The sequence below is a fragment of the Doryrhamphus excisus genome, linkage group LG8 (assembly GCF_037039965.1).
Source record: "Doryrhamphus excisus strain RoL-2023G ecotype Guam linkage group LG8, RoL_Dexc_Guam_v1.1, whole genome shotgun sequence".
Taxonomy (NCBI): domain Eukaryota; kingdom Metazoa; phylum Chordata; class Actinopteri; order Syngnathiformes; family Syngnathidae; genus Doryrhamphus; species Doryrhamphus excisus.
The window spans coordinates 6594374-6736731 of NC_136364.1; the positions used below are offsets into that span (position 1 = coordinate 6594374).

The following is a 142358-nucleotide window of genomic DNA, read 5'->3' on the forward strand; positions in this document are numbered from 1 at the left end:
TGAGACCAAATGTTATATGGCATTTATTTATACAACTTGTAGAGCACATTGCAGTATTTGTCCTATTTTCAATGGTTTAATATGATTTTTTTTATAGTTAGAGCATGGAAACCTTGTTCATCATCTTCTAGATACATTTTTATTAACACTGTTGGAGCCTTCTGGAGATGAAACGCTCCTATTATCTCAGATGGTAAACATAATCATAAAAAAGAAGACATTTTAGACATAAGTAATTGTTCGGTCCAATTTGACTGATCCGACATTAGAAGGAAAACAAGTGTCATATGATTGTATGTATGTTTAAGATGTGCATGGCTATGCATATGATGTATATGTCTTTCAAATTCCTGTTATATACCTTAACTATATACCTTAACATGTGTTATACATATACATATGATGGCTTGTTTTATAACTGTATGACATAACCATAAGTCGTGAAGAAGACTGGAGAGACCACTGGTATGTAACAATGCCATCAATCATCACTATGATAGTATGCTTAGTAGTACATTGACAATATTTACTTGATTCAAAGGTTATCAATCAAATCTGTACTCCTGTAAGTAGCTGAGGTGTGAAAATAAAACTCGAGAAAACCTACTGGAGCGGAGTTGATACCCTGATCCTCTGCAATCTTCTCGGCCTTATCAAGTTCAGGCCGGTGCAAGTCTGAAAGAACTTAACAGTAATAACATATACTCACACATTAGCATTGACAGCGTACTTCCTGCGGTGGATATTATCTTATTAATGCAGTTCTTTTTTTCTGTCATGCCCCCACAAGGGACAGACATTTTTTGCTCTCCCCCAATTTGAAATACTAGAGATAATATTAATTTATCTGTACTGTACACGCTGAGCTTGAAACTGAAAGCAGAAAAATGCAATAAAACGTAGAGCACACAAGCTTATTCAAGAGTCAAATTGCATGTCATGTTCCATTAATTTTGTACATGTTGGTAGGTCCGCACAAAAATAAAGCCTCCTTTACAAGCCCCACTATTTGAGTAGAACTGCATTGATGGAACATTACTGACACCGAGTGACCAGTGTAGAATACTACTGTAGTGCCAGTGTTTGTGGTAATCATTCACACAGGAGCTACTGTTGGCCACAACTCACGACAGTCACTCACACTCTCAAGTAAGCACAGTCAACTCCAGGTGGATGATGTCACATGTCACGTTTCAGGCGTGGGCTCTTAAAGGCGTACACAACAAGTCAGAGATGTTACTCTACATATCACATGTGTGTATAGGTGTGTGTATATGTGTGTATAAGGCATATAAAATACAAATATAAGGCAAATATATATCCAAATATACAGTAAAGTCTCGTTATATCGATATTCTCGGGAGTCGGAAAAAATACCGATATAACCGGACTATCCATATATCCGATCCTGCGCCGAACTGCATTAAAAGTGGGCGGATCTTTGATATGGCATGTAATTTTCTCCTTGAGTTCATGGATTGCGTATCTAGCATGCTTTTGTACTACAATAAATTTTGTACTACAGTAAATAAAAATAAACTTACGCTGTAGTGATTACCGGTTACCGGGACATAATTCACCCCGGAACTATCGATAGGGAAGGTGTTGCCACCCGGAGGGGTAGGCGCGAGGGACGGGTGTTTTCCACTGTGTGTGCTGCACTCTGGTGGTGGAAGTGTGAAAAATAAAGTTGACTGGAAGCAGCCGTTCGCCGTGTTCTTTTTTGGTATTGAAATCCTTAAGCAAAGATTGATTTAAGCTGCTTTTGTATCGATATAAGCAGACCAAATTGGCTGGCGGGAGATGAAAAGGGCATCCTAGTAACCGGATTATCATAATAACCGTGTATCGTACTAACGGAGCTAATTATATCATAAAAGACTAGAAATTTGCCGGGAAATGAAAATAGTATCGTAATAAGTAGTAATTCGTTTTAACTGATATCAATATAACGAGACTTTACTGTATATACAAATATAAATACATAAATACAATCACAAAATAGTGATTATTTAAGGATTCACGAGTATTTGAAAAAAACTGAAATAGTTTGAGGGCGCAGTATTCGAAGCGCATTATAGTGAGGGACGACTACTTTATTTACAAAGCAGATTCCCTCTCAAACAGTATAGTCATTTTGTGCTATGTTGTGGTCTTTTGTCATTAAAAAAGAGGATATAAGTAGATATATAGTAGATATACGTAATGTCATATAATAACATATGCACATATTCTTTAAGTAGATGGGCACTGCTCGGTGCGATAAGATAATATAAGATATGCCTTTATTCGTCCCTCAGTGGGGAAATTTGCATAGCAACAGCAGCAAGAGTACAGAATCAGTTAAGCAGTACAAAGTACAAAATGCACAATATAAAATATAAAAAATAAACAATATAAACAACCCAAGTATTAACAAATCAACAATTTTAACCAGAGTTATTTACAAATACAGTTTGCAGATAATATGAAATGAGATGAAATATATGACCAGTCTATACACAATGAGATATTGCTAGTGAGTTAATATGAGGCATTATAGAAATACTTCACTTAGAACTTAGTATATTGCACTTAGAACCTTAATATTGCCCATGGAGCCTGATCAGATATTGCACAGTGAATGGAGTCTGGAGTAACTATACTGTATATAAAAAAACAAAGTATTACACAGATGTACATAGTGCATACCAGCTGTTCATGCTCTAAAATGGATTCTCAAATCAAAATTCTCACGAGTGGAATTCATCCCCCAAAAGCGCAAGCCCAAAAGTATTATTAACGGCCAGGCCACAAATTTTAGATATGGGATATCATCATGAGGGATGATCCTATAATCCAATGCCTATTACACAGCCAAGGGTTCAGTAATAGGAGGAGGAGGAGTTAGTGTGCGTCTGGGAAGCCACTGAGTGGTTTTTGTGGCTCTGGTGCACCTCCCCTCTCCATTCCGCAAAGAGCCCCACTCCACTCTCTCTCCCTCTCCGGAGCTCATTCATGCCAACGCCTGCAGCTGTCTCTTTCTGTTGCTTCCGTCCCTGCAACGTACCGCCTGCCTGCTTGCCTGCTTGGCCGCCTTCCACTTCCACGCAACAAGCACACGGAAACTGACTTTCACTCACACGGGCTTGGTGCGTCAGCGCAAGGTCGAAAGTGCGTAACTTTATGAAGGTAGACACCTGACTCTTTTTTTTTTTAACCTCCCAAGTGGGAAAAGGAATGTGGGCTTCAAGTGGATCAGAGCGGTGAGTACTTGTGTGTGTTTGCTGCAACACTGTAATCTTGTGTCAAAGGCAGAATATGCATTCTACGCTGTATAATAGTTATGGTGCAGGCGTTTAGGCAAGGAGCGCAACACGACAGCAATAAAAGACACAATGTGTAGTGTTTACCAATACAACCTGTGACCAGAAGCCTCAGAGTCTGATTCCTCCATGCAGCTGCCCTTGAGCAAGTCACCATATTCCTCCCTAAAATGCTCCCCATGGTGCTATAAAACCACCCACTGCTCCACCGTGCCACTCATGGTGTGTGTGTGCTGTGATGGGAGTAATTAAACCCAGAGGTCAAATGTATTTAAATGTAAATTTATGACCAAAAATTAAGCTAGGGGCCGTACGGTGTACTTTTGAATGTCAGCTCTTTGAATATAATATCATAAAAAAGATATAAAATTGCCTGTAAGTGCAAATGTGAACGGTTGTCTGTCTCTCTGTCACTCCTGTGATTGACAGGTGATTGGGCCACATATGGAAAAGTCTGGGGATGCGGGGACCATTTTGATAAAGAACAAGGATGTTTTATATGTATTTAAAGTCAGCTTTGTGTTATAGATGACAAAGCGTGTATTATTCATTGTTTGTACAGTGGAGCCTTGGTTAGCGTCATGAATTACGTACTTCCACATGGTCCGACTCTACCTGGAAAGGACATTAACCAAATCAATTGTTCCCATAAGAAATCATGTAAATCCAATGAATCTGTTCCAGAAAGCCAAAAATGTCAACGCAAAACACATTTTATAATTATAGTTTCACATTCATAAATAATTCCATTCATTTTCTGTGCCGCTTAATCCTCATTAATGTTGTGGGGGTATACAGGAGCCTATCCTAGTTGACTTTTTGGGAGAGAGGCTGGGTACACCCCTGTACTGGTCGCCAGCCATTTATTCATTCATTCATTCATTTTCTACCGCTTTTTCCTCACGAGGGTCTCGGGGGTCTTCGGGCGAGAGGCGGGGTACACCCTGGACTGGTGGCCAGCCAATCACAGGGCACATATAGACAAAAAACCATTCACACTCACATTCATACCTATGGACAATTTGGAGTCGCCGATTAACCTAGCATGTTTTTGGAATGTGGGAGGAAACCGGAGTACCCGGAGAAAACCCACGCATGCACGGGGAGAACATGCAAACTCCACACAGAGATGGCTGAGGGTGGAATTGAACCCTGGTCTCCTAGCTGTGAGGTCTGCGTGCTAACCACTAGACCGCCATGCCGCCCGGTCAGCAGCCAATTGCATGAAAATTCCAAATGCATACAAGTGATGAATAAATGAGCATTTAAAGTAACCTTTTAACTTTTTGTTGAAGACGTGATTCCTGACATGACTTCAAAAAGTAAGGTAGCAGTGGTCGATCTTGTCGTCGCTATCGTATCTTTGGGAACTGTCACATCTTCAGTGAAGGTACAAGTAACCTTAAATGTTGATTTATCTCTTTTATTCGTCACTTATATGCCAGGATAATTATTTATGCTTGCAAAAATATAAAAACGTGTTTTGTGTTAACATTTTTGAGAGTCAACTGCTGATGACATCATAGATAGTCGACGTAACTATTTGCCATTTAGCAAAATAGCTAATAAAACAAAACATTAAGAACACAGTTGGACTCACGCAATGTATTACATGACAAGACGCTAATCGGACAACTGAGGCAAAATTGTGGCTGTAAAATTTTGACTTTTAACCGAAAAACGTTTTCCCTATTGTTGCAAGGTTGTTTTGTTTTTAAATAAGCTACGGTCTGCAAATGGGTTTTGGATACGGGTACTCTACTGTTTGTAGTACTCTACTCTGTTCATTTACATAAACTTCAAAGAGAGAGTAGCTTTACTTGAGACCCAGACCCAGTAATTCGATAGAGTATGTCATATCAAAACTCATGATCAACGGTTTGTTTGTTTTTAATTTAATAATGGTTTGGAATGCATCGAAATGAAGTAATTCTTTTTCATATATTAACAATTTCCTGCTTCCCTATTGCACCAAACTAGTACTATGTAGTGGAAAAGTAACAGAATCCAACTGGAATAATCTGTAGCCTAGGTCATATCGGTTGTATGGGCCCCGACGGTCTGTCTACATACAAAAACATGCAAGAAACACACCCACGTGTGACATGCTGATTTTCAAGCCGTTGACTGGCTGCAGGGGTTCTTTGTCATGTCAAACAAACTCTACAGGCGCTTTGACGTTTTTTTTTCAGTTTGCAAAACAAACCTGCGCACTTTGTATATCTTGCTGCGTCATCCGTACGACCAACGTGTGTCTTTGGTATGTTTGGTTGGGTGGGTGGGGATGTGTTCAAGGCACGTGCGATCGGCCCAGGACACATTAGAGGGACTATGTCTCACAAACGACTCAGGAACCGCCGGAAGGAGCCTTCTTCGTGCGTCATCCATACATCAAACGTGTGTCTTTTGTATTTTTTTCTGTTGTCAGGTTTGGGCTAAATGTCCATTTTTCATGACGGTCAACGCACATTCAGATATTTCTACGTCCTCTATGCGTGTGGAGATCTCACTCCTTCATGGTCACCACAACTACATTCTCCATAAACAAAAAAGGGGAACACCAAAAACCGCACAGCCCAAAAATCTGTCTGCTTGTAACTTGGGTTTCAAGCTAAGATTAGACAGACAAAGGTGTCTTCATATCAATATTTTCTTTCCTCATCTGCAGTAAAAGGTCAAGCCTCTGCCCGTGACGGACACAATGACCTCTGACCTCAACTTGACCTCCCTGCTGAACGTGAGCGAACTGCACAACCACTCGAGAGGATGCTCCCTCACCAAGACGGGCTTCCAGTTCTACTACCTGCCCACCGTCTACATCATGGTGTTCATCACGGGCCTGGTGGGCAACAGTCTGGCCATCTGGATGTTTGTGTGCCACATGAGGCCGTGGAGCAGCATCTCCGTCTACATGTTCAACCTGGCGCTGGCCGACTTCTGCTACGTCCTCTCCCTGCCCTTTCTCATCTTCTACTACTTCAACAAAACCGATTGGATATTCGGAGACGTCCTGTGCCGACTGCAGCGCTTCATCTTCCACGTCAATCTCTACGGGAGCATTCTGTTCCTCACCTGCATCAGCATGCACCGCTACACCGGGGTGGTGCACCCGCTCAAGTCTCTGGGCCGACTCAAGAAGAAGAACGCGGTCATTACCAGCGCGCTGGTGTGGGCTGTGGTGATCCTCGCCATCTCGCCCATTCTTTATTACTCGCGCACCGGCTTGAAGCGTAACGCCACCACTTGCTACGACACCACCACAGAGGACGAGCTGCCTGGTTATTTCATCTACAGCATGACTCTCACGGTCTTTGGCTTCTGCATCCCTTTCATCATCATCTTCTGCTGCTACGGCATGATCGTCAAAGCCTTGATCTGCAACGACATGAACAACGCTCCGCTGCGGCAGAAGTCCATCCACTTGGTCATCATCGTGCTCGCCGTCTTCGCCGTCTCCTACCTTCCCTTCCACGTCATGAAGAATCTCAACATGCGGGCCAGGCTGTACTTCCAGAGCCCCGCCATGTGCGACTTCAACAACAGAGTCTACGCCACCTACCAGGTGACCCGCGGCCTGGCGAGCCTCAACAGCTGCGTGGATCCTATTCTCTACTTCCTGGCCGGGGATACCTTCAGGAGGAAGCTGTCACGGGCCACCAAAAAACCGTCCAAGAAGGGCGATCACGCGCTGCAGTCGAAAAGCGAGGAGACGGCGCTGAACAGCCTGGCGGAGTATGTGGAGAATGGAGAGCGGCGGATGTGAGCTGCTTTTATTATCTCAAAGCGACAGTGTTGGATAATAGAAGCACTGTGTGGACCTGACGGCCTTGAACAGTAGGATGAATGCTCCGTTTTAACCTTGCCATGAATGTCTGTACAGATAAGCTCTTGTACTGTGTTGCTGTGGACACGTGTTGGTCGCAATATTAGGTACACCTGCAAGCTACACACTGTTGTGTAATTTTTAATCCAATGTTACATCAATGCAGTCGCCCCATGCTGCATCACAGTTACAAAAAATATTAATTATTCAAAAAAATATGCAAACTTAAGCAATTTTAATTTTTTTGCCCAAATGAAGTGGCTAAATTAACTAAAATACAAATATAAGGCATCCAGACAATGTATTCAAAAATGTAGTATTCTATACTGGTCACTAGGTGTCAGTAATGTTACTGTAACATTTGGTGAGACACACAACAGACAATAATCTCACAACAGGTATCTTAATAATAACATAATAGAAATAATAATAATAATAACATAATAACATGAAATCATTGGCTAAAACTCAACTGTGAACCTTTGACATCACTTCCTTCCCTCCACACGGACGTATTTCATGAATGAATCATCCTGTTATGTGGTTGAATACGTCCTATGATTACTTACAAATACACACATTTTAGTATCTTTTACCTTTTTTTTCAAGCATAAAAATGTCTAAATGAACTAAAATACAAATATTTGGCTTTCAAGAGACAATTCAAATTGTGAATGTAGTATTGTAAATTGGTCTCCAGGTGTCAGTAATTGTCTGGTGACACAAGAACTAGACTTTAGCACCGGATCAACAGGCTTTTATTGCAGGTTTTGATGATGAAAATACACAATAATAATAATAATAATAGTAATAGTTGCGGCCATAACCCATGACAACTGTGAACGCTCGACATCACTTCCTGTCCGCCCACCACTCAGCTAGGAAACACATTAAAAGCAACACACACCAGTATTATTTATGTCTAAAATGGCTTATTGTCGATTATTATGTCTACTATATTGGGTAAGAGGAGCTTAAAGGTGACTATAGGGGTGTTATTTCACGTCTAAGCACTCTAATAATGTTAAAAACTGTATTTAGAGGATGGTTTTCTATTCTCCAACTACCAGAATATTGCATTTATGAATAAGGAATCTCACTTCGTGAAAATTCCCTGATCTCGTGGAACGACACCCATCCGTCTGGCTACCGCATCTTGGTGCATTCTGGCCATCGGCAAGCCAATCGCCTGGTCTCGGTGCCACGACTAAGGTCACAGAAGCTGAATAGTCAGTCCCTTTTGAGAATACCAACAAACTCCAGTGATTTTAAGGAGTCGTCCCAGCAGGGAGACGTGTGATATCAACAATTCTTTACTACGGGGCAATGAGGCGTTATATCTTCACACTCAAAACACACAAACTACAAATCAAACCTTATGGCCTTTATGCGTTGTTAATCTGAAAATAAGTATTTTCACTTTAAAGGTTCTGTTTATTTCCAGATATAGAATAGATATATAGACATTTTACATATTTTTTTCTCAATATGTAGTCTTTCTATCTTACACCATGTAACCTTTTGTTACATTTAAGATGGATTTCAGGATCTGTCAATTAGTTTTTTCACTGGTATTAGGTTGGGGTGGCGGTTGCTGGATGGATCTTTGTTCCTTCTGCCCCATCAAAACCAGCTCCAAATTGCAACGCTCTGCTTACCATTGGACCAAGCTGGGAAGGGTCATAGTCACACTTTTTAGCGGTTCTAATAAAGTAAAGTTAAAATTTGTTTTTTTAATTCTCCAAATAGGCGGCACGCCGATCGAGTGTTTAGTGTGCAGACCTCACAGCTAGGAGACCAGGGTTCAATTCCACCCTCGGCCATCTCTGTGTGGAGTTTGCATGCGTGGGTTTTCTCCGGTTACTCCGGTTTCCTCCCACATTCCAAAAACATGCTAAGTTAATTGGCGAATCCAAATTGTCCATAGGTATGAATGTGAGTGTGAATGGTTGTTTGTCTATATGTGCCCTGTGATTGGCTGGCCACCAGTCCAGGGTGTACCCCGCCTCTCGCCCGAAGACAGCTGGGATAGGCTCCAGCATCCCCCGCGACCCTCATGCGGAAAAGCGGTAGAAAAATGAATGAATGAATGAAATAAGTAAATCAGCTTAAAGGTTATTTTTATTTACAAATACAGAAATCTTATATTAGGATTTCTTACCAAGTAAAATTTACTTATAGCATGGACAAATAATTTCCCTAGTTTTAAATAGTTTTTCCAAAAATCTTGTCTTTTTATTTTATATTTGTCAAACCATTTTTAGCAGTGTAGCGAAGCCTGTCTAGACCTGCAAAAGCCACCGTTTGAGTGCCTCTTCTCTCAAAAGCGGAACAATGAAGACACAATAGATTTTAGCCCCTTCTGGTGGTCATAAAGAGATCGAGGGACACATTTTATTTTGCCAGAGGGGCTCTTTAACGATATGTTCACTAGTGCGGCTGTCAGATGCTGGGGCGTAATATAACAAAACAGTCGTACAATGCAAAGTCATGTTACACCACTACAAACTACAACCACAATAATTCAAAAGTGAATAATGTAATTTCTTCCCCATACAACTCATGCAGGTGTACCTAATATTGTGAGCGCTACAAAACTGAGCAAAGGTGCAAATGGTTTGTCCCTATCTCGTCAATGTACAGGAGGATCAAACGAGATTAAAAAGATTGCAAAGGCGCCCTCTGGAAGCCACGGAGCAGACGGTTCATCAATAGCTGTTTAGCAACTGAGAGTGAGTGGCTTAGAGAGTGCTGCTGACTGTAACGACTTTATCCACTCGCCGGCCACATCATTAGGTACACATCATTCAGCCTAATACAAGAACGATAAAAGCAGAGGTGTTTCTGCCCATAAAACAACATTTTACAATAAGACCTCAGTATGATTTTTTTTTATAGTTCTTGTATTGGATTAGTGTACCTAAACAAATGGCCGGTGAGTGAAACGTGAATGCACTGACATGGAGTTTGCCGCCATCCTAATGCACTATACAAGCAGGGAGACCCGCGCCTCCCTCCTTATTCTCTTCCTCCTCTTATTCCGTCTCCTCGCCTCCTACTGGCATGAGGTTGAGGTCATACGGCTATGTCGCCATAATGGTGTTAAAAAAAACAAACAAACAAGAAAACATGTTACATGTTACCAACAGTATTCTGTGTATACGGTGCCGCAGTGAATGTTCTTTTTCATATACTGTAAATGTTGTGATGTATGAGTTTAGTTTGTGTCGTGTCTAGTATCAAATACTGTCACTAAAAAATATTGACTGCAAGATGGAGAATAAAAAAAACATGTTTTAAAGGGATTTAGTCAAGAGTTGTAGTTGCCTCAAAGTAAACCGTATGAGTCTTAACATATAGTATACATATAGTGGGGCGGCCCTCCTTGGGGGGGACGCAGGGAACTGTTGACAATGCAAGAAAATTTCATTTTAATGCAGACCTACAAACGTACAAATTTATAGTACTCAACATGTCATTTCATTCATTCATTCATTCATTTTCACGAGAGTCGCGGGGGTGCTGGAGCCTATCCCAGCTGTCTTCGGGCGAGAGGCGGGGTACACCCTGGACTGGTGGCCAGCCAATCACAGGGCACATATAGACAAACAACCATTCACACTCACATTCATACCTATGGACAATTTGGAGTCACCAATTAACCTAGCATGTTTTTGGAATGTGGGAGGAAACCGGAGTACCCGGAGAAAACCCACGCATGCACGGGGAGAACATGTAAACTCCACACAGAGATGCCGGAGGTGGGGGAATCGAACTCGGGTGTCCTAGCTGTGTGGCCTGTGCGCTAACCACTCGACCACCATGTAGCCCAAAAGTGCAACATTATTTTCCTTATTTTTTGCCCTGGAAATTTTGTGTCCATTGCTATATTTTCTAAAAATAACTAATGAATAAATTATGGCTGTTTCATGGTTGACTATTTGGCCTATTTTTAGTCCAAAAATATTGAAAGACAAAATGTTAGATTTCATAAGCTTTACACTGCATGGAGACTAGCTAGCCCAGCCGACATGCCATGGCTGAAATTGAGTGAAAAAAGTTCTCCTCTCATTCTGTGTGGAAGTGGTAAGTTTTTGGCTTCTTCGTCCTTCTTCCCCAGTCCTTTTGAAACACTTTCGTATTCATTGATCCTCAAAGCCCTCTTTCTCGGTACCGGACATTTAGGATGATTTTTATAGATTTTTCAAGGCCCATAGAATATTGTGTTCTTGGTCTGTATTGACATGGTTTAAGCCAAAAGAAAGATTAGACTCTAATTTTTCATCAGAAAAAATGGTTTCTTTCAGTTTTCAACAAAAAAAAAGAGGAGGAAAAAAGGCTTTTTGTGAAAAGATACATGTCAAGCATCACTTTCACTTTGACACATACTATAAAAAATGTGTAAACAAGGATGCCACGACATAAACAACACAACCAATTGGGTCTTTAAAATAATCATTTTAAATATAACAGCATAAACTGTTTACAATTTCCATATTTGCAACTGAACAGTGTGTGTGCACACATTCAAATTTCCCTTCAATGGGTAACCACTGACGCCTTTTCACTTTCTGGTTGTTGCGGAGCGTGGATTTCAATGGGAAAGATGCAGAACGAGTTCTTATAAAAAGCACCCCTGCCCCCCGGTGGCAGTTTTTTCGGCTTAAAACTTCTTCTTCTATTGTACGTCACAGTCTCCACTTTGCTGCTGCCATCAGCTTCTCTTGTCTAAAATGCGTCAGTGATTACTTGTCAAGATTCGTACGAGAGCACGGGGTCAATCCCAACACTTGACAGATGTTTCTTGGAGTGTAGTGAACAAACTATACTGCACCGACACGCCCTGATGTTCTTTCCTGGTGTTCTCATTGAAGCGTGTTCTCTGTTGAGGCTGAGTGGACTTCCAAATCGAGCGCTCTCTTCCCTGCGGCCTCCTCCTCCTCCTCCTCCTCCTCGTCCTTCTTCTGCACGGTTGTTGGCTTTCTTTCTCACCATCGCCAAGAGGAAGGAAAGGAATGACAGCGGAATAAAAAGTAGTACGTCTTTCTCCCAGCTTATCCAAAGACAGCTTTTGTGTCAGTCACAATGGGCGGGGTAGGATCCGAAGCCGTCGCCAGGAACCCGGGTCCACGTGGTGCCGTGGGCACGGACCTTCCTGCTTGACGTGTGAATACAAACTGCTTTCAATGGACGCCTGAAGGTGATGGAGACCTTTTCCAAGCTGTTGTTGCTCTCTTTGTCCAAACAAGAGTTAAGGGTTGACACCCATCCTTACATCCCCGTGATTTATATCCTGTCCTCTTTGTGCAACCTTGATTCATGAACAGAAGGTTGTGTTGCATAAAAAAAATCTTATTTGGAGAAAAAAACAAAATTTGCCTTATAAGGTTGTGTCTACAGCGAAGACACTTAACTTTGTTGACATGTGTTTGTGTTGCTTCTGCATGCAGAACCATGCTGGGATGCGACACAAACACATCTATCTCAGGGGCGCCACCTGTCTACAGCAAAAAGACAATGCGGGCTGGTCCGTTAGCATATTTACAGTACACACTGACGATGAACAGTCGCTGGATCAAGACGGCTGCCATCATTCAACTTGTGTGTGAGCAGTCCTCCAGGCCTGGGGTGGCCAAACTTTATCCAGCGAGGGCCAATTCGTGAAAAACAAAAGGATGCCCGCTTTGATATTTTGTTAAGCAACAATTGTAGATATGCTAAGAAGTTATACTGTGTATATTTCAAGAAAGAACAGCATCTCAGCTTGTCATGTAGGTAAAATAGTATAAATTAGTATCGATGTTGGTCTTTTTCTTTCTTTTTCCAAATTCTCAACTTTCATTCCCATGATATTTTTATATTATTATATTATTCCCATAATAATATAACTTTTCTCATAATATTATGTCTTCAAAAAAAATACTCTGCTCTATAAAATTCCCTTAAAATTCTGACTTATTTGTTAGAGTATGGCATTTTTTCCACAATATTTCGACATTATTCTTGTAAAAAAAACAGCATTTTATTTTATTTTATATGATATATTATGATATTTATATATAATAATATAATAAATAAATACATTATATATAATAATAAAAGTATATATAAAATAATAATAATATATTTAATAATAATAACATTTATTTTTTGTTTCCAGCTATTTCATACATTTTTTCCTCATAATTATAATTAAATTTTTTGCCTTTATTGTCATAGCATTATTGTTTTCACAACCAAATTTTCAAAAAAATGCAACTGTATTTGTTTATTTTTTTCATAATTTTTTAAAACATTTTTAACATATAAACAGTTTATATTTCAACTTTATGCTACTAAATTGACAAGATTTTTCCTCATTATATGACGTTACTCTCGTAAAACGTTGTCTTCTATCTCATTAGATTACAACTAGGAATGTCCGTTAATTATCGATACAGATAATTATCGGCCCAATATCAGAGTTTTCCTGATCATGAAAATTAATATCGCAAAAATGCTGTATACAACACATATGTGTTCATTCCACCACAGGGGATATGTCATGTTACACATATCGGTATCGGCTGATATCTGTATTGAAAATTGTGAGTTGGACAATATCGATTTCTGGCAAAGAAGCCAAGATCGGACATCCCTAATTACAACATTTTTCTCTCAATATTTTGACTTTATTCCTGTAAAAATAGTGCTGATTTTTCAATTATTGTTATTTTGGAATTTTTTTTAGAATGTGCTATATAAAAATCCAATAAAAAACAGCCACGGGCCGCAAATACCCACAGAAAATTATGTTGGGGAAAAGTTGATGATAAAGTCGTATTATACAGTATATATTTATAGATTATCAGATATAAAAATATATATGAGAAAAAATGTATGAGATGAAGGTTGGAATATTTTTAAAAATAAAACAAACACAGCAAAAACTGATCCAATCTTACGCCTTGTCAATAAGACATCTTAGCATCCTGTATCTACGCACGTTTTTTTTTTTTAATATATAAAAGTGGCCCTTTGAGTTGTCAGCATGCAGCCCTTGCTGGAACAAGTTTGTATATACATTCAATAATGGCTAACATAGCAAAACTTTGTCAAACTGCTATCATTAGCTGACAACAAACATTAGGTGGTACATGGGTCATACAGTAGTTGTAGTGTTTGTAAGGTGGAGGCAGTCTCATGTGGGTGGAAGGGTTATTTTTCCACGTGTATCAGGTGGAGTTTCCACTGTGTCAATGATGACACACCCTTTTTCTGGGTTTGCTGCCATTGAGCACACTGGTCAATCCAGGTTGAAGCTTTGTGATAAAAGTGTCTGTGGATCGCTACATCAAGGGCCCCCCTTGTTATTACTGTAACCATGGCAACCAAAGCACAATGTTCCTCCTCATCAGATGCTTTTTTGTGAGCGAGCAAACGACTGTGGGAACATCACAAATATCCTCCAAAACTCCTGGTGACTTGCTACGTCTTTCTGCTGCGATAGTCTTTAAGCACTTTACCATCAATGTTGGACTTTAGTGGCACAGTTTTGCAACCTTTTTGGACTAGTTGCCGTATAAGACGGGATGAGCACAAACACCATGGGGGGCCAAGTTGGCGTAATTCACACCTGACTGACAGTCAATGACTCAGACTGCAAAGCTAACACGAACAGGCATGGAGTGGGCATAAGTGTACTCCAGTGTACTCCATCATGCATGCGGTCCATCTGCCACAAAAAAGACACACATCACAGACACCAAAAACATGGGGCAGGGGGGTCCAAACTTTTTACCAGGGAGGGTCACAGCGTCAAAAATGAAAGGATGTAACTTTGCCACTTTGCAACACATGTACACTACAGGGTATTTATGCTAAGAAGGTTGATATATACGTATATATATGTATATATATGTATATATAAAAAAGAGGGAAGTTGTTACAGAGTTTTTTTTCTTCTTTATTTTTTTCTTTTATTTTTTTCATCTTTTATTCTTCTTCAAATTGATAAAGCCTAACCCCTTGGATCTCTTATGGCTAGACATTATGGCTAAACAATAATTTAGCCAAGAAATCCCTAACTTTAACTTACCTTTCATAAACCAAATCCTTCGGAAAAATTATTGTTTTAAAAATATGAATATAAGCACCACTCTGACAGCTTGGTGGGAATTTTTAAAAATAACTAGGTCCTCGCTCACTCCTTGCCAGGACACTCCGATCTAGAATAACCCTGATATATTGCTTAAAAAAACACTTGGATTTTACAACATGGCATGAAAAGGGAACAAGTTGCATGAAATAATAATAAAAGGGAAAAAAAGTTATTTATATTTATATTTATATTTATATTTATATTTATATTTATATTTATATTTATATTTATATTTATATTTATATTTATATTTATATTTATATAAAAAAAACTCTGCATCAACTTCCTTCTTTTTCCCCCCATTATTTTATTTAAAATATTTTCCAAATATTTCTTTATCGCCATAATATTTTGTGATACTTTATGATATTGTAACTAGGGATATCCGATATTGGCTTTGTTGCTGAAAACTCAGATTCCAGATATTGTCCAACTCTCAACTTCCGATACTGATATCAGCCGATACTGATATGTGTAACATGACATACATGACATACCATCTCCTGTGGTGGAATGAACACGTGTGTCAAAAATGTCTTGATTTTTTTTTGTCCATACAAATACGTATTACCAAATAAAATTATTACAAAATAGAGATTTTTTTGGTACTTTTTTGCATTTATTTACATTTTTTTAAATTAATTTTATTATTTTTCTAGTGTTCTTTAATATTCCAACTTAATGTTACTAAAATAACTTTTTTTCTAATATTTTAATAATTTATTTTTGTCAAATAAATGGTTCCATTCTATTTTTAGAATGTGCGTACATAGACATAGAAGAGTTATTACTTGTCTTCCAGATGTTGGGTTTATAGTGTTTTTTTTCCACAATAGCACATTGTGTGCGTTTATGAGAGATGCATTCATTCGCTTCCTCTGATCCCGTTAGGGTTCAAGGCGGGAGCCTATCCCAGCTGACCAATAAGAGCTAGAAAAAGCTATCCATCCGTTGTATTGTCGTCTGAAGTGAACATCCACACTAAGGCTGTCAGGATGACAAATGGCGTGGCTGTGCCGCCTGACGGATGCGAGCGGGGCTGCTGATGCCTGCTGGGGTTGTTACTTTCCACCGTCGCTGCCAACTGAATAGAATGCCTTCAGGTCTTACGCTGCACGCTTGCCTTCGACTTAACACTTCCATCATGCTGATGGACACAGTCCAGGTAGAAAATAAAAGGGGGGAAACAACGCCGCTTGAACTCCTGTGTGGATTGTTATTCTTATGTCCAGTATCATAACACAGATAGTCGCTGATAGCACACTGAATCGTGCAGCAATCAAAACCACGCCCTGTTAGACTTCCTGATCTTCCGCTGCAAAGCGGTGCCGCTATCCATCAGCGATGAAGTCATCACCTTGGTGGACAGCCACTCCCACATTAGGATGTTTGAATAGAAAATGCAGAAATTGCCGCTGGTTGCCTGAGTGTTCAGTTCAGTCAGGGTTGTCGAAAGTGCGGCCTGGGTGCCGTTTGTGGCCCGGGGTTCTTTTTATATTGGCCGGTGGCACATTCTAAAAATATAACCAAAAAAACAACAAAAATGAAAAATTCTGCAGTAATTTGACAATAAAGTGAAAATATTATGAGAAAAAAGTGTAATTTAGTGATAATAATGTTGTAATATTAAGAGGAAAAATAATGTATCATAAAATTAAATATTAAATAATTTTTTGTCATAATATTATGAGAAACAAACTAAGCTAAATTAAGTTGTAATTTTTTAAAATTACAACTTAATTAAAATTTTTTGGTGAAAATTAAAATTATGAGAGTAAAAACATTTTTTCAATGAAAATTGAATTATTATTAAAATTGAAAAAGTAAGTCATAGTATTATTAAAACATACAAAACAACAACTAAAGTTATAGTTTTGAAAAAAAAATGGGTTGTGGAAAATATGACAAGAATAAGGTCAAAATATAAAAAAAAACCTAGGAATAATGTTTTGATTTTCCGAGAATAAACTTGTAATATAGTGAGGAAAGGTAATGTCATTTTAGCAATACTGAGGTGAAATATTCAAGAAAAAATCCTCATAAAATCATCATAATATTATTCATTCATTCATTTTCTCCCACTTATCCTGGAGCCTACCCCAGCTGTCTACAGGCGAGAGGCGGGGTACACCCTGGACTGGTGGCCAGCCAATCACAGGGCACATATAGACAAACAACCATTCACACTCACATTCATACCTATGGACAATTTGGAGTTGCCAATTAACCTAGCATGTTTTTGGAATGTGGGAGGAAACCGGAGTACCCGGAGAAAACCCACGCATGCACGGGGAGAACATGCAAACTCCACACAGAGATGCCCGAGGTGGGGGAATTGAACTCGTGTGTCCTCGCTGTGTGGCCTAAGAACTAACCACTTATGAGAAGAATAGGAAATATTGGAAAATTAGGTTAGATGAAAAGGTTTGATGTAAGGATGCCCGATAAATATCATAAAATATCATAAAAATGTGATATTGGTCGAAATCGGTACCAGATTTTTTGCCCAATCATGAAAACTGATGCAGTATACAACACATACATATGTGTTCATTCCTCCACATTTCGGTATATATTGATAGCGGAAATTGAGAGTTGGACAATATCGACATTTTGGTTTTTGGCGAAAAAGCCAAGATCAGACATCCCTAGTTGAATGTGAATGGAATAAAGTCAAAATATTATGGTCATAATATAAAAAAAAAGATAAAGATAAAGAAAAGACAGTTGAAATATTTGGAATAAACAACAGTAAAAATGGGGAAAAGAGCAAAGCGTAACACAGGGATGTGTGTGTGTGTGTGTGTGTGTATTCAGGTGTGACTATTGCAAGTAAAACAGTCCAGACTGACATCCCCTCCCATGAGACGGTTAAAGGAGTGTTTGTCTTGATATTTTCACACTGCATGTCACTTAAAGAGACGCGCCAACACGCCACGGGCAGGGCCGTCTCAGTCGGAAGGAAAGGTGCCAGACGGCCTGATAAGCCCTGCAAGGTAGGACAAGGGCCTTTGAGATGAACTACGGTTCATTAAAAAGAAAAAAAAAGTTGTCTGGCGCCCCAGAGACGGAGGAGGAAGAGGAGGGTGGCGAAGGAGATAAGGAACGGTGTGTGAGTGAAGATAACAAATATGCTGTTGGCTTAGAGTTAGGTGATAGCGGTGATAGAGGCTCGGCGAGCGAAGAATAAGGAACTCAGGGTAGAGTAGCCCACGTCATTCGTCATGGACACTTCATTAGCTCACACTCTCATCATAGGCGTTACATACTTGCTGACATTCATACAGTGTGAAGGAACAGGCTTTGCTACACATCTTAAAATAAAGCCTGGAGCTCTGCCAAATACCTGCTACTCTGCCACAAACATGGAGCTATGTTTGATCATTTGTTTTGGTAGAAATTGGTAATTTTACAAGAATTAAGTGAAAATCTTAACAAAAAAGTAAACGTGTTAAATAAAGTTGAAATATTAAAGAAAAAATTGACAAAAGTAAAATTATTCATGGAATAAAGTCAGAATTATGAAAAAATTACAAGTTCACAAAAACGTTGAAGGATAAAGAGAATAAAGTCAAAATACCATGGCAATAATGGCATAAAAATAGCATAGAGATGAAATTTTAAAGAATTTTTAAAATGTAAAAAATATATACTGTTTATATATCATGAATGACATTTTTGAAAAATAATCTTAGTCAAATTTAATTAAATAATAAGTCAGATTATTAAAGGGGACCTATTATGCTAATTTTTTTCTGCCCTTTGTATTGAGTTGTGGACTCCTATAGAGCAGCTACACACAATAACCTGCACAGAAAACTTTTTTTCTGAATCTGCGCCTATACCAGCTGTATTTCCTTGGATTTGTGCTTTCCGCCAAAACGATCTGTTTTAATTTATTCTACCCATGGCCACCTACAGGCACGCCCACTCCGCTGTGATTGGTCACACTCCCGAAGTGCTTCCTAACTACAAACAAACCACACATTCTAATGGTGGGTATAGGAGTTGATAATAAATGAATAATTTTTTTGGAGAGTTAATTTGTTTCGGAGCTCATGATCTACTGGTTGGAGATCCCTGACTTAGCCTGTATGAACTCAAAGAGTGGGAACATAGCATCGTTGGTGCTCCTCCAACCTCACCTGCCTGAGAAGGAGCACTCATTGTCGGACATACTTTGTCAGAGGCGCTGCTGGTGCTGAGGAGCTCAGAAGCCTGAGGTCAGGGCGCTGCGTTTATTAACTGCAGACAATGTTGGCACAACATCGGAAGTGGAAATGTGGTCATTACATTTTTTTTGGGGGGGGGCTACCAGACATCGGGGAGCACTGTGGTTCTCTCGACCTCTTTGGACGCACAGGTTTATGAAACAAGCTGTTTCATAAACAGAGAAGCAAACCTTGGGGGAAGGCAGAGAGCATATTGGCCTACAGCCACGGCCATATAAGTAAGCCCGCTCCTCTGTGACATCACAAAGGAACAGTTTTGCAACGCCATCTGAAAACGAGTGTTTTTGAGCCATCCCAAACTTCTTTCAGGGCTCACTTCTAAATGCGCAAACCTCATGATCTGAAACTTTGGCATGGTTTAACAAGAGAATACTACATTGTAACTACATTTATAGGTCAGAAAAGTGGAAAAAGCATAACAAACAACACGTGTTGCTTTACAAAATATCAAAATGGCAAAGTTGCATCCTTTCTTTTTCACTCTCTGGAAAAACGTTTGGATGCCCATGATTTAGTTTTTCGTCAGCCAGCCTAGAGTGTTGGTAAAATGTGAGTGTCATGTTCACACTGCACCACTCACGTTTGTGTCGTCCCGTGTGCAATAACGCTCACATCACATCACGTTACAGCAAACCCCACACGGCAATGCTGCAAACGGTGCAGAGGCCTGACATCAGTGGAAGTGCTATGATCTTAGCTGCTTTCTTCTTATCGGCAGCTTAGACTGCAACATGTGTCGCGACCACGTGATGAGCTTCACTCTACAGAGAGTTCTTCTTTGAGCAGCCAAGCAGTCAGTTTGCCGTGCTGCTGTGAGGGTGATAAATCTCTTAATGGCAGCCTTTACACAGCAGCAGATTGCATCCACCTGAGTGGCGTGTTATTGTGTGTGTGTGTTTGTTATGGTGCAGGTATAAATTTGTGTGCAGTACAAACTATGCAGGAAGCTGTGTAAACCTATGTACAGCATATACACAGAAAATTGAGCTAAAAGACACACTAGTGAATGCTCATCTATTGAAATGCGAGCTCTAACAATACGCATCATACTGAGATAGTTGCTTCTTTTGTATTGGATGACATGATGTTGCAAACTTCATGCTGTGGTCATTTCAGGCTCATGTTGTTACCCTCACAGGTTTCACACCACTTTTGATATCAGGATTCAAGGTCCTGATCTGTATGTGGTGAGAGAAACACAAGACTATGTTATTTATGTGCAGGATTACGTGAAGTCAAAATTGCTCCCATGATCTAAATCCAATGGAGAACATTTGGGGATGGATGGAAAGGGAAGTTTACAAAAATGTTCATCAGTTCCAGACAGTGGATGCTCTCCGTGAAGCATCTTCACCACCTGGAGCAAAATGTGAACATGGGCCAATACAACATGGGACTATCCGCCAAAGTGTTGCTGAAGGTCTTTCCAACGGTCGTGTCGAAAAGTCAGAAGAGCAAGCTGTAAGTGACAATTGATCAGTATCCTAACTGTGTTTATGTTGTGTAAGTAAGAGAAAAAAGGGGTTCGGCAGCTGTCTGAAAGTTCTCGGGAGCGCTTGGGAGTGTGACAAATCCTAGTGGAGTGAACTTGGTGGGAGGCGTGCCTGTAAGAGGGCCGGAAGTGGAGTAAATTAAACAGGAAAGGAAATCAATGGAAACACTACAGGAAGAGTCGCAGAGTCTGGAAGATCTAGAAAGCTTTCTGTGCGGGTTATGGTATGTTTGGATGACATGACGTTGCAAACTTCATGCTGTGGTCATTTCAGGCTCATGTTGTTACCCTCACAGGTTTCACACCACTTTTGGCATCAGAATACAAAGTCCAGACATGTATGCGGTGGGAGAAACACAAGACTACGTTATTTATGTGTCAAAATTGCTCCCATGATCTAAATCCAATGGAGAACATTTGGGGATGGATGGCAAAGGAACTTTACAAAAATGTTCATCAGTTCCAGACAGTGGATGCCCTCCGTGAAGCCATCTTCACCACCTGGAGCTACTTATTTTTCAATTCTTTTTTTATACATTTATTTCTATTTTAGTTTGGGTATTTCAAGCTATGCTTTCCAAGGGGACTTCTTATGCTTCTGCTCTTTTCCGAGCTGTAAATGCTGCTACAATGTTGTATTCTCTTGTTAAAAGATACCACAAGTCAGATAACAAAGTTTGTGCATTTGGAAGCGAGCCCTGAATGCAGTTTTGGTGTTTTTTTCTACTGATGTCATTGCCACCCGAACTTCCTTATATCAGAATGCCCAGTTGAGTAATTGATTATAGGAATTGTAATTTTTTTTGTGATGTGAGGCAAAGCTAATTCTGTTCTGTCGACAACACTCCACACGGGACTGTTTTGTGAACATGTGCCAATACGACGCGGGAATATCCGCCAAAGTGTTGCTGAAGGTCTTTCCAACGTTACTTGGTCGTGTCAAAAAGTCAGAAGAGCAAGCTGTAAGTAACAATTGATCAGTATCCTAACTGTGTTTATGTTGTGTAAATAATAGAAAAAAGGGGTTCGGCAGCTGTCTGAAAGTCCTCGGGACCGCTTGGGAGTAATTGATCGTAGGAATTGTAATTTTTTTTTGTGACGTGAGGCAAAGCTAATTCTGTTCTGTCGACAACACTCCACACGGGACTGTTTTGTGAACATGTGCCAATACGACGCGGGAATATCCGCCAAAGTGTTGCTGAAGGTCTTTCCAACGTTACTTGGTCGTGTCGAAGAGTCAGAAGAGCAAGCTGTAAGTAACAATTGATCAGTATCCTAATTGTGTTTATTTTGTATAAGTAATAGAAAAAAGTGGTTCGGCAGCTGTCTGAAAGTCCTCGGGAGCGCTTGGGAGTGTGACAAATCCCAGTGGAGTGAACTTGGCGGGAGGCATGCCTGGAGGAGGGCCGGAAGTGGATAAATTAAACAGACTGTTCGGGCGGGAGAAAGGAAATCAATGGATACACTACAGGAAGAGTCGCAGAGTCTGGAAGATCTAGAAAGCTTTCTGTGTGGGTTATGATGTGTGGCTTCTCTATAAGAGTCCACAACTCAATACAATATACCTGCCTTAACATTTTGACCAGGAGTGTATAAATGATCATATGAGTTTAACATGATGTCCTTAGATTTTTATTAACTTTAATGTAGCCTCCTGAACAATTTAGTTAACACCAAACGTGGCATAGAGGGTAAAGTTCACCTGTTTTCTGTCCTGTTCCTGCATGTGAGCATTAATGATCTACCCAAGAGTCTTCACGACATCTTGCAAGTTCACCAAGTGACTCTTCAGTGTTGTTTTTATCTGGGCTGCACTGTTTATTTTGGTGTGTTTTAAGCACACACCATAAAAATGGTTGCACGTATCAGTGTTGGAAAAAAAATTCTATTTGAGTTCAATTTCCTTTATCATTTTTCATTCAAATTCAAATTTTTCTTCTGCGTATCGGTGCACAAATGCATATTAAAGTTGCATTATGAGCACACTCCATTCCATATTCCATTAAAAGAACGAGCGGAGTTCCTCCCCTTCCCAGGAGATAGTCACACCCAGATAGTCTGAAGTGTGCTTGGTGTTGCCAATTCCACCTCTAACCTCGTCTGCTTGGCCGTAATATCTCCTCTCCTCGCTGACCCAGCTGCCTTTCCTATTTCACCTTTCTTGTTTACGTTCTATTATCCTCTGCTGCTTCAATGCCGCGGCCCATTAACTCCAGCGTGCATATGTGTGTGTGTGTTTATAGGTGTTTGCAAGCGGAGCTGGTGTCAGGGGTTACTTGAGGTAGATGGAAGATGGCAAGCGACACATTCATTAAACCGCAAATAAAATCACACACTTGTCTACAGGGGGGCTGTTTATTTGGGGAGCACCTTTGTGTCTTGGAGGCTCTTGCTTTAGCTACGATTGTCTTAAATACGCTGCATACGGCAGGAAAACAAACGTACAAACGGTTTTCCCGAGAGGGCGACATTGTAAAAAATGCAACTTTGACATGTATGACAGTTTTGTCATGTAGAGTAGGAACTTTCCTATCTGCTCTTTTTTATCCCCCTTTTTTTGTTTTTTTTTTTTTTTTTACAAATTTTATCAAATATATCAACTTTCTTCTTAAATAATCTTCCTAAATGTTCTTCTTGTGGTATTATGGATTTATTCCAATAATATTCCAACTTTGTCCACAACCTTATTTTTTTTTCTTTGATTTCTTTGATTTTTTTTCTTTCTCCTAATAGTACAACTAGCATATTTTTCTTTTAATATTTCAACTCTATGCTCGTAAAAATAATCTCATAATATCTCATAATATTGTGAGTTAATTGTAATAATGCAAAAAATATATTTTTATATTTTGACTTTATTCTTGTAAAATTACAACAGTTTTTTCCATGTCTGCTGATGCTGTTGTTTTTTTAATTTTCCAAATATTTCAACTTCCATCTGGTAAATATTAATTTCTTTATTCTCATAATATTTTGACATTGTTTCCAATATTAACATATAATATAATATAATATAATATAATATAATATAATATAATATAATATAATATAATATAATATAATATAATATAATATAATATAATATAATAACTTTATGCACAACCTGTTTGTTGTTTGTTTGTCATTTATTTTGAGTAAAACAATGCACTGTCGCAAAACATACAACCGAATATACGTATACAAAATAGCACAATCAAGTCCACAATAGTCTTTGAGCGAGAAAGAAATAATATAGAAACACATTTAAAGCTCGAAATGGAGTGGGAAGAAGTAAAACTTATTAAATCCCACCCTAATATCTCTAGAGTACGTCAATGGAAACCAAATGAAAACCAAAAGCTGCTTCTTTTTTTTTTCTTTCCTAATAATACCTCAAGCTTTTACTAATATTTACACATGTGAAGGGATTTCCAATACTAACTGTAGTAATACAAGTACCGCAATGGCAGGCAACATCGGATACACTGAATACCAGCAATGGTAAAATGAACACCACAAGGTAAGTAACAGTTAATCATCCACACAACATGAACACATTAGACCTGAATGTCTTGTATTGTAACCAGACATTCAGTTTGTAAAGACATTGGAAAAGGCGAATGTTTTGACGTTGCTTCTGTTCAAGTCCCAGACAGCTTAACCCCACAAACTGATAAGGAAAACATCTCCTGGTGGAATTTACCATCGGAATGATCAAATTCGCAAAACCCCGCAAATCATATGCCGTATCTCTGTGAGAAAATGTGTTCTGAATATTAGCCTAATTTCCCAAAATGTATAACTTTGTTTTATTTTGTTTGTTTCTCATAATATTACAAATTTATAAAGTAACATATTTTTTCTTTAATAATGCAACAGTATTTAAGGTTATTCTCATTTTTTATTGGATTCAAAAAAAATTTGTCTTAATGTTTTGAGTTTATTATTATAAAAATATTCAGTGTATAATTTTTTTTCTTAAGATTTTTTCTTAATATTTTGATTTTATTTTTGAAAATTATGGCTTTTTTCCCCCAAATTTTCCAACTATTTAGACTTTGTCATAAATGTGCTTCTTGTCATTATATTTTGACTTTATACTCATTTTATACTCACTCAATTGTTCAAAAATTACAACTTTATTTGCTGTTATGTTTGTTTTTTATAAGCTAATGACTAAAAAGTCTTTCTTTAAAATGTCAAAATTATGCCACTAAAATTATGTTATTTTTCCCTCATAATATTATGGCGTTATTCCCATAACATTACAACTTTTCTCTTAATATTTTGACTTTATTCTGTAAGATTACTGCCATTGTTGCTGTTGTTGGGTACTTTCTTTTGGTTTTCTTTGATGAAATGACTTTTTGAAATGTGCTGCAGGCCTTGATAATCAGCCACAGTCTAATCTGCATTAAAGGTCCCCTGTCCTGCAAAGGTGACCTTTTCATGTTATAATAGTGTGTCCAAGCAGCCTGTTACTGTGAGTAAAATCTTATCATCTTCCTCACTTGCTTGCTCCGCTTTTGAGAGAATTGGTCCTCTAATAGTTGCTTTTGAAGTTGTGGGGATTCATGATGTAGTAAAAGAATAAAAATGATTCCTTGAGGACATGATATACAGCATCTTCTCATCTGGATGAGCTCATCCTGTGGGGACACAGAGGACAGCAACGTATCAAAGCAGGCTTCTCTACACATCTAGAAATAATATCCATGCCAACATGGGAGCCCAGTCGTCTGTTGGCGCTGTGCATAATAAAATAAGTTGATTTCCGCAGAGTCATGCTGAAAAAAAGACAGAAGAAGAATACAGCATGCAGCAATGAGTGTGCACACGTTTCAGCATAAATGTTTACCGGTAGGAGTCAGTTCCTGCAACTGGAGACTTTATTAATCATTTTTCTGTCTTTCTCTGCGTCCTCTGTAGGTGTTGACTTGAGCGCTCGCGTGTGAAAGCCGATCCACCCGTCCTGGATTCCCTGCTAAACTTAGCCGAGCGTCTGCGATGGGCGAAGGAGGAGGTCATTAGCGTGTTTTGTCAGCCTCCACGACCTGTTGTGTCATCCTGCTGCGCTCACATGAACTCACTCACCAAGCTAGTATTGATCCAGCAGGGCTTGTTGAGGAGGGGGGGGGGGGCGGGGCATCCCAGAGGCCTGTCTGCCTTCCAGACAGTACTTTCAAGGTCAAGTCAACTACTCCAATATCATATCTCTCAGCAGAGCACGGACCTCCACCATGGAAGGCCAAACAATAATACGAACCAAAACCCTTTGGAAGACAAGCTAGCATGCATGAAATACCGATCTCCCCAAATTGTATTATTATTACACAATTGGCTGAGGATTTATGGATTATTAGTTGCTAAGTCCCGCCTGTGCCTTGCTCAAACTTTGCAAACACATGCATGTACCCTTAAGGCGCGCACTAAATTCTGTGGTGATTCCACTAAACACCATAAAGCAGGGGTGTTCAAAGTGTGGCCACTGGGCTGTTTATGACCCACAGGCTGCTTTTTTTTATTAACCTGTGAGACATTCAAGAAAACAAAACAAACTAAAATTAAAAAACAATTACAGCAATATAAAAGATAAAAATACATTGAAAAATCAGCTGTATTTTTACAAGAATTACATTGTTTTTAAAAGTTGTAATTTTCTGCAAAAACAAACAAATAAGGTTGTATTTTTTTGCAGAAAAAGTTACAATGTTACTAGAATAAAGTCAAAATATTATGGTAATAAAGTCATAATTATGAGAAGAAGATTTACAAGAAAGTTGAAATCGTGGGAAAATTCAAACAAAAAACGATGGCATAAATGAAAATAAAACAGCTGTAATTTCTTCATTTTTTGTCCGCTAGCTAAAAAAATCTAAAGCAATCTAAAAAGAAATTAAATTAAAAAATCAGCAGTAATTTTTACAAAAATTACATTTTTTTTAAGTTGTAATTTTCTGAAAAACAAACTAATAAAGTTGTAATTTTTTTCATTTGTTGGCAGAAAAAGTTACAACGTTACTAGAATAAAGTCAAAATATTATGGTAATAAAGTCATAATTATGAGAAGAAGATTTACAAGAAAGTTGAAATCGTGGGAAAATTCAAACAAAAAACGACGGCATAAATGAAAATAAAACAGCTGTAATTTCTTCATTTTTTTGTCCGCTAGCTAAAAAAATCTAAAGCAATCTAAAAAGAAATTAAATTGAAAAATCAGTAGTAATTTTTACAAGAATTTAAAAAGTTGTAATTTTCTGAAAAACAAACTAATAAAGTTGTAAATTTTTTTCATTTGTTGGCAAAAAATGTTACAATGTTACTAGAATAAAGTAAAAAATATTATGGTAATAAAGTCATAATTATGAGAAGAAGATTTACAGCTTTTACAGAAAGTTAAAATTGTTGGAAAATTCAAACAAAAACGATGGCATAAATGAAAATAAAACAGCTGTAATTTTTTCATTTTTTTGTCCTCTAGCTACTTCTCCATTTCTTAACCAATTCTAACAATTCTAACATCAAAACGTTCAGCTCACTCAGGATGAGTCGACTACCTATTCAGATTTTTCACAATATTCCCAAATTTAATGTAGTTTCATATTTTCTGGGTAACTTTAACTACCATTACAAAATTAATGGGCAACAGAAATGGCGCCCTCTGCTGGTAAAAAGTCACTTACAATTTTCTATTACTGAATCATTTTGCGGTTTGGACAGTGATGGCATGACTTGGTTGATAAAGTATGTGCTTCCTAATTCAAATGTACGTGGTTCAATTCCCGCTCATGCATTCATCGTGTTGTATACAGTTAGATTACATTAGACAGAAGCAGTTTACAGTTTGTTTACTTTCAGTCTTTGAGAGGGACATACCTCCCCAGTCCTGTAGGTGGCGGTGTGGGCATTACAACCTGGAGTTGAGACCCGCCAAACAGATGAAGGATAGATGAAGATGATTTGTGGTTTTCCACACTTACAAATGAAAAGCTTCCTCATATTCTTATTTTCTGAGGATACGCATTAAAGCTGAAAGACGGACACATCGACAGACAATGACTCTCCATTGGTAATGATGCTTTCAATGACCTTTCACCCCTATAAACTATAACCCCTCTGCTAGCAAGCTACCATACTGGACTGTATGCATTATTAATAAAGCCCACATTCCACTTATGAAGGCTGCCATTGTGGGCCCAATGAAAGATGCTGTGTCTCCGTCCTCTCTTCTTTCCCACTTTTTCAATCCATTCCAGCTTTGTGCTCTCCTACACTTTGAATTCTCATTTTTATGGCTCTTGTTCGGATTCCACTGATTTTACACATACAATACATAGTAACTCTGTGTGAAGAATCCAGTCATCAGTGCGCGATACATTACTGTTGAATGGCAGGCTGCTGCCCCCTGCTGGACAAAATCGTTATCTTTCATGTTTCATGAAACTACTGTAGGTTATCTATTAGGTAGGCCTTTCAAAATGATCGCAGTTACAAGCAGTCCCTTACAATGCTTACATTGGAACGACACTTCCTCATTGTCACGAGATGACCTCGCGGTGCATTCAAGGACACCCTGAACACTACAAGACAATAGCGTCTTTATGAGGGCTGTATGTGTAGTTAGTAGTACAAAGAAAAACAATGAGCGGATATTCTTATCACTCTTTTAAGCAACCTTTATCCCAGAAAATACATCCTCAGCACACTCAAACATACGAATTTGCTATCTTTTTTAAACGCACCCGTCATTGCTCATAATAAACATTTAGAGACAAATACATATTCAGACGTGTGGTATTATTTTAGATTGATTTGAATAATAAATAGCCAAATATTTAGGCAAAGAAACAACATTGTGACAAAGAAGACGGAAAACACAATTGAATTCAAATTAACTTGAGGAAATAACTCGTGGCAAAACAGGAAATGGTGTCCGTGTGGTGTGTGGCTGCCACAGCGTGTCTTTGGGAAGACACGTTTTCAATGAAGGTAAAGGTAACCGTAAATGTCCATTAATTCTTCCATTCGTTGTTTACAATTGTTTTGTGCATGTAAACTATAAAACATTAACATTTTGTTCAACATTTTTGAACGAAAACATCATAAACGGGCTACTTCCGGCTTACTTCCGGTCCAATGACCGTTTTTGTTAGTCAGCCTTTTTGTTAGAAGATACTGATGATTTGTGATATATTTTTTAAAAATACATTAATATCACAATTGGACTCATGCAGTGTTGTAATAAAAACCTTTGGAGTAAATTTGCGATGTTAACCAAAAAACACGTTAACTGAGGCTCCACTGTACACTGAAAGTAATGGTGATGAATTATGATTAATTACAAATTGTTAACGTTCGACAGCCCAAATTCTAGGAGTTCATGTCTAAATGGAGGTCATTAGGGGTCAATCTATCCCATGAATGTAAAATACATTCCCATAGTGCACGGTCCCAATTAATCTTAAGTCTTTTACTGAATTTGCCTATTTAGGAATGTAGTTCAACAAAAGCCAACAATCCTTGAAGGCTTTGCATTATTACGTGTGCTGTGTAACACTCTGAGCGCTTCTAGATTTATGACTGCAAAGCCACATCACAAGATGCTAATGGAAAAAAAGTCTTTTATTTACACTGTCTGTGCCTCTATTGAAATGATAAACTGCCATCTTTCCGCGGTGTGAATAATTCATAAATCAAAAACACACGCCGCCGCCTCAGAGACTCAGTGGAAATACAAACTAAAATTGAGTAATTAATTCAACATGGGGATCCTATAAACAGCACATCCAAAGCGGCTAATAACATTTTTCCCCCCTCTCTCCATGTTGAAATTGCAGCGTAAAACACATTGTTTGAGAGGCCTCTCTCCCAGTGGGATGAGTGAAACCACTAATCTCTTCAATTAATTAGCTGGGTGGTCTCAGACATTTTAATTAGTCGACTGTCACTCTCACAAGTCCGAGGGTGGGAATAAAGGAGTGTCTTGTTGTCTTGCTGGAGATGTTCACCTTCTGCTGGAGAGACCACGGAGGGCCAGTGTGCCGCTATTTCTGTTTCATGTTTGTTGAATAAGTTTGGAGCTTAATAACTGTCCAAATTATACGTTTCACCTTTTAGAGAGCGGCCTGTGTGAGAAATTTCAAGTCGCTCAAACTTGTCTGTTGTTTTTTTTACAGTACCCCGGGCTAATAAAATGTTATAGTCTAGAAATGTGTGAGAAATTTCAAGTCAGTTGGGCATAGGGCCATGCCCTTCACCCAAAGACTAGAAGGGATTTGCCACTTTTTATTATTTTTCCCACCCATTTTTGCTGTTGTTTTTTTGTACATTTGTGAATTGTTCCACTTCTTTCTTAAAGAATCTCTGTAAATGTTCTTTTTGTAATATTATGACTTTATTTTGACTTTATTACCACAATATTAAAACAAAATTACAACTTTATTTAGTGTTTGTTTCTTATGGCGGACTATTAGGGCCACATAAAAAAAATCTGAGACTTCAAAAATAAACTCGTGATTTTATGAGAATAAAGCCCTAAATCTATGAGAAAAAAAGTCATACATTTATAAGAATAAAGTCGTAAATTCACAGTTTTTGTAAATTTACGACTAAAAAATTGTGTGTTTATGAGGAAAAAAAATAATATTATGAGAATAAAATTGTAATATTACATGTCATATGCAGTATGTCAGAGGCAAAATATATCATAGGTCTTCAGGAAGAAAACGTTCCTTTTTCTTCAGGCGAGCTATTATTTATAACGTGGCAGCAAAACAGAGCAGCCGAGCACAAACAGACTAGCATGGCTAAGCTTTCTCACTTCCGCCCTCCTTACCCCGCCCTTTCCACACTTAAGTAAGTGCCCCCTTTTCATAGCCGTCTCAGGCAATGCCTGAATTGACGACTTAATGTCTCGTAAATGTACGACTTGAAATGTCCATTGAAATGGTCAGATATTAAGTTGGCTTGTTGTCAAAGTTCACTTCTAGTCGCATGATGGTGGGTGGGTCGGTGATGTCATTGTTTTGGTATTGCCTTGTTTACGCCATTTTTCCATTCTGGTAGCAGTTTCAGGTCATCCAGAATGCTCTTCCCATGTGGATGAAAGGCTGAAACGATAAAATACTTTGCCGTTTTTACCTGAAAAGGTTTCCGTGTGGATGGGCCCTTAACTCATTCGCTACCAAAGATGTATTTATACTTTTTTTTCAACCTGACAGCTCACTCCCAAAGTTGTATTTATATGCCCTTTACAATTTTTTTTGCACGAGAGGCGCAAAGAGGTAATGATGCAACTCCACAATAGAAGAGATGCATGTTTGGTGCAGTTTTAAGGGGGAAAAAAGAGCCACAAGGTGGCAGAAGAGCAATTTTAAGGCTTGCACGCATGCACACACACAGTTCAGTTGCAAATGTGAAAATTGTAAATAGAACATGGTGTTTATCTTTCTACAAAAAATGTCATGTAAAACAACCATTTTTGCTTGATTTTGGCTAAATATATATGACTAAGTTTGTGTCAAAGTGAAAGTTATGCTTCAAATGTATCTTTTCCGAAAAGGCCTTTTTTCTTTCTTTTTTTGTTAAGAAGTGATATTTTGCTGAAGCATACCTAAGTTCTACTGCTGATTACTAAAGACTGAAAAATGGTAGAAAAAAACCTTCTTTTTCTGATGAAAGATGTCAACGTCATCAAAAATGTACGGAGTACGGAGACAGCTTTATTGTTAATATTTTGACTTAATTCATGTAAAATGAATGCTTACTTTTCCATTTTCGCTGTAGTTGCTTTTCTTAGAGGATGTGAATGTGCTGTGAGCTGGGCAGCATGGCGGTCGAGTGGTTAGCGTGGAGACCAGGGTTCGATTCCACCCTCGGCCATCTCTGTGTGGAATTTGGATGTTCTCCCCGTGCATGTGTGGGATTTCTCCGGGTACTCCAAAAACATGCTAGGTTAATTGGCGACTCCAAATTGTCCATAGCTATGAATGTGAGTGTGAATGGTTGTTTGTTCCAACAACCATGTGTGCCCTGTGTACCCCGCCTCTCGCCCGAAGATAGCTGGGATAGGCTCCAGCACCCATGGTAGAAAATGAATGAATGAATGCTGCGAGTTACGAAAAAAAACGGTGTGCTGTAAATGTCTGAAACCGTGTGTGTTATTTCGAATCACGTATCCATGTGTGTCTATTTGCACTCTGAAGCAGCAGACGTCCTATACGCCGCCAACAAGCGTGTAAAATCACACCTCTCTTTCATCTTGCAGCATTCCACACGTCGGTGCCACCTCGCTGTGAACTGATTAGTTGGCCGTGTCTACCTAATTATCAGCGTGGCGCGAACATAAACTCTGCCTCCACCTGACAGGCCCGCGCGGTGGTCGTTACACGCGGCGTCGGAGATGTGACAACTATCCACATCACAAGGCCGTCCGTGGAGCTCTCATTAGCCTCAAGCCAATCCACATGTTTCACTCGGTTTGCTTCCTCTGTTTGTGTGTGGGACTTGTATGGAAATGTGTGGAACACCTTGGAGCCGAGTGATCAGTGCTGGCTGACTCACATACATGATTCAGACTGCCGTGTTTGTGTGTGCTCTGTGGCCTTGCTGTTGATTTGTGGACAAATTAAAACGCTATTGATCCGGCAGCGTTCTCTCGAGGTGATGAAGTCACGACAGCGGGTTTAAATCATCAGCGCTGACAGCCATTGATTGGGAAACATGCCTTTTGTAACTAACAAGGACGACGCGTGTGCACACATCAGGGAAGGGAACTTTGATGATGTCATTTTTTCAGTACAAATGAATGACGTGTGGAAACATCTGCATGCACGACACGGTTTACGAAACAACAACTTCCGTGCAGTGACTGGTTTGGATATTGATCTGACAGCACATAGCAAAAGTCAGCGAGCAGGAAACGAAGATGAATGTGCCTCCTGGTTGCATCACTCGGCTCTAAGCACGACACACGCTTCTTTATGGACAACAAGAACAAAGGCTGCCATGTGTCACATGCTGGGTCACAAGAGTGCTGATGCCGGTCACTTCCTGCTTGCTTAAGTCACTTCGTACGTACGTTTCCATTCCAAGTGTGAGCCACCACTTTGATATTTGTAATACAGTTGGGACCTTCCATAATGCCTGAAAAACAAATGTAATCACCACCCCCATACACTGTCTACAAAAGCATAAACCAGCCTTTAGGTTAGCACAGGGTGTCCAAATTGCGGCCCAGGGGCCATTTCAGATGTGTTTTTTTGTAGTCAAAATAAGTCAAAATATTACAAGAAAAATTTGGAAAAATTTGTAATACTCTGAGGGAAAATTATGACATTTTAGCAGCATAAGGTTGAAATATTAATGATTTTTTTCTGTAGTAATATGGTAAATAACAAACAAACAAAAAATCATGTTGCGGAAAAAGTTAAATGGTTTTGGGAATAAAGTCATAATTACAAAAATAAAATTGTAAAGAACAACGTTTAAATATATGAGAAAAACAACACCAGAAAAGAAATAATAATAGTAATTTTATCATTAAAGAATGATTAAAGAAAACATTTGTTTTAAAGTAGTAATATTATGTATAAATATTACTATATAATATTTAATAATATTATTATTCTTAATTAAAATTGGTTGGGGAAAAGTATGAATAAGTATTAAGAGAAAAAGTTGTATTCTATCAAGAAAATAGTCACAATTTTATGAAAATAAACTTGTGATATTATGAGGAGTTTAGTAGGAAAAAGCTATAATACTAAGGGAATAAAGTAGGACTGTCAAAAATAACACATTAACTGCCATAACTGATTTATTTAATTAATTATGTTAAATTTGTTTAGTGTGATTAACACGTGCGCACCAGAGCAAACCAGCTTCTGTGTTACGACGGCAGACGCAAGCACAGTGGAGCATCCCCACACAGTCACACCGAGTCTGACGCTCTTTTCTATAACTTCATTCTGACACATCACACAACACATTCACTTCAACAGCAGTGTGGTTCCAACATCATATACTGTATGTATCTCCAACTGATACATGTTTCCACTCACTTCATCCTAGGCACGACACTTCTAATTCTTATTACAAGAAGGCGAGATGCATTCAGGGACTCTCCAGACATCAAAGGAGTGAGTGTGTGTAAATAAGCAGGAACATAAAGAAAAACATGAAGCATGAGTCAAGCTGTAGTAAGCACTGGGATGTCAAAATTTGGGTGGGGCAGCAGGTCTTGTGAAGTTTTTGAGTACCATCGGTCCCTGCACTGAACCTTTATTTGTTTTTTTTTTATTTTTCACACATTAAAGTAGACATAAACACAAGTAACAGACAAACATAGATGATTTTACAGAGGTTAAATCACACAAAATTGTCCAAAAGTACATTTTAGAAGCTTTCCATGAAATATCAAGAATATAAAAATTATATTTTATTATTAGCATTTAAAACTTTTGGTACAGCCATTGTTGATGTCCAGTGCCAGGGTGAATGGCACTGGATAGTGTGGTCTTATATTCAAAATTTCTTAGACGGGCACTGCACCTTTAAACACGGGAAGTGTGACGTAAGACGCACGTTTGCTTTTGCTGAGCGTGGGCAGGAAACGGAGAGTGTCTGCTAAGGTCGGAAATGTTAGCAACCACCATACCGGAAATTACTCTGTAGTGAGATTTTACCGTGTAAAATCCACAATATAATCGAGAGTAAACAAAATATATTTCGTTTTTATGACTAAATAAACAATTTACGTTTAGTTTTAGTCGGGATTTATCCATGAACAGAACGAATTTTCATGATTCGTGAATCGGTTTTGTTTTATTTTGAAACGTCACGACGGGAAAGAGTACATGTGTTGCGTTTACCTGACATCCCCAGAAAGGAGAAACTAGGCTCGCTGCCTACTTGAACAACAACTGGAGGGGGAGCTCGCACAAGAACCGGCTCGGTTGTTACCGCCGACACAACATGTTACAACACAAGCGCTGAGTGTGGGTCGGACAGAACCGTATTTACCCCCCGGTAGTGGCGGTAGTCAGCAGCCACGCCCTGGAGCCTAAACAAAACTGCTGGCAGTGATCGAGCGAGGCTCTTGGGGGAACCATGAGGGAGTATAAAGTGGTGGTCCTCGGCTCCGGAGGGGTTGGGAAATCCGCCCTGACGGTCCAGTTCGTGACGGGATCCTTCATCGAGAAGTACGACCCCACAATAGAGGATTTCTACCGGAAGGAAATCGAGGTGGACTCCTCTCCGTCCGTGCTGGAAATCCTGGACACGGCGGGCACCGAGCAGTTCGCCTCCATGCGAGACTTGTACATTAAAAACGGGCAGGGTTTCATTCTAGTTTACAGCCTGGTCAACCAGCAGAGCTTTCAGGACATCAAGCCCATGCGGGACCAGATCATTCGGGTCAAACGGTACGAAAGGGTACCAATGATTCTGGTGGGGAATAAAGTGGACCTGGAGGGAGAACGGGAGGTGTCGTCCGGCGAGGGGAAGGCACTGGCGGACGAATGGAACTGTCCCTTCATGGAGACGTCGGCCAAGAACAAGACCTCAGTGGACGAGCTGTTTGCTGAGATAGTCCGCCAGATGAACTACGCGTCCACACCGAATGGCGACGACCAGTGTTGTTCCTCTTGTGTCATACTGTAAGGAAAGTTCTACACCTTCCTCGCTTTTTGCAATGGTAAGTTTGTATAAAGTTGACTTTTAGATTAACTTTGTTTACCAGCAAGACTACTTAATAAGTCATTCACGAAAACTTTATGGATGGGTGGGGCCTGGGTCAAGGAAGAAATTCTTCTTGGAGATTCGCTAGTTTTCACACAGTGAATATCTGAGTGAATATCTATATTTGTATAATGAAAATACTGTAAACCACATAACTAGCCTACACAAATCTCCCTTCTTAATGTTAGCGTGGATTTTATTGACAGCAAAATTAAGCTAGCTAACAGTCTTGATAAGCTAACTCTCGCTGTGATTATTCTTCCTGGTCACGTGGCCACTTGTTGCTAGGCAGAGTTCAAGGGGTTGAATCAGATCTGCCCCATAGCCCAATTAAAAATCTGTTGATAGAAACACGTTTTCAGCTGCATTGACACACTGCTGTGTATTAAATCTAAAATACAGAGAAAATAAAGCAGGTGGGCCTTTATTGTTATTGTTTATTGTCATTGTTAACAAGAATACCATACATTTTACCATTCGTGCCAGGAGTGTCCAAACTTCTTCCAGCGAGGTCCACCTAGTGAAAAATGAAAGGATGCAACTTTGCCATTTTTAATATTTTGTATAGGAATACATGTAGATTTGCCATCCATCAGTTTTCTATGCCGCTTATCATCATTATTGTCATGGGGGTGTACTGGAGCCTAACTTCCGGCGAAAGGCGGGGTACACTCTGGACTGGTCGCCAGGCAATCGCAGATCATATGGACATGTTATATAAAAAAGCCTATTATTACTACCAGTGTTTTTGCTGTTTTGTTCCCATTTTTGCATTTTATGAAACATTTCCTAAATATTTTTTCTTTTTTTCTTAAAAAAAAAAATCTTTATCGGTTATATTTTTATAATATTTTGATTTTACCCAATTTCCCCAAAATAACTAACTCTGGACACCACTGGCTTATGGTGTTCAGTCTCACAGGTGAACTGGCCTTAGCGGAGGTTAACAGTACGTTCTAAGTGTGAAAACATCATGTCTGTAAGTAGTTTTAGTGATTCAGTACTTGGGGGAGTGATCCATCATATCTGGTCTGGCATAACCCAGAAGCATTGTCTTAATCTGTGACCCTCTTGTGCTGAAAGCAGGTCCTACCAGCCTTGAGTCACCCCTTGTTTGTTTTTTAATCTGACAAGATTGAGGAAGTGTCTGACTCATTTGCAGAACTGGAGAGACAAGTTGCTCCTTGTACTTGATTAGCTTTTCAAAAGTTGCTGGATCTGTTTACACAAGACTGTTGCACTTGTACTCTGCCAAAAGGGAGCTGTGAGATTCTCCTCGAATTCCCTGGTAAATTTGTGACTTCTTTGTTTGTGGCAGTGTGTTGCAGCAAGTGTGTCTTCTTGGCGTCTCAGCCTGGCCTCGGAGGAAAATGAAGAGGAATTCCGCAGGAGGAGAAGAGGAGGGTGTTTGGAGTAACTGAGGCAAAGGGGAGGGGTCCACTCTTGAGGAATTCTGCTGCGTCAGAGAATCTTTCCTGCGTGGCCAATGTCCACAATTGAGGTCCGATCCCGAGTCGGAGTGACAGCCTCCCACTTACGACTTCCAGCCCCACCCTGAAAGACATGGAAACAATACAGAGAACATTGAAAGATGCACTCAAAGGATATTCCGTAAAAGTATATTTTGTGAAATAACGCACAGTCGCTCCTGGATGGGTACAAGCTTATGCTTTTTTTTTTTTTTTGGTGGCGGAATAACGTGACAATCTCCTCGTTGGGTGTGCAAGGAGACTTTAGCTGACTTGACGTGGGGGAGGGGGGGCCACCTTGAGTCCACCTCGCGTCCAGTGCCTTTTTTCCCCCCCCCAAGCCAACACACTTGAGCCGTTCCCGTTTAGTGCCAACCCTCCGGAAACAAAAACCTCAGCGTGGCAAATCCACTCCTCTCTGGATAGTCAGTGGCGTAGGGCCGACCCTGATTCTAAAGACTGCAGGTGTTCTGTTCACGGAATGGTGCTTCTCGTCTCTTCTACGTTTGGTTCTTTTATTTTTCGAGTCGTTCATTCTAGAGTTCATGCTGCAGTGTCCGCCTGGCCAAACCTATAAGTCTTGAAACGCACAGGTACTGGAACCTTAACGACGATGGCACCAAACACTTCCAGACCTCTTCAATCAATGTTTTGTTTTATAGGACAAGTGATGATGATGATTATGTACATGATGTTGACAAATCTAATCTTGATTGTACGTTGAATTACTGGCCAGCCTTTTAACTGTGGGTGGTCTGTTTTAAAGAAAACAACTTTTAATACAGATGGCTTTTTTAAAGAAACAAGGCACCGGGCTGTGTCTCTTCTTTTTATATTATCATGTCTATAATTCAATATGCAGTGGAACGGTGGTCTGTCTTCTGGCCCTAAAGGCCTCATCAGTGTAGGATGCACAGGGCTTATTAGGAGAAAGAAAGGTGACATACGTTCATCGTGAATAATTAAACCTCACACGCATAACATATTTGGCTGGAATCTACCCATAGTGTCCTAATTCTAAAAGATGCGTGGATGCTTTGTTAATCCTTGGACTCTTTCTAAGATTAAGTTTTTTGGGAATCTTGTTCAATTTAAGGGGCATTAGATTGTAGAGCACTGTAGCTACGAGTACCACTACGAGTATTATGTAGACTGCATCTAGTGGTACTCAGGGATACCAAAGTTTGTTTTTTTTTTTTTTTAATTGCGCTTTTTTTCGGAAGTTGCTTAATTTCGGTGGCAGTAATGACAGAAAACATTGAGACCTTACATTACATATTTTGACAGAAAAAGATTCTCCTACTCGGTGTGGAAGTGGTAAGTTTTTGGCTTCTCAACTTTAGCGCTAGCAGCTGTCCCTGCAGCATAATGGGCGCCACACACGGGAGGCGACAAACGACTGCGATTGCCAAAATTCATCACCAATCCTTAGCAGACCATACACATGGGAGGCGACGAGTGACACCTGTACGAGTCTCCCACGGTTTGATTGGCTGTCAGATATAGAGGGAATTTGGGGTATCAAAGTCATTCAGAGGAGAAGCGACCGGTGTTGATCTTTTTTAGAAATGTCACATAACTCCGGGAAATCTGACACGGCAAGTGTCGTGTCCTGATTAGCATCCTTTCATTGCTCGATCAATGAAACTCCTGCTGATTGTTTTTTTTTTCAACTTTGTCGGATCGCATCGCAAGCCAGTGTGTGCACGATGACACACACAGACACAAATTTTCAAACATGCGTCACCATCTAGCCAAGCGACACATGATAATCACCCTTAGGCGCAGGTTCCATTAAAAATGAATTCCGTGGAGGTGATGCCGCCTCCTGTGAGTGGTGCCCATAAGAGTTGTGCAATGAAAAACAGGACTGTACAGGTGACTTTTGGCATGTGACTTCATGTCTACAGGGCTCATAATGTCTAAAATCCTATTTAGGAAGTCCTAATTAGGTGTGTTTGCATATATGATAGAATGGGACCCGCTGGTGCTGCTTTACTTCCTCCATCTGGTTGGTACCAGAAGTTCACTTCATAGAGTTTCCCAGTGCCTGTATATACTGTATATGTGTGTGTGCATCAGCAATGCGTGTCGGAGGATAGCGGAGTGCTGCCTGCGAGGCTCCAGTGATGGCGTTTTTGAATTTCCTGAAAGCATGGGACCATGCTGCAGTAAGCAGGAGTGTCCAAAGGCTTGTGGCACATTCTAAAACTATGATTTAACAAGAAAACTAAAAAAAACTTAAAAAAATATGCAATATTTGTTTTAAAAAATCTAAAATATATTGTATTTTTATTTAAGTGTAAGATGCGAAAATGAAACGAGTTGGAATTTTATGGGAATAAAGTCAAAATTATAAAAAAAATATTACAAGAAAAAAAGTTGAAATAGTTAAAAAATGTAAAAAAAAAAACAGCAGAAATGAGTCATTGTCATTGTCATTTTATAAGAATAAAGTAAAAATATTAAGAGGAAAAAATTTGTATCCAAACAAGAAAAAAGTCCACATTTACGAGAATAAACATTTTAGTAGCATGGTTAAAAGTCATAGTATTATGAAAAACAAAACAAATTAAATTTGTCATTTTGGATAAATTTGGTTGTGGAAAATGTTACAATATAGAACTAAAGTTATAATATTATGAGAGTAAATAAACTCTTAAACTCTATTATGCTTTTTCCAGTTTTCTGACCTACAAATGTAGTTATAATGTTGTATTCTCATGTTAAACCATGCCAAAGTTTCAGATAAGGAGGTTTGCACATTTGGAAGTGAGCCCTGAAAGAAGTTTGGAATGGCTCAAAACGCTCAGTTTATGAAGGTGTGGCAAAACTGCCTCATTGTGATGTCACAGAGGGGCGGACTTCCTTATATGTTCTGCTCCTCTGTTTACTTGCCAGCAAACCACGTGGGTGGGATACATTAAAACAAACCGTTTTCGCGGGAACCACAAAATCCAGAGAAATACTACTGAGTAGGTGCAGATTCTGGAAGACCTGTAAAGCTTTGTGTGCGGGTTATCGTCTGTAGATGCTTTGTAGGAGTCCACAGCTCAATACAAAGGGTTAAAAAATTAGCATAATACGTCCTCTTTAATATTGAGGAAAAATTAAATGTTAGTTGCATAAAATGCTGCAGCAGTAGTTGAAATTGAACGGTGCCTCACTGTGATGCATTTGAACTGTTGGTTGATAAGAGCCTTTATCACAGCGTTTATGGGGAAGATAGTGTGACTCTTACCCTCCCTCCTCCACGCCATCTTTTCACTCCTTCAATCTCTCGCTGTGTCGTAAACATGCGATAGCTGAAGAATTTGCCCTTTGGTGAGAAGGTGGCTCGTCAAGTTCCTCTTTCATTTCATCCGTCTCTTTCTCTGTCCCTCGGAGTGAGACGGGGTGAGGGTTTCGTTTCCTGCTCCAATCTTATCTTGCGTGGCTTTCATAGTTTTTTTTTATTTTCAACTCTTCAACGTTTTTATCCAAGAAACAAATGTGGGCCATTTGAAAGCATCCACATGGTCGCTGCGTGTTATGCCAGGCATGGGAAGTGGTCATGTGATGTGGTTGTCATGGTTAAGAGGAAGGGGGGTTGGGTTGTGGTATGGCCACTCTGGGTGGCCTCGTGACCCATGGGAGCTCGGACGATGCTGCAGTGGTGACTCTAAAAGAAATATGCATTACTGAGAGCCACAAGTGCAATTTTCAAGCTTTCAGGAACACTGATGCTAATTTTTCTGCTGCAAAAGGAAGTGACAGGAAGTGTGTTCTGATGGAGCCAATGTGAGTGGGTGGTGTGCATTTCTTTCTTTCTTTTTTTTTTTTTTTTTTTACATGGGACTTAATCACTATATAGACTCCTTGCTGAATTACAGGCTGCTGTTCCCCTCAGCGTCACTGTGCTATTTCAGAGGCCGTGTTGTGTACAAGCTTGTGTTTTTTTCCCTTCTCCTTGATGTAGATGTGCTGTCTAAGGCAGCAGCATTCCTCTAACTGTATTAGCCTCCCTTTATTACATTACTCAACACCCATAATTAAGCCAAAAATGCCTGTGCAGCAGCTGCATTAAATTCTTCAGTGCAGGGGTGTCCATAGTGCAGCCCGAGGGCCATTTGCGGCCAGTAGCACATTCTAAAAATATGATTTAACAAAAACTTAGCAGAATAATAGAATAAAGCCCCTTGGCCAGGGTGGCACGGCGGTCCAGTGGTTAGCGCTCAGACATCACAGCTAGGAGACCAGGGTTCAATTCCACCCTCGGTCATCTCTGTGTGGAGTTTGCATGTGTTCCTTGGGTTTTCTCAGTTTCCTCCCACATTCCAAAAACATGCTAGGTTAATTGGTGACTCCAAATTGTCCATAGGTATGAATGTGAGTGTGAATGGTTGTTTGTCTATATGTGCCCTGTGATTGGCTGGCGAACAGTCCAGGGTGTACCCCGCCTCTCGCCCAAAGACAGCTAGGATAGGCTCCAGAACGCCTGTGACCCTCGTAAGGAAAAAGCAGTAGAAAATGAATGAATGAATGAGCCCCTTGGCCACACTTTGGACACCACTGATCTAGGAGATACCCTATGGTCGTTCCCTGGTCACGCAGAGTCATCCTCAACACAACATTGTAGCATTTGCTAGAAATGCAAACATTCTAGAGAGATTCTAGAGAGAAAAAAAAAGAAATACAAACATAGAGAGTAAAATAAATGCACGCTAAAAATAGCTGCTACACAGAATTATACTCCACAGTCTCCATTTGGCTGCAAAGTGTCTGTTCTCTTGTCTCCCTTTGAATAAAATGTGTCTCCAAACCAAGACTGTCAACATTGCTGTGCCCTTTAAGACGTAAACAGGATAAAGACTGAGGATGTTCTATAGGCCGATAGTGTAAACAACACCATATATGCTCAATAGTCAGGTTATTGCTGGCCTTGTATATGGAGCCACCATTCACATGCATTGCCATACCAAAGAGTGGAATAAACCACTTCCTGTTTGTCTTCCTTACAGCCATCACCTCACACACACACGCATTTCCGGGAGAAAGTTGGCTTTCCGCAGTTTCTGTAACTTTCTCCCCATAAAGAAGACTTGTTCACCCTGACAAGGCGCAGTCTGTATGAGCTGATCATCGCTCCGTTTTTCCCCGCTCAGCTCGCTCTGGAAATCAGGGAGTGGCCTTCTCCCTCGGAGCTGTACTGTTCCGAGATTGGGAATGCCCCCGAATTCCTTCCATTCCCGACATTCCGTGCACGGTAATGTCTGGACATGCCTTTAGCCGGTACCCATGAAGCTTGTTTGGATGTGACATGGTTGGGCATATCTGTGATATTGCTTAGATTCATGACTAAATCTGTCATTTATGGATAAGAAATGTTATCATGTCTGATAAATATCCGTTATGTTGCAAGATGGATCCTGGCCAGTCCAACTGTACTCTGTGACCAGATTTAGAGCCTGATCTGAAAAAGAAAGTAGGCCAAAGAATCCAGTCTGACAGGACTTGCAACATCACCCTGGTGGATTAATAGCTTTTGTTCTCTGGTGTCGAGGAGAATGCTTAAGGACTCAATTTGTAATTTAGCTGCTCTTCTACTTTTAATGAATTAATATGTATGACAAACTGCAGTGTCGGCATAATGAATAAGAGTGTCTGGAAGTGATTTGGGGAAGTTTTAAAGGTCTTTCATAAAGACCTTCAGACTTGACGGAGTTCCTGAGGTTTGGGTGTGGTTTCACTTTCTGCCACACGACTTATGGTTTGGAATATTTCCTTGCCGTTGATTTAGTAGGGTCACGTGCAAGGATTCTATACGTAATACGTTGACTTGACATGTACAGTACGCTTACAGAAAGGGACGTCTCTACCCTGCTATTTGTGTGATTGCGCACAATTTTGGGGTGAAACCACACAAAGGCAAGACTTTGTGATAATTCACTGGGAGTTTCTTTTTGCAATATAATATGATACACACCCCGATGCACTGGCACCGCTGTCGTGACTGGGAGCTTTCTGGACCCAAAGAACTGCAGAATAGCATCCCTGTGTCTGGCATTGGTTAGTAGCTGTCTTCAATTCCCGAACACGGCAAAAAATAAACACATGCTAGCATTAGTTTGCCCTGTTGCTATACCTTATATTTGTACACTATTATTTTGCTGCTCAATTGCTTCTTGAATAATATTAGTCTACTTAGTGACAACATGGCCTTTAATTCACTGCAGCGGCCCTTTTTCTATCTGCCCTCAGTCTCCTCTTGAATAAAATTGGTTTATGTAGCGACAACATGGCTTTCAATTTACTTCAGCAGCCCTGTTTCGAGTTGCCCTCAGTCAACAACATGGCTTCTAATTCATTGCAGCGGCACTTTTTATATCTGCCCTCAGTCTCCTCTTGAATAAAATTGGTCTACCTAGCGACAACATGGCTTCCAATTTACTGCAGCAGTCCTGTTTCTATTTGCCTTCCGTCTTCTCTTGAATTAAATTGGTTTACCTTGCAACAACATGGCTTCTAATTCATTGCAGCGGCCCTGTTTCGAATTGCCCTCAGTCTCCTCTTGAATAAAATTTGTTTACCTTGCTACAACATGGCTTCTAATTCATTGCAGCGGCCCTTCTTATATCTGCCCTCAGTCTCCTCTTGAATAAAATTTGTTTACCTTGCTACAACATGGCTTCTAATTCACTGCAGCGGCCCTTCTTATATCTGCCCTCAGTCTCCTCTTGAATAAAATTTGTTTACCTTGCTACAACATGGCTTCTAATTCATTGCAGCGGCCCTTCTTATATCTGCCCTCAGTCTCCTCTTGAATAAAATTTGTTTACCTTGCTACAACATGGCTTCTAATTCATTGCAGCGGCACATTTTATATCTGCCCTCAGTCTCCTCTTGAATAATATTGGTTTACCTTGCAACAGCATTGCTTCTAATTCACTGCAGCGGCCCTGTTTTGAGTTGCCCTCAGTCTCCTCTTGAATTAAATTGTTTACCTTGCAACAACATTGCTTCTAATTCATTGCAGCGGTCCTTCTTATATCTGCCCTCAGTCTGCTCTTGAATAAAATTTGTTTACCTTGCTACAACATGGCTTCTAATTCATTGCAGCGGCCCTTCTTATATCTGCCCTCAGTCTCCTCTTGAATAAAATTTGTTTACCTTGCTACAACATGGCTTCTAATTCATTGCAGCGGCACATTTTATATCTGCCCTCAGTCTCCTCTTGAATAATATTGGTTTACCTTGCAACAGCATTGCTTCTAATTCACTGCAGCGGCCCTGTTTTGAGTTGCCCGCAGTCTCCTCTTGAATTAAATTGTTTACCTTGCAACAACATTGCTTCTAATTCATTGCAGCGGTCCTTTTTATATCTGCCCTCAGTCTCCTCTTGAATAAAATTTGTTTACCTTGCTACAACTTGGCTTCTAATTCATTGCAGCGGCACGTTTTATATCTGCCCTCAGTCTCCTCTTGAATAATATTGGTTTACCTTGCAACAGCATTGCTTCTAATTCACTGCAGCGGCCCTGTTTTGAGTTGCCCTCAGTCTCCTCTTGAATTAAATTGTTTACCTTGCAACAACATTGCTTCTAATTCATTGCAGCGGTCCTTTTTATATCTGCCCTCAGTCTCCTCTTGAATAAAATTTGTTTACCTTGCTACAACTTGGCTTCTAATTCATTGCAGCGGCACATTTTATGTCTGCCCTCAGTCTCCTCTTGAATAAAAATGGTCTACCTAGCAAACACATGGCTTCCAAGTCACTGCAGTGGCCCTGTTTAGAGTTGCCCTCAGTTTCCTCTTGAATAAAATTGGTTTATGTAGCGACAGCATGGCTTTCAATTTACTGCAGCAACCCTGTTTCGAGTTGCCCTCAGTCTTCTCTTGAATTAAATTGGTTTACCTTGCAACAACATGCCTTCTAATTCATTGCAGCGGCCCTTCTTATATCTGCCCTCTTGAATAAAATTGGTCTACCTAGCGAACACATGGCTTCCAAGTCACTGCAGCGGCCCTTTTTATATCTGCCCTCAGTCTCCTCTTGAATAAAATTGTTCTACCTAGCGACAACATGGCTTCCAATTTACTGCAGCAGCCTTGTTTCTATTTGCCCTCAGTCTTCTCTTGAATGAAATTGGTTTACCTTGCAACAACATGGCTTCCAAGTCACTGCAGCGGCCCCTTTTCTATCTGCCCTCAGTCTCCTCTTTAATAAAATTGGTCTACTTAGTGACAACAGGGCTTCCGCTTCACCGCAGCGGTCCTCTATCTAGCTGCCCTCAGTGTCCTTTGAAATAAAAGTTGTCTATTTAAAACTAATACCGACTCCACATTCAGTTTTTCTGCTGCCCTCAGTCTCCTCTTGACTCAAACAGTATACAGTCTCCACTTTGCTGCAGCGATCCATTTACTTGCTGCCCTCAATCCCTGCTGCGATAAAATGTGTCTCTTTCACAACAGTCTCACTTGGTTGCAGTCACCTGTATGTTGCCCCAGGCTCCTCTTGAATAAAGTTGTCAGTTTACCAACAACGCAGTCTCTATTTTGCTGCTGTGGTTCGTTTTTGGGTGCCCTCAGTCTCCTCCTGAATAAAATGTGTCTCTTTAATAACTTTTGTCAGTGTAAGCCCCATGATGGTGGGTGGGTACTGTGGACTTAGAGCTTTGAGTGGCTTTTTGTGTATTTATTTCCAGAAAAGATTCATTTTTGCCTTCAGTCTTATCCTCCTGCCTCTTCTTTTTTTCCCACCCCCACCATCATGTCACGCACAAGTGTGGTTGGAGGAAGCTTTGTGGCATCCTCCTCGAGGGCCCGATGCCGGGTCATGTGACCGCTTCCCACCACCCCTGTCATTGCCCTGCTGTCACCACAGCAACCTCTGCATTCCGTATAACATGCCGTGACATCCGTGACCTTCCTACCCCCACTTCTTATGTGATATGTTGTTCTCTCCCGTTCTCTTTTTCCTCATTCCATCATCAAACTTTTCATGGCACTACTTTTACATGACAGCAGTATTCCTCTATAAACTACGAATCTCCCTCTTCTGATAGTTGCCGTATATAATGTTTACTCTGCCATGTTGCTGCTAAGGTGTGTTTATGTACAGATGCCTTCTTTTTCCTTCTTCGTGCGCCTGCCTCCTTCCCTCCCCCGGCACAGGAGTTCTGATTCATCATCAAACTTTCTTCCTCAGGCACATTTTATGCAACATCTCTTTCGTAATCCCAGCAGTCCAAGAGGAGCTTGTGTGAGCCAAAAACAAAGAACTAGACTTTTCATATATAGATGTTTATAAATATATGCTTTACCTTGACTCAATCATTTTGTAGGAGCGATTCGCTAAGCCGACGTGCTGGGAAGTTGGGAAACTGTTTATTTCACTTTCCTGCGGTCTCTGAAATCAGTTCATTTTGCTTGACTTGGGTTGGCGTTACCAGTATGAAGGAGTCCTTTTTATTGAATTTCCAGTCCAAGTCACTGCAAGGGATGAAGTGTTTAGGCATTCATTGTTCCGCCTACAATTGAAAAGTGTAATTAAGTTGAAACTATAGTCATGAATACATAAGATAACATTAGCATTACATGGCAGGGGTCCTGGCTGGTCCACCTACCAGCATTACTCTATGAATCAATCATTTGTTTTTCAATATTTCAAAAAATATTTTTGTAGTATAATTATGAAGGCTTTAATTCACCCAATTAATTTGTGTTTTTTAAGAATAAAAACAATGTGTGCACTGTGTTCTAAAATGTGTTATAAAATATTTTTGATTAAAAACATTTAAAATGTTTTTTCTAAACATTTTAAAACGTTTTTGGGGTATACTTATGAAGGCTTTAATTCACCTAATAAATGAGTTCCAAAAATATGTTTGGATATTTTTGGAACTAATTATAATAATAATTAGTAATTATATATTATATTATATATAATATTAGATATAATAATTATAAAAAATATTTTTGAATATTTTTGGGATAAAATTCCAAAGGCTTTTTTTTACCCAATAAATTATGTTTTTGTAAAATGCTAATTTGTCATAAAATAATAATAAAAAATAATAACAATTTAAATTGTGTAAAACAAAAACCCTTTAAACAGCAATGTGTCTTTCATTTGGTATTATATACAGTATTTATGTATGTGTGTAGTATATATATAAAGTAGACACTGCTTTAAAAGCTTTTATTTGACTCAATCATAGTAAAAACAATCAATATATACACTCAACAGAAATATAAATGCAACATGTCTGTCTGAATCTATTCGTGAGCTTTCATAATTGGTGTGACATATCGGGATGTTGATTCCGCAGCATGATTATTGCACGTACAGTGCAATACAGTGTACCTTTAAATGCCAATACATTGCCATTGACATTGTTGACCAGAAGTGTGTGGAACTATCAGTAGGGCACAGCTGACTCATTTGCACTGATAAATAACACATGAACTCCACCCAGGGTCTTCACACACACACACACATGCATGCCTGTCATACTGTAAGTACATGTGACAGTGCAGTACATCCTCTTGATACACCAGTATGACCACCCATAACAGGCATTTTACCCCATGAGACATAATGCAGTAACATTGCATGGTAACACACTCTATGACAGTGCCATTATCAAGGTGCGTTATCTTTAAAATGCCCTGATGTTGACCCCCCCCCCCCTTTGCTGATTCTGGGAATTTTACTGAGGCAAAGCTGGCAGGAAATTGCTCATATCCTGTGTGGAGCTGTGGAAGAGGAAGTCTCCTGTGACACGGGGAATTCGCGGCCTTGTGACCCACATCAGCGCCGCTGCGTCGTAGTGCACTGTCGCGCTCGGCGACGCTCGTATTTTGTACAGCTGCTGTTCTGAGCTGCTTGTTTACTGTGTCTCATCTTGTTTGGAGTTAGTCCCTGTTGTCCCGCTTTACTTGTAAACTCATACAGTCATGTTTACATTCAGTACGTCTATATAAACCACGCTTCAGGTCCAGAAAACACCTTCAAAAACCCTTACGCAAGTATATTCTTTTTATATTTATAGCCGACACGCTTGGGATTGGACTAGATGCCTCACTTCCTCCTTCCTTTAGTCAATTGTGTGCATCAAACAGTGTGGGAACTGGCCAAAAAGCCACAGTAATACTCCAACATCTTGCAGAAAGTCTTTCCATGAGTAAACTCTCCTAATTCTTTTGTCCATGTAGTGCATTTGGGAACATATTTGTCTATTAATGCATGCTTTTTTCTTTATTATTTCATTGACTAAATAACATGTATCATTTTATTTAAATAAATTGAATTATTATATAATTTTATTCCATAATTTACTAAGTTAAGTTTTGTTGTTTTATTTAAAGAAATACAAATATATTTGTATTATTTATTTTTCAATATAGTTTTTAAAATTAAAGATGTATTTTTGCAAATTTGAAATATATTTATTTATAAAAATTTTTGATTATAGAAACTATTTATGAAAATATATTTAATAATTCTATTTGATAATATTGTCATTATTATAAAGTATATTGGGATTAATTGTTAAATTGAATCGCTAATAATAATTGATACAATATTTGAATTTAATTTGAGGTTTGTTACATTGTTGGAGAGTACAGTGGAAGTTCCGGCTTGTATGACGCCCTTGGTGGATGGATGCGGTGATGTAATGTGGTGTACATAAAAAGGTGCTATAGCGCCATACCTTTATCTTCTTGGTCTGCAATATAATCATTATGATATCATATGAACAGTTACATGGGTTTTATTTTTGAGCAATTACTATTGTAACTTCCATTTTTTACGTTATAAAGCTGAGGTCCAGCGGCACCCGCCCCCTGCTTGGTGGACGTTTGATCACAATTGGGGTGCGAATATCACGCCCGTATCGGGTACCCGTATGCCATGTGCCATACTGAGTACAGTATATGATATAAGGCATGTATTACATTAGACAAGTGCAGTGTTACTGTATAGAGTATATGTAAAAAGTGTATAAAGTATATGCAGTAGCACTTCTTGGAGCCACACAGAAAGAGGCGTGGACAAACACAGCTCATTAGCATTAAAGCTACAGACACACAACATCTCCAATACCTTTTGGACTTCATTAAAATACGATAAGATGGGACCTTTAATTCCGTATTGGTTGGAAGCGGAATGGGTTTGTCGCAAAGTGGAGCTCCTTATGTCCTCCCATTAAAGAAACAGTCCTTCATCATTATTTCTTCATGTTCCTGAATAGGCTGCAAAACCGCTGGTGTGGATTTTATTAGCAGCGGCCTCGGGCAGGTTGGTGGTTTCTCCTCGTTTGCCCTCATTGAGTTGATCTACAGCCAAGAGTGGTCTCATCTATCATTTCAGCTAATAAGCACATTTTCCTCTTTAGTACTTTCTTTAGCCTTGCATTCCTTTGACAGATGCGTAAATGTTAAGTAAGTCAGTTTTGAAAATGCCTCCCTTGAGATGATTTTCCCCTTTGGATGCGTGATTAGGCCCCAGCTGACTGATATCCAATGCGTGAAATGTCAGCCGTAATGACTTGTGCGCCAATTAGGAAGTAAAAAAAACACACTAGCAGCAACAAATCAATAGGAAATCCGAACATTACTGCTGCAAATGAAGCACCGAAGGTTGGTGTCTTGTCATGTCGGGGCTGTGAACGCCTCCTGGCCATGTGGACTCTAAGGGGCTTAGTGGACCCCCCCACAGACAGCATCTCCACCCCTGTTAGTGGGCCTGCTGTTCAATGGGCATTTTATTCTCAAACTTCCTGTTGGACTTGTTTCATTTTATTCTTGTTTGTTTGGTAAGAGGCTTCTTCTTGACATTTTCAGGATGTGTTTATGTGTGGTTTTAGTCTACATTCTGCACCATATGGTGCCACACGGCCTGCTGGGCAAAGACAAATCCCCAGAGGGCACACACACACACACACACACACACACATTCAGCATGCTTGGTAAATGGAGTATATGCACCTTGTGTAACTTCTGCCTTCCTCATCCTCAGCTGATATTCTGTCTCCTCTACGTGCCTGTGCTTGCCTACATACAGCATGCTCTCCATCCTCGTCTCTCTTGCCCCCAGTCTGTCTGAGTCATCACGCTTTTCCTCCACAACACCAGCAGCAGCAGCGTGGAAGCTCTCCTCCCACACATGCAAACCGGGAAATCTGTCTGTCTGCTTCCTCACCTCGTGTTCTTCGTTTTTTTGCTTAGTGTACATGTGGACAAGAACAATCAACTGAAATGTTCATGTCTTTTAATGCATACAGATGAATTAAGATGATGTCATGTGCATGCCAGGCCAGTAGTTGGCGATGTAGCCAAAACAAACACTTAGCCAGGGAGTCCAAACTTTGTGGCTGCATCGTAAAAAGGATGCGACTTTGATATTTCGTAAAGCAACATATGTAGATATGGTAAAAAGTTATATATAACATATTAATATTATCATTGTATATATTATTAATAACAATAACTTGACATTTTTTTTACTATTTTTGCTTTTTTGTAATTTTCTAAATATTTCAACTTTCTTCTTAAAAAAAACTGCATAAATGTTCTTTCATAATAGTCTGACTTTATTCCCGTAGTATTGCAACATTTTCCCCAACCTAGTTTTCTAAAAATCATAACTTGATGTTGTTTTGTTTATTATATGCAACTTAAACATCATTATTTTCCCTCAGAACATTACCAGTTTATTCTCGTAAAATTACAACTTTTTTCTGTTAATATTTAGACTTCATTGTTGTAAAATCACAGCTGTTTTTTTCATTTTTGCTGTGGTTGTTTTTCTTAATGTTTCTACTATTTAAAGTTTCTTCAAGCATGACTTCATTTCCAGAATATTTTGACTTTATTCCCAGAATATTTTAACTTTCCCCCAACCTGATTTTCTAAAAATAACTAATGTATTTTGTTTTTTTTTGGTTTCTCATAATATTATGACCAAATAAAATAATAATAATTAATACATAATTTTTTTGAGATAATTTGTCAAATTATTTTTACTTTAGTCTTGTAATACTACTGCTGATTCTTTTTTTTTTTTTACTTTAAAATGTTCCAATTAAAAAAAAACAGCTATGAGCCGCAAAAGGCCCCCAGGCCACACCTTTCCTTTTGAGACATATTTGGTAGACTTCCATCCAGGTAGTATTTAAAGATGTGTAGCGAAGCCTGCTTTTATTGAACGGTTTTCAAAGCCGTCCTCCATGAAGCGTTGTTTTTTTTAATGTTTCTACTATTTAAAGTTTCTTCAGTCATGACTTCATTTCCAGAATATTTTTACTTTATTCCCAGAATATTCTAACTTTTCCCCAACCTGATTTTCCAAAAATAACTAATGTATTTTGTTTTGTTTTTTTTGTTTTGTTTTTTTGTTTCTCATAATATTATGACCAAATAAAATAATAATAATTAATACAGAATTTTTGGGAGATAATTTGTCAAATTATTTTTACTTTAGTCTTGTAATACTACTGCTGATTCTTTTTTTTACTTTAAAATATTCCAATTTAAAAAAAAAAACAGCTATTGGCCGCAAAAGGCCCCCAGGCCACACTTTGGACACCCCGGCACTAACCATACTACTCCCTTTCCACTTGAGACGTATTTGCTAGACTTCCATCCAGGCTGTATTTGAAGATGTGTAGCGAAGCCTGCTTTTATTGAACGTCTTTCAAAGCCGTCCTCCATGAAGCGGTGGGCTTCTAGTGACACATTTAAATGAACACCTCTCTGATCGTGGCACTCAAACATGATACAGCCCTTACTGTGGATTGCTTGCAGGTGTACCTAATATTACGGCCTGCCTGTAGAGCTGTCTGACTAACATTCCAGCCTGCACTCACTCTCAGTATTTTTTTTTGCTAACCTTTCATATCGCCATGCTTTATTCTCTTTTCTGGCACATGTTCGTCAGTTTCTATGGTTACTTTGGAGGCTGTAACCCTTTGTAAATACTACAACAGCAAAGAGATGCGTAGCATGTGTGGAAAGATGTCTGCCGCACATTCAGGTGCTTCTGGGTTGGAATGTCTTGCGTGGGTTTCCTCCCACAGTCCAAACACGGGGGCGGGCGTTCATGTGAATTGTCCATAGGTGTGAATGTGAGTGAGAATGGTTGCATGGCGCCAGCCCACCCGCGGTCCTGCAGGATTGTTTGTTCTGTTCGTTGGACAGCAGTTAGCTACAAAAGCACAGACGCAGGTCGTCACTTTGCATGTCTGACCTGCAAAGACTTGCAAAGCAAGCAGCATGAGGCTGAGAATGAAAAAAAAAAAAAGGGAAGGTGACTGGAAGACCTCTTTGAGTGCGCCCTGCCTGCGGTAAACAACACAACAGAACAGTGTTGTTAGAAATATGGACAGATTGGAAACCCCTGCGGCATCAACCCCCCCCTTGCTTCTTGTGCCAAAGTGTCTGCTGGCCGACTGACATGCTAACACGGATGAGGGCGCAGCTCCCACAAAGCAAAGAATAGAGACAGACAAATAAAAAAAAAAAGGAAGTAGCTTGCTGTGATTTTTCAGCTTTGGATGCTTTTTGATGCTTTTGCAGCCTCTCGCGTTGACACCTGCGGGGGTGGAGCGAGGTGGCGGACGTTTACGGGAAATGGCACAAGAACAAAAGCATTATCAGATGCAGCTAAACTTCACAGGTGGGCTGCTCCATTGGTCGCCATAACAACAACAACACTTTTGATCTGGTGTTGGATTGGTGCTCCATATACTCTCTCTAGACGCTCTCTCTGTGGGGTTCATACTCTATAAGACCACTATCATATACCTATATGATAATTATATAAGCAACATGCTACATATCCTCCTGGGCTTTGTTATGTCTGTATGCTAAGAAGTTATAAACATTCCAAGCATCTCAGCTTTGTCATAAAAGTGAAAATACCATATTTTCTGGACTATAAGTCGCACTATTTTTCATAGGTTGGCTGTTCCTGCAACTTATACTCCAGAGCGACTTTTAAATGAAAAAACTGTTTATGTTACATAAACACTGGACACTTTTTCTGTTCATGTTTATTTTTAGTGTAGCTGAATAAGCATTGTGTTAGCATATCTTACACCTATTCAGCCTGTCTCTATTCTTTTATTGTTAGATCTTGCCTTCCAAGAGGATGTAATGTCTGTTTTGGTCAAGTAGTTTTTAAAATAAATTACCCGCAAAAAATGCGACTTATACTCCAGGGCAACTTATGTATTTTTTTTTCTACTTAATTATGCATTTAGAAAATACGGTACTTTAATTATGACTATTAACTTTTCTCCTATGGAAAGATTTTTGCTGTTTTTTTTTAAATCCAAATATTTCAACTTTCTTCTTAACTCATTCAATCATTTTTCAAAAGACAACCACTTCCATTTTCAAGGTGTTGTGCTCTATGGTTATATAAACATGGAACCTACCAAATGAAAGGTTAGATTCCCGTCTTTCATCAGAAAGACGGGAATTCATCATCATCTTTTTTCAGTTCAGCTGTAGAATACAAGTGCGTTTTTGGAAAATATTGGTTCCCGACTAAAACGGAAAAAAACAAAATTTCCCTTTGACACAAATATTGTTTGCTTTTGTGACTGAAATATCTAAATAACTTTAGCAACATACATAACAGGGCGACACGGTGATCGAGTGGTTAGCGTGTAGACCTCACAGCTAGGAGACCAGGGTTCAATTCCACCCTCGGCCATCTCTGTGTGGAGTTTGCATGTTCTCCCCGTGCATGCGTGGGTTTTCTCCGGGTACTCCAGTTTCCTCCCACATTCCAAAAACATGCTAGGTTAATTGGCGACTCCAAATTGTCCATAGGTATGAATGTGAGTGTGAATGGTTGTTTGTCTATATGTGCCCTGTGATTGGCTGGTGACCAGTCCAGGGTGTACTCCGCCTCTCGCTCGCAGTCAGCTGGGATAGGCTCCAGCACCCCCGCGACCACTCGTGCGGAAAAAGCAGTAGAAAATGAATGAATGAATGAACATACATAACACACAAAAGGAGGGTTTTTTACATCAAAAACAATTTCTTTACAAATATGACACTATGAACTAGTTGAAATTTTCACATTTGGAACTGAACTATGTGAGCGCACGTACGCATGTGTGCATGTGATAAAATTTCCCTACAACCTTCTGCACGCTACACTCCTCCATGTCAAGCTGTACCGGAAATGCAGTCGGTTTTACAAATGTACGCATGTACACATGACTTTAACTTGTATAGCACTTTTATATGTATTATAGTATGTATTGTTGTATGCTCATAATATTTTGGCTTTTACAACATTTTCCCCAACCGAATTGACAAAAACTGACAACTTTATTTTGTCTGGTGTGTGGACGGTTGGCAAATTCCAAATTCCTTCCTTTAACGGTCTTGGCATGTGTTGCCTCTGTCACACATTGAATGCAACACGATGTGATTGAACAGAGGATGTCAAACAGCAGTTCACCGCCTCTCAAGGTGCTCAGCTCTCTATGTGTCTGTCATGCTTTCCTCTGAATATTCATCTATTTATAGACAAAGTGTAGGCGGTGAAGAGCCAAGTATTCAAGCCAGGACATGATGAGAGATGCTCTCATAGGAATGGAACCGCTGCAGTGATATCATATCCTCATTGATCACATTAGGAACCACTGCACGATCTAATGAGAGGAAGTAGAACTGTGTCAAATGTGCTGCCTTCATCAAGATAATATTGCAGTTGGGTTATTCTTCCATTGCCATCACTGATGGCTGTTTTGTGTTTTCTTTTTGAGTAAAACATATTGTAATGCAAGTGATATGTAGTATTCTGGTCACTCGGTGACAGTAATATTCCATGGATGAGACATCCATCCTTATTACATTAAGTTACCTTGTACTCCATGTGGATGCAGAGGGAAAACGGTTCTCCTCCCATTCGGTGTGGAAGTGGTAAGTCTGCCGCTTCTCAAGTTTTATGTCTTTCCACAATCCGCTTTTTCTACACTCCATTTCAAACCCTTTCTGAAAGGAATAGTCTGGATTTTTTGACATGAAGTTGTATGACATTCCTATCGGCACTGTGGTGCATCAAGAGTGACTTACCCCACACTTGGTCCAGTGAGCCCAGTTCTGGTTGGATTTCGGTGATGAGGAACATTGTTCCTGGAAGCATGGAAACAAGTTTTATTTTCTGATGAGAAAAAAATTAACCTTGACGGTCCAGATGGCTTCCAATGTTACTGACAAGGAGAGCTCACCTGAGATGTTTTCCACACGGCACAGTGGAAGGGGCGCCATCATGATCCGTCAATGGGAAAATTGAGCTTCAGGTTGTGCAGGGGCGTCAAACGGCAGATGGCTATGTGGTGATGTTGCAGGGGCATCCCTCATGACTGAAGGCCCTGGTCTGTGTGGTAATGACTGGCCTCTTCAACAGGACAATGGATTTCCAAAGTTTGGTTCACAGGTGATTGTGGGTCCCACAGACAGGAATCGCTAATTTCTTGGGGCGTTTTTTGGTGTACATCTCCCAGCCGGTGGATCTTTATGCCAAGTGGAGACACAAAAGAGACAAACAAATGTCCAGCGATTATCAGAAAAAAGACACAGAAGGTGTTCAGATGTCAAAACAGACTCAGCTGTGCATTCCTGGGAAGTGAATTCACTCCCTCAACTTGATGGCAACACGCTCAGCAACTCCCAAGGCGCACGCCCGCATGTTAGCCTGCGGATGATAAGACATGGTTTTGGGTTGGCAGATAGCGTATGACAGGAAACAGTTTAGATGTTGCTTCTTGTGTGTAACCCTTGACCCAAATAGTTTAGCCGCTGTATGTATGCGTCTTCTCACTTGTGGACAGAGTGGGTTTTTGTTCAGCAAAAAAGGGGAGATGTGAGAAGAGACATACTGTATGTGATTTCCTCACCCCCAGACGGGTGTGCACGCTGGCACTATTGTGTTGGACTCAATGCGGGCCCTGTCACAGACCCACAAACACACTGACCTGTTTTCCAACAAGCGTCCAAGTGTCGTATTGTCTTTTATTATTAAAGCAGCGTGACAAGCGATTTCACATGCACGAGTTTACTTTCATAAGCTGCTCTGGGATGGAGTTTTTAGATGGCAGAACCAATACAACATATCATACAGGCATGGTCATGTGTCACGTTTTTGTATGCCTTGCACGCCATCTGGTCTAATTCATTTACTGGTGTAGATACTGGCACAGCATGCGTGTACACTATCTGACTAAAGTAACTACACGAATCCCTCACACAAAGTAGTATTCCTTATTTCTAAATGGAATATTTTCATAGTTAAAGCATAGAAAATATGTTTCTGACATTCTTAATATGGGTTTTAGCATTATAGACAGAAAATAACACCCTTATAGTCACGTCCATGCTATTGTTATTCTTTATTTACATCACATTGCACAGGCTACAGGGACATAACATAGCATAGAAAGCTAGTAACGTAACTTGTTAGCCTCTCCAACTGACTTATTCTAAACTTAAGAAAGTGTTTCAAATGGAGTGGGGAAGAAAAACAAAGAAGGGAAAATTTACCACTTCCACATAGAATGAGAGGAGAGCACTTTTTTTAATTCGATCTCCTTCATGACATGTCTGTCTCAGCCATGGCGTGTCCCTCTCAGCCATGGCGTGTTTGTCTCAGCCGAGGCATGTCCGTCTCAACCATGACGTGTCCGTGTCAGCCATGGCGTGTCCGTTTCAGCCATGGCGTGTCCGTCTCAGCCATGGCGTGTCCGTCTCAGCCATGGCGTGTCCGTTTCAGCCATGGTGTGTCCATCTCAGCCATTGCATATCTGTCTCAACCATGACATGTCCGTGTCAGCCATGGCGTGTCCGTGTCAGCCATGGCGTGTCCGTGTCAGCCATGGTCTGTCCGTCTCAGCCATGGCATATCCGTCTCAACCATGACGTGTCCGTGTCAGCCATGGCGTGTCCGTTTCAGCCATGGCGTGTCCGTCTCAGCCATGGTGTGTCCGTCTCAGCCATGGCATATCCGTCTCAACCATGGCGTGTCCGTTTCAGCCATGGCGTGTCCGTCTCAGCCATGGCGTGTGAGCTGGGCTCTGCTTGCTTAGTAGCCAGTCTCGATGCAGTGTCAAAGGTTATCTAATGTCATGTCTCATAACATCACTGATGCCTCATGACCACAATATCGCATACTGAGGTATTTGATCAAGCTAGGAATTACTGCAGGTAAAAAAGTGTATTATTAGTATCAACTTTGATCTTTTTTTCTGATTTTACTTTTTTTGTTGTTGTTGTTAATTTTCCAAATATTTCAACTTTTTCCCAGTAGCTTTTTTCTATCAATTATGACTTTATTCCCATAAAATTCAGACTTTTTCCAAATGTAATTTTACAAAAACTTTGTTCTATATTGTTACTGTAATTCCATTTTTTGGTTTGTTACTATACTATGCCTTAAAAATGTATTTAATGTTTCAAGTTTATGCCACTAAAATGAGATTTTTATTCCTTATAATATTACCACATTATTCAGAGAACTTGGATATACTGCATATTACGGGTAGTCATGTCAAGCATGTTGGCGGTAGTGTCATTATGTTGGGCTGCATGAGTGCTGCCGGCCGCTGCTGTTCAATGAATGGAAATGGATGTGGTGCATGCTGCGCTTCACAATTTCACAGTGCACGTCGGGATTTCCCTCGGTGAACCGCAGCTCCCCAGAAGTGACAACACTCATGCAGCCCCAGACAATGCTTGAAGAGGCAGTGTTGTGATGAAGTGTTCCATTAGTATGTGTGCTGTATGTGGGGGCGGGAGGGGTCAAAGTCCATCTCTTCTATTGTGCAGAGAGAGGAAAGATAGAAGAGAGGATGGATGTTGATGAGTCGGTGTGTAGCGGAAATGAAAAATAGAATATTCTGGACCCCGAGTACAGCTGGGAGGTGGTAGACGTTTCAGCAAGGTCTCGCCAAACCACCATTGTCTGACTTCCTCTTAAACAAGACATGAGCTCACCTTTTTTTTTCCTCCATGGATGAGCTCATCCTGCGGTGCCTTTGTTCATTCATGGCCAACGCACCCGCCATGCTGATCACAATATTGACAGGTCTTAAAAAAGCACCTGCCGCAACCGATCATAACGTTAAGTTCACTTTGACACCAGAATGAGATCTTCTCATTCTCAAGGGAGAATTTTGAATGCAGCTCTTGTATTGGAGCTCATAAAATTCACATGACCGGTTTCTGTATTGATATATTATATAACTGGGTGTTCTTTGATTGGCCCATTCCATCCATCCATTTTCTATGCCACTTGTCATTATTAGGGTGCTGGGGTACGCTGGAGCCTATCCCAGCTGTCTTCAGGCAAGACGCGGGGTACACCCTGGACTGGTGGCCAGCCAATCACAGGGCACATATAGACAAACAACCATTCACACTCACATTCATACCTATGGACAATTTGGAGTCGTCAATTAACCTAGCATGTTTTTGCAATGTGGGAAACCGGAGTACCCGGAGAAAACCCACACATGCACCGGGAAAACTTGTCTCCTGGCTGTGTGACCTGAGCACTAAACACTTGTCCGCTGTGCAGCCATGTTGAAATATTTTGAAGAAAAAAAAACAGGAAAAATGTGAAAAAGGAGCAAAGAGTGAAGAGCTGAGATGCAGTTTTTTCTTGAAATATACACTTCTTAGCATATCTACATGTTACTTTACACAATATCAAAGTAGCATCCTATGTGGCCCTCATTGGAAACACATGAGGACATGGCAGCACCATGTAACATAGCCGCTGTATATTCAGTGATGTTTAATTGCCATGTCAATAGGTGTCACCCTGCAGAGGGAAGTGATGTCATCCTGGTGATGTCATCGTTCTGGTGGAGGCAGCAAGACACGCTGCGTGATGTATAATGCATGTTTTAGTGCGCTGTGTGTCCATACATTGCGAGTGTTGTGCTGTGCCGCATTGATGAAAAACAAGCACAAAGCTGAAACGGTTTGAGATGACGGATGTTGGAGATTACAGACGTAAAAATAAGAATGGGGGGCTGTCATGTGGGATCTGCAGACATAACTGCCTTGCAACGACACTGTGGGCCACTGAGCGGAGGCGTGTGGGAGAGAAGAGTGAAAGGCAACAGTGAGGAAGTGATCTATTCAAGGAGAGCATGATGACACCCTGACAGGATGGGGAGACGTCTGACATGTTTGCATTGGCATGTGGAGAAGAGTACACTTTTACATCACTTGAAGGCATCCACGCATTGGCAGTAATCCCTTGCCACTGTGTGCTTCCAATTTCACACTTAATATAATGAATATATCATGCTGTTCATGGTTGAATATGGAACTATTATGAGTCAAAACACATTTGTATTCATGCAAATGTTACATATTTTTTGCCTAAAGTGAGCATTTTCAGGCATAAAAATGGCTAAATGAACCATTCCAAGACGTTGCGATGATATGTACTATTCCACACTGGTCACTAGGTGGCAGTAATGTTACTGTACTGCTGGGTGAGACACACAAGCACCAGACTTTTATTGCAGGTTGGAATGATCTCACAACAAGCCCGATAATTCCTGATAAAAACAAGGACCTTTTTTGCAGCCGTAATCCACAACAAGCTAAAACTTACCTTGGAACTTCTGTCGTCCGGACCCCCCACCCCCACCCCTCCCACCACCACCACCACCACCAGAACACTCGTACAACAACACACACACCAACATTGTTTACATCTTAAATGTATTATATTGGGTAATAGGGCTGTAAAGGTGACCATAGGGGTGTTATTTTATGTCTAGAGGGCTCTGATTATGCTGGTCTACTATGTAATTTTTGGACTTGATCTGCTTCTGAGAAAAAAGTGGCTAAATCTCATTTACAGTATTTTGATAAGATGAACTTAAAATTGATTGCTAACGGTGCTAGTTAGCTAATGTTTTCAAGCACTTTTTGCATTGTCTCCTCTACTCAGGATCATCCCTGAGCACATTCCAACAGTAGTCAGCAAAGTTAGATGGATTCCTCTTTCCCTGATATCTTCTCTCCATGGCTGCCACGTCCTGGTGGAATCCTTCCCCGTGCTCATCACATACTTCTCCACACTGGGAAGGAATCTAGATGGGAATGCAAAGCAACATATTGCAGAAAAGGGCTTTGCAGGCCATCAGGAGGTTTGCCACCAGCTGCTTATAATGATCTGCCTTGTCATTTCTAAGAAACTCTGATGTAAAAGTCAATTCTTCTGCATGGATGCATGGTGTCCACTTCCAAGAGAGAGATTTCTGTATATAAAAACGAAACATTGTATGTAAACACTCTTTTGTTCCAAAAGTATTTAACTTGTTGACCAGTGTAATGTTGGGAAAAAAACATATTGAGAAAGTGGTGAACTATGCTCTAACTACAAAGATATTCCATTTGTAAACAAAGACGCCTACTCTCAGATATGGGAGTCTGAAACCAATTCATAAACAAGAGATTAAACCCAAGAGTTTGACCCCCATAATTTCCTCACACAGCTCAACGCACTGTAAAAAACCACCCATGATAACTTTTTTTTTTTATCGGTTTGATATCAACATAAAAAGCCATATCGGTATAGGGAATTTAGTGTTGAACAATATCGGCATGTTGGTTGTCGTCAAAAAAGCCAATATCGGACATCCTTAAAATTGTGACCTTTTTTCCAGGGATGCTCCGATCAGGGTTTTATGCTGACGATACTTATACCGATCATCCATGAGTGATGATACTGATACCAATATTGATCACATAGATAACATTTATTTTCATTGCTTATGTCAAGCCCAACAAAGCCAATATGCGTATTTTACCAGAACATGAACAATATGTTGGTATCCACAACTCACCTGTGTGTGTGTGTGTGTGTTTTTGCTGTTTATCTCCAATACCAAGATAATGCTGTTTTGGAGAAAAAGAGACCCATTATGCAGCACGGCGTTTGAGTGGTTAGTGCGAAGGCCACACAAGAGACCCAAGTTCAATTCCACCCTCGGCCATGTGTGGAGTTTGCATGTTCTCCCCATGCATGCGTGGGTTTTCTCCGGGTACTCCAGTTTCCTCCCACATTCCAAAAACATGCTAGGTTAATTGGCGACTCCAAATTGTCCATAGGTATGAATGTGAGTGTGAATGGTTGTTTGTCTATATGTGCCCTGTGATTGGCTGGCCACCAGTCCAGGGTGTACCCTGCCTCCCAAAGAAGCTGGGATAGGCTCCAGCACCCCCGTGACCCTTGTGAGGATAAGCGATAGAAAATGAATGAATAAATGAATGAGACCCATTACAGTTTCTCCCGTCAGCTGGTTCCAAGGTTGTGTGAGAAAACCAAACAGACGTCTTTACGCCCTACCAGGGTAAATTGCTGTTTGCCTCACCCCCGGCCCTCTTCGTCCAAACACACACAAAGTGTCTGTAAACAATGTAACAACATTCCTGCCTCTTAAAGAACTGATGCACTTTGCACAATGATGATAGGGATTAGATCCAATACAAGACAACAATGTTCATGTTTGTGTGTGATGCTGTCATAAAATCATGAGAATTTTGGCGTCTGACAGACTGGAGCCACAGGCAAAGTTTGCTGTATGTTTCATAGGCGTGGACCGGCCGTTTAGCATGGGGAGCTCCCAAAGGTAAACAGTTACACCGAATCACTTCCAGCATGTTTCAAGTGGGCGACTGTTGTTGCAGTTAGAAGCAGTTGGCTAAAATACACAGACGAGATACTGTATGTGGCTGCAGGGGTTGGTAATTCATCATACAGAGATGATTGATAAGTCGACCGTGCAGACGTGAATGTTAGGAAAAAGGCACATTTTCACCGCAGGAACACAACACAACAGGGGTGTTCAAAGTGTGGCCCAGGCATATTCTAAAAATAAGACTCATTAAAAAATGTTTTCAACGTGACGGCTCACTCCTACCAAAGTCTGAAATATACATATCAAACCTTATTGTATTTTGGGGTTTGACCCCTTTAAAGGCCACTGTGTTAATATAGTACACACCATTATCTAACATCACTCACTGATCATTTCAGTAGCAAGGTACCTTTGCAGAAAAAATGTTGCTGCATGCTTTGGATGGGTAAATGTAGCACCATCTGGTGGACAAATATAAACTTGCAATTTTAACATCAAAATTGCGTTCGTTTATGTCAGGGTGTTCAGCCAGTCCACGATGGATGGATGGATGGGTGGATGGATGGATATGTCGTGTCCAAACCTTGAAAAAAAATGAAAGGATGCAACATTGATATAAAGCAACACATGTAGATATGTATTTATATATTAGATATTTCAAGACAAAACTGCATCTCAGCTTTGGCATGTATACTGTAGATGAAAACACCTGAAACTTTACTATTATCAACTTTACTCTATAGTCTTTTTTCTCCCATTTTTGTTTGTCGGAATTTCAACATTCTCTTATATAATGTTGTTTTGTTTTTTTTTTTAGGATATTTTGACTTTATTTCCATAGTATGCAGACTTTTCCGCCAATCTAGTTTTAAAAAAATTACAACTTCAGTTTATTTCTCATAATATTAAGACTTTTCTTTAATATTTCAAAAATGACATATTACAAGTTTATTATTGGAAAACTTGTTTTTCGTATTTTACTTTATACTTTATTTTTGTAGCTTTATATTTTTCTAAAATTGCAACTTTATTCTTTGTATTGTTTGTTTTTGTTTGTTTTTCATGGTATTATAACTTTAAAACAATTATATTTTGTTTTCTTTAGCATCTCATCTTTATGCTGCTTTTCTTCCATGAAATTCTATTTTTATAATAGGCTGTGGGTCATTGAAAGAAAAAGGCATTTCAACAGTTTTTAATGGGACTTTTTGTGGTTTTTGTGTAGCTTTGGCATTTTAGGCTTATTCAAAGAACAGAGATGCTTGTAAAAATCATTATCCTTAAGCAAATTCAGCCTGTATTCCTCTGAGCTACACTGATACGCAACCTTAAAGTCGATTTTAAAGTATTTTTCCCCCCAAAGGATTTGTTGGAGTTGTAATTGATACAACTAAAGAATCATTTAACTTTGCACAATACGCTTTGGATGTGATGTAGCCACTCACTTGGCAATGGCAAAAGTGCAGCTCACTGATCACTACCATGAGATTCAAGTGTTTTATTTAATTAAAGGGTTCATTAGGCGGCTTCTAGCCGAGTAATTAGTTGTGTTGATGGGTAGACTACAGAGGAGGGCTCACCTGCTACCGACAGGCTTTTGGTTCCCTGAGACGGCCATCTGGAGGAAAGAGACAAACAGTATTTTACAATAAACGTATCATTCTGGCAGTGTCAATCAAAAGGGAGGCTTTGTAAGGACAGATGTGTGTCTGTGTTGTGCTTTCATACAACTTGTTTTCTCTCTGACAACGCCCTCTGCTGGCGAATTGATGAAGCTGAACAAGGAACTATGGCACATAAGCGCCAATGTTGCGGGCCTTAAAGCTGAAATATAATACATACAATATAATATATAATACAATGATAAAAAAGAAATAATAAAGCTGTAATATTTGGAAAATTTGATTGCAGAAATAGTTGTATATGTAACAAAAATAAAGTGAAAATATTATGGGAATAAAGTCATAAATATGAAAAGAAAATTTACAAGATGAACCTTGAAATAGTTGGAAAATTTAAAAAGCAAACCAGCAAAAAAGACAAAAGCAGGTGTGAAAATATTAAAAGAAAAAAAGACACAAAAGAGTGAGAATAAACCTGTAAAATAGAAGGATTTTAGTAGCATAGATGTGAAATATTAAAGGCAAAATATACCCTTTTATTAAAAAAATGTAATATTATGAGACAACAGAGAAAATTAAATGACCTTGTAATTTTTTGAAAAATGTAGTCACTTAGAGTTTAAATATATAAAAAAAGTAATGTTATTCATTCATTCATTTTCTACTGCTTATCCTCACAAGGGTTTTGGAGCCAATCCCAGCTGTCTTCGGTTGAGAGGCGGGGTACACCCTGGACTGGTCCACGCAATATTGAAGAGATGTGTCAGCTAAGACTAATAAAAAACAGCGTCCCTGAGGCCACACTAGCTTACACTGAAATACAACATACCTGTAGATGTTACCTCGTGTCGTCTTTCTCACTTCCTCATACTGTATGATGACGTCATGGTCCTGCATGGGCAGCACAGAGAACCCACAGGGAGAGTCAGTCACGGGTCAGCTAATCGGTGCCAGCAGGAGCCCTGTAACCATGGCGACGATCCCATGTTCCAACAGGGAACATGCTCTCCCCCGCCACTGGTTTCATATGCATGTGCGTACATTTGAGGAACCCGCCATATTTATGCTATAGTAAGGGGGTTTGCATGGCTGCTAATGATGTGAACCCACACACACCGGCAGCATTATTTCCGCAATTAGCTGTTCACCCCTCTTCTGTAACATATGGCTCATGCATACGTTCATGAGATGCAAGCCTTGCAGCCTCTTGTTTGGACGCCTCCTCTTGTGTAGCTCAGAGAAAGGCTAGACGAGGAGACGTGTGGGCGGTATCAAGGTTGGGGTACCCGAGCAGCCAGCAGCTCAAGTGGCAATGACTCAAAGCATTAGAGGAGGAAGGAGAAGTACAATCAGAAAAGGTCAGCTTTATTAAATGCCACAAGATGGAGAAAGCCAACGTCTGTATGTGTTGATGCGGGCCAAGGTGCTTTAGATGGAAACAGGCTGAGCAGCCAAAGAATGAAGCCTAATGCAGTAATCCTTGCCCAAGATCACTTCCTGTATACATAAAGCATATTTCATGTGGTTGGAATGTGAGAGTGAGAATGATGTGGCGTCTAATAAGGTTTTGCACGGTGAAGTTGAAATATCTCATCTGTCTTTAGTTTACGTTACAGGATGAACTCGGCGTGGACTGGACTTCATTTTCGTGTGAGGTGGATCCATGGAAGGACAGCAAAGTTGCAACATCTCTGCACCTGCAGTGGACAGCTGGGGTGACTCAGCGGACTTATCGTTCTCTCTCAGATATGTAGATCACATTTAAATGCCTTTTTATGCTTGTTTTTCTCCAGAAAAATGTTCGCTTTGAGGACCTTTGAGACTCAAATTTCACTTTATCAACCATATAAACATTAAGAATGCTATTGCATATCATTGTTATATTGCAACATAGTATTTTTACCTTTAGAAGACACTATAGTACACACATATGTATTGTATGGAGGCCACACTCATTCATCTCATCTTTAAAGTGAACAATCAGGAAACTGATAGATGGAATAGTTGGTGAAATTGATCTTTTGTACTTAAAAATTGACCTTTTCACCCGCTGGTCCATGTTGAGTAGGCCTACATAACAATAATAGATAACCCTAATAAATGATAAGCATTTCATATATGTTTTATTAATTAGTAATTCAGTTTACACGTTTATTTAGGTTCTAAATTAATTTAAGCAAAACAAAATCTGAGCATCACTCTTTCTACTCACACCACAAATCCCAGAATGCACTGCGAAAGGTAAGGTGGCGAATTCGTCTGTTCCTCGTATTGTTTCAATGCAGACCCTCACAGCGTATCCATTAAAGTGGACACTCCTGGTTTTACAGTGTACTTATAAGTGACACAAAGCAGTGGAGTTTATAACGCATCATACGATGTCAAATTGTCAAATTTAATGACGTCTATAAAAACTCACGAAGGCTAGTGCTAGCTAGTGCTAGCTAGTGAGCTCTCCAATTGCAGTTGAAGTATAGCTCATAGAGCTAACAACTGCCATGCACTGTTTTAGTGCCTAAAAGATCTATTCACTGTAATTTCTATATCGATATATGCCTTGGTGGGGTGATAAAACTCGAAATTAATAGCGCATTACTTAACATTTGACTTAAATTCAGTAAAGAAAGTTATGCTATTAACGCACACAAGATGGCGCCAGAGCATCTCTGACCTGCATGGACACCAAACCTTTTGCAAATGGAAATATTATCTTGTGAGGAGGAAGGGTTTAATTACCATTACTAGAGCTTAAGTCACCTCCTTTGTTGAAGGATTAATTGTGTTCCTCAAACAATGTAGAGGGGACGGGGGGTTGCCCACACACAAAGTGTTGTAAAGTGTGAGGAAGTACTGATAACAGGAAGAAACACTTCAGTGTCTTAATGCACAACGGCGGCGATGGACATCATTGACACAACAGTTAAAAAAAATAAAAATACATCACTTTTGTTTGAAATGGACACACAATAGAAATAAAATGCAGTAAATGTCAACACTGTTGGCTACTTTACTTTTACTGTCCATGTCAATTGCGTCATCAGTCACACGAGGGCGCTGACACATAATCATATAATTTTAAAAAAATATTCCAGTTTCGGTCTAACATATCAGAAACATTTTACATTTGTTGTAAAATGTTACAAAGCAGTTGCTAGACTAATTAATAATGGTTAATTGGTTGTGTAAAATCCCCAAGTGGGTATGTGCCCACCTGGGGTTCACCACACATGAGAACCGGATGGAGAGAGGGGGGTGGTGTCCCCTTCCTACTTGTAGCCCCGCCCCTCTTCCTCACTTGCACACACCATCCAGGAACCTCCCTGCCGGGCCAAACACGCCTGGCTGGCCTCAGACGCGCTTTTTGCCGCGCACTGCAGTGTAGTTTATCGATGCTGCTTCCACACCAAGCCTGGTTTCCACGCACTTTCTCTCAGTTCCCGTGTTGGATTAATCAAGAAACATGAGCCACTGAGCGCAGAGTTCCTCTTCAGGTGAATATGCAATTTTAAAGACATTGACGGCAAAGTTTAGTCTAATTTCTTAGTTAATCAGTTTTCTGATGAACAATAATTAAGAATCAGGTGTTTAATGACTTTGTTCAGGGGATCAGAAGGAGTAAATGTCTTTTAAGATACAATCTATCTCTAGCTAGTTAAAGGTGTTTGCCTTTGTATACAGTGTAGAAACTATTCTTATTCTTATCTTTTTAATAATAAATAATACTTTTGCATGCACCACCCCATAGGAGCACCGTATCAGATGTACTTTAAGTTCTCGCAATGTATACAGTTACAATTGTCAGTTGTTAATGATGACCTTTCACTTTGCTGAACTGCCACAAAACAATAATTTTCCTGCCTGTTGTTGCTCCTTCTAAATATATTGCCCTCATCTAGATGTTGCCAGGCTGTTAATGAGTAAACTGTGGGAATTTGGACGCAGCTAAGCTCTCGGATGATTGCTATTCTTCTTTGTTTGCCCTCAGGGCTGAGATCGGCTCTCCGCAGGGCAAGCAGTGTTTGCACTGCGGCCTTCCGGCTGTGACACAGATAGGGAAAGAGGACATCCGAGGACCATGGATCTCGGCAACGACGTGGACTTATCCAACAATAACATCACGCCCTTGTGGAAACGGCGCACAGACAACTGCAAAATGCCGCAGGATTCGAGGAAACCACGGCCCAGGAGCTACCACACGAACGGCGTCGTGACGACGGACTTCCCCGTGGAGGAGTGTGCGTTTGCTTTGAGCCAACCGGCGGAAAAACTGGTGGTGACAGCCCCGTGTCCGGGCAAGAATACCGCCGTGTTGAAGCATGTTTTGCACAAACCTTCCAAAAAGTCCAGAGTTGTCCGGAGCATCAGCATCGGGCACATCGCCAATGGACGTTTCTCCTTGTCTAAATTCAAGCCTGAGAGCAGCAGATCTGCCTCACTGGACAACAGAATGCGTAATGGAGAGTACAACACAGGAAACCACAGCAACGGAGTGACAGTGTGGCCAGAGAAGTGTGTCAGAGATCCTCAAGGACTCATTTCTAGTGTGTTTAGTCTGAGCCTGCCTAAGGAGAAGACGTCGTTCAACCTGTCCCCACCTGACGGGGTTCCACACACGCCTAACAATAACAACCTCGAACTGTCCTTCTCGTCTCCATCAAGCCCATCTCCTCCAACTAGACGGAGTCCTTCCCACAGCTCCATGTCCAGCATCCCCTCCTTAACCTCCCTCACCTCCTCCGACCCCCCGACACCTCGTTCCTCCTCGCCGCCCCTCAGGCAGTCGTCATCCTCGTCCGCCTCCTCACAAGACACCAGGCATGCTTCTTCCTCCCCCTCCCCCTCTCTTTCCCCGTGTATGTCACCCTGTCCGTCTGTGGTCCTCAGCACCCACAGCCCCGCCGCCCTCAAGATGGGGACCCAGCAGCTCATCCCTAAGGGCTTAGCCTCGGATATTCGGCACAGCAAGACGACTTCGTCTGGGCCACAAGGCCAAGGGTTGGCAGGGCTGCTGGGGTTGGACGCTTCCAAGAGGACATTAAAAACCCTCAGCATGGTAGAGACAGGAGCCTACTTTTCCACAGGAGCGGGTCACGGCGGGGGCACAGATGGGGAAAGCGAAAGCCCGGGGACATTAAGGAGGGGCCTGAGGAGTACATCCTATCGGAGGGCTGTTGTCAGTGGAGTCGATCTGGAGGCGCAGTCGCTTACCCAGCCCGTCCTGAAAGGGTCAGAAAGCGATAATAAAACACCCCCGACCAGCCCAGGCAGTCCCTGCATTGTGAAGCCAACCAGCCCGGGGGCACCCAAGCCTGACAGCCCACGGACACAAACTCCTCCTGCAACAGCGAAGAGCAAGGTGAGCGAATCTGGAGTCCAATAAAGATAACGTATTATAAAGATAAGAGTTCAACAACACACTCGCTGACTCTTAAAGTTCACATAATGTGGTACAGACTTCACAGCGGAATCAGGACAAAGCCTTACAAGGACATCTAGTATGTGATGGTTGGAAGACATGATGTCATGCTAGTCAAGCATACACACACACAGAGTGGCTCTGTTTGACAATGACAGATGCCAGCAGAGAACAGGTGACAGAGTCTGTGTGTGTATGTTCTCTCATAGTTTAACCCATGTGTGTTTTAGATTCCTGAGAAAAGGAACCGTTTGACCCCTCAGCGGACCTTTGACAGTGAAGGTGAGAGCAGCCCTTCCAGCGTTGCATTTCACTCATAACTCAGCTTGTTTCTATCCTATTCCCTTACACACACACGTACACGTATAATCCCTTTTTAAAAAATGTCTTTCAGAGGAAGAGCTGTACCAGAACTATCAGGAAAAGGCGTTACATAACGATTCTGATGAAGATGCCGATTCCAGACAACCTCAAGCAGATAAAACCATTGTGGTGCAGTACCGACCCATACGGACCTCCTGGAGCCAGCTTAGCGTGGTTAGACACTCTGAATATTCCAAACACATGTCAGCTTTGGGCAACCTTTACAGACATTAGTCTCTTGGAACACACATCAAATCGGCGACGTAAGCGACGTTTGCTTTTAACACAACAGGGCAGGGCATAGAGGAGTCTTGCCTGTAACACAACAACTACAATAATCCTGTTTTGGCTTTACCATGGGTGTGGACTCGAGTCATGTGACTTGGACTCAAGTCAGACTCGAGTCACAATTTTCACGACCTTGGACTTGACAATATAACCAAAGGCTTCCAACTCGACTAAGAACTGAAACAATTCAAAATCAATTAATTGGACAGTCATCCCTCGTAATATCTTGGCTCCATTATCGCTCCTACGCTATATCATGTTTTTAAGGAAATTAATCAATGATCACTGTTTAGTAGTAGACCATGGTCTATTATTAGTCAAAACATATTGAAATACAAGTGATGTGTAGTATTCTGGTCACTAGGCAGCAGTAATGTTACGTGGATGAGACATCCATCCTTATTACATTACCCTACCTTGCGATGTAGACAGTCATAGATGCAGAATGTCCTCTAATTTTGCTAGTTTGCTAGCTTGCGCCTGTCTATAATAATTGTGCTATCCAGTGTAAACAATGAATAATAGAGTAATGGAGACCATAGGATTTTATGTCTACAAGGCTCAAATGTTAATTTGGGAGACACTAAATAGTGCTTGGCGGCACGGCAGTCAAGTGGTTAGCGCACAGACCTCACAGCTAGAAGACCAGGGTTGAATTCCACCCTCGGCCATCTCTGTGTGCATGCGTGGGTTTTCTCCGGGTACTCCGGTTTCCTCCCACCTTCCCCAAAAAAAACATGCTAGGTTAATTGGCGACTCCAAATTGTCCATAGGTATGATGGTGTATTGTGTATATGATTGGTATTGACTGTGATTGGCTGGCGACCAGTCCAGGCTGTACCCCGCCTCTCGCCTGAAAACAGCTGGGATAGGCTCCAGCACCCCCGTGGCCCTCGTGAGGAAAAAGCGGTAGTGAATGAATGAATGAATAAACAGTGCTTATGACTTAGCGGGCTAAGATTTGAAGCCTATGCCTTCAACTGTCTTGTCTAGGCTTGAGATTTGACTTTAAAGACTTAAGACTTGCAAAATACTGACTTGCTGCCACCTCTGGCTTTCACTATCCCCTTTCACACAGAAAGGGAGAGGAAAATGAGCAGCTTTAATAAGTATTGTCTACATTTTGGGTAAATACAAAGTAGTATTTGTGAAGTTTTTGTAGTATGTCAAAACAAAAAAGGAGCATTTATGTAGTTCCAGGTATGTCGTCATGAAACGATGAAGAATATCATACAAACAAACTCCACAAACATGGCGGGTGTTTCCATGAACACACTTCACTCTGACATTGGCAAGCATTTTAACCTCAGCTGACAAAGTTCACTTCTTTATAGTCTGAAATTATGGTAATGTCATTGTAGCTTCATTCTTTTGTAGTTTCACATACTGTGTCTTCATCCCATGACTTTATTGTATACAGTGCTTGGAATGCTCTCAAGAATGCTGTCATATCCAGTTGGGTCACAGTCCACAGCGTGCCTGCCTCCCACTGTCCCTCAGTGTGCTCAGCCAAGAGTGCAGGCGTACTTCTTCCTCAAGAGCAGGGAGGCAGACAAGTCAGCCAGACCTCTTTTGGGAGCACTGCTAGGTCTCATGCCAGTGTGCTGGCAAGCTCCTTCGTATTTGCCAGACTGAAGCTATGCATAATATGTAGTGCTTTCAGAGGGGAAATGTGGTTGCCTCTAAGTTGCATAATGTAGTTAGGCATTGGAATGGAGGGAGGCAGGGTTGTACTCAATGAAGGCATTGTTTATTCTCAGGGGTTCTCAGCGATGTGTTTACTTGTTGAGATGCGATTAAACATGCAAGGGAAAAGATTGAGGAATTCAGAGATGAGCGTGAACTGTAAATTAAAGGGAAACAATAACATCCGGCACTCATGCAAAACCATGCGTCTCACCTCATCCATCAAAATCCGCTGTGGCCAGCGAATAGTTAACGGTTGGGATTGTGATGTTGCGATGCTGTCCCTGCAGAAGCCAAGAACCAGACTTATGAGTTGTCTTCATCCTGGCTCTTTTGTCAGTCAAGTTTTCATAGTTCTAACATCAAGTCAAACATTTCAGTCCAAGGGGCCTATCATATTACCTCCTGAGCATTAATTGGTAAAATATAGATTTAGGGCATGTTCCTTTTGGAAATGCTCTTGAAGGAAAAGTACACTTTTTGGGAGGGAGATTTTGCCCACCATTCACAACCCTTATGTGAGACATGAACACACAGCTTTCTCTTTTCTGTGTGTTCTAAAGATATAAAAACAACTAAAAAGAGGCAGCTAAGAATGCACATAGTGGGACACAACTACTCTCTTTCTGCAAAAACTTCTAAAATGTTCTAGCAACGCTCCATTTTCTATAAAATGTGATATAATATTAACCAAGCTACTGTGACATTTGTTTTAATTAATGTTATTGACATTGTACGCCAATATAGTCTCAATGGGGTACAAATCAGGGCCTTGTTGTGCCAGTCCTAAGCCTGGATAAATACAGAGGGTTGTGTCAGGAAGGGCATCCGACATAAAAATTTTGCCAAAACAATTATGCAATTATGCAAATTGAGACCAGCTATGTTGTTTGGTCTTGAGACAGTGCCACTGGGGAAAAGACAAGAAGAAGAACTGGAGGTAGCAGAGATGAGGATGCTGAGGTTCTCATTGGGAGTGACCAGGATGGATAGGATCAGGAATGAGTACATCAGAGGGAGATAAAGTCAGAGAGGCCAGACTGAGATGGTTCGGATATGTCCAGAGGAGAGATAGTGAATATATTGGTAGAAGGATGCTGCCAGATAGGATGCGTAGAGGAAGACCAAAGAGGAGGTTTATGGATGTAGTGAAGGAAGACATAAGGGTAGCTAGTGTGAGAGAGATGGATGCAGACGACAGGGTTGGATGGAGGAGATTGATTTGCTGTGGCGACCCCTGAAGGGAAAGAAGATTAACATTGTTACGCCAAAGAACTGCGTTACTTGTATAGTGACACCTTGCCACACCACACCGGCTGGTTACTGTCAGGCTGTTGTTAGGTTTTTGTTTTTGAGTTTGGAAAAGTCAAGATAAGACATGCATTTTTAGTCCCACAATGGGTAAATATCAGATTTACAGCAGTGGGAGTGCAAGACTGTAGTTCAAAGCACACATGAGGAGATGAAGTGCAGGATCAGGGTAATACAAATCTGAAGTTATATACACTATATACTGCTGTATACTGTACATTTTGACCAAGCCACAGTTTTATTGCACAGTTTATTGCATGGTTATTGCACATGATTCTTTTGGAACGGTTTTTATTATCTAGTCTGACTAGTGGAGCTCCTTAGTGCAGTGAGTGAGTGGGAGTTTGTTCATCATAGGACAGCTTGCTGTCATACTCCTCTTGCCCACCTCACCCACCTGTTCCGGAGGACATCCTAGGACAGAGCTGGCCTTCTTTGTCTGTTTGTTAAAAACTTAACACTATGTTGCCATGTGAAATCAATGCAGCCAGGAAGGAAGTATTTTTTCAGCAATTGTTATATCTTTACAACACTCTGAAAAGAGAAAGATATGTATTCATGTCTCACATAAGGATTATGGATGATGTGCAAAAAAGTCCTTTAATGCCTCCACGAAAATAGCTCTTTTGAAGAATGCCTTAGTTCACCATGATAAACCTCAAAGGGATACACTATTTACTGGTTTCATGTACTGTGTCATTTTGTTCCCAGTTGGGCTTGGAGCCAGATAGTAGCGATGGCGGCAGTATCACTTCCTGGTATCTTTGCAGCATGGGAAATAGTCTGGGGGGGTGTTTCCTCATATGAAATAAACATTACCCCTGAAGGCGTTAGTAGGTAGTTTCATATTGTGCAGCACTAGTTGGAGGCATGCTTTTAATTGAGGATTACCATCCTGACGACGCAGTCACCGGCGGAATCATTCAATTCCCTTCATTCTCACAACCAAGCAATACATAAACATCCCCCCGCTTTCTGCTTTCACGTCAGTGTGTCATCTGTTGCCATGGATGTTTCCCACTTTGTTGCACCCTTCCCATAGAGTGCTATGTTAAGTGCTCCTCTCATTGCACTGTATATGCTGGGACAACACATGCAGTCACATCCCACACTTCCATTTGAAGGATGTATAGGGAACTCCTGCGAAAGCCATGTCAAGATAGTTTTACTGACAGATGCTTTTTCTCCTCCCTTGGCGTTAGGTCAAGAAAAGTGGCCTGTTCGATCGGCTGAGTCAGGAAGAACGCAAAAGACAAGAGGTATGAATTATTATCACTTTTACAATTATTTAGGTATGAAACTTTGTCAATGAAGCCTCCTTACGGCTTGCTAGACCAATGACAAATCAAACAAAAGACTACTGCTTCATATAGGCTTTTATTTTTGGAGCAAGGACAGATGTTGCTGTTGTACCACAGTCATTATTAGGAATGTCATTGGAATTGACACTATGTGGGGATAGTCATGGAAAAAGGATTAGACCAGCCTTGTTTTTTCAATTTTGTATTAATTGTAATGTCTGGTAGCCCTTCAAGTATGTTACCTGAAGAATACAATGAACACGACAACATGGAATGCCTCAACACTGTTTTATCTCGTATAATGCCATAGCTATTGATGTAAGAACTTAAGTGATTTTGGTTATTATCTATGGTTATTAACTATGGAAATGGCTAGAAGTATGCTAAATGACAATCTTATGAGCTATTTTTGTCATGGTCATTGTATTTGTAGAAACAAATGTAAGTAATCATGTTTTCTATGACTGTAGGTGTTACTAAATGACATTATTTCCTCCCATAATATTCCAAGTTTAGTCTTATAAAATGAATACTTTTCTCCTTTTAATAGTTTGACTTGATTCTCATAAAATTATAGCAAATTTCTGCAATTTTTAAATTTCCATCTATTTTTGTTTTCCCTCCTCTAATTTTCTTCTTGTAATTCTGACTTTATTTTTATAATATTTAAACTTTATTCTCATAATAATATAAGTTTTTCCCCAACCTTATTTTCCCAAAAAATATAAATGTAAATTAAATAAAAACTTTATTCTTTGTTTAATTTGTTTCTCATATTATAGCTTTATAAAAATATTTTTTTCTTTCATATTTTATTATTTATTTAATATTTTATAGCTTTATTGTGCTAAAATCTTCCTTGTAATATTACCAGTTTATTCTCGTAAAATCTCTACTTTTTTTCTTGTTAGACTACAGCTTTTTAAAAATACTTTTAATCTTGCTAAAATACGGCTTTTTTTATTCTGGTAAAATTTCAGCTTTTTTTCTATTTCTGCTTTTTTTCCAAATATTTCAACTTTATTACTGTAAATCTTTTCCTCTTAACGTTATGACTTTATTCCTATATGTTGATTGTTGATAATATGTTTTCCCCATATTACTTTTTTTGTCATTAGACTACATCATGTTTCTCTTAATAGTTTGACTTTATTCTCACTTTCCCTTCTTCAGGCCATCTTTGAGGTGATCTCCTCAGAGCACTCCTACCTCCACAGTCTTGAGATCCTGATCCGCATGTTCAAGAACTCAGCTGAGCTGAGTGAGGCCATGACCAAGACGGAACACCACCACCTCTTCTCCAACATTGCTGATGTCTGTGAGGCCAGTAAAAAGTAAGAAATATCTTTTGTTGCCAGTAGACTAAAACAAAAGGGCTGGGATGTTTTTTGGCTTCTTACGTTGGAGTTTGTGGTGTTTTTCTTTGGCCAACGAGCCGTATAATTCCACTTTAAACACTTAACACTTGGTGGAGTGCACAGTGAGGTGTCTGTAAACAAGTACATTTGCATTCTTTCAGTTTGGATACGTCTGGACAAGCTCACATATCATTGCAATACTTTTTTTTTCTGTTTTGGTCAGCAGTTATGAGCCCTATGAACCGCATTTATCCATCAGGATTTAGAGTGCAGGCATGAGACGTTTAATGACATTCACGGCCTGGTAACAATAGACCTTTAAATCCTAACGACTGAGCTGGAAACACTAAAGTAGGACATGCCGTGAAAGCTGAAACTGGTGAAAACAGCCGTCTGCAAGCTTGCTGAGCGGATAAAGACAGCCATGAACGTTATGGGGAATTGAGTTAATTGGAATTAATGACAATTAATCGGAATTACCTGGACATTTGGGCTGGAAGTTTTCTTCTTTAGTGCCCGAGTAACCAAGATTGTGCTCCAAGATGTACTTATCTTCATCCTAATTATCTATTGTATTTCGCCATGCATTCATGTGTGTTACATTTATTCTTCCCTTTTGCTGACACTTGCTATGATAGGGACACACAAACAGCATCCTCTCTGAGAAGCTAAGATATGCAAACGGCTCATAGCACCCGTCAAACAAGACAGCAGAGTTGGAATTTGAGTTGCTTGTTCTCTCCACACCCTGAGGCGGTGGTGATGCTGTCAGTGCGTGAGTGTTTTACACGCAGGTGTGCTGCTGATTGTATTTCAATAAGACCCCGGGATATGAGCAACCCCATCTGCATACTAGTGTTCTTCACATTATCATGCAAAGAGCAGTTTCTCACTAGGGATGCTTGCTGAAACTCAGTACCATAATCATATCTGTCATGGGCATGTGGAATAAATGGGAATTTATTGTGTACAGGAACACAATAAAAAGGCATTGTTTTTGGACTAAATTTGCACGTTGAGCCAATGTTAAAGCACCGGCACCATTTCAAAAGTACCAGTACCCAAGCCTATTTGTCACATGCATGTTTGTGACCATATTTGTTTTTCATAATCGCACATGGATGTCCTTCATTTTCACAACAACGTGACGCGATAAGGGTCTGTGTCCTAAAAGGCAGCCCACATCCTTGACCAGTTAAAACCTATACTATAGTACTTTAACAGGGAGGCCAAAGGGGGGCATTTTTTAATTGAGCCATGACACATTCTAAAAATAGAATTTAACAATAAATTAAAAAAGGGTGTACTAAGCCTTTCCCCAATGTCAGCTGAGATAGGCTCCAGCATGCCCCGCAACCCTAGTGAGGATAAGCGGCATAGAAAATGGACGTATGGATGGAGGGATGGAAGAAAACAAAAAAGCAGTCATTTTACTTGAATTAGATTTTTTGTACATTTCAATTATACAATTTTATAATTAGAATTTTTAAATTAATTCATTCCAAATATATTAAATATTGATTAATAAATTATAACTTTTGATATTAGTATCAATATTGAATATTAGAATATTGATATTAGAAAATATTATGGGAATAAAGCCATAATAGTACAAGAACAAATATTGTGTTACATTTTATGAGAATATAGTAAAATTATTAGGATAATGTTGAATTGTAAAGAGAAAAAAGACTTATATACAAATAAAAAAATCTGTAATTTTTGGACATGTAGGTCAGGGAAAAGTTCTAATATTATCAGAATAAAGTCAAAATGTGGGTATTAAGTCATAATCATGAGTGGAAAATTGACCAGAAGAAAGTTGAAATAGTTGGCAAGTTAAAAACAACAGTAATGGAAAATGGGGAAAAAATGGAATAATGTCAAAATATTAAGAGAAAAAAAGTCTAAATCGAATTAGGAAAAAAAAAGTTGCAAGTTCGAAAAATAATATCATTTTCATAACATTTCATCTATATGACCAAGCTGAAATGCAGTTGTTTTTAATATAAGTAGTAAGTAAGTATTCTTTCACGCTCCACTGTGTGGCCTCGCTATAGGAATGTATGGACATTTATGGACACATGATGCCTTTGATCCTGTGTGGCCAGTCCTCATTAGGAAGGCTGCAGCATGAAGGGCAAAGGGGGGGCTGCCAGAGAGGCATTGTCTCCTATAGATAGCCAAAGTGTTTGGGATGGCACGGGGGGTTGCTTTTCACGAATGAGTAGAAACCACGCAAGCGGCCAAAGCCTGTATTTGTTGCTTTCCTGTTTGCCACCTTCACATCACATGCTAAAAGCCCTGTTTTGCCTTTGTGTCATGCTGTTAAAGTCACCATCTGCTGGTCCTCAGGAAGAGGAAAGGCCTATGTTGTTGTGTTTCATGTTGGGCCATGACTATTTTTAAGAGGCAGGGAGTTCCTCCCTTGTGATCTTAGTGTAGAAAGGTGTTGGGGATGTTTCCTGCTTCCTGCCCCTTTTGCTCTGCACTGTTTTGCAACGGCGCCACTCTCTATGGATGTTTAGCTACTACTTGTAGAACCCGTTTACCCGGGGCTGCAGGCATCCTGAGCCAGTGACATCCATAAGGCTTGCAGCATTATACTGCACAGTCTCCACATTGTAAACACATGAATGTAAAGTGGAATAAAGTCATGTCATGCTGGGAAGTGCAGGATTAAATGGCACGCTAACTTGATGATGACGCCTCCCCTGCATGTAGGTTCTTTAAGGAATTGGAGGAGAAACACCAGCGCAACATAGTAATCGACGACATCAGCGATATCGTTTGTAAGCACGCCAAAGCCAACTTTGATCCTTACGTCACGTACTGCTCCAACGAGGTCTACCAGCAAAGAACCCTGCAGAGGCTCCTGTAAGTGGCTGCACTCACAGAGGCTCTTATCTTATCTCCTCCAGAATGTAGTACTCTCACACTTTGACCTTGGGGATTTGCTACTTTTTCCTCTCCGCTCCACATTCTCTTCCTCGTTTTCGTAGGTCCAAGAATCCAGTTTTTAAGGAGGTGTTGACCAGGATCGAGGCCCACCCTGAATGCAGGAACCTCCCCATGATCTCCTTCCTCATCCTGCCCATGCAGAGAATCACGCGTTTGCCCTTGCTCATGGACGTGAGTGTGCATGAGCTTTGGAATGAGGAGACTTTGAATCTTATGCAACTTTTGTAAACCACATACAGGCCGTGTGCTTGAGCTCACTAACCGTCACCGTATTCAGGTGACCTTACTGTTTCTCTCAAACGATCCCTACAATTTAGCTTCTTAACTTTTATTTTTTTCCTTGTTCTCCAAGTGTCGGTTATTCTCCCATTTCCTTTCCCGTGCTCCACTGTCACCCTCCAATAAGTTGTTACGTAGCGTCTCCCAGGAGTCCACATGAACGCTTCTGGAGCCTGAGAAACTTTGGTTTCACTTCATTTGCTTCTCACAGCTGTTCTGGAGTTGCAATACGTTATCAGGAGGCCTGATAAGGTGGTGTGTGCTTTTAAAGGTGAAATCAACACACTTTTTCTTCCGCCTCCTGCAGACAATTTGTCAGAAGATTCCCAAAGACTCTGCGCAGTATGAAGAGTGTAAGAAGGCCTTACATGCTGTCAGCAAGGTCAGTGAATAACATCCATGTTTTATTTTTATATAATATATATATATGAGAGAGAGAGCACAAAAATCTATCCAAATAATACAATGAAATTAAAATAAAGTCAGTCTGTTGATAAATATCAAAATACAAAATAAAAATATTTAAAAAATAGGGCTTAGCCTAATACTAATCTCTTTAACTCATTCAATACGAAAGAGTATGGATACGTTTCATGAGTTAACAGCCACACGGGCCGAGTGGTTAGCAAGCCGGAGTACCCGGAGAAAACCGACGCACCGACAGGGAGAACATGCAAACTCCACACAGAGATGCCCAAGCGAAGATTTGAAACCAGGTCTTCCCGATCTCCTGACTGTGTGGCCTACATGCTAACCACTCGTCCACCGTATGGCCCGTCTGCCATCATAACAGCGTAGGACAAACATCAAAATAAGAGTTTCATACACCTCCGTCTAACAACGTAATAATGGGTTAAAGGGATTCTCAAATTGGGTCATGGACCCATTCTCGTTCTGGGTGGGTCGCAACCAGCTTGTGAAAAATTGCAACAGATTTCTATTTATTTATTTTGAAGTAAAATTGTGCAATATTTAGTTACTTTTCTCTTTTATTTTCTCTCCTTTGATTTTTTTTGTAATTCTGACTTTATTTCCATAATATTTAAACTTCATTCTCATAATAACATAACTTTTTTCCCCAACCTTATTTTCCAAAAAATTATAGATGTAAATTAAATAAAAACTTTATTCTTCGTTTAATTTGTTTCTCATATTATAGCTTTAGAAAAATATTTTTCCTTTAATATTTTATTATTTATTTAATATTTTATAGCTTTATTGTGCTAAAATCTTCCTTATAATATTACCAGTTTATTCTCAGAAAAATTGCAACAGATGTCTATTTATTTATTTTTAAGTAAAATTGTGCAATATTTAGTTACCTTTCTACTTTGTTTTCCGTCCTCTAATTTTCTTCTTGTAGTTCTGACTTCATTTTGATAATATTTAAACTTCATTCTCATAATAATATAACTTTTTCCCCCAACCTTATTTTCCAAAAATTTATAGATGTAAATTAAATAAAAACTTTGTTTTTTGTTTAATTTGTTTCTCATATGATAGCTTTATAAAAATATTCTTTCCTTTAATATTTTATTATTTACTTAATATTTTATAGCTTTATTGTGCTAAAATCGTCCTTAAAATATTACCAGTTTATTTTCAGAAAAATTGCAACAGATGTCTATTTATTTATTTTGAAGTAAAATTGTGCAATATTTAGTCACTTTCCTCCTTTGTAAATAGTACTGAAAAGGGACCCAAACACTTACAGTATGAACCTGTGTTTAATATAGAAGATGCCTGGAAGTAAGAAAGATGTATGTACTTTCTATATCTGTGTCTGTGCAGGTGGTGAGGAAATGCAATGAGGGAGCACGCACCATGGAGAGAACGGAGATGATGTATACCATCAACTCCCAGCTGGACTTTAAAATCAAGGTAGCGTTTTTATCATGGAGTTGTACACAACATGCATGTCCGTGTATTATACGACTATGAATGCTGCAAGAATGACATTGACCAAAGGTCTCCCCCCTCTCCACCTCCAGCCTTTCCCCCTGGTCTCCTCGTCCAGGTGGATGGTGAAGAGAGGAGAGCTGACGGCCTTCGTGGAGGACAACGGCATCTTCCTTAAGCGGACGTCGCGACAACAGGTGTACTTTTTCCTCTTCAACGACGTCCTCATCGTCACTCGAAAGAAGAGGTACGTTCAGCAACGAGTGAATGTGGTGTGTGTGTGTGTGTGTGTGTGCACGTAACTTCCTGCTGTGTCACATTTGAGGCATTTGGTTTGCACTACAAGTGTTTGGACTGGACTGGGACTGCAGATAACGTCTGTCCATCCATCCATCCATCCATCCTTCCATCCATCCATTTTCTATACCACTTGTCCTTCTGAGGGTCACCAGCCAATCACACATCTCACACTGTCAACCAGTGGTGTGCAAACTTCCAGCAATGGCCGTGTATTGAAAAATGAAAGGATGCAACTTTACCTTTAATGATTAAAGATGATTGAAAGATTAACTGTATTGGCAATCTAATTTTTCAGGTAAAAATCCGAAATAAGAGAACAAGGTTATTTGCCACCGTGTCAACATTCCCTGTTGCCTTCAAAGCGTGCTTTTTATGCCCCATGAAAATGCCTTCCTGCCCTTTCTCCTCACATGTCCATTCTCTGGGAGGGATTGTTTCACCCGACATGCACACTCAGAATTCCTAGGAATCATAAGAGGGCGGGAAAGAAAATGAAACATTCCATATGATGTTGTTTCTGGGAATGGGATCTGGAAAGGCAGATTGCTTCGGCGTGTGCTGTCCAGCTTGTGTTTTTGGAAGAGGGCTTTTGGGAAATGGGAGTGTGAATGAGAGAAGCTGTTAAAATATTGCTTTATTCTGCCGTGTCACGCTAGTCTGCTACCTTAGTCATGTTGAAGAATATCCAAGCTATTTTATTGTTCATGTGATCCAATATGGCTAAATACGTGTTCCGAAAGAGTCAACCAATCTTCTTCAAACGTCCAGAGATGTTTGTCTTTGAAGACCAAATGGACTGATGGTGAGTTTTTTTGTTTGGACATGACCTTGAGATAGAGGCGCTGGAGGCTAACAGTGAAAGACAACAGTTTGTTTGACATAACAGATGCTTTTCCTGGATCCAAAGTGGGAGTCACGTCTTGGAAAGCAGACCCTGTGTCACGCAGCATGGAGGCGTTACGTTGCGTTGTTGGACTGTGCAGGAACACTTACATAACACTCAGCATCCACAGCAGCTGGCTTCTCTCCGCTTCCCACTTTTTACTCAATGTTCCGTTTCCACGTTCAGTATTGTTATGTTTTCACTTCTTTCCACTCTTCATGGTCGGAACCTTGTGGCCTTACTTTTTACTCCATAACAATCCCAACACTCTTTCTCCCTCTCTTTTATTTTGACCACCACAGGAGGGGGTATAAAGTGTGGTCCGCGAGCCACTTGTGCCCCGGTGTGCTGTTTTGTTTAATTGGCTCATTCTAAAAATATAATTTACCAAGAAAAAAGGGCAAAAATCTGTAGTAATCTGACAAGAATTAAGTGGAAAATATTAAGAGAAAAATGTTGCAATTTAATTAGGAAAAAGTCTTCATTTTGTGAAGAAAAATAATGTAATTTTAGTCGAGCAAAACTTAAAGATTAAATACTTTATTTTATCTTTTAAAAAGTCATACAAAACAAGTGAAATTGTCTTTTTTTTTTTACAGAAAAAGTTACAACGGTTCAAATATTTAGAGAAAAAAAGCTGTGATTTAACAAAAATAAATTTGTAATATTATGGGGAAAAATAACTTACATTTTAGTAGTGTAGAGCTGAAATATTAACAAAATTATGCTTTTTTAAAATTGTCCTAATATAATGAGAAACAAACGGAACAAAATAAAGTTTTAATTTTGGGAAAATATACTGGGTAAAAAGATATTATGGGAATAAAGTCATATTCTAACATGGAAAATTTTTTTTTTCAATTTTACAAAAACAAACTGTGGAAAAATAATGTCATTTTAATAGCATAGAGTTGAAATATTTAAGAAAAAATAAATTTTCTAAAGTCATAATATTATCAGAAACAAAACAAAGTTGTAATTTTGGGAAAATTTGTTTGGGGAAAAAGTTATAATATTATGGGAGTAAAGTATAAATATTAATATTAAAATTAATATAAAAAATAATATTATAAATATTAATGTATAATATTAAAAAGGTTTAATTTACAGATAAGAAAGTAATGTAATTTTTTTACATAATATCATGAGAAAAAACATTTTAGTAGCATAAAGATGAAATATTAAAGAAAAAGGCTGCTTAAGTATGTCAAATTGTATGGTAAACAAAAGTGAAGGGGTAAATTAGGTTGGGGAAAAAGTTCTGATATTATGGGAAATAGGGTTGGGCGATATTAACCTTAGCATGAAATACTCATCTGCAGTTCTTGACTTGACCCCCTACCTAAGTTCTGCTGCATTTTAATCGTTTCTTTTTACTTGTACGGCCATTTTAACATGACCGTTCACGTTTTGGCTTTCCTGTGTTTTGCATGGTGCAACATTAGTGTTAAAACTTAGTCTTTCCACAGTATTGTCATTTCAGTGTGTTCCACCCACCCACCCACTCACTCACTCACTCACTCACTCACTCATGCATGAAAACCAGGCAGGTTCCCCTCCCACTCTGATCCCCTATGAGCCATGCCAATGGCATTCCAAACATCTCACCTGTCGGGTTATCAGTCATGAAGACTCCCATGGAAGCTTTTCACAGCGGCTGTGATGTATGGGATACGTATGGGATATGGGATAAGACATTTTCTGGAAATGCTTTTTTCCTGCCTGCCACTTATCCAGGCCATCACAGGGAAGCCTCAGACTTTAATGCACATTCAAATGATCCAACAAAGTTTATTTCGATATGACGTTATACAGCAGATGAGTTTTTTTGTAGTATTCATGAGCTGATCATTAACTTAAAAATACACAATGGCTTTGTTTACATTTTCAGTAAATGAAGTAAGTAAATTACACTTAAAAAAAAATTACACTTAAAAATGATAGGCGGAGCCCTGGAGCTAAAACCTACTAAGCCCTCCCCTCCTATCTGTCTCCTATTAAGTTTTAATAGTTTGGCGTCCCTAACTCTTGCCTGATTTGTGAACAAAAGGTGGGGCTGAGGACAGGGTGGCAGTTAAAGCTCAGCTCGTGACCCCATTCTTGGTTCCCGACCTCCTCACAGTTCAAGGTTCATTTACAGCGTTACGCGCTCCTGTTTGTTTTGGAGCTACCTTTACTTGGACACGCAGCACGTGTACCTAAATGGACACGCTGGCTCGCACAAAGCTGGTTCCCGTCCAGCTCGGCCGCCCTTCCAGTCTGGGGTTGATAAAAGGCACATGGGCTCGACTTAAGCTCCTGTTTTTCAGCACACTGCGTAAACATACATGCACACTTTGCTTTAAGAGGTCCTACAAATTGGCTCCAGATGTTTCCTACCGGCCGTGCTCGTAGACAAAAGCTTATATACTCGGGTACAGGTACTCGCGGGGGTGGAAATGGCTCATTCTTTATTGTAAATGTGACACATCATTTTGTTGCTGATTTATAAGCCCCTTTTGGTTCTTTTTATTAACCGTGTAGTGCTTCGCTCTTAGGGGGATTGAGAAACCGGACCTTAAAACAGGGGTCTCCAAAGCGACGCATTTTGAAAATATAATTTAAAAAGAAAATGTAAAAAAAAAAAAAAACTGAAAAAATTGGAAAAAATCAGCAGTTATTTTAGAAGAATAAAGTCAAAATAGAAAATAAGGAAAAATAATTTCATTTTAGTCACATAAAGTTGAAATAGTAAAGAAGAACGACAATTAAAAGTATAAAATTAAAAGTAAAAAAAACAAATTATGTTGTCATTTTGGGAAATTTTGATTGGAGAAAAGTTATATATTGTTAGGGGAATAAAATATAAATATTAGGAGAATAGAGTCGTAATATTACATGAAAAAAGTAAAAAAAAAGAAAATCTACAGCAATTTTTTTCATTAAAAAAATATAATAAAAAACACACAATATGAGAAACAAAAATTGGGTTGTAATGTTTGAAAAATTATGTGCTAAAATTCAAATAGTATGAGAATAGTATGAATATGTTATGGGAATAAAGTCATAATTATTTATTATTCCAAGAAAATTTACAATAGGAAAGTTGATATAGTTGGAAATTAAACCGCAGAAATTGAAAAAAAACAGCTGTAATTTTAAGCAAATAAAATCCAAATATGAAGACAAAAAAGTTGCGGTTCAATTATGTGGAAAGTGAATGTTGTTTTAGTAACAATTCACCTTGATGGCAAAGCTGAGATGCAGTTGAAATCTACATAGTTTCACTTCTTAGCATATCTACAAGTGTTGCTTTCCAAAATATTAAAGTGTCAAAGTTGCATCCTTTCATGGATAAGTTTGGACCTGTTTTAAACGAACAAAGTTTTATGTGTACAGTAGGTGGAAGCAAATAGAATGTGTTCCACCTGCTTCCTCCAAATGTAAAATAAATATGATTGATGAAGTCTACGTCTTTCTCTTCTTCTTCTTCCTGTACCAGCGAGGACAGCTACTCTGTAATCGACTACGCTCTGAGGGACCAGATCTGGGTGGGCTCCTGCCAGCCCGAGGAACTCAACCTGTCGCCGGTCCGCAGCACCGCCAGCATGCTGAGCTTGCGGCAAGCTGGCGCCAACCATCTCTTCCGACTGCGTTTCCTCAGCAACCACTCGGGTGAAAAGGTGCCCATGATCTTGGGGACGGAGTTAATGTGAGTACTTCTTTTGTATCGCACCATGTACATGCAGATTATATACTATCTCCAAGAAGGGAGTCAGGTTAGACAGCCATTACTGTCTGACTTAAAGGGATAGTTGACGTCCCCATCAGCAGTGTAGTGCATCAGTGGTGACTTACCCTCCCACCTCGCCCCCATGTTTAAGAAAGTGGCTAGTTGGTGGGGTCTTTTGGTTGGTTGGACTTTTTCCCGATCTTGACAGCTGTATACAACGCATATGTGTTCATTCTGCCACAGGAGATATGTCATGTTACACATATCGGTATCGGCTGATATCGATATTGGAAATCAAGAGTTGGACATTATTGGCATTCGGTTTTCGGTTTTTAGCAAAAAAGCCAACATCCCGACATACTTACAAAAAAGTAAAAATTTGCCTCACAAAACTGGCATCTATGAAAAAGTCTGTCTGTATCACTGCACGCTTCCGACAGCTGTCAACTGTGGCGCACTTATTGTTCCAATTTAAATTTATGGGAGGGTTGAAATAGTTGGAAGATTTTACAATAAATCGCAGACATGAAAATACCAGCTGTAATTTTACAAGAACAAAAAAAAAATACAAAACAAAAAAAAAAATCTAGTGGCGCCTTGGTTAACATCCACCCTGGTTTGCCAATGTTCTGCTTAACATGCAAAAATGTTGCCTTTGCTTGTTTTCGCCCGCTTCTTCATCCGCTTTGTTTAGGCTGCCTTCTTGGATCACGCATCCAAGACAAAATATATATTTCTATTTTAAACTTGTGTTGGTACTATATTTCTTAGGCATACATTTTGAATGTTGAGTTGTGCCCCGGTGTGGTGTTTTCTTTAATTGGCGCATTCTAAAAATATAATTTACCAAGAAAAAAAGGCAAAAATCTGTAGTAATTTGGCAAGAATTAAGTGGAAAATATTAAGAGAAAAATGTTGCAATTTAATTCGGAAAAAGTCTTCATTTTGTGGAAAAATAACGTCATTTTAGTGGTGTCAAATTTAAAGATTAAGATTTATTTATTTTAAAAAGTCATACAAAACAAGTGAAATTGTGATTTTTTTTAAATTGTTTTTTACAGAAAAAGTTACAAATCTTACAAGAAAGTTAAAACGGTCCAAATATTAAGAGAAAAAAAATGCAGAGGAAAAAAACATTTGTAATATTATGGGGAAAAATAACTTACATTTTAGTAGCGTAGAGCTGAAATATTAACAAAAAAATGCTTTTTTGAACTGTCGTAATATTATGAGAAACAAACGGAACAAACAAAAACAAAAAAATCTAGTGGCACCTTGGTTAACATCCACCCGGGTTTGCAAATGTTCTGGTTAACATGCAAAAATGTTGCCTTTTCTTGTTTTCGCCCGCTTCTTCATCCGCTTTGTTTAGGCTGCCTTCTTGGATCACGCATCCAAGACAAAATATATATTTCTATTTTAAACTTGTGTTGGTACTATATTTCTTAGGTATACATTTTGAGTGTTAAGTTGCTGTGTGATGAGTTTAGCTTTCTTTTGTAAGATGACACTGTGAGTCAGACTGTTAAATTGTACTATATTTTTTAGGTATACATTTTGAATGTTGAGTTGTGCCCCGGTGTGTTATTTTCTTTAATTGGCGCATTCTAAAAATATAATTTACCAGGAAAAAAGGCAAAAATCAGTAGAAATTTGACAAGAATTTAGTGGAAAATATTAAGAGAAAAATGTTGCAATTTAATTAGGAAAAAGTCTTCATTATGTGAAGAAAAATAACGTCATTTTAGTGGTGTCAAATGTAAAGATTAAGATTAAGTTTTATTTATCTTAAGTCATACAAAATGAGTGAAATTGTGATTTTTTTTTTATTTTTTACGGAAAAAGTTACAAATCTTACAAGAAAGTTAAAACGGTCCAAATATTAAGAGAAAAAAAGCTGTGATTTAACAAGAATACATTTGTAATATTATGGGGGAAAATAACTTACATTTTATTAGTGTAGAGCTGAAATATTAACAGAATTTTTTTTTTAATTTTTAACTGTCCTAATATTATGTGAAACAAACAAAAACAAAAAAAATCTAGTGGCACCTTGGTTAACATCCACCCCGGTTTGCAAATGTTCTGCTTAACATTTTTGCATATTAGTGAGAGGGTTGAAATAGTTGGAAGATTTTACAATAAACCGCAGACAGGAAAATACCAGCTGTAATTTTACAAGAGCAAAAAAAAAATACAGTTGTGTGTTAAGTTGCTGTGTGATGAGTTTAGCTTTCTTTTGTAGATGACACTGTGAATCAGACTGTTAAACTGAATAACGACCTCCTGCAATTTCCAATGCGTGGACAAGCTTGTCATAAGTTCACTTATTCTTCACTGACTCGCGAGTGGCATAGTATTTCAACAATTAGTAGTAGTTCTGAAGTAAAGGAGAAGTCATAAGATTAGAACTTAACTGTAAATTAGCCACAGTGCTGTAGTAGTGGCTGGAAATGACTGTAACTTTACAAAATATCAAGGTAGCCAAGTTTTCACTTCCTGGACTGCGTGGGTCCATTTCAGGTCACAGGGATATTTAGTTACGTTTCCATTGTCGCGCCATGACTTCAGCCTTTACTGCCTGTTCTTAATGGAACCTGGGAAATAAAGTTTATCATTTTGTCTTCAGTGTTGTACTCTGAGGCGAGCCAGCTGCACCAGTTGATTGTTTTGTTGACAGTCTTCCAAGCCACAAGTCTGTCTCCTCATGGAGAATTGTTAGAATATGTGCTGCATAAATCATTGCTGTGCAGACTTCATTCTGATTCCCCTGCCATCTCTCTTTGCTGCTTTTGTACAAAACATAGACGATTGTTTACATGGATTATGTAACATGCTTAAACAAAAGGGGACCTGTCATATTTGGCTTCATAAAAAGCTTATTTGAGAATGAACAGTTGCACTTCCTGTGCGCTCACAGCAGATTATTCTTAACTTTCATTTCATACTAAAACTCATTAGTGGATGACAAATATTTTTGTCAGATTTGTTCAGATTTAAAAGTGTTTTTTCCCCCAATTAAATAATGGAAATGTAATGAATTTCTTCATAAAATAATCATAATCCTCAAATATAATTTCTGAAACTGAATATTTTTTTTAGTTATGGCATAGAACGCCTGTATACAACCTTGTAAATTAAACATTAGAGCCCTCTAAACATGAAATAACAGCCCTATAGTCCCCTTTACACACCCACAACCCAATAAAGTGGATGTATTCTGAGAAAATACGACATATTAGACATAAATTAGATAACATAGATTTGCATGTTAGTAGTTTTGTGTTTTTTTCTGGACATCCTACTTCCAATATTCCATCAATGTATCATAATGGCGGCTGGTGTCCCAGTAAATGTGTTCCTTAGGGAACCTTAGTGACAAGTCTAGTGTCTGTCAACCCTACATACGACCCTCCATTGTCAATGCTGACAATGTTGGTTCTTTTAGCCATACTTGTGCTTCAAAATACTTCATTTAGTTGATATTATTTGCTGTGTTTTCATGGCGTTTGTGTCAGTACACACACTGATGTTAGCTTTCCAAGCGACTACAGAGGTACTTGCTATTATGACGGCTGCTGTGGGGCCCCCAGGAGGGGGGGGGGCATGACTGTGATTACGCCCCCCCTTTGATAGCTTGGAGTTTGGAGGCCATTGGCTGGGATATAACAGAACAGTGTGTGTGTGTGTGTGTGTGTGTAGTGACCCGGTGTCCATTCTTACAGTAGTTGCTAGGCATCGTTGCATAGCAGCATCCCATTGTTAAACGGGCTATTTCCCACGACTAAGACCCCGCCCTCCAACCCGCCGTCATTATTTGGTGTCTCTGCCAGCTTTGGTTCTTTGTTTGTGGTCAGAAAATAGTTTCCGATGTCCTTTCTTCCCAAGTTTGTGACTAAACGCGACATGACACGTGATTGATCACATGATTCCCATCCCTCTGTCTTATTACCGTAAACCTTCTAATTATAACTGGCTGGTGGTAATTAGAAGAGGGGGGTAGTTGGAGCGTTTCCAAAATGTGAAAACTCGAAAACAAAAACAAATCAGCAATAATTTTACAAGAATAAAGTGAAACTAAGAGAGATAACTTGTAATCTAACAAGAAAGAGTCATAATATTAGAATGTTGTAATATTAGAGGAAGATTGTCATTTGAGGGGAATAAAGTTGAAATAAACAAACAAAACAAAGAATAAAGTTGGGGAAAAGTTGTCAAAATATGAGAATGAAGTCAGAATATCATGAAAAAAATCTAAGAAGAAATATTAAAATTGTGTTGAAAGAAAAAGCAACAGGAGAACATTTTACAAGGATAAAGTCCAAATATTAAGAAAATAAATGCATTTTAATAATAAAAAGTCACAATTTCACAAGAAAAAAATGTGTAATAGAGCTAAAATATTCAAGAAAAATATTTAAAAATATAATAAATTATTAATAATATAAATTAATATAATACTAATTTAATTATTCATTTAATAATTATGTATTAATAATAATATGATAAGATATTAAAGATGTAACATTACGAGGAACAAATGAAACAAAGATTAGAGTTTTTGGAAAATGAAGTTGGTGACTATTACAAGAATAAGTGAAAATATTATGGCAGTAAAGTCATAATTACAAGAGGAATATTTACAAGAGGAAATTTTCAATAGTTGGAAATTTAAAAAGAGCAGAGATGGAAAAAGCAGCTGTGAAAAAGCAAGTCAAAATATGAAGAGAAAATTATTACTCCAATGGGGAAAAATGTTGCAATTAATAATATAAAAATGTATTAGCCTCAAGTTGATGTATTAAATATTTTTAGGCTGTAATATTATGAAAAAAAACAAATGAGTAGAGTTGTAATTTTGCGGAAGTAAGGTTGCAGAAAAAGTTAGTGTTCGGAGAATAAAGTCAAAATATTCTGGGAATAAAGTCATAACGGTAAGGGAGAAATATTCCCAATTAACTTGGAATATTCTGAGGCAAAATAGAGTTGAAATATTATAAAAACACTAAATTTTTTTAATGAAAGTTGTTATTTGAGTAACAAACACAACAAAATAATTATCTTTTTTTTTTTTTTTTAGCAAATTTTAGGAAAAAAAAGCATGAAGTTGATATCAATAATTTTCCCCAACATGTTTTTTTCCTGAAATAATCACGGAAAAAATGCCGTGTTTCTTCATGTGACGCCTATTTCATGACACGTATTGAAATGTACTAAAAGAAGCAGCGCATGCATGTACTAATGTAGTAGTGGTACTCCTAGTTTGGCACATACCCTAACATAATGCTAATAGCTCGGGTGGCGGGTTTGAACGTATGTTGATAGATAGCAAGCTAGCATGCAAGGCAGAGCAGCTCCAAGCAAGCATGGTGTGCAGTGGATCTATTTGTGCACCAGCGTGGGCGTGTGAACCGGATTTCGTGTTGCATCGTAAACACAATCCGCCAACGGGGATTTTTGTCGTCTTATTCAAACACTGTACGATGGTAAAGTGGATATTGTTAGCCAGGATGATCATGGTTACAGTTTGCACTTTACTCTGTGACCTCATGACCTTTGACTTGTGTGTTTTTTTTAACACAAACAGACAACAAGAGCTCAGCAAGTGTGTTTATCTTTTCTGACTCCACTTCTGGCTTTGTTATGCTCTTCTTTTCTTGGTTGAGAAGCTCCCTGCAGGGCCTGTAAGTCGCCTATTATACAAAATATCATCTTCCATCATCTCTAGGAAGAGAAAACCTGAGCCGTTTGCTCCACTTTGGCGACATCGAGCCATTGGAGTTTGGAGGTTTCATGACCTCCCTGAAGGAAAAACCTCATGGACTTACTTCACGGACACAATGCCACCCTCTGACCTGCTCCGCCCCGCCCCAAACCCAGCCGCTGTATGTGCTCTTATACCACTTTACAGACGACAGCCTGGAAACAAAAACAAAACAGGCTTCTCTACATATCTTAAAACTAGGTACAACTGGAAGTGAATGAATGGCAAAATCAGACATAATGTGACAGGAATAAAGAGAAAATATTAGCAGGAAAAAGTGGTGTCATATTGTGAGGCGGAAAAAATGTTAGCGTAGCAATGTTAGCAGCAGAAAGTTGAACATTTTAAGAAAAAAAAGTAAATGAATAAAAATAAAAAAACATAAATAAAGCATAACCCTAAAATAAAAAAACATTGATAAATTATTATGATAAAATTGTAATTTGGGGGAAATTCGGTTGGGGGACAAGTTATAATATTAGGAAAATAAAGTCAAAATATAATGGCAATAAAGTCATAATTCTAAGAAGAAAAACACTAATTTTAGTAGCGTAAAGTTGAAATATTTAACTTTTTAAAAAAATTTGGAATACGAAAAACAAACAAATAGGATTGGTATTTTTTATTAGGTTGCAGAAAAGTTATGAATGAATGCAATGTTAGAATAAAATCAATGAGAGAAAAAGAAGCAATTTTATGGGAATAAAGTTGTAATATTGTTCAGGGAAAATATTTAATATATGAATATAATATATAATATGTAATATAATAATAATATTTAAATATTTAAATTAAACATTTAAATATTTGAATATTAAACTACTTAAATATTTAAATATTCGAATATTAAAGACAAATTACATTGTCAAAAAATTGTTAAATTATTAGAAACAAAATCAAATAAAGTTGGATTTGGGAAAGTCATAATATTCTGGGAATAAAGTCATTATATTATGGGAATAAAGTCACAATATTACCAAAAATTTGGAAACATTTGGACACCCCTGGTTTAAAGGGAAACTCCAATTTCCTTGAAATGTTGTCAAGGCTTTGGAGCTAAAATATCCATTTTAAAAAGACAGGACTTTTCAATCCAGAATGTTTGTGTTGTCATTCAAGTAAGGATTAGAAGAGGCCGCCCCAATGATGGGAATCATGCCTCCCTCCCCCTCCAACATGGGAGTTTCTCCCTCTGTGTGATGTTTTTGTGGAGTGCTCGGGCTGGAATGGTATGGTAATGGTAAGCGTACAGATAGCAGGTCAACACACTGATGATGGAGATGAGCTGCTGTGGAAGAGGAAGGAAGAACTGTCATCGTTCTTTATCTGGGTGGGACAGCGCTGCCCCGTTTGCCCCCACGTTGGATTTATGATGCGCCACATTCTCTCGCCCTTTCAGCGCCTTAACATCAGGAAGGAGGCGGCACATGCGTGTAAACACACTCGCTACATTCCTTCCACAGATAACCATGAAGTGGCTGTCCAACATGTTGGTTTTATAGAACAACGGCATGAACGGAGCGAGTCTCTTTGTTTCTGTGGGGGGAGGCGGGGCCGCTAGCATACACACATGTCTGGTGACACCCCCTACTAGTTGGTTGCGGACCACAAATGCCCCCAGGCTGCACTTTGGACACCCTGAGGGTTATCCTAATGTGGTCGTATATTATTTAGTAGTAATTTAGGGTCCCTTTGGAGGAACTTGGACCAACTTCAATACTTTTTCAACCTTAAACTCCAATAATGGTACACCCTTAAAAATGATGTTTCCAGACCCGTTTATATCCAAAATGGTTCCCGGTGTTATTTGAATGTAAAAAAAAAAAAAATCTTTTTAGTCGGGAACTGATATTTTCCTGAAACTCACCTATGTCCTACTGCTGATTACTTATATGCAAAATGGTTCCTGGTTTTATTTGAATGTAAAAAAATATATATTTTTAGTCGGGAACTGATATTTTCCTGAAACTCAACTATGTCCTACTGCTGATTACTTATATCCAAAATGGTTCCTGGTTTTATTTGAATGTAAAAAAATATATATTTTTAGTCGGGAACTGATATTTTCCTGAAACTCAACTATGTCCAACTGCTGATTACTTATATCCAAAATGGTTCCTGGTTTTATTTGAATGTAAAAAAATATATATTTTTAGTCAGGAACTGATATTTTCCTGAAACTCAACTATGTCCTACTGCTGATTACTTATATCCAAAATGGTTCCTGGTGTTATTTGAATGTAAAAAAAATATATTTTTAGTCGGGAACTGATATTTTCCTGAAACTCACCTATGTCCCACTGCTGATTACTAAAGAACGGGAAAAGGTAGAATGAGAGATGGGATTCTTTATACTATTTCTATCGCTATAGAACTGAATATTCCGTGTGCCCTGACAAATGGTCTAAAATGGCCGCCACGGCTGGGATTGGATGAGTTAATGACGGTTGTATTGTTTCAAGTAAACAGAGTACTGTCTAGAACTTCTTTTGTATATTGCAGTAAGACGTGGCATCACAGTAGAAGTAGTATCAGATATTCATGTTTTAGTCGGAGAGACTAGCTGCTGTTTGTCTGGGTCTGGACCTGGGTCTAGGTCTGGACCTGGGTCTGGTTGTTGATAGTAATCCATGAAATGAAGTGCCAGACAGTATATGAATATGAATATGGCTAATTGGGAGCATTTTCAACTTGCACTCCAGTCAACACAGGAGAGCCACTCCTCCGTTGCTTTAAGCCCCACCCACTCTAGGAACAGGTGAGGCCAAAGTTTCATGGAAACCGAGCAGCGTGGCTCCGCCCACTCTGGTTCTCTTCCCACGGCAAGGACAAGAGGTGAGAGAAAAGCCAAAGCCTCCTGAGACTCGGCCCTTTGTGCTTCCTCCCATCACCCACGGAACGCTGACAACACACCTCTGTTGTCTAACTGAGGGGAAGGGGAAAGGGGGGGCGGGGGTGTAAGGCAAAACCTGCTGAGCCACTAAATTGTCTTTTGGACTCAATGGGGTCCATTCAGTGTACGTTGATGTGGTATCCAAGGACCATATGAAGACGTATTGATCCGACATAATATTACTTTCTTTTTTCTTTTAGGAACGAGCGGGCAAGGTGGATCAGCGCCCTGGGCCACAAAATCAACAAAGATGAAACCGAGCAGGACAGAACTAGTAAGCCTTTGGCGCCCTCGTGTGGCCATCTGATAAAACACAAGTCATGTTGACGGTGATGGTAATGGTGATGGCGTGCTGCTGCTGTTCCAGATGCAGTCCAAGTGGAGGTGATTCGAACCTACACAGCCAAGCAGCCTGATGAGTTGTCCCTGCAGGTGGCCGACGTGGTGCTCCTGTCCCAGACTGTGGACGACGGTAAGAAAAACAACTAAACTAAATCGATCAAACATATTGACAATGTTGTTCAATCAGGGTGTCCAAAGTGGCCCAGGGGCCATTTGTGGCCCGTGGAACATTACAAAAATATAGCTTCAAAAGAAAATATTTGCAGTAATTTCAAGTTTAAAAAAAATTGAGGTAAAAATTATAATCTAACAAGAAAAAAATCACACTTTTATGAGATGAATATAATAAGAAAAAAATAGGTGATATTAAATTTAAATTTATTTTTAAGGTTGTAGTGTTGGGAGAAGCACACAAAATAAAGTTGTCATTTTTGGAAAATTAGGTTGTGGAAAAAGTATGATTGGGGAATAAAGTCCAAATATGAAGGAAATAAAGTCACAATAGGCCAAAAAATTACAACAAAAAACTCGAAAAAATAAAAAAGTAAAAAATTGAAAAAAAAATTTAATTTTATGAAAATAAAATGAAAATAGTCACAATTTTACAGGACTAAACACAAGGGGAAAAAAAATCCTTTTAGTCGTTATTCCAGAGAGGGCCATATAAATTTTTTTTTGTTAAATTTGCCACTTTGATATTTTGTAAAGCAACACATGTAGATATGAAGTTATTTCTATTATTTATATGCATCATGATATCATGATGGAGAATAATCATGTTTTCCATGCATTTTGTACATAAATATGTAAAGGCCAGGGTCAGCATCTGTTTACATACGCTGAAATTTTAGCTTGATGACTAAGCATATTACTATAATATTTAATAAAATATTATTATTGCAAGTTTGGGACTATATCAAGGGCATAAATATCTAATAAAAGGCCAAAAATGGCTCCCACGGCCACACTTTGGACACCACTAAATGATTTGTAGTCACATGCACCTCACGCGATCTTTTAACCACGGCGGTCGTACGCTTGCTGTGAAATAAGCCAAAGAAAAAGCCAAACATGCTAGTAGTGCTGTGATGCGAACTCATGCATGACGCTTCATCTTCCGTGATTTGGTCGACCCGTGCTCAGGTTGGTTCGAGGGCGAGCGGCTGCGTGACGGTGAGAAAGGCTGGTTCCTGGCCGAGTGCGCCCAGCCCATCACGTGCCGGGCCACCATCGAGCGCAACATGCAGAGGATGGACCGCCTGCAAGGACTGGAGACCAACGTGTGACATCCGTTTCCCATGCTGCGATGCCTTCAGGGACTTCATGATTGTTCATATGAAGGTCTGCTGGTGCACCAGCTTTCTGCTTCTTCCAGGGCGTCTTCACACAGTTACACTCCCATGACGAGGCAGAAGGTCTTGGTCTAAAATGACTCAGTCTTAAGGCACTTTTGTTTTTTTACTCAGAAATGAAATATTCATTATGTCTACCAGCCCAAGCAGAAGGGAAGAAAATGTGCTGTCAGCTGACACACTAATGTGTATTCTTTGGACATTTCCACGCTGCAGCGCCATGAAGCTTGCCTGAACTTGTGTGAGGTGGACCTTGGCTTTCTTTTAGCCTTGAGTCATGCTTTTCTTCCCCCGCCGTGAGGAAATGAATGGCCAGGTCTGAGAGCAGCGACGGGACCATCTGTCACACCCACGGCTCTGACGACACGGCCGCTACTGTTGAAGGAAGCGGCGGGGGCGGGCAAGGACCCTCGAGGAGGCACGGCTTTGTCCAATTGTCCTTCCGATGAATCAATTGAAATACGTCGTGAAGTACCGTGTAAATATGTAAAGTCTTTTCTAAATGCTCATCAATGTCCTGAAACTTGCTTGTTAAAAACACACAACATGCATGACGAGCAGTTCTTGTATGAGTGACTGTATAGTCCAAACACATCAAATAAACAGTTATGAATATGACTCATCATTATGGAACTGAACATGATGTATAGCAGTGATGCCTTCAAGGACGGTTATACAAAGTGGGAATAAACACTCTGTCAAACACAATGAAACTTAACATGGAAAAGGCATTTATACCAAAAAGAAATGTGTTCATGTTCCACTTAAGGATTGTGAATACTGGGCAGAATTCCCAAAACAATTTTCCAACCCGGGTCGAAAATTAGGATGCAAATTATTTCACCATTGCCTCAAAGTTTTCCATGGATCGGTAGTTGTAGAAGTATAAGTATTTTAGGCCTCTATTTAACTGACATTGTTCTATCCTGCTGTTGGGTGTTAGCATGCTAACTGTTAGCATGTCAGCCATGATGCTAATAATTAGCATATATTGACATGGCATAATGCAAAAAGACAATAGATCTGCACTTTCTGAACTTAGCATCTTTCTAGATGCTAGCTTTGCATATCATATTGAGAGTTAGCACTTTAGCGACTAGATATTGCATGTGTTGCTAGCATTTCCTTTATCTTGGCTAAAATAAATAAAAATGCCCGGTCAGAGGTCAGCAACAGGCAAGTTTTTTTGTAGCTGGTAAACCACCATTTTATTTCATATAGCGTCATTTCTGTGTATAAGCTACTTTTTTTCGTAAACTTCGAACACTGCATGGCTAATTTATGGCTATGTTCTAATCTTGGACATCTCCTTTACTTTAGAACTTCTACTAACCTTTAAATACTGTGATGCTCCTGAGTCAGGTCTTTTTTTTGGCAGGAGCTAATCACGAGCTGAAAGGGAACTCACAACGAGCTTGTCAACCAATTCGGAATCAGTCCTCATTGGCGGTCAATAGAACTCATGGTCGTCTTACAGATAACTCTTCACACAGCAACTTAACACTCAAAAGCGAGCTAAGAAATATGGCTTTCCATCATGTATTTCATCTCAACAAATAATGTCACTGGTTATGGCTGCTGAGGTGCTGCAATGATGTCAGCCTCCCTCTGAGCTCCTCTGGCGGATTTCAGCAATGTTATTACTATGTATGTTGTCCAGGGATCATACAACAGTACTGAAACATGAAAAGGACAATGTGTTTATTTGGACAATAATGGCTGCTTGTTGACTCCTACTGTTATACAAGCTGTACACTGACTACTCTAAAGTATACCCATGCTGACTTTGTACTGCCTTTTTTTATTTATTATAAGGTGCTCTGAAGTCCGAGTTGCAATAAAGGGCCAAGTGACAGGAAGGTCAACTAACCTGTGGTTCTTTCTATCAAGTCGTGTCCCCAGCATGAGTCCTCTGATCGTCATCGTCATCACTGAAATAAATATGTTGTCCTCTGGGCGTCCATGTACTGTTGTCGGCTCCGGCAGCGCCCGCCGCTGTGGTGGTTTCCTGCGTGGTGATGAGGTCTATGATGGCCGTGATGACAGCGCAGTCTTTGGACTGGCGGTTCTGCCAGTCCACAGGAGCCGGGTTCCTTATCTTGCCCTCCAGCAGAAAATCCAGCTCCCTTTTGAGACTCTTGAGAACAAAAAGCAAATTCCCGTCAATGTCACGTTGGCGTGGGACTTTGTCGCCAGTGGGGTTTTACCTTGACCAGGTGAGCGATGCGCGCCGGTGACCTGAAGACAATCCACTGGTCCACCGCGATGGTGTCCTGGTCCTCATCCCTCTGGATAGTGATGTCGCCTCCGAAGAAGAGCAGGGAGAAGGGGGACACCTCGGTGCAGTCGTACAGGAAGATCTGTGGATGGTTTCAACAAGGACAACACGCCAAGGAGGCGTAGAGGTATCTCCATTAGAGGAGCTGAGATGGCTTCTAATGATTCTACTGCCACAAGAAAATGTCATCTTGTCCTCAAAGTGAAGTTGATGTGATGCTCTGATGGATTTAGAAGGAAAGTTTTTCAGTTTTTCCTCCAATTCACCTCCTACTTGTGGGGCACACCCACAACAACGCATCTTCAAGTTCTAGCTTCAGACTCATCACCCGATCTGACACTCTTTTGACCTCCAGGACATTCTTAACCAACTCCTCCAATTCCAGAATAACTCCTACTCCATTTCTCTTCCCATCTACACCATGATAGAACAACTTGAACCCTGCTCCTAAACTTCTAACCTTGCTACCTTTCCACCTGGTCTCCTGGACACACAGTATGTCTACCTTCCTCCTCTGCATCATGTCAAGCAACGCTCTACCTTCTCCTGTCGTAGTTCCAACATTTAAAGTCCCTACTCGCAGTTCTAGGTTCTTCTAGGCACTCCTCTTCTCGCTCTTCTTACAGGTACATCTTCCTCCTCTCCTTCTTCTTCTTAAGGGCACATCTTCCTCCTCTCCTTCTTCTTCTTAAGGGCACATCTTCCTCCTCTCCTTCTTCTTCTTAAGGGCACATCTTCCTCCTCTCCTTCTTCTTACGGGCACATCTTCCTCCTCTCCTTCTTCTTAAGGGCACATCTTCCTCCTCTCCTTCTTCTTAAGGGCACATCTTCCCCCTCTCCTCCTTCTTACGGGCACATCTTCCCCCTCTCCTCCTTCTTACGGGCACATCTTCCCCCTCTCCTCCTTCTTACGGGCACATCTTCCCCCTCTCCTCCTTCTTACGGGCACATCTTCCCCCTCTCCTCCTTCTTACGGGCACATCTTCCTCCTCTCCTTCTTCTTACGGGCACATCTTCCTCCTCTCCTTCTTCTTATGGGCACATCTTCCTCCTCTCCTTCTTCTTACGGGCACATCTTCCTCCTCTCCTTCTTCTTACGGGCACATCTTCCTCCTCTCCTTCTTCTTATGGGCACATCTTCCTCCTCTCCTTCTTCTTATGGGCACATCTTCCTCCTCTCCTTCTTACGGGCACATCTTCCTCCTCTCCTTCTTCTTATGGGCACATCTTCCTCCTCTCCTTCTTCTTATGGGCACATCTTCCTCCTCTCCTTCTTACGGACACATCTTCCTCTTCTCCTTCTTACGGGCACATCTTCCTCCTCTCCTCCTTCTTCTTCTTCTTCTTACGGGCACATCTTCCTCCTCTCCTCCTTCTTACAGGCACATCTTCCTCCTCTCCTCCTTCTTCTTACGGGCACATCTTCCTCCTCTCCTTCTTATGGACACATCTTCCTCCTCTCCTTCTTCTTCTTATGGGCACATCTTCCTCCTCTCCTTCTTATGGACACATCTTCCTCCTCTCCTTCTTCTTCTTATGGGCACATCTTCCTCCTCTCCTCCTTTTTCTTCTTCTTACGGGCACATCTTCCTCCTCTCCTTCTTCTTCTTACGGGCACATCTTCCTCCTCTCCTCCTTCTTCTTACAGACACATCTTCCTCCTCTCCTCCTTCTTCTTACGGGCACATCTTCCTCCTCTCCTCCTTCTTACGGGCACATTTTCCTCCTCTCCTCCTTACGGGCACATCTTCCTCCTCTCCTCCTTCTTCTTCTTCTTACGGGCACATCTTCCTCCTCTCCTTCTTCTTACGGACACATCTTCCTCCTCTCCTTCTTCTTACGGACACATCTTCCTCTTCTCCTTCGACCATCAGTAACCCAATCTCCACCGGCACCCTGTAGGTGAACAGCACCAATGGCGGTCGTTGTTAACCCGGGCCTCGACTGATCCGGTATGGAAGTCGTGTTGTTGATTTGCATAGTTGGTTTTGGCAAAATTTAAATTTTTACCCTTTGTATTTATCCAGGCTTGGGACTGGCACAGCAAAGGCACTGGCTTGGACCCCATTGAGGCACCTGGAACGCTAACCAAGGCTCCACTGGATAATTTCCCATTATGTCAAAAATGAGGAGTTCTTTTAGACATTTTGGTCATCAGTGTGTGAACTCTCAACAAAAATCCCACAGGATTATCCTCTGGATTATCTCTGATGACAAAGGCCACATCATAAACACGCTTGTTGGCAAAGGTAATCAAGGAAGTGCTGAAGAGAAGCCAAGCAGACCAGCCTGTGAATTTGTCACGTAACGTAATGGCTGTGGTTTTTTTTCTCTTCTCTTTGTGTGAATTTGACAGCCTCACACTCCTCAGTGATTATCAGCAGAGGATGATGATGGTGATGAAGATAGCGGTGACATGACAAGAAAGGACATGAAAGGTGTGTTCCTGTGATGCACACGCACACACACACACACACATAAAAGAGGAGGTGCATTGACTGTTACACAGATATACACACACACACACACACACACATCTCTTACAAATGTGCGGGAGCTTGAAAGCACCTTTGAGAGGGAGCTGAAAGGTGGCCTTTTCATCAAATATTCATTCAAGCTAAAAAGCGGCCGAGACCCCGACTGCCAACCTTTATCCTCACTCTGAGATGGTGCCAAAAGCACCTGCCCAAGCGGCAACGCACACACATTCTGACTTCCAACACGTGTTTGGGCCCCCCCTCCCATGCCCTCCCAGGATTACTCACGCTGCTGGTTCTCATCTTGAGGTGATAGATGAGCCACGTGTAGTTGAACTGGGTCTCCTCGTAATTAACAGACTTGGGGTGGATGCACACTTTTCCATCAGCCTGCGTGTACACTTTTACCCTGCATGACATAACACAGAATGGGTGTCATTATTGGGGTGGGGGGCGCTCGAGGCACTAGAAGTTGACGTCATTGTGATACACGCTATGCACAATGCCACAATTTAGAGAATATGATAACTTTTATCCGTGTTTTCCCATCTCAAAATATGAATATCAAGACAATTATCTTCAGGTCGAGCATGATGGTGGGTGTTGGTCACATTCTGAGGCAGCATGAGTGCTGCCTGCATGAATGCCAACATGTACGGTGACATTCTGAAGCATAAACGGGGCCACATGGCGGTTTGCCAACATGATAAGAAGCCCAAACACACAACCAAGCTGAGGAAGCTGCTGGTGATGTGATGGAGTGGAAGTATGTCTCCAGTCCTGAGTCTAATAGGCACCTGAGTAAATATTCACACTTCACATATGCATACATACTGTGAACTGTATAAAAGCTGTACACTGACTACTCTAAAGTATATGCTACATACATCTAGTGACATTTTTTTTTGCGGCTCATAAGGTAGAGACAGCTGTGATGTTTATGTCAAACAGTCCGTTTGACATAAGCTCAACTGAAAGGAACAATCTTGCTCACAGGCGACCATCTGCTTTGGTAGTGAAATAAAGAATAATGGAGCGTCGCACGTACAAAGATTCAGAGAAGCTGGCTGAGCATCATGACTTGGAAAGAGATAAGTTACTGATGAAATATTGAACCGTCTAGACCAGGGGTCTCAAACTCAATTTACTTGGGGGCCACTGGAGCTAGGGTCTGGGTGAGACTGGGCCGCATCAGGTTTGGAAAAATGAATAAACTTTGCTTTGGTTCCGATTTTCTACAAGAAAAGCTCTGATAAAACATTCCACTGTCTTATTTTTCTACACAAAATAAGATGAAAAATAAATAAACAAATCAAGAATAAAGAAAATCAATCAATCAGTAATAAATAAATATAATAATAATAATAAAACAGCAAATAATAAAAACTTAAGAAACCACATATAGTTGGTGGGTAGACAAATGATTTTTTTCAGATTAAAATGAACAAAGCATTATTAGAGCCCTGTAGGCATGACAAAACACGACTATAGTCACATTTATACTCTTTTGATTTACAACATATTGCGCAACTGCAGGGTCTTGAGACACATGCTAATTCGCAAACTAGAGAGCTAGCGACCTAAACGGTAGCCTCCAAGTTATTTCCTTTAAATTTAAAAAGCCAAAAACTTACCACTTCCACGCGGATAGGGAGGATAACTATTAACAGTTATTTAACCTTTAACATGAAAATTAATCAAACGTAATAATTTTTTCTTTCATATCAAGGCAGGGGCCTTAAACTAGTGTCCTGCGGGCCACATTTGGCCCGCGGGCCGCGTGTTTGAGACCCCTGGTCTAGCCCATTCTCTCTGTCCGGGTATCAATACTCATAACGTAACTCACCCAGGCCTCTTTTTCTGTAAGGATGGTCGGATCATGGCCACCTTAGGATACAGACCGGCGACAATCACAGCCTTGATGAGCTTCTCATTATCTGAAAAAGGAGGATTGTTTTTGTTCTTTTGTCAGTGTGTCACCATTTTTACTTATTACCAGACTGCACCAAATGGTGTTCACCTGAGTTGACATTTGATTTGGGGTCTTTGGGGTCCCTGCTGCTGACAAAGCCTGCATGCATGAGATGCTCAGCAAACTGGCCCTTCATGTTGTGTAGCATCTAAATGGAAAAGACAATTACTACATCTTTTCGGCATTGCAGGTAAACTCCCTCCACACGAGTGCAGGAACCTTGTTCATCATGAGGTCATTTCAGCCAACCAGAAACCACATGAACGTCCTTCTCGGAAAAGGCACGACAATGACAACAACAGCTTGAACCTCTCTTGAGTGATGACATAGCATAGCATAGGATTTAGCCGATACACAGAAGGCTAATCCACACATTCATTGTTTGTTCTTAAACCTGACTGGATGTTAATACGGGCATTCAATAGGCAGATTCAAAGGGAAAATATGTTGCCTTGATGGAAATGACGTTCACATTCACAATCACATTAGTTCAGTGGTTCACAAGCTTTTTACAGACATGCACACTTAATAAACATACACCTTCATGTTGGTGTATGTACGCTGGTTCTGTTGCTGCTGTCTTGTACAATATACTTATAAAATGACCATGTGGTTATAAAGTGCTGTTTTCCTTTCCACTTTTTCATGCATGACAAATTATTGCTAAAGATAACAAATTCCCTTTTTGAAAACATTGTAGCAGCCTCTCTCCAATGAACACAGGGAGATCTTTGGACTAACTTCCCTGGCTGCAAGTACTCACGTACTTATGGTACTCATCAATTGCATGTACCCTAAAGGTCAAAAATATTAAAAATGTGTTAAAAAAAATAATTAAAAATCTAAGTTTGTGTGTGCACGAGCTGCACTTTCATTTTGTTCACCTTCAGTGTTTTGGCACACAGGAAGTTGTCCCAGCAGTAGTCCTTCTCGCAGCGTGCGCCGCGGTATTTAGCATCCTCCCAGCCCTGAAAATGAAGTTGGATCAGTCTCTCCATCACACAGCGGATGGAGATGTGAGCTGCTCTCCTACCTGAAAGGCATAGACCACAGTGAGGTGGTCGCTCTTGGAGTTTCTGGACAAGGTCTTCCTCCTCATGTCTGCTATCTTCTCTTTGCCCTAAGAGGAAGTCACATGACAAAGTGAGGCCGTCCTGCAACCGGGTGCGGTTGTGTATTGTTGCTGCTTTCATGTGTGAGAGTCGGCGTTGTACCAGGGGTATGAAGAAAGGGTCTTTGAAGCTGAGGGAAGCGGCGATGGTGAGCACCGGGTCCAGGCAGCCCAGCAGAGCTCCAAACAGAATGAGCTTTCCGATGTGAGGCTCTACGGGCAGGCGAGCCAGGTGGAACCCAAGCGCTGTCAGATTCTCTGAATGATCCAAGGTGTTCTAACACGCAGCAAAGCACACATATGAAGCAATTTAATTCCTAGCTTTTATTACATATAGCAGGGATATCGCTGTAATTCTGTTTACTATCACGGATCATGTCTTCATTTCAGTGACATCATCTCCATTGTGACCCTTAGCCATCATTGACATTTAACTGATGCAGTCTTGTTTGTCACTGTTGTTGTCATGGGAATTGTTGTTGCTACTGTTTTTGTCTCTCTCTACCCCCTTTTTTCCCCTTTTTCTTCTTCTTTTCTGTGTCCCTTCTTACTCTGGCCCGGCCACTCCAAATTCGCATAGCAAAAACATAAAATAATGCCAAATAAAATTTCATAGTACAAGGAAGGTATAGCTCACACCTTTCCTGACAGAGCAAATCTGTTTAGCATGTAAGGGCATTGAGATCAACAATACAATCTGCCCCAATGGCTGGACAGGACACAAAAAATTAAAATAAATAAATATAGCAGGGGGGCCCAAATGTTTTGCACTGAGAGCCACATACTAAAAAATGAAAGGATGCAAGGGCCACTTTTACAATTTGAAGCTATGCTAAAAAGTAAAAACACCTACACCCTCAACAAGAGTTTTGTTTGACTTTGGAGGCATATTTTGGTTGAATATCCATTCCAGTTTGAAGGATTCATTGTATATCTTTGTCATATAAAAACCCACAAGACGTGCATTTCAATGGAACCTTTCCTGCTTGATGCAAAGCCAAGAATTTGTCGACTGGGACCTTGGATAACTTGTTGAACCAATACAACAATTTCCTGAGCATGGCGGACTGTATTTGAACTCTTGGAGTGTTTCTTTCTTACCAATTCTTTGAGGTTCTTGATGGCCAAGTTCACAGCCTTTTCACTGGGAGGGTCGAGAGCTTTCTGCAGGAAGTGAGCTATGCCGCCCAGCTTCAGTATCTGCACAGCAAATATGAGAGTACATAACTTATTAATAACTGTAATCATATTTGACTTAACAAGGTATCTGCTAATGTCCATTTCGCATACAGACTGTTACATTAAGTCAAGACTCTCACATGCTGGCTTCACTTTGAAAACAAACGCATCCAAGTGGTATTTCTGCAGCATACTACATTCACATACACATTCAGTAGAGTCTGCAAATACTCGATGGGAGTGAACTTTGTCTTTGTGTTCCATTAGCATGCCGTGGGGCAGGATGGAGTGGTTTGGGAGGCTTTGCAAAGAGGTGGTAAAAATAAATAGCAAGCCATCGCTACAGGAGACGACCCTTCTCACTGCCTCCACAGGTTGGGCCGGCTGAATAGTAAGTGCTTGCTAATACTAATCATTGCAGACTTTGTGAGAGCAGCTGACGACGACGACTACTGGGACAAATGAGGATCCAGAACCTTATCTTTTTCCCCCTGGATTTACGGAGGATGAGCTACAGGGTTTAGAAGCTTAACCCACAAGAAGAGAGTGTAAAACTTCATTACACAGGCATGACTCTATGGTGTAAATGTGGAGAAAATTGAGTGTTTCTGCTGCACTGAGTGGCATGCAGAGGACTTTGCTCCAAGAGATTGCATCACAACAAATGGAGAATTGTTCACGCTCACAAATGCTGCAGGGATAGAAACCATTTTCCACCTATTCAAAATAAACTGGAAAAGACGCCACAGACCAGCCATTTGTCCATCGAGCAAGTCACCATGATATTGACACAACACGGTCCATCTAGCCGTGTATGAACAAAACATGGAAATAACAACTTGGTTGCTTATTCATAGTTGTTCATATGCTTGTTCTTGTTTCCTAGTCAGTACAAATTGGTTTAGAAAGTCATAAACAGGTTTTCTATGCTTCAACTGCAAAAATATTGAATTTATTAGCTCATTCAATGACAACCCCTTCAGTGGCCCTTCAGCCACCATTTTGACAGATTTTTCAAGGCACAGATTGTATTATCTTCTACGGCTACATGAACACTGAACCTTGAACATTGTCCTGCCTTTTTTCCTACAGACTCTCATCTTCCATAAGAAAAAATAAGTTTCTTTCTCCATTTTTCTGTTCTTTAGTGATGAAGTGTGCAACATAGGTAAGTTTCAGGAAAATAGCAGTTCCCGACAAAAAATTTAGAAAAAAGTTATTGGGCTATTGTCCTACTTTTTTGACGGTCGTTGAACGCACCGTATACCGTTCTCCGATGCAAAGAGGGATGTATGGATGTATTTGGATGTATTTTCCTCCTTTTTCTTTCACCTCATATTTGTTCCCAAATGCTGATACTATGTGGGAATGCATAAAGGTAAGATTTGATGACTACGAGTGCTAAATACTATTTTCTTACTCAATTTCTGCTCAATATTTTTTCCAGCTCGTGGGTACAGAGTTACTGTGCTTCAATCAAACTACAGTGGGGGCTGAGGGTGAAAGAGGTTTTGGTTTCTTTGTGGAACTTCACGAATCATGGTCAGGTCTAGAACCAATTAACCGCAATAAACAAGGGTATACTGAAATGTGACTGTTGAGGGGATTGCAACAGTCGACTCTACGGCACATGTTTCATACAGACCTTGATTTGCAGGCACAGTTCCTCCAGTGGCGTCCTCATGATTTCGGGTAATTGGTAGGCATCCAGCAGGCTGGCTCTGAGACCGTTGTAGAGATGATAGCACTTCCCTGGACACACTCTATATGTATGTACGCCAAGCGAGAGCAAACAAAAGTTATGTCGGTCGACTAATTGACAATCAATGGCACAAAACAACAAGCAGCTCCCGCTAATTGGATCTGGCTCCACTCTAATGTTGGAGCGAGTCAACAAAAGCAACACAGCCAGCTGGAAGCATTCTGCTTTTAAGACTACGTGCTGCCGCGGGTTGGTGAGTGGGGGAGACAAATGGGGAGCTGGGATGATTAAAAGGAAGGTAACCATTGCATATGATCATAGAGAAAAATGTGTAAATACTACACACCGGCCAGCACGTCCTTTCCTCTGCTTTGCGTTGGCCAGGCTCACCCACTCAGCTGTCATGGTGCTGATGTTGTTGTTGGCGTCAAAGTTAGTTTCCTTAATCTTCCCTCCATCAATGACATAAACAACATCATCTATGGTGATGCTGTGGGGTGGAGTAGAGGGGCGTTAGTAAATGGGAATGAAGTCAGATGGGGAAACACTTCAAAGCAAGCGGTCTGCTGAAAATACTTCATTATGACTTACAATTGTTGTGAAAGTAAAAAAAAAAATTGAGCCCAAGGGGGAATTTAGCACCTATTTTTAGCTAAGTGTTGGAGAGCATGGGTTGCTTCTTTAATGTGTGTGTGTGCACGCGGACATCTTCAAAGAGATAGTCTGTTCCATTCAAGGCAATATTCCAGACCTTGGTAATGAGTCCAAGAGATGTATGCTAATTAATCTTTCATCATCGCTTCCACAAATTCCCGGGACAAGTTTGCACACTGACATACACACACATGCAGCGAAAGTGGCAAAAGTGCCATCACATTTCAGCTTGGAGAAACCCAAAAACATGTGGTGTTTGGAGCAGGCAAAGAGTCACGTTTACCTTGTTTCCGCTATATTGGTAGCAATCACAATCTTTCGGACGCCGGGAGGAGGCCTTTTGAACACCTGGGAGGAATGGAGGACGAAGATGAGATTGGATTTTGGTTATATCGAGGAACACATTTGTCGGAGACAAGAGAAGTGGTAAATACCGACCTGCGTCTGATTAACCGTCGGCATGAGCGAGTGCAGCGGGATGATAACAAAGCGGTCTGAAACACAAAACAATGCAGTATTGGAAACATCACGGCACAACTTCCTGCCGTCTGGAGCTGCTAATAATACATGATGAAATGCATCAACTGATATGACACTTTATGGACCACATGTGGGGAATTAAGATATTGACTAATGCACATTAAATTAATTAAGTCTATCCAAGTCTGCCTGTACTCTTAGTAGCTACAATCAGGAGAATCACATTAATATTATATTAATATAATACTATTATATGATGGGTCAAGAATGCTGTAACAGTGAGGTCTACAAATATATGGATAGCTTTGTATGACAGTGCCTTTACCACCATGGATTCAGTGTAGCAGAATTTCAGCTTTAATTTTTCACAAAAAATACCGTTTAGGAATCTTGTACATGCTCAACAGTAATCAAACAAATATACAGCGGTATGAAAAAGTTTGGGCACCTCTGATAATTTTCAAGGTTTTCCTTTCCTCCATTTTAGTTCATTTAGCCATTTTTATGCTTGAAAATGCTTCATTTTTGGTAAAGGAAATAGGTACATTTTACTTAAATATGCATTTTAACCTGCTAATAGGCTGTAGACAGCCACAAATCATTTATTAATTAGTAAATATTTGAGTGTGGAAGTGTGGAAGCAATATAGCGAGGGAAATGTGGAGTGATTGCCTCAAGGCAGTGTGAATCTTGCAAAGCGTACCAGCCTTTGCATCACTGTTAATAATCATATAAGGCGCTGGATGCAACTAAACCACATTTTTTTTAAACCAAAAAAACATAAGAACTCCATCGCCGGCTGGCCAGCGCTGCCAATAGTGGTTGGGTGAGCCAGTGTTATGAATTAAAACGCATCCAAACTGTCATACAATTTTGATTCAGCCTGACTATAACAATATGCAGTCATGATGTCGTTATGAGCTATGCATTCAGTGCTAGCTAACATGAGTAGCTAAGAAATTCATATCACTAGCTGAGAACACCCACTCGTGCATGTGCGTGTGTTACATCAGAATACAGTCATCACTTCTTTTTGTTCTTTATACTGAAGTAAAGGGAGCTCTTGTTGCTAATTATGTTCAACCAACAATGTTTAATAAAGTCACACCGCTATTACATATTAGGGACATTAAAGTCGCCGACATAGACTCCGTGTGCGACTACCTGATCGGAACATCTGCTGCGCCATCAGCAGGTCATTGAGGCTGCTGATGTTATCCCAGCCGGGCAGGAAGACCAAGATGGCTCCTTCCTGTTGGACAAAAATAAGGTCAGCACTTAGAGCTAGACACAGAGATACGGGCAAGGCTTAAAAAAAACACAGCAGGAGTGGACAAAGTGATCAGTAACGTAAAATAAATGTTAAACGCACCGCAGACATTACAATTTTATTGCAAAATTCAACATTTCCTGTAACATTCATTAGAACATGATGTCCCAAGGCATGTTACGGGTGAGATTCATTCTATTTTGTGATTGACAGACAAGTACAGCCTTTATGTGAAAAAATTCATTTCATCTCCTCAGAAGAAGCAGATATGAAAAAAATATTCATAGCCTCCAGCAGTGCTATCTTTGAATGACATCTCATTATTATGAGCGGTTATCTACCACTGTTACTCTGTGCGAGTGTCGTATTAATCACCCAAGTAACCTAAATTAGTAAGACATGTAAAGTTGGCTCACTGGTTAGTAAACATGCATGCTGAATGGCATGTCATTGCCCTGCAGAGGCCTGTACTACCAAGGAAGTTTAAGCTATGCAGGATCTCGTCTTTGCTTTCCACCTTAACCAGCCAAACTTTGAAGGTGTGGGATAAGTGGTACTTCAAAGATTCTTTTGCTGGGCTCTGCGCTCTCATCCCCGAACATAGCCTGCTTCTGAGCAGGTTCACGCTACTGTGTATGTTACCATAGCAATGTATTCTCCTAAGAAGTTAGTTTTAATTATGGACCACTGCAATGTAATCAACCAGTCAGCACAGCTGGACGCATCCTCCATTCAGGATTCCATCACAGCCAATCAGTCAGTCACTGTCTGACATCACAGCAGTGAACCAGCTCTTCCAGTGGCTGTTAGACGTTGGTGCTTCATGAGGGGAAGGGCTACGTTACTGCACTAATCACTTGTGTTTGTGGGCCTTGCTGTCTTATTTAAATGATTCCACTGTTGCTGACAACTCGTATAAATACAGTCACCAAGCATTTCAGTACATGGGTGTCCAAAGTGTGGCTCAGTGGCCATTTGCGGCTTGTGGCACAAATGCAAATCTACAAATACAATAGGCCAAAATGGAAAAATCAGCAGTAATTTTAAAAGGGACATATTATGCCCATTTTTCGGCTCTTTCTATTGAGGTGTGGACTCCTATAGAGCAGCTACACACAATAACCTGCACAGAAAGATCTTCCAGAATCTGCACCTTTTCAGCTATATTTCTTTGGATTTCTTGTTTCCCGTGAAAACAATCTGTTTTAATGTATTCCAACTACAGCCAGTCTCCAGGCACGCCCACTCCGCTGTAGTTGGTCACATTCCCAAATGCTTCGAAGGACTTCCGGTATTCCGAGAGCTTCAATTAAGAGTATAGAAGTTGGTTAGCGTGTGAAGCTGCTCTATGGGAGTTACAGTAAAGATCCAATACTGGAACTTTAGTGTACGTTGCCCAGTATATGCCTACATTAATGATGCTGGTGCATTTAGGATTGAAAAAGCAAAGCTCTCATTATGGCTGCATACTGTATGCATAACTTAAGGAAAGTGGGACTAATTGGAGAGCTGTTATGCAAATGAGGATGCAGTGGGAGAGCATCTGTGCATTTGTTCATTAGAGCGGTTCTGCTACTCAGGATCTGTGTCATTCTTTCTGATCTTATGTCACAGCGTGCTTGAAAGCGAACCCTTCTGTTACTCTAATATGCCGTCTACAAATGATAGGGACTTTATTAGTTGTCCGTGTAAATATGGCATGATTGAGTACAGTATTTGTGAGTCCTGCTCTTGTTGTGCAGGTGTGCCGTACTTAATGAAGGGCAAACTCACCTCCTCATTCCACACAATATATCGGATAAGTGCCAAGATGAGCTCCAAGTCAATTTTGTCGTCACTGTCCAGCATTTCAAGAGCAGCAATGGTGCTGTCAGAGTATCTGTAAAAAAAAAAAAGGTTATGCATATTTTACTGCATTAGACAGCAAATGAAATCTGCTCCAAACAATCCCATGTGCTTCTGCATGATATTAAGACAATTTACCAGAAAGCAAGGGTGTCCAAAGTGCAGTCCGAGGACCACTTGCTGCCAACGGCTGTTTTTTTAATTGACCAGCAGCACATTCTATAAAAGCAATTTTCCATTAAAATCTGCAGTGTCTTTCCAAGAACAAAGTAAAATATTAAATACATTTACAATAATTATTTGGGTAGTAAACAACTGAAAAAATAAAAAGTAAAAAAAACAGCAAATAAAAAGGATGGATGGTGATGCTAACTTTCTCACCAATATTACATGAGAAAACTGAAATGCAGTTCTTCTTTGAAATATACAGTAAAGAACTTCTTTGCATATCTACACGTGTTGCTTTACAAAATATCAAAGTGGCAAAGTTGCACCCTTCCATTTTTCACAACAGCATGTGGCCCTCGCTGGAAAAGGTTTGGACACCCCAGGCATAAAGGATCCAATCACAAGAAAGTCTATTTTCTTTGATGGAAGTCAACAAAAGCTGCTGATGAACCTGGCCTGTAGTGTGCGAGCATAGGAAGGCCAGCTCTCCTTGTATTCCGCCTCCTTCTCCTCCTTCTCGGGTCTGGAATGGCGCCCCTGCCAGAAGCCTCTTTTCCATACGGGGCGACGAGGCTGAGTCTTTGGACAATATCTGGAAAAAACAAGTGGTTCCATCTTAACTGGAACAGTCAGGCTGGGTATGAGATTCACAATCTTACCTGATCATCTCCACAACGTCCTCGAGGAGGAACTCTTCTACTGGGAACGTGAAACCCGGGATGTGGATCATGGGGCAGTTGTCTAAAAAATTTGATCTAATTACTGCACAAATTATTGAATTATGTAATACAGCATTGTCACACTATACTTAAAAGTCGTGGCTTGATATACCAAAATATTTGGAGAATTTCTCTGCATTGAGCGTGGCACTCATGAGGATGATCTTGATGTCATCTCGGAGGTTGAGCAGGTCCTTGACAATGGTGAGCAAAACATCAGAGTGCAGACTTCTCTCGTGGATCTCATCCAAAACCAAGTGGCTGACACTGGATAAGTGCCTGACAAGAGACAAGTTGGTTTTATGAGCTTCTCATGTACACTATCATGACAATAACACAGGTTCAACTGCAGGGGATGATGCCCTGTTCGAATATTTGGTTCAAATTTGATATTTTATGTGGCTTTTACATCACCGGAAAAATGTGAACGAGAGGCATCCGGGAAGTAACACGCATGCGTAAAACATGATGTCCGTGTGTTTATGGAGGTAAACATAATAATCAATAATCATAATTACAACCTTTTTAGGTTAGGACTTTCCCTTCTTGATATGGGAATGTCATTATGACATTAAGGTCATAATTATGAGATGGGAAAGTCCCAATTATTAATTGTTATCGTGACAGGCATAGATGCAGCCCTACTTGTACTTGTATTTTAGTTTGTTAAGTTAGTTCATTAAACTTTTTTTACACTTGAAAATACTCATTTTAGGCCAAGAACACAAACAATTTGCTTAAATATACATTTTCAAACTAACGATTGGCCATATTCAATCATGACACAGCAATCATGAATTAAATTATTGTTTGAAAAAGTTGCTATATATTGAGGGGTGGTTTTCTCCGTGTACTCCGGTTTCCTCCCACATTCCAAAAACATGTTAGGTTCATTGGTGACTCCAAATTGTCCATAGGTATGAATGTGAGTGTGCCCTGTGATTGGCTGCCGACCAATCCAGGGTGTACCCCGCCTCTTGCACAAAGTCAGCTGGGAACGGCTCCAGCATATACCTGTGACCCTTGTGAGGATAAGCGCCATAGAAAATTGATTGATGGAAAGATAGTGAGGGGGCAATATTCAAACCCTAATAGAGAGAGGAATATTTTTTTTTGTCATTAGGAACAAATGTCATTTTTTGTGTAGCTTTGCCATTTAAGGTTGATTTAAGGAACATAAATGCCAGTTATTTTATTTTAACGAATATCCTATGGCAATACAACAAATGCAGTTGAGCCAAAATGGCTTGAAAATAAAGTGAATGGCATGAAAAGCGCTTAGGCTCTCTGATGACGGTCTGTGTTTTGTACCTCTATGAACTCATCTGTGGTTGTGTTCTCTGTAGTGAAAGTGTTTCTAAATAAAGTGACGTGCAGCAACCTGTAGGCCTGCTGCTGTGTAAACATGAGGCAGCATTTAGTTGCAGCATTTTGTCAGACTGCTGTAGTCCTTCAAATGACTCACGCCGGTCGAGTCGTGTCAATTTTGGGATGAGCACAAACGAGACAACAACAAAAGCTGGCACTCTTGTTTCGATACTCGCGATGCAAGGGAGGGCGTGCAGGGATGAGTCAAGAGTGTTTGTGTGTGTGCGCGCCTCAGAGGATGGGGAGCCATTCTAATTCATCTTGCACTGATGGCAGAGTCAAGCACAAATCAATGAAGCAGAGTGACACAGGGAAAGATCGGGCAGCCGAGGGCAATAACTAGGAGAAGTAGTCAGCGCTGAGATGAGGAAGACTCACGGGTCTGAGTGAAGCCACTGAAGGATAATGCCTGTGGTGCAGTACAGGATCGACCCTTGTCTCCGTGGTAACTGGCTGAGAAGAAAGAATAAAAATGAGCATTTTGCTGCTGACACCAATTTGCTTTACTCACACTTTACAGATGCTCAGTCTAAAATATAAAAGTTTGTCATGCTGTAGTAACTTCTACAACTCCAGGGGATAAAATACCACATGAAAATAATTTTCTGACAATCACTGAGCATTATCTTTTCCCATCTTTGTTACTTTCATCTCTGGTACCATTATGCCTTCACACATATACGTAGGCACAACTTTGTACATTTTGTAAACTTATCAATACCAAAGACGGACTTTTTATGAACGCCTGACCCCAACAAGGTATTTATGTCTTTTTGCGTGACGGAAAAAGGGTGTGATGACACAACTCTTCATTTCAGTACAATTGTAGGGAAATTTTAACGCATAAACACATATGCACACACATATAGTTCAGATCCATGTGTGAAAATTGCACATAGTTCATGGTGTTATGATTGTTTTAAAATTGTTATTAACTGTTTTCCTTGAAATGCATCTTTTCACAAAAAGCTGCTTTTCTCCCTTTTGTAGTCAGGAATTGATATTTTCCTTTTTATGTTCTACTAAAAAGGTAGAAAAACTTTTTTTTATGAAAGACGGGAGTTTAATCTTCCTTTGGCAGGTTCCATCTTTATATAGCCATAGAACACAATACTCTGTGTGCCTTGAAACATCATTTATAATGGCCAATACTGAGGGGTGAAAAATGGCTGGGATTGAATTGAGTTAATCTATTGCAACTAAACTAAAAAGGATTTATATGCAGAGGTAGGGGTGTACAAAAATTATCGGGCTAATACGAGGAATTAGGATGTCATACCAATAAATCCAGTAGCTCCAATAACCGAAAATTGTAAAAACAAAAAAAAAAACTCTATGGTGAGGCCAGATTATCCGTTACTGTGGTGAGCAAACGAAGCGCTCCCTTGCTGTGATGTGGTGCAGCTGCGAAGCAGCTATTGTAATTTCTTCACCTCCCCTGAGCTGACTGGTAAACAATCACGGCAACGATCGCGTGGGACGTCTTTCTACATTTCCTGTGCTATTTGCGCCAAATGCTCTGCAAACATTCCATGAGGAGGGAAAAAAAACATCAACCTTACTTACCTTTGCAAGCGTATTTGGTACCCACAGGAATTTCCATTGCCAACAATTTCTGCTCTCTCTGCCGCCACACGCTCTGCTACCTGTGTGGAAGCAAACAACTTTAATTGACTACTAACACGCTTGCACATCACTAACGTTACCCAGTATCTACCCCATCTACATAACATCAAAACCCACTTATTCTACCTCTCTATAATATACCACAAAATTTTTTGTGTGCATATTGCTTTTATCTGTGTCTATGCACAGCGTCTTTGTGTTCTTTGAAAGCCGCTTACAAATAAAATGCATTATTAATATTATAATTGTTATAATGATTACTGTCCAAAATTTTAAAAAGAACAACTTGCAAGGGGACACCTCCAGGTGACATACCGAGATGGCGCTGATGCGACGAGGCTGCGTGCAAACCACCCGGCACATTGAGCCCATGCCACGCTTGATGTGGTCATCCAGAATGAACTGGGTCACCTGGGTGGTCTTGCCACAGCCAGTTTCCCCACTAACAACCAGGACTTGGTTGGAGTTGATGAGCTTCACCAGCTCCTGGTGGCAGAAAAACAGACGCCGGTAAGATTGAGGAGAGGGGCTCTTGTAGTCAGAATGTGGATGTTAGCAGAAACAAACCTCTTTCTTCCCATAGGATGGCAATTTCTCTCTGAATGTCTAAGGCAAAGAGCAAAGGCACATCAGCACGCATCCAACAGAAATGTGACAGAAATGTCAGCCTGTAACAAATACTCACCAGCATCTCCTTGTACTTGGGGTGTGATTTCTTACTCTGCAGATCTCTTTGCAACGACTCATCCAGTGAACGGTCTCTGGCTGTTTCCTGAAGTAAGAACTCTAGATCTTTGTCTTTTTGCTTAGGTTTCCATTTTTCCTCCTCTTCTTCCTCCTCCAGCTTCTGCTGCTCCTGCTGCTCCTGCTCATCATCATCATCCCATGTGTCAGGGGGCTCATCTTTAACTGTCTGAGTGATGGATCTATCAAAAAGAAAAATAAACACAAGAGAATCTCACAAATGTTATTACACACTGTACATTGTATCTTATTAATGATATACTTTAGAGTAGTCAATGTACAGCTTGTATAGCGTTACTATCTACTGATAAGGACTGAACACCCAAACCAGACATCTAGGCAATACATAGAGACATACATGGTGGTTGTACCATCGACAGGTGCCGGCATAGGGAAGCAAACATTCATTGAAAGAAACAAACACGTCTCTAGTCCGTTCGTCACTGCAACACTTCCCCATTAGACAAATTGCGAGATGCTTTCACAGACACCCCGAACATCACAACCACATCTTTATTATGAGTGCATGTGTGGTCTAAATCAGTGATTAATTATCGGTTATCAATCATAATAATAATGTTTTTTTTATTTAATCATTTGACAGCCCTACTAATTATTAGTATTAACTTCTCTTTGTTAGGTTAACTGGCCACATCAAATTGTCCATAGGTATGAATGTGAGTGTGAATGGTTGTTTGTCTATATGTGTCCTGTGATTGGCTGGCCACCAGCCCAGGGTGTACCCCGCCTCTCGCCCAATGTTAGCTGAGAATACCCCAGCATACCCACGTAACCCTACTGAGGATTTTTTGCTTTTTGCATTCTTTTGTATTTTTTTTTCTAATTTTCCAAATATTTAAACTTTCTTTGTAAAAATAAATAAAATCATAATATTGACTTTATTCCCTAATGTTCCACAACATTATTTGTTCCCCAACGTAACCTTTACCAAAAATTACAACTTTATTTTGTTTGTTTCTCACATTACGACTTTTTTAAAATGTCATATTTCAACTATATGCTACTAAAATGAAATAATTTTTACTCAAAAATTGGTGCTTCTAAAATGGTGGGTTTTCTTTCTTTATTTTCTTGATATTTTGTCTTTATTCTCCAAAAATGACAGCTGTTTTTATTCATTTTCTAACTATTTCGATGTAATCAGTGCTTAGTTTTTCATTTTATTAAATAATATGTGCTGCGGGCCGCAGATGGTCCCTGGGCCACAGGTTAGACCCCGATGCTTGTGGTGCACTCACAACTGTTGCCAGCTATCTAGACAATAATGGCTGTGTGTCGACTTATGCTCAGTGGATAGTAAATCGATACTACTATAAAGCAGCACATTTCAGCAAAATAAAAAATATCATGTAGAATGTAACGGTAATTTGTTTTTTTATGTGTTGTGTCAATCAATGTCTTACTCTTCCTCCTCAGATTTGATGCCAATCTTTTGTTCCTCCTCTTCAGGCATGTCTCCATCAAAGTAGCTGCATAGAAAGCATCAAATATCTGGATTGTGTGTTATCGCATCACATTAAAAGCTATGAAAATGTTCTCACCAATGACCACTTTTATTGGACGACGCACGCCAGCTGCTGGACGCTGAGGCTCTTACTTCTCTCGTTGGTCTCGCTGCACCAGACTGGTCATTCTGGACGGAATCAAGCAGCTTGATAATGTTCTGCTCCCTGGCCGCATCCATCTGGACCACTGCTCGCTGCAAAAATGAAGGATAGAAAGAGTTTTATTCAAATACGTGCTTGTGGAAACCCACTCCCTTCCTGCAGCAATATTGCAAGCCACGCCCCACATAACACACACAACACACATGCAGTGGTTGTGTTTGTTGTCAGCTAATGATAGCAATTTGGCAAAGTTTAGCTTTGTTTACCCTGTTCTTTTAAATCACCACCGGGATACATATAGACTGTGGTGTTCCCCTCATTTTTTTTGTTTTGAAAATAAAGTGTAGTTTGGAATTGAAGTGGGACGGCACCTTTATCAGAGGGTAGTCTAAATGGCAGCAAAACTGTAGACAATCACACACATTAAGGGTAAACAAAGGTGAAGCATACCGATCTCCGATCAGCATTTTTCTTCCTCACGGCTCCGTATCTTGCGTACCACAAGCCAATCTCACGACCCTTCAGGTGTGATGGATGGCGGCCACCAGCTTGGTCCTCGTCAACGCTGTTAGAGCTCCCACCGGACCCGCGTCCTCTGTCGGCTCTTTCTCTGCTGCCATCTCGATAGCCTCTACGACCACTACCTTTTCTGCTTCTGCTTCCACCGCCTCCACCTCCATATTTATAACTCATACCTCTGTCAGCGAGCAGCGAGAGACAATTAGCTTGACAACAGAACTGTTAGTGAAACGGTCCCTCTTGCTAAGACTAACGTTGTTCCGGCGGCGAGTAACGATCTTAGATTAGTGCGTGAGGACTTAAATGTATAATGTATCGATACCAGCACTTACATTAACCAATATATATTCAAATGACACGTGTAACTGGAACATAAGGCTACAATACCTGTCAAAAGCTATGTAAGCGTTTGTATCTATGGCATGTCGCACAGTCATGGCGTCATCTTCATTGTTGCCTGAAAATGACGTCTTGCGCTGTGATTGGTCTATACTTCCAAGGTGGGAAGTATAGACCAATAAATAGCTTAATATTAAATAAATAGCTTAGCTAGCTTAATAAATAGCTAGCTAGCTAAGATAAATAGATTAACATAGCACTCATTTCAGATCTTTAAATGTATTAAAAGGATAATGAATAAATCCAATTGCATTTATGATTTTTAAATTTTTTGGTGTTTGGCCAATTAGTATAAAAAAAAGTCATTTGTATACCTCCATAGATAGTGGCCATTTTTGACCAATTTAACACCTTGTTGTTGACAATAGTAAACAATACAATTTAACAAAAATGGCTTTCATTCTAAATTTATTCAAAAATTTCTTAGTCAACTGGGGCGGGGCATTGATGGCTTACTGTACTCCGAACGGAGTGAATGACAATGACAAAATGTTGACCCAAAAATAAGTTAATACAAGCAATGTGCTGCCAAAGCAGCCACACTCACAGTTCGGTGATGTATTCTGAGTGACCTTTTGTCTCTGCCTTAAAGGTCACCACCAAATGAAAAAGATCTACCCTACTCTATTAAGGTAGGCTTCACATCCTAATATATAACAGTACACTCCATCGGCAGAGCGAAGTCTCCAAAATTGAAACAAATGCTCACCTCTCTCAGACAATAAAACGTGCAAAAATCCCCTTGTCCTCATTTGAGCACAGAGGCACAATATAATAGCTATTTTCTGCCTTCATTCCAGACTCTTGTTGCTACTGGCACACAAACAATGTTCCACCTTTCATGTTCCTCTCGCCTCAATTCACGTTATTGGAGTTCATACTCACTAACAGTAATTGGATGGCTCTCCAGACTTTCGTATGTTACATTAGGTACAATATGAAAAATTAATATTGCTGCTCTGTCATCATGAAAAAGCACCAATACACCAACCACATATACTCCATTTATTGTCACACAAAATATTTTTTTATTGGCTGGTTAGATCTCTTTGATTCAATCTTTCTATAATTTTGTAGATTGTCATTATCGTGCAAGGCGGACGAGTAATTTGCGAGCAGGCCACACAGCTGCTCACAGGAGACCTGAGTTCAATTCCACCCTCGGCCATCTCTATGTGGAGTTTGCATGTTCTCCCCATGCATGTGTGGGTATTCTCTGGGGATTCCGGTTTCCTCCCACATTCCAAAAACATGCTAGGTTAATTGGTGACTCAAAATGGTCCATAGGTATGAATGTGAGTGTGAATGGTTGTTTGTCTGTATGTGCCCTGTGATTGGCTGGCCAGTCCAGCACCACCTGAGAATATTAATGAATGAATGAATCATTATTGTCATTACACTAAATGTATTTTCTAAACTACAGGCTAAACAGGCTGTTATAAATGTATTACTACTGCAACATCACATCATCATGAGAATCAAACTAAGCTGTCCAATACCGGCCCTCACTGTGACTGCTAAAAAAAAAATCCCCAATGAAGGCCCATGTACCAAACACTCGTCTCTGGAAGACATGTAAGGAAAGACAGAGATGAAGAAAGGCTGTAACTTGAAACGTTGGCACAATGAAAAGAAAGAGTAGGGAGATAGCTGAGATGATGTAGAGAGCAAAATGTAATAGTGTGTGTGTGGTTAAGAGACCAGATAGAATGGCAGCAAAGCTACAAGCATTGGAGGAGGCTATATGTTTTACTTATGGGCGATAAAAAAAACAGTGCCCTAGAGGTCAGGAGAACTCTGGTGAAGTCATTGAGAAAATTGTGGGTACGTACGCCACACATGTTGGTTGTGATTTAGAAGACAAAGACAATTTGGATAAGTGAGGTGAGAGAATTGGAGGTCATGTTGGTGAAGGAAATAGAGATGATGAGCAGGTATGATGTTAAGACAGGACCATGGAGGTAGATGGTGGTAGATTTTGCCCCAAAAATGGAGATGTCTGTAGTAAACACTTGCATCCAAAAGAGGGAGGAACAAAGACGAACCTATGATAGAGGAGGCAGGGATACTTCGGTAGCAGGGGTGTCACAAGACATCCAACTCACAAAACAAGACGATGCCCGAGATTGGATCCGTGAGGAGACAAGAGACTTTATCATTAATTTTAAGAAAAGCACAATGAAAAAATATGTCTGGACAATCAAACATTGTTATTTAATGCAGGTGTGTTTTGAAATGTTTATTGTTTATTGAAATATGATCTCAGGGAAGAACTAAATTTGAAACACTTATATGCTAGTACTACGTTAAAAAGCCATAGCATTTCAGTATGTGGAATCAAACTATGGAATGGATTGAATAAGACCATCAAACAATGCACAACGATGAGCCGATTCAAGAAACAATACAAGCAGTTGATGTTTGCTAAATACAAGGATGAAGAGTCTTGAACCAGTCATGATGTGCTATATGTATCACTATATTGACACTTACTATGGTACCCATTATGTCATTGTAGGGTCACATCACCTCGTACTTCGGTATGAGGTACATTATTAAAAAAAACAAACAAAAAACCTTAAACTGTATTATGGAAAGCAGGAAGTGAACAAATGTAACAGTTACTGATTGTAAAAGTACCAGATGGAGGGGTAGGATTTAATAAGCTTTGCTTCTTCCTACTCCTTTTGAACATGTGGAACTGTGAACTGATTATGTGATGCACTCAATTGTAATCCGATGCATGTTCAAATGAAATAAAACCATTACCATTACCATTACCATTACCATTACCATTACCATTACCATTACCATTACCATTACCATTACCATTACCATTACCATTACCATTACCATTACCATTACCATTACCATTACCATTGTCCAACAAATGTATGCTAAAAATTTGCCTCAGTTAAGGTCAGTTTTCATGACGTCAACATAAAAAAGACAATGGGCAAAAACCGGCTGCCACTACTGAACAAAATGAATATCAAGGCTCATCTCCATTTTGGCAGAAAATATCTTGATGATCCCTAAGACCTTTAGGAAAACACCGTAAAACATTGTAAAACACTGTAAAACACTCAAAAGTCTAATTTTTAGGAAGTTGTATGTCCCATTACATCAGACATAAAAGTAACGGTGTATTTCAGAAACAGTAGAACAAGAACAGTATAGAAACACCATAAAATACGGTGGTGGTAGTGTAATGGTCGAGTGCTGTTTTGTTGCTTCAGGACCTGGAAGACTTGCTGTGATGTGGAGATGCTCCACCTTTGCTCGCCTGCACGAGAGTGAAGAGGTACAAGGCAGAGATGAGCGGGTAGGGTACGTCAAGCCAGAAACGCCCGTACTCGCTTTAGGTTATCAACACTGATCTCTTCTACAGTATATATATGAGGTGTCAGGGCTAGACTTAGTAGATGGCATTGCTGCTGGAGATGCTGTTGTTAGACCTACAAGAAGGTTGTCTTGCAGGGATTTTGTTATATTATGTTATGTTAAATAGCATTTGCTAAAAGCTAGTATACATGTTTTGAATATTTGTATCTTTGGAGCACTTTGATTGTCCAACCGCCCTGAAAAGTGAAGCACAGAAGTTGAATCAGAGAGTGGGCACGTAGTGGGAGAGAACGGACGAAAGTGCTTTCAGAATTGTGCGTTATGTGAGGGATGAACGACGGTGAGAGCTATGCATCCTCCACTCTCTCCCCTTTTAGTCGTCGCTGATGATTCCTCTGCACACCTTGTTTTGCTAGCCTCCAGGCAACCAGCAGTGCATACAAATAACCAGTGAGCCTTCTGAATCATTCATTTATAAAACAAAAAAAAACCCCAGGTGAAAAGGGTCTTTTTTTGTTCCGTTGACGAATATTAGGAGATGTATGTTGTATTAGAATCAAGCAGTTCAGGGCCCCAAGTGATGCTTCTTTTCTGATGCTTTCGTAAGCTGTGAGGTTGTGAGTGGGATGTGAAAGGCCTTGGCTGACATGAAGAGAAAAAAGGCCAGAGCTTTTTATTCAATCTTTTTTAGCATTGAAAAACTGCCAGATTCTCCTTTTCTCAGCAAACTTTGCTTTTCTGATTTTACAGTTAGTCGACTCGCTCACACAGTTAAAATTCTTATGTGCATATGTGCATAGGAGGGTGTGGATGCTTACACACACAGAAACCATAAATGCATCACACTAAGCACGTCTTTAAGAATGAAGGACTCATGAAAAAAAAACTCAAAAAAAGGTACAGGCTGTGGAGGCCGTGAAAATGTGAATAAAGCCAAAATATTATGGAAATAAAGTCATGATTACGAGAAGGAAATTTACAAGAATGAAAGTTGAACTGGTTAAAAATATTAAAAAAAATAAAAAGAATAAAGTCAAAATAAATAGAATACAATTTTACAAAAATAAAATTAACTGAGAAAAGTTGAAATGTCATTTAAATGTCATAGAGTTGTAATACAAAAAAAGTTGTATTGTTTGCATTTTTTTTTAGAAATTATGTTATAATATTATGAAAGTAGGGCTGCACGACGGTCGAGTGGTTAGCATGCAGACCACACAGCTAGGAGATCGGCCATCTCTGTGTGGAGTTTGCATGTTCTCCCCGTGCATGCGTGGGTTTTCTTCGTGTACTCCGGTTTCCTCCCATATTCCAAAAACATGCTAGGTTAATTGGCGACTCCAAATTGTCCATAGGTATGAATGTGAGTGTGAATGGTTGTTTGTCTATATGTGCCCTGTGATTGGCTGGCGACCAGTCCAGGGTGTACCTTGCTTCTCGCCCAAAGACAGCTGGGATAGGCTCCAGCACCCTCCGCGACCCTCGTGAGGATAAGCGGTAGAAAATGAATGAATGAATTATGAAAGTAAGGTCAAGATATTATGGGAATCAGGTCAAAATATTACAAAGGCAAATAAATGCAGGCAAAAATGGAACCTCCATGTAACAATCAGTAGTTCTCAAGTCAAGGAAATGTCACGATTAGAATTTAGCATATATTAGCTGCATCACTGTATAAGCTGTAGGTTTAAGAAAAAAGTAGTGGCTTATATACCAGAATTTATGGTAAGAAGATAGTGAGAATATTTCATACTCTATGATATGCTTCATCACCTGTATCCCAAAGATGAGATTCAATTTTGGACACCCCTGCATGAAAGAAGCAGAAACTTCGCCGCTAAAATGAGAGCATCTGAAATCCACTGTGAAATAATCACCACACTGTTCTCCTGTCAGCACAAGTATAATGAAAGCCCAAGTAGATGTTTTTTTGCACTTTAGTCACTCCGATAAGGAATCCCATTTGTACCCAGATGGCTGACAAGAATGAATAAACAGCTGATGTGCAAATCCAACAAGTAAAATGAGTTTATTGATCGACAAAGCACAATTTGACGCAAAGATGAATCCCGTTGAAAAGTGAGAGCGAGTTGATAATTGACTGACTTCCACTCAGCTGCATTGTGGAGAGATGAAGCCGCCTGAACGTGCCACTCAGAACCTTTGGCACCATTAAGAGCTGAAATGGTTTGTGGTCACTTGGACAGCAGGGCATTGAAGTCAACTTTACATTCATTACAGCAGCTGAGCTTCTATACGGTAAGCTTGGTGTGTTTTGTCCTCTGACCTTAGGAATAGAAATGTCCCGCAGTCTAGTCGGAGGCTGTTTCCTCTAATGAATCTTTAACGATAACATTCTTCAGGGGGATGGAACACGTCGCAGTTGATGAAGTGTGCTCGCGAAAGAACAATTCAGAAGCCTGCAAATGATGTCTTTACAAATGATGTATCAAAGAGCAGCTGCTCAAACTGCACACGCATAAAAGACACAATCCAAACCATAACGACATTTTAAAATGGTTTGGGAATAACTGTACTATAGTTTGTTGCACACACACACACACACACACACACAAATATTGAAAGATATTTCATTATCAAGTAGAGTGAAGTCAGACTTGGACCAGGGGTGTCCAAATGTTCTTCCAGAGAGGGGAGGGCCACATCGTGAAAAATGAAAGGATGCAACTTTGCCACTTGGATATGTTGGAAAGCAACACATGTAAATATGCTAAAAAGTTATATACTGTATTATTAACAACTGCAGGTCAAAAAGCCAGCTGTTTGGTCTTTGTGCTTTTTTTCCTCAAATTTTTACTTAAATAACCTTCATGAGTTTTTTTCTCATAATTTCATAACTTTATTCCCAGAATATTTGGAATTTGGAATATTGTAATTTTTTCCAAACCTAATATTACAAAATGACAACATCATTGTTATTATAAATTTCCCCTAAATATTATGATTTTTCATATTTTTATTACTAATATTTTATTCATATTTTTAGAAAATATTTTTTTTTCTATAATATTTCACTTGTTTCAAAATTCAAATTTTCCCTCATAAATTTGCATTATTCATGTTAAATACGTTTTCTCATTAGATTTTGTCTTTATTCTCAAATACATTTCAACATTTTCAACTTTGTTCTTGCAATTTTATGACTTTTTAAATATAATATTTTTTCTTTAATATTTCACCTGTTTGGTGCTAAAATGACATTATTTTTACTCATTTTTACTCAAATTGCTACTTTTTTCTTGCTAGTGGACAACTTCTTTATTTTTTTACTTTATTCTCATAAAGTTGCAGGTATTTTTCTTTTTTTCCCCAATTATCTCAACTTTCTTTTGTATATTCTCTTCTTGTAATTATGACTTTATTCCCATAACATTTTCACTTTAATTTTGTTTCATCGTGAATTTTTACCCAAACAAATTTTCCAAAAATTACTACTTTATTTTGTTGGTTTTTACAACAATTTTTTCTTTAGTATTACAACTTCATGCACCATTCTTTTTTCTCATATTATTAGTTATTGTAGTAATTTTTTTCTTTTTTGATTACAACTTTTTTCATTAAATATTTGGAAAAATTACTGAAGATTTTACCATTTTAGCTGCTGATTTGAATTTCTTGTTAAATTATCTTTTTAAATTGTGCTGCGGGCCAATAAAAAAATGGCAGTGTGCCCCGATTGGCCCCCGGGCCGCACTTTGGACACCCCTGTGATAGATGTAGATCCAAACTGGTGATAAAATACACAACGTGACCTCCAAAATCCCACTTGTGGATTTATGCACGTATGCATGTGGCCACCGGTGGCTCACTGATTGGACAGGAAGTGAATGCAGCGAGCCCTAAATTAGTCCTGCGATCGGAAAGAACATTCATGTGCTGCCCACACTGTGAATGCCCATCTCCATACAGCAAGTCCCCTCATCCTCGTCTTCAATTCCACAAAGGCTCGTCACCATTTGACTCTCCTTTTGCAGCTGCAGAGTCTCTCTCTCTCTTTTGATAGCAGCAACACTGACCGTGTAATACATAATGGATGTAGAGCAGGCGCAAAGAGAAACATGGTGTAATTAAAACAAATCACCAGAGTGGCTGCATTACATCAAAGAAAATGCTGTATGAAAGCTTGTGACGGCGGCAGCATCACAAACCATTACGATCATTACAGTCTCCATCCTCCATGGCGAATTATGGAACAAAGACACACACACACACAAAAAAAAACTGCACACAGGGATGAGTCACACAGGTCAGCTGACCCCTCCCATCGCAGATCGGGTATGGATGACGTCAGACATGTGACCACATCTTCACCCTTAACCGTGTCGTTATGAATTTATTTCTGGCCGCATCCGCTTGGGGGTGACAGGCTGCCAGAAGGTGAACGTCTGGCTAAAATACAAACACTGAAACCTTGTTTCCTTCTCTAAAACTCAAAGCTATACAGTCCGTACTGTACAGATATTTAGAAAATAATGTGTGCTGACTCCTTTGTAGTGGATGGTAAGACTATACTGCTACACAAGCTGTACACTGACTACTCTAAAGCATGGCTGTCCAAACATTTTCCAGCAAGGGCCCCATAGTGAAAAATGATATTTTGTACAGCAACACATGTAGATATACTATGAGAACTTATATATATTTCATGGAAGAACTGCATCTTAGCTTTGTCATACAGGTTACAGAATGTTTTTCCCCATTTTTACTGTTGCCTTTTTCTTGCATTTTCCAAATATTTAAACTTTTTTCTCTTCAGAATATTTTGATTAAATTCTTGTACTATTATGACCCTTCCCCAACCTAATTTTTCAAGAATAACGACTCTATTCAAAGTTTGTTTCATAATACATATAATAATCATATAATACAAATCATAACACGCCTTACAAAATAGACAAACTAAATTTGGTTGGAATTCGAGTTTATCATTGTAAAAATATTTTTTTGCCATTTCTGTTGTCTATTTCAACTTTGTTCTATTGTTTTTTCTTTTTACCCATCATATTTTGACTTTATTCTCATAAGATCAGGATTTCCATCCCAACATAATCAAAAATTGCAACTTGTTGTTTTGTTTCTCACAATATAATGACTTTAAAAAATGTAATTCTTTAATATTTCATCTTTATGCGACAAAAATTATTTTCCTTATAATATTACTAGTTTATTCTGGAAAAATTTTGATTTTTTTTTCTTCCCATAATATTTTGACTTTTTTTTGTAAAATTACTGCAAATTTTGCATTTTCTTAAATATACTTATTTTAATACTTATATAATGTGTGCTGTGGGACAATAACAATGTAAGGATAGGCTGCAAATGGCCCCCTCAGTGCAGTGTGGACACCCCTGCCTTAAAGTCTATCCAAGATTTCTTTCTATGCTGCTGTCCCTGGGTTTGTGAAATACAAAGTTCCCAGTCTACTAACTAAGAGAAAAGTGTGCGCCATGTTGGAGGCCATTGCTGTACGAAGTGTCTTTCTACTTCTGGGTCATTCATGAATGTTTAGCAGGTTTCATTCCGTGTTCTCAGCTTGTTTCCTGTAGGCCTCATTGAGCAGCTGTATTTCCTCACGATATCCCGAGCTTCCCTGCGTCTGTCTACGACTGTTCTGCCGATGCGCCTCCACAGTGTCAGGGATCGTGATGTTGATGGCCTCAACCTCTGGGTTGCCGGTGGTTGGGATGAGCAAAGAGTAGGATGCCGTCTCCCCCAGGTCGCAGGAGACAAAGCGGTTTTCACGGCGCGAGTAACGCAGCGAGGGCGAGCGGGCGTGGGTGGAGGATTGGCTGATGTTGGAGATGATGGAGACGCTGTCCATGGCCTCCTCGTTGTCGCAGATCTCCAGTACCTCCAGGTGGATCTTGACATTTGTGTCACCCACGCCGGCTCCGATGCCCATTCCGATGTCCAGTCCCATGTTGATGCCGCTGATGTTCACATCGCCTGCTTGGCCTTCTGATGCTTTGTCATCTGCACTGGGTTCATGGCCTACTGATTTGGAGCGGTACACCTCCACCTGTAGGCCATCAGGAGATGATGGACACATGAAAACACATTATTATCATCATTAATTTCTAATTACTCCATTGTGGAGAAATGCTGATAGAGTCCTTAATAAACAACAAACAAGTTCACACATAGCGGCAAAAAACTAAGTAAAAATCAGGAGAGGAGTGTAAGTAAAGGCTTCATTATGCCTCAGCACCACGGCTAGTTCTTCCCCCTGCTAACCCACCAGTGGAACCTGACGTGACTACAACACAAACCATACAGTAGCTCTGTTGTGCTCCCAGATGTTCCCAAATCCAAAACAACACAGAGTGGGGGTGGAGGGAGGACTGCTGGAGTGCCGCTGGGCATGCGCCCCTGCCACATGGACTGAAGGGACGTCAGAAAGTCCAAGGCCATCATCCGCACTGCAACTCCTGTTGCTTTGCCTGCGGCCAAGCTTCTATGCTCCCTTTTTCACTCCTGGCCTCCTCTTTATGGTCAAGACTTTGTTCTTTGTTTTTGGCCGCTCTGTGTGAACTGATATATTGCTCATTATAGACTTAATTATTCAGATTTGCCACCATGTCTTGGGGTAAATTTACACTAAATAATAGCTGAACAAAACAAATCAGTAGCAGCAACAACAGAATGTTATGGCCCTGGAAACTCTCTGGGTCACAATTCATCTTCCGGCTCAGGCTCCACGCCGGCCCAAGGTGCCCAAGGTCCGGTCGCCTCCTGTTCCTGCTCCCAGGTTTGGTTGCCTCCTGTTCCCACTTAAGGCAAGCCAAGGTCCGGGCGCCTCCTGTTCCCGCTCCAACGCAGGCCAACGTGCGCTCAACTCCTGTTCCAGCTCCAAGGCAAGCCCATCCCCTTCTGTTCCCAGTCTATGGCAGGTCCTGACACTTCCTGACGCCTATTGTTATGGCGTGGGTTTTGTGTTTGTCGTCCTCCTCACTTCAATTGTTTGCCATAGTCGTTTGACTCGGCCTCAACCTGCTGCCATTCCTCCAGTCACCCACGAGGAACCCTTCTCTGGTCTCCTCTCTACCCACCTTGGGTGGTAATGTTCCTGTTCTTTGTTTTACCACCATGTACAGACAACCTATAGTATATTTAGCTTCGCTAATCTCACCATCATTTCCATTCATGCATGTCACACAAGTTTAATAAAAAGATATTATGTGTGAAATTCCCTCACAAGCGAGTGTCTTTATTTATAAAACTGTAAAAAATTGAGAGCGTGAAGTGCCTGTGGGCTTTACCTTCTTGGCATTGTTGGGAGATATTTTAAGTCCATCACTGCTGACCTCGTAGGTAGACAGAGAGAGAGTCTTCCCTGTGGGGGCTTGCAGAGATACTGTTCCTTGGAAGGCACACAGCGGGATGGAGAGACCGGCGGATGACCTCTACATTGAGAGAGAAAATAAATTACTTTGATTTTACAGGTGGGTTGACTATAATATCAATTTCACTTCATCACTTTTGTTTTTGTAGTGCATCAGCCCATTTGTTCATGAGATTAATTTACATTACAAAAATCATTTCATTTAATAAGTACCCTAAATTCCTATCCGTCAGAGGAGGCTGACATCATTTCAGTGCCCCAATGAATGCAATGTATCATGGGAAAACTTTAAAAGACGTGGTTTGCCCCATTTAAAACTCAAATTGGTACATGTTTGTATATTTCTGTACCTTTTGAGTGTTAAGTTGAATTTAGTGTCCTTTGAAAAACAGACTATTACATTATTATATATATAATGACCTCCTATGGTATGGTATGAATGTGAGTGTGACGCCTATCTCCCATAGTCAGCTGGGATAGGCTCCAGCATACCCCTGCAACGCTAGTTGACAAGCGGAATAGAAAAAGTGTAAATTGTCCAATCTCATTCTAAAGTGTAAATATGACTAATTGCACTAATTTTCAACTAAACAAAACCCTGCAATTAGAAAATACATGATTATATTCTACTCTGTGAATCACCACCTGATTGTGGTGGAGGGCATTGAGTGCCTTAGTGATCCTTGGAGCAATGTTGTCCAAGGCTATAAACCCCTGGTATATGGAATTTGACCGTATATATCAAAAACAGTTTTATTACAAATTTTATGTATAGTTAAATGTGATCTTTCACAGAACGAACCATCCCCTAACATTTATAATATACAAAATAACTCAATCAATCAATAACAATCATGCCTATGAATCAGATGGGCATTAAAAGGATTAAAATGATGAAAACATTTACAACGTTTGTATTTTTTATTAAAACTGAAGCTGACTGCGAGATTTGAGGGAGAAAAAAATAACTAAAAAAATGATGTTTTTATATGTTTACCACAAAGGGTAGGAAAATTGGCCTGGGTGTCTGGTTGGCCTTGGAACGAAGTAATTTGAAATTTAAATTTTACAATTTTTCATGAAAAAAACCTTGCAAAAATAATCTCAGATAAAGTGATAAACAAAAACAAGCAACCCCAGAGGATTACAAGCTTGTCCGTGCATTGCTTCTATGTGGTGTAGTATACAGTAAGTGGTTTGGATCCAGTGAAGCACAATAATTAAGAATGAGTATGAGTTAACACCATATACCGGCTGGATTTTGCTTTAAGTATAAATGGATATGATGATGATATATAAATCATACAACAAGAGAGCAGTGCTTTTAAGCTGCTTCATTTCTCCATGACCCTAATGCTGTTTTATTCTTTGATTATAGCCCATAATGGTGATACATTTGTGGATTTATCTATGAATAATGGAGCTGCAGTTACTTTATTTGCAGAAAAAGGGGGCACAGTGGTGAGACAACGAGGAGAAGGTGTCATTAAGCCCTTTACATTATTTACATCATAGCAGCATTCTGGGCAAGGATTGCAGTACATAGAGAAAAGAGGACGTCAGTGTCTTGTTCTGTCTGACTCTATTACCTTAATAGTCAGTGTCTTTGCATTAGCGTGAATGAGTGGGGGATGAAGAGATGGAGGGAGGGAGTGAGAGACTTGAGCGCTGAGAACACGTTGTCAAGTAAATCAAATAATGTTTCAAAGCCATCAGCGTGATGAGCACACAGATGGAAGGCAGGCGTGTTGTGGGGAAATAAATCTGTTTAGACGCCGAGGGGATTCATAGGACACAAATAATGGTTATGAATCATTATATTTGAGGGTGCGGCCTTCATTGAAGGTTACACCAATAAATACACAATCGGAGGATACCTCCCGGTCCAAACTGCACAACCTTGCATTTCACTTTTACAGTACGGCTCTTGGACTTGGATTTTATTAGATAGTGTACATAATTCAGTGATGCTTCACTGTGGCTATATTCAACATAACCTGTGAGAACAGCATCTATTTACGTGAATGGATGTACTGTACTCGCAAAAGGAAAAACAACTTCAGTTTTGCTACATCTGAATGCACAATAAAGCCCCCATCGCCCCCAGGGAGCTGGCTGGCGAACATGCCTCCCGGATCAGCGCTCACAAACCCAGTCTGAAGTCAAAGAGAGGGTAAAGATGTCTTTAAGCTTTAATTCCACCTCTCTCTCCGTGGAGGCCGCAGGCCAGAGTGGCTGACAGTAAGGAGCAGAGACAATGGATAATGACATCTCGCCTGTTAATAAGCAGCAAAACACAGCAGGGCTCCCCATAAATCACAAACTTTGTAGGTGATGCATGGCTTTGTGTGTCTGCACAGCTTGCGTGTGAGGATAAATAAGCTGCTTCTACGGGGGGGAGGGAGGGATGGAGGGAGGGAGGACTGCAGACCCATTCAATCTTTTTTCTAAGGTTTCTATTCTTGAGCTTATTTGTAATTCGTCACAGTGACCGAACCATTTGTTTACTCAACTGCAGACAGTACCAGGCACCTAGTAGCGGTAAGGCATTGTTTCCTCAAAATTTTAAAACCAGTTGAGAAATTTCAAGAATGTAGTGTAGGTTCTTAATGAAGATCTAAGTGGAGCTTCAAAATGCAAATAATATGGAAGTAATACAAATATTATTCGCAGTAAGCAATATATGGCAAACAAGCATTAAAGTAAAATAGGCTGGTCATCAGGTGATTAAAAGCCCATAGCTTAAAAAAACGCCTAAAATAAAATGCTCAAAAAAGGACTCGGAAGCTAGTGGGAATGTTGCTCCAGGTGGTGAAGATGGCTTCACCAAGACATCCACTGTCTGGAACTGATTCCATTTTTGTAAACTTCCCTTTCCATCCTTGCCCAAATGGTAGATAGGATTTAGATGATGGGAAGACACAGGATGAGGGATCCAACATCTCCACATAGCCAACTGCTGTTTGACGCCCCTGCACAACCTGAAGCTCCATTGTTCCATTGTAGGAACTTTATGCTTACTATTTATTTTTACTGCAAAGCTGTGTATTGTCTGTTCTTCTATTTACTGTTTCAAAATAATACATTTAAAATGGGTATTATAATTTAATACAATAAAAATCATGGTGGCTGAAGACTTTTTCACTGTACTGTATGTATTTCTCTCATGAATCAATTATAATAAATAATAGATTTGTTGTTTTGTTTTGTGGACGAGTGGTTAGTGTGCAGGCCACACTGCTAGAAGACCCGGGTTTGATTGCACCCTCGGCCATCTCTGTGAGAAGTTTGCATGTTCTCCCCGTGCATGCGTGGGTTTTCTCCGGGTACTCCGGTTTCCTCCCACATTCCAAAAACATGCTAGGTTAATTGGCGACTCCAAATTGTCCATAGGTATGAATGTGAGTGTGAATGGTTGTTTGTTTATATGTGCGCTGTGATTGGCTGGCGAACAGTTCAGGGTGTACCCCGCCTCCTGCCCGAAGACAACACTTGTGAGGATAAGCGAATGAATGAAAGAATGAATGAATGAAAGAATGAATGAACTGCAGTGTGTGTGTCTGCGGTAGCACAGGTAGTACTAGCGTCAAGGTTCGTTACAGCCAAAAGAAGAAGTAGGACGCACCGGCAGTACATATAGCACACCAGCTTTGATTTAAACGTGACGCAAAGTGTGAGCCAAAGCCAGGCAGTAGAGTTGCATGCTCCATAGATTTTACACCCTCTGGTGATTTTCACACCGAAACATCTCAGGCTTTCAAGTGGAGCAGAAATGTAGCATGAGTGTGTGTTTGACTGAAAATATGCATCACACTAATAGTGTTGACTCGCTTAAACTCACCAACAGTAAATGCGATTTTCATATTTAATGCATTAAACATGACCTCAACTTCATTTAGGAAATAAATGAAAAAAACTGCCTTGGAGACCAGATTAGGGTCTACCCCATCTCTTGCCTGAAGTCAGGTGGGATACGCTCCAGCTCACCGTGACCCCAATGCAAGTACGGTATTGAAAATGAATGGATGAAAAAAGCTAAAAAGGAAAGCTCAGTTGTTGGTCTCCCGCAGTAGTAATAGTGTGTACAGACAAGCCACAATTATAAATAAATGCCTCTTGTGGATAAATGTAATTCATATAGACTTGAACACCACTCCCAGGAAAACACACAGTCAATAAATAGATGTAAGCTGAACTCTGTGGAGCAGCACGTAATGAATATTTAGGTGTGACTGGCAGGCTGACGTAATGTCTGTGTAGATTCTCAGTCATCCAAGTAATAGTAACCGGCAGGGGCTTCATCCAACAGGATTTTGATTTTTTTACATTTCCTTTTTTACCTTTAACACTTACTTTACTACTATACAGTGTGTGATTCTTGTGCTGGTGTATAAAATGTATGTTAATTAAAGGGAGCAGCCAACAGTGTTCCATTGATATAACTGACTTGCGTAATAACCAAGCTACAGCAAAATTATTATTGTAGCAGCTAACATGAAAAACTAGCTAATCGCTAGTCTGAGCATCATTCACAGACAGAAGAGTGGATACCTCGCTCTCTATTTAACTACCAAGACTCAACAAGATGCTGTATTGCCGTCAGCATTTTTTACCTGAGGACTGAAGCACACACATGTCTTGTGCTGGAAGACACAGCCATTCCAAGGATCAAAATCATCAAAATACGGCAAGATACTGCAACTATTACATGTTAGTCCCAATGACAGCATTGTAAGCTAGCTCATATTAACAAATTTTTTCATGTTATGCAAAGAAAATGGAATTAAATATGTGTTCATGTTTTACATAAGTGCAGTATTCTACCTTCATGTGTACAGGTTGTTATAAAACTGTCAAGTGTAAACACATGAAGGGAGATTAAAAGCCATGTATTTTATAGCCCTGTGTTGCTAAGTGGTTTTAGCAAATGGTCTTTAGGGTAGTACTATATCATCATATACGGCATGCTAATGCAGCAATTGTTATACTAGCATAAAGAGGCATCAGACTTGAGTGATTGTTAGGGGGGAAAATCATTTCATAGTAGCCATAAACTGCAAAATGACAGCTACAAATTGCTTCATTAAATGGTTCGGTGTCAGAATAACAAACGGACCGTGCGGAAAATGCTTGTACCTGTCTGGGTGTTCGCTCTGATTTACTCCTGCACCATTCCCAATCTGTCAGCTCAATTTTCCGGCATTCTTCATGCGACAGCCTCCTCTCGGATGCTTCGAACACAGACGAGGTGTCTGTAAGATGGTGGTCTTGTTCCCGGTGATTAAGTGGCGAGGAGGGGAGGTCGTGGAAACTTTCGTCATCTCCGTGGTGGTTACGGGCCAGTGGAGTACAATCAGCCAGCGTCTCTTCCCCACCAGCAACAGCCTCCAGCAAGAGGTCTGCATGGGAGGAGCTGTCCACAGGCAGCGTGGTGCTGAAACTCAAATTAGGCCCCAAACCGCTTTCAAGTGCATCCAGACGTGCGTTGGGAAAGTCGTTGAAGAGGCTGTGATAGGACGGCTTCTCGGCCAGTGTGGTGGGAGAGACGGGAACGTGGGATAACTTGAACACCCTGCAGCCTTTGTGGAGGGAAAGGTTGAACTCAAAGCTTCTTTTCAAGCCTGTAAAAGATTTGACAGTAATTACAGTTTTCACACAGCAGCCTCTCGTCTAGATTACTGTTAGTGTGCTTACTGTAAACATTTATTATACTCAGATCAATAATACAATGTCAGCTTTACAGATGCCATGTCTTTTATACAGACATGTGCGTTATGATTCAGACATTGAATGCATCACGAGATATCAGTCACATAAAGATATTTAGACTAGCTGAGGAACATCACTTTTTTACCGTTGGGGAAAAAAGCAGGCTTCTATATGAGGTGTGGTACTTATTTGTTCTGGTGACACTTTTTTGTTTTTTGTTTTTTTTTTTACCGGAAAAGGCTTCTATTTGAGGTGTGGTACTTATTTGTTCTAGTATCGCCAGTTTGTGTGGCGCTATTGGGGGGAAAAGAGAAGACATTATTTGAGGTGCTGCCTTCGGCACTTGTTTCTTTTTTACTGGTGAGGCTTGTTTGTGAGGTGTGGTGCTCATTCTCAGTTTTTTACTGGAGGTGAAAAAGACGGCTTTTATTTGAGGTGTGGTATTTATTTGCTTTGGTAATGCTATTTTTTTACTTGGCTTTTATTTGAGGTGTTATTTTTTCTAGTGGCACATGGTTCTTTTCTACTGGAGGGCAAAAAGACTTCTATTTGAGGTGTGGTGGTTATTTGTTATGTAGTGACACCTGTCCTGTTTTCTTAGTGGAAGGTGAAAAAAAGGCTTCTATTTGAGGTGTGGTGCTTATTTGTTGTAGTTACATGTGTTTCTTTATTACTGGTGAGGGAATAGTGAGTTGTAATGGTGCCTGTATTATTTAGTGGAGGTAAAAATATTTACTGTGTAGTACTATTGTATTTGTACTAGTGGTGCCTGTTTCGTTTTTACTGGTGGGAAAACAAGGCTTTTATTTGGGGTGTGGCGGATAATTGATATAATTGCAGTCATTTTGTCAGTGGAGGTGAAAAAAGAAGGGATCTATTTGGGGTACGATGCTTATTTTATTCTAGTGGCACGGGTTTATTTTTTGATCGTGGGGGGGGACAAAGGCATCTAATTGAAGTATGGCACTTATTTGTTCTAGTGGCCCAGGTTTCTTTTTTGATCGTGGGGAGGAAACACAGGCTTCTATTTGAAGTATGGCACTTATTTGTTCTCGTGTCCCCTGTATTTTTAGTGGAGATGAAAAAACAGGTGTGGTGCTTATTTGTTCCAGTGGGACTGACTTCTTCTCTACTAGTAGGAAAGGCTTCTATTCGAGGTATGGAGCTTATTCGATGTAGTGGCATCAGTTTATTGTTTTACTTGTTGGAAAAAAAGAACGCCTCTATTTGAGGGTTGGCACTCATTTCAATCATTTATTTTCATGGAACTGTTGTTACCGGTAGGAAAATAAGGCTTCTCTTTGGGGTGTGGCGCTTATTCTAGTGGCACCAGTTTAATTCTTTACTTGTTAGAAAACAAGAATGCTTTCTATTTGAGTGATGGCACTTATTTGTTCTTGATAAATTTGCTTCTGTTTTACTGGTGCAAAAAAACTATACTATTTGAGTGTTTTGTTCTAGTATTTGTTCTAGTGGCACCCATTATATAAGTGGAGGTTTAAAAGAAGGCTTCTATTTGGGGTGTGGCGCTAGTGTCACCTCTTTTAATGGTGTGGGGGGATATTCATTGGAGGTGTCGCATTTATTTCTTCTTGTGGCACCTGTTTCTTTTTTATTGGTGGAGGGAAAATAAGAAGGATTCTGTGGTGCAAGGCATCTATAGTGGACAACATACCCACTGATTATGCAAGGCACTGACTACCTACCGGAGGCATCTTGCTTTGGGTCACGGTTGCAGTTAATGAAGCAGCCACACGGCATGTGGATCCAGCGCTTAGACAGCGCAAAGAGCGGCGTGACCGCAGGGGCCAGCAACGTGAGGAAGAAACTGAGTGTCTCCAGGGAGGAGCTGCGTGCATTGGCTGCGTGGCGCACCAGCACCAAGGTCTGTGAATGAAAAGGAAGAGGAAATGAATTCACTGTGGAGAAGCTGCTGATTTTAGATGCATCAGGGTGAAAACGTAAAGGAACACTGAGGAAACCAAGCTGGTTCTTTATGAGCACGGACGTTTCTATATTTAGGTTTTGCATGTCAAATCATTGTTTGTCCTGAGATCTGTTTAGTTACAAAGAAATATGAGTTTGGCATTTTGTCTACACAAAAATGACATGTTCATTTGTTTTCTATTGGACCATTACTGTAGACTGTTGGGTTCCAGGGTGAAAACTGTTCCATTACATCTAAACGACAGAGTCAGAAATCCACTCTGAGCTGTTATGATTGCCAAATGTGAAATCAAAATCTGCAGACAAATGTATTTACATACTCATTTCCAATAATCATTTCTCAGTGTTGAAAGTCATGTGATTTCTGCTTGCCCAGGGTTGTCTGTGGGCTGGCTGGCATTTATGATCCAATATTCTTTATTTACTCTGCAGAAAAGGCAATCTTCTATCAGCAGGTCTCCTTACTTGTGCTCATGTGGAAAAGTATTTCAGAAAAAAGGTTTTTCTCAGCCAATACAAAAAGAAAAAATCTATTCTTTTTTTGTCCACTGCAGATCTAAGTGTTTATTTTATTTACATATATTTGCACACACCAAAACATAACAGAAGTTAGCTCCACTGGCTTGAACTATATGTTTCTCTAGCTGCTGCACCCCTCTGAAGTCTTGTGGCCTCACTTTGAAAACCACTGAACTACACTATTGGTACACATGGGGCATTTGTTTTTACATTACGTTATTGAAGAGGCTGTGATGTGTTGTTTTTGGGGCCAAGTCAGGTTATATATGTACTTGATTTAGACTATTAAGGGCTGCAGTACCTTTACATAAAGGTTGCCCGCTGGTGTGGCTGTGCAACAGTACGTTGATAGAACATACATCTTAAGAGCTGGACGAAGAGTTGACAGTTCAGACTTTTAGCTTGTTGACTAGCTCAACTCTCATTTAGTGGGATCTAAGCCACAGGGGGTATAGGCTGGGATTGCATTACATTGGTGCCATGACCTGGATGAGTGGGAGGCTTACGTGGATGAGTGTAACAGGTACTAGGTAGCAGTACGTCAGTAAACCTTGGGCTTTTAACTTGTGGCTTGGGGATGGGTGGACGGGCGGGTGCAGGCCCGGATTGTATGGGCCACTGCTGTTACAGTTAATTTGGAAAATTGAGAGCCCACATGATGAAAACAGCTGAAAATAACATTCATTCATTCATTTTCTACCGTTTATCCTCACGAGGGTCGCGGGGGTGCTTGAGCCTATCCCAGCTGTCTTCGGGCGAGAGGCGGGGTACACCCTGGACTGGTCGCCAGCCAATCACAGGGCACATATAGACAAACAACCATTCACACTCACATTCATACTCACCAATTCACCAATTAGTCACCAATTAACCTAGCATGGTTTTGGAATGTGGGAGGAAACCGGAGTACCCGGAGAAAACCCACGTATGCACGGGGAGAACATGCAAACCCGAGTTCAATTCCGAGGGTGAAATTGAACTCGGGTCTCCTAGCTGTGAGGTCTGCGTGCTAACCACTGGACCGCTATGCAGCCCCATATTCATTCATTCATTCATTTTCTACCGCTTATCCTCACGAGGGTTGTGGGGGGCCTATCCCAGCTGCCTTCAGGCAAGAGGCCTGGTCTGGACTGGTGGCCAGCCAATCACAGGGCACATATAGACAAACAACCATTCACACTCACATTCATACCTATGGACAATTTGGAGTCGCCAATTAACCTAGCATGTTTTTGGAATGTGGGAGGAAAACCCACACATGCACGCACGGGGAGAACATGCAAACTCCACACAAAGATGGCTGAGGGTGGAACTGAACTCGGGTGTCCTAGCTGTGAGGTCTGCGTGCTAACCACTTAACCACCATGCAGCCCCATATTCCTTCATTGATTCATTTTCTACCGCTTATCCTCATGAGGGTCACAGGGGGTGCTGGAGCCTATCTCAGCTGTTTTCGGGCAAGAGGCCCGGTCTGGACTGGTGGCCAGCCAATCACAGGGCACATATAGACAAACAACCATTCACACTCACATTCATACCTATGGACAATTTGGAGTCACCAATTAACCTAGCATGTTTTTGTGGGAGGAAAACCCACAGGGAGAACATGCAAACTCCACACAGAGATGGCCGGGGATGGAATTGAACTCAGGTCCCCATAGCTGTGAGGCCTGCGTTCAAACCACTTTCCACCGTGCAGTCAAAATATGAGAATATAACATATACGTATGTGTTACCCTTAATGCACATTCTATGATGACATGAACACTTGTTTGCTATTTTGGATTTGCATTAAATGTATGAATGGCGACGATGGTGCATTTTGTGGGTGTTTGTCACGCTGCTTACCATCATTGGCATCCACAAAGTAACCCTGACAACCGCCAGGATCATGGAGAAGCGTTTTTGGGCAAACACCACAGGGGTGTCCCCCACGGCCGCCGACATCTGGCCACATACGGACCCTGGGCATCTGGCAACTCCCTCCTTCCCTTCCCTGAGTTCGCAGGTCGCCCCGCACGAACTCGGGCTCAGCTCGTTGTAGGCGCCAAAACTTTTGTCCAGGCTGTCCCGGGAGAGCGAGCGGATGTCCCCCAGGTAGCCAGCACACTGCACGCTCCTCTGGGGCTCCCTGGAGCACAGGAGCTGGTAGGTGAGGGGCAGGAAGAAGAACAGCAAACCGCAAAAACACAAAGAATACAAGAGGAAGAGCAGCAGGATGTAAAAGCTGTCACTTTCCGGGAAGCAGCCCAGAGGAGCCTGCGCGAAGCTGCCCCAACCGCACAGAGGCAACACGCTGACGGCCAGGCTGACCGCCCACACGCCGGCGATGGCCCACATCACCCCGAGGGGGCGGCGGACCGAACGCAGCACCCCGAACTTCTTGGTCACGTAAAAAGTATAACCAGCTATAAGGCAGGCCTTCATGTTGCTGGAGACCCCTTGGAAGACGTAAAGGAGCCCGGCTAGAGTGCAGAGGCTGGCGGAGCCACCGTCCCGCTCCCACTGCAGGAGGATGAAGAGGGAGAGCGGCACCACGCTGAGCAGGTCGTCCACTGACATGGACGCCACGATGAGACTCAGAGACGTCTTCCTTCTCATCTGCAGGAGGGACAGGAGCGAGTAAACCCCTCCGATGAAGGTGGCGGCGGCGATGGTTACGCACAGAGCGAAGAGCAGCAGCCGGATGCGCCCCTCCGCCTCCGATGGGTCCGCTTCGCTGATAGTGCCCGCCGAGAGGTGGCTGTGGTTGGGGTGCGGCGTTGACATCTTTTCCGGAGGTGAAGTTGTCTCCTTTAGCTGCTACTTTTGAACAGCTCAAACGAGACTCCTTTGGTTGAAGTTGACAAGAAATCCAATCAAACCACAAACAAAAAAGCAAACGCGAAAAGCGCACGATATCATCTCTTTGGGTTCTGTTTTTTTAAGGGGGTGGATGTGGAAACGGAGTCGACCGGGCTGAGTTGGCCGCTCCAAGTTCGCAACCGGTGGGGGTCGTCCAGCTGACGATGTGCACGCTGTCGTCACCCACCCACTTGTCCTCTCCGTCGTGATGGGGTTGGGCCGAAGCAAACACATGAAAAGTACTACTACTGCTTATTGTGCAGTAACAACAACGACACCTCTGAGGAAATAAAGGAAATGACGTATTCAATGAAGTGTAGTTTATTTAATTATGACATTGAAAGTAATAAATGGAACATCATAAACTCAATTGTAAGTGCATGGCGCCTTTTGTGATAGATATTAGAAAAGTGGCATCAAAGAGCCCCAATGCAATGGCATCCATTATGTTTAATATTGTCCTTATTATTTAGATATATTAGAGTAAAGCTATGCAATACTGTAGCTGAGCTCATTCATTGTGTGTGTGTGTGTTTTGCCTTTCTAGTAGTGCCAGACCCTGATGTGTCCTTGTTTTGTCGTTTCATGAGCTTTTCAAGGATGTTCAGGCAAAAAGACCACCCTGCTTACTGTGAAGGTTAGATTACATGTTAGTGGTAGTTGTTTTATATCCGCACACCGATTGGCCATGCCTGTTTTATCTGCATCCTGTATCAGAGGTGTGGACTGGAGTCACCAACTTGAACTGGATCCAGATTCAAGTCACAATTTTGATGACTTTGGACTTGACAACTGGGATAGGCTCCGGCATACCCCCACCACTGTAATGAGGATAAGCGTCATAGAAAATGATTGGATGGATTGACTTGACAATATCATCAAAGACGTGCAACTTTGACTTTGACATGAAGGATTCTGGACTTGACTTTGACTTTAGTCTGATGACTTGGGATTATACTTGAGATTTTCAGTGAGTGTGTTGAATTTATGACCTGTAAGGACCTCTAAATTTAAAGCCTTTGACTTTAGACTTGGATTGACATCTCTTATCTCGACTTGGACTTGCATGTCTTTACTTGAGACTTGACTTGAGACTTACTTGAGACTTGCAAAACTGGGATAGGCTCTGGCATACCCCCAACACCTACCTTAATGAGGAAAAGTGTCATAGAAAATGATTGGATGGATTGACTTGACAATATCATCAAAGACGTGCAACTGGACTTTGATTTTAACATGAAGGATTCTGGACTTGACTTTGACTTTAGTGTGATGACTTGGGATTATACTTGAGATTTTCAGTGAGTGTGCTGAGTTTATGACCTGTAAGGACTTCTAAATTTAAAGCCTATGACTTTAGACTTGGATTGACATCTCTTATCTCGACTTGGACTTGCACATCTTTACTTGAGAGTTGACTCGAGACTTACTTGAGACTTGCAAAACTGAGATAGGCTCTGGCATAACCCCAACACCTACCTTAATGAGGATAAGTGTCATAGAAAATGATTGGATAGACTGACTTGACAATATCATCAAAGACGTGCAACTGGACTTTGATTTTAACATGAAGGATTCTGGACTTGACTTTGACTTTAGTCTGATGACTTGGGATTGAGATTTTCAGTGAGTGTGCTGAGTTTATGACCTGTAAGGACTTCTAAATTTAAAGCCTATGACTTTAGACTTGGATTGACATCTCTTATCTCGACTTGGACTTGCACATCTTGCATACCCCCAACACCTACCTTAATGGGGATAAGCGTCATAGAAAATGATTGGATAGATTGACTTGACAATATCATCACAGACGTGCAACTGGACTTTGATTTTAACATGAAGGATTCTGGACTTGACTTTGACTTTAGTGTGATGACTTGGGATTATACTTGAGATTTTCGGTAAGTGTGTTGAGTTTATGACCTGTAAGGACTCCTAAATTTAAAGCCTATGACTTTAGACTTGGATTGAAGTGACCAGCCAGAGCTTTACTTCTTGTCACTCACATTCCCCAGTGAGCAGTTGACACACAGACCTGCAGGAAAAAGTAAGGCACCCTTAAATGTTGTGCAGGATTAATTGTGTATACACAATTTTTATTTTTATTTTTATTTTTATTTTTATTTTTATTTTTATTTTTATTTTTATTTTTATTTTTATTTTTATTTTTATTTTTATTTTTATTTTTATTTTTATTTTTATTTTTATTTTTATTTTTATTTTTATTTTTATAATATTAATCAATGTTATTTACATAATTGATTTTATGTTAATATTTTCCCCCCAAATTTGTCAGCTTTACATTCAGCCTGCACATATAAGGAAGGTATAATATTGTGATCTGACTGAAAGCCATGTATTTGGTCAACAGTATACCCAAAGAATGTGATGTCCAGAATAATTAGTAGTGTGGCGACTCTGCCGGTGCAGCTGGGACCGTAAACATGACTGTAAATGTCTTTGACTTCTGGTCGACTAATTCAATTTGGGCTAAGTGACTTAGAGCACGCCTAATGACTCCACTCTCTGTGGATCCATGGGGACACAGCGGGGAACATTAGAGGCCACAACGCAACTCTCATGGGTGTGCACACGAATGCACATAAACAGAAACGCACACGCAGCATCACACGGCAAGGTGACCTACAGTATCCATCTATTTCCTTTACCGCCTGTCCTCACTAGGTGACCCATGTGTGTTTGAGTATGTCTGTGCAACGTGAGGAGAAACAGGGAGACAGCAAATCATGTGAATTGTATTAGAATGGGACTGGATATTAATTGAAAAGAAACAGAGCTGTTCTATCAGTTAATAATTCTTATTGCAGGAAAGACCCAAAATATAGTAAATATATTAATCCATTTCCAAATTCCTTTTTGTAAACCTTTAACACGGAAACTAGCCGACATCATGA

At 40.2% G+C, this 142358-nt stretch overlaps 5 protein-coding genes across 5 annotated transcripts; 3 read left to right on the top strand and 2 right to left on the bottom strand.

Annotated features, from left to right (window-relative positions):
- The first annotated feature begins 2966 nt into the window (after window positions 1-2966).
- Window positions 2967-8702, top strand: p2ry1 (purinergic receptor P2Y1). Its single transcript, XM_058080794.2, has 2 exons — window positions 2967-3245; window positions 5974-8702. The coding sequence occupies exon 2, from the start codon at window positions 6007-6009 to the stop codon at window positions 7066-7068; it is 1062 nt and encodes a 353-aa protein (XP_057936777.2). The 5' UTR covers window positions 2967-3245; window positions 5974-6006; the 3' UTR covers window positions 7069-8702.
- Window positions 8703-34863: 26161 nt separating this feature from the next.
- On the top strand, window positions 34864-37985 carry LOC131134177 (ras-related protein Rap-2b). Its single transcript, XM_058079133.2, has 2 exons — window positions 34864-35666; window positions 37029-37985. The coding sequence occupies exon 1, from the start codon at window positions 35081-35083 to the stop codon at window positions 35630-35632; it is 552 nt and encodes a 183-aa protein (XP_057935116.1). The 5' UTR covers window positions 34864-35080; the 3' UTR covers window positions 35633-35666; window positions 37029-37985.
- A 28417-nt stretch (window positions 37986-66402) lies between these two features.
- Window positions 66403-96195, top strand: LOC131134176 (rho guanine nucleotide exchange factor 26-like). The gene is made up of 15 exons (XM_058079131.2): window positions 66403-66960; window positions 67455-68825; window positions 69116-69167; window positions 69280-69422; window positions 73736-73792; window positions 75008-75168; window positions 77917-78069; window positions 78195-78324; window positions 78740-78814; window positions 80224-80313; window positions 80424-80578; window positions 84996-85205; window positions 94084-94157; window positions 94251-94355; window positions 95369-96195. Exons 2-15 carry the CDS (start codon window positions 67545-67547, stop codon window positions 95509-95511), a joined length of 2829 nt encoding a protein of 942 aa, XP_057935114.2. The 5' UTR covers window positions 66403-66960; window positions 67455-67544; the 3' UTR covers window positions 95512-96195.
- dhx36 (DEAH (Asp-Glu-Ala-His) box polypeptide 36) lies at window positions 95736-117819 on the bottom strand. Its single transcript, XM_058079130.2, has 27 exons — window positions 117705-117819; window positions 117249-117495; window positions 116733-116890; window positions 116595-116660; window positions 115112-115352; window positions 114994-115032; window positions 114742-114912; window positions 114367-114446; window positions 113179-113253; window positions 111545-111711; window positions 111373-111454; window positions 111165-111305; window positions 110474-110579; window positions 108595-108682; window positions 107389-107444; window positions 107234-107298; window positions 106643-106786; window positions 106240-106357; window positions 104517-104615; window positions 103519-103692; window positions 103338-103424; window positions 103189-103272; window positions 102353-102452; window positions 102179-102269; window positions 100621-100741; window positions 97785-97937; window positions 95736-97714 (listed from the first exon to the last, which is right to left on the bottom strand). The coding sequence occupies exons 1-27, from the start codon at window positions 117752-117754 to the stop codon at window positions 97463-97465; spliced, it is 3255 nt and encodes a 1084-aa protein (XP_057935113.2). The 5' UTR covers window positions 117755-117819; the 3' UTR covers window positions 95736-97462.
- Window positions 117820-126265: 8446 nt separating this feature from the next.
- LOC131135065 (putative G-protein coupled receptor 149) lies at window positions 126266-139677 on the bottom strand. The gene is made up of 5 exons (XM_058080880.2): window positions 138448-139677; window positions 135840-136020; window positions 133561-134045; window positions 128342-128485; window positions 126266-127101 (listed from the first exon to the last, which is right to left on the bottom strand). The coding sequence occupies exons 1-5, from the start codon at window positions 139366-139368 to the stop codon at window positions 126598-126600; spliced, it is 2235 nt and encodes a 744-aa protein (XP_057936863.2). The 5' UTR covers window positions 139369-139677; the 3' UTR covers window positions 126266-126597.
- Window positions 139678-142358: the final 2681 nt, after the last annotated feature.

Excerpts from the sequence above, each read along its gene's own strand:
- p2ry1 (XM_058080794.2), top strand. The coding sequence starts at position 6,007 with ATGACCTCTGACCTCAACTTGACCTCCCTGCTGAACGTGAGCGAACTG.
- LOC131134177 (XM_058079133.2), top strand. The coding sequence starts at position 35,081 with ATGAGGGAGTATAAAGTGGTGGTCCTCGGCTCCGGAGGGGTTGGGAAA.
- LOC131134176 (XM_058079131.2), top strand. The coding sequence starts at position 67,545 with ATGGATCTCGGCAACGACGTGGACTTATCCAACAATAACATCACGCCC. Across the intron at positions 69,423-73,735 it reads CCTGGAGCCAGCTTAGCGTG|GTCAAGAAAAGTGGCCTGTT; the intron begins GTTAGACACTCT and ends CCTTGGCGTTAG. Across the intron at positions 94,158-94,250 it reads AACCGAGCAGGACAGAACTA|ATGCAGTCCAAGTGGAGGTG; the intron begins GTAAGCCTTTGG and ends CTGCTGTTCCAG.
- dhx36 (XM_058079130.2), bottom strand. The coding sequence starts at position 117,754 with ATGACTGTGCGACATGCCATAGATACAAACGCTTACATAGCTTTTGAC. Across the intron at positions 108,683-110,473 it reads ATATTGTGTGGAATGAGGAG|GAAGGAGCCATCTTGGTCTT; the intron begins GTGAGTTTGCCC and ends TTTGTCCAACAG. Across the intron at positions 102,270-102,352 it reads CAAATCAAATGTCAACTCAG|ATAATGAGAAGCTCATCAAG; the intron begins GTGAACACCATT and ends CTCCTTTTTCAG.
- LOC131135065 (XM_058080880.2), bottom strand. The coding sequence starts at position 139,368 with ATGTCAACGCCGCACCCCAACCACAGCCACCTCTCGGCGGGCACTATC. Across the intron at positions 136,021-138,447 it reads CTTTGTGGATGCCAATGATG|ACCTTGGTGCTGGTGCGCCA; the intron begins GTAAGCAGCGTG and ends TTTCATTCACAG. Across the intron at positions 128,486-133,560 it reads CAGAGCGAACACCCAGACAG|AGGTCATCCGCCGGTCTCTC; the intron begins GTACAAGCATTT and ends CTCTCAATGTAG.